The sequence below is a fragment of the Necator americanus genome, chromosome I (assembly GCF_031761385.1).
Source record: "Necator americanus strain Aroian chromosome I, whole genome shotgun sequence".
Lineage (NCBI taxonomy): Eukaryota > Metazoa > Nematoda > Chromadorea > Rhabditida > Ancylostomatidae > Necator > Necator americanus.
The window spans coordinates 11,975,788-12,081,587 of record NC_087371.1 but is presented as its reverse complement, the minus strand read 5'-3'; the positions used below and the strand labels follow the sequence as shown (position 1 = coordinate 12,081,587).

Here is a 105,800-nt window from a genome sequence, read left to right as displayed (position 1 = left end):
AGAGTAGAAAGTCCTGGCAAGAAGGAATATTGTAAATGGCCGACTGATTACTGTAGATGATAATTACCAGCTCAGATAGCGAATCTGTGACAAATGTAGTATTTAAGTGACACTGATGTTGTCCCATATGGAGTAACTTTTTATGACGAGTGAGACGAATACTCCAGGAGTAGCGCATCTATGACTATCTGTTCTCGGATTCACCACCAATAAACTATTTGATTAATCAGTCGGCCATTTACAATAATCCCTTCTTGGCAGGGCTTTCTCTTATAATTTCCTAATAAAAACTTCGTTACTCTCTCATTCACTTGGGTCGACTCGGGTGTTCATCCCATATTGCATATCACCAACACATTTTATCGATAGTAGCAGCAGTAAGCTCGTTTGAACATCTTTTTACGGATCGTACAGTTGGCTCATCTGATGGAAGCATGTGTCTCTTTTTCAGAACACCTGTTTTTATATAGATTTGTGAACAAATCTGCTATTAGTCGTCTGCTACGGTACAGTTTGTTCAACATTGCGGTGCTTTAGTCGGCTTTTCTGACTCTAAAATGTTTTTAAGTGCTGCACGATTATGTATGACCATGAGTAAGCGGCAGCAATTAGCGAGCGGACATAATTATGACGATAGTGGTGTTGTACACATCATTGTTCGTGATCGGTTCAATTCGACTGATGTGTGCCATTTTAGGGGATCGTGTGATGGTTAAGTCGCTTAGAATTATTGTAATTCAGTCATCTGTTGAGAAGGATTCTTCAGAAAATGTAAGTGTGGCAGAGCGAACACGGGTATAATCGAGTGCTTGCCCCATACGTCCTATTACGTAGCGAAAGAAAATGAAAGATTAAAAATTCCAAGTATTCGCAGCAGTTGTAGCTGTTACTATATTTCGTAGAATAAGGAATTTTCCTGACGGCCAAGAAATGATTGAGAGTGGTACTTAAGAAAAGCGAAAGATTTCAAAATCATGGCAAAAGAAGTTGAAGATGATATTTTAAGACGCACTGCATGATCTAGAACATCATCTTCAGAGCTCCGGACGGAATCCCGCTAATTAGTGTTTACTTTCTGAAAAAGGAGGAAAATCTTTCACATCCATCTGTATCACGTCGTGACGAGTGTCCATAAAAGGCTAGTCATCCAAGTTAACGCAGCTATATTTTGATTCTTGGTCCGGGACACGCTTTTGTTTCAATTATGACTCCCCCGCCAGCATGACTGATTGTTCAGTCAGCCACTGTGTCCGCGCATAGATTTGTGGTTTTTAACCTTGTTTGTGAACCACGTCCATGGAGGGACTCGGAGAGTAGTAAAATCTTTGGTTTTGAACGTGGTTGAACGTTTATGATGACTTGCACCTGCGAGTGGTCCTGAAAGTTGGTTTCTTTCTTTCTTTTTTTGCTTGGTTATCACATTTGACTAGTCGTTCGCTATATTCTGTGTTCAAACGCCCATCTCCTTCTGAGCAATTCCAATAACCTTTTGTTCGTATGTCACAGTGAATGTTTATCGTTTTGACCATGAATTCATTCCTTTTGTTCGTTCATGTTTTGAAAACGGTTATATACTATTTCTATGTGATGTTACGAATGACAAATATTACTACAGACTAGCTACGATGCCGAGCTGCCGATGACATGAGCAACATAGGAGTGGAAGCACGGCTGCCACCGCGGCCATACAGCCTTATCGAGGAGATGAAGTCTGCAGGCGGAGGAGTGATCTCGTTAAAAGAACGTTTAGCCGCGTTGAATAAGGTGAGTCTCGCCTGCTATTGGTTTCTATGAGTACTTGTTGAGGTCAGTGATCCCTTTTCCCTGCCTCATGCAATGCTGCACTTTTATTTTCGTCTTTCTCTGGTTCTTCAGAGCAGACAATCGTGAATAATCTTCTGATTTTTGGACTAGAACTCTAGAGGTCTCATCTTTATGTCTTAGTCATTTTTAAAGGTTGTTTTTTTTAGTTTCGTTGAATTCTATGCTATATTTTATTATCATTTGTCTGGATTAAGTTTTGCAAAATGTTTCCTGTTCGCTCTCACTGGTCGTCATGGCAATATTTGTTGTCCCCTTACGTTGCACATTTTCATGGTCGTTTGTGGTTCAATGATAGCTTCAAATTGGCCGTTCTCTTCAAATTTTGAGTCATTCATGCTTCTGCTTCGCATTCACCAATTTTTATTTCCGCTTGAATTTCAGTAATTTTCCATTAAATTCAGGATTTATCATTCGTATCCACCTTCACAGTCGTGCATGAATTGAACTTGTGCATGAACTTGTGTGCCCTTTCAGATTAATGATAGCTGCTGGGGTTTGATTAGAAGCAGATCAACATTTATGGTGATTTCTGATCGCTTTATTAAGACTTATGAATATGATTAGTTTCTTTAAAAGTACCCTATTCCTTTTCCAAATGATTAACATTTGTTCGCGTACGTACATAGTACAACCGATTAACTGTGTCATCAACTGTTTTCTCGCGTTTCATGAATAATATTAAGTCTAATTTTCCTTGTGCTGGAAATAGCTGAGTTAGGGAGAAGAGGAGTGTTTCAAAAAAGCGATTTTTTTAATTGTGCTTACTATTTTTTCTTATTTTCAGTATTTTTGAAACCTTAGATATATCTAACTACGTAAATAATCTTAAAACTCGTGTCTTTGACTGCGTTTGCTTCTTTTTAGAGAAGTAGTGATATAGGGTACAGAGAAATCATCAAAAAATAATCCAAAAAATTATTTTTGGCAAGGCGCTACGAGTTTCGAGAATAGTTTTTAAGATTTGAAATTTTATTTTACATTCTCTCTTGTTAGACATCTGGGGAGAGAACGAAGAAGGCATATTTGTGATTTCTAGAAGTAAAAAGAACACCTATTTTTCGTGTTTACTTCTTCTGCGCTTTGATTTTTCTTGTTTTGTTTGAGCGTTTCTCACACTCTTCTTGTTTTAAGACGACGCAGTTTTCTTTAGAGGCATCTTCCTTCCTTTGGACATTGTTTTTTTTGTGAGTTGTTTCCAAGTAGATGTTTATTCGAGTTGCCAAAAAAATTCAACAATATTGTAATGGATTGTAATTTCGAAAAATAGCTACTTTTGTTGTTTGTTTTACGTGAATGAAACATAAACGATAGCAGTAATTGACGAAAGGCCAATGAGCTGACGCATAATAATTGCCTTGTTCAAGGTTTGACTCATTGCTTGAAGTTTAGAGCGCCGAAAATTGGCAAACACGAGTGAGGAAGGACGAGATGTTGCTGAAACGAAGCTCATCTGCTGTCAGCACTCGCGTGTCTCCTCGTGCAAAACTTGGCAAAGAAAATGAAGCTGAGTCGGTTCGACCAACCATCGGTAAGACTTTGCAATATCTAGCTCGATATGAACTTGGCCGTCGGCCAGTACGAGCGTTCATCTATCGAGTCTTAAGATTGTACAGTTGGGACTAATTTTGCATGACTAGAATTGATCCTTTTTTTGTTTGCCAGTGAGAACGGAATGGTGCTGGTTTTGGGTTAATTTGCATAGCGGTTTTCATATGCTGTCGAATCGCCGTACTCGTATTCGATGCACATCAATTCAACCTTTTTCCAGTACCTGCACCTATGTCCAAGCAAAGTCTCATGCTTAGCCTTGATAAAGGTTTGGATTCGTTTTTCCCACGTTCTACGGTGTTGCACGAGTCTGTTTCTAAGGATGGAGAGCTCGATTTAAATTCAATCGAGCAAACCCATATGTGAGTATAGTTCTTCTTCCTCCACCTGCTGTGAGATTCTCGCCCCGCCTCCATACATCAAGTTGCTCGTTTAGTTTGGACACGCCGAAGCGACCACGTCTGAAAAAACCTGGCCAGCGACGGCGTGTGGTGACCGACCGATTAGCAACGCTTGATACCGGAAGCGTGAAAATTGAAGAGGTACGTTGGAAACTGGTGGACAAGTGGTCTTCTTCACTGTTATAAGGCACTGTCACGTACGTGGCTAATGATTTCTTGAAATTCTGCTTGCAGACAACGGTTGACGTCTAATTTTAAATTAGATATTGGTCAGCTCGGGTCGCCAAAAATGTCTTCTACTCATGTCACCACTGATCTCATTAAACTGACTATTACTGAATAATAATTGTTTAGCTCAGCCATGAATTTTTATATTACGAAGGAACCGCAGATAAAACAAGCTTGTCTTGGTTTGAAGGAAAGAAAAAACTGAAATGAACATTTTCCATACTCTTATTATAGTAAATGAGGTTTTCAAAAGTAGATCATTGTAGATGGGAGAATCGTTTTAAAAAACTATCAGAAAAGGTGGGGTGTGTATCGACATCCAAACTATTGTGTTGAAATATGTCTTTTTCTAATACTAAAACTCGAAAATCTACAAAATTATTTATTTATTTGTTTATTACATCACCAGTCTAAAGTCTGGCTAATGCCGGTCTTAAGACTTCTTCTGGTCCTACGCTTGCCTGGCTGCAATTATCAATATAAATTCAAAGCTGGAGCACCTCCCCTAAATTTCTGGCTAGAATTGGAATTTATGTTTTCTTGTTATGCCAACAAGGTTTAGGTGAAACTTTTTTTATTGGCCTGACGTTTCGACAAACTTGTCTTTTTCAAAGGCCTGAAAATGGTTCGAAGGTCTTTGATACCATGCATATCCTATCAAACTCCTGCTCTCTCCTCGCCAACCCTCGATATTGTTCCAAGTACACCACGCGAAACCTTAAAAGGAAAACAATTGACCAGTTTCACCGACTAGCTTGGTTGGTAAACCAACGCGTTCTTAAAGATTGTCACCAAGGCGAATGAGATCTACGCACTGTGCAGTATCCTTAAGTACTGGTGTCTGGATAACGTTAAGGAACTGCATGTGGGACAATCTTATAGCTCACAGAGTGTTACGAACGGTAAGAAGTCATTGGTAATTGATAAGCACTCATTTTTGTTATTCATGGACGGATTCCTGACGGAAATCCAGAATGCTTCCAAAGCCTTCCTAGCAGATTTTTCTTTCTCGTGCGTTAATATCGTACATTTTATTTCAAACTCATTTCCATCATGCTTATCATTTTTGTGGCCCCCCAGCGGTGTCATCGAACTCCCTCGCCTTTTACCAGCCAGATGTTCCTTGATACGCACGCTCAGCATCCTTCCAGTTTCTCCAATATAAAGCATCAAGCGACAGTTAGTTCGCAATAGATTCTACGATAGGCAATGCGGGTCAAAATGTTGCGTGGTTTCTCCGATGCTCGTGCAATTACCGTCCTTTCGATAAGGCCGGTAATTGCACGAGCATCGGAGTTACTTACCAAATAGAATGCCTAACGTGCAACGCCATTTATATTGCAGAAACTGGAAGGATGCTGAGCGTGCGTATCAAGGAACATTTGGCTGGTAAAAAGCGAGGGAGTTCGATGACACCGTTAGGGCGCCACAAAAATGATAAGCATGATGGAAATGAGTTTGAAATAAAATGTACAATATTAGCGCACGAGAAAGAGATATCTACTGGGAAGGCATTGGAAGCATTCTGGATTTCCGTCAGGAATCCACCCATGAATAACAAAAATGAGTGCTTATCAATTACCAATGGCTTCTTACCGTTCGTAACACTCTGTGAGCTATAAGATTGTCCCACATGCAGTTCCTTAACGTTATCCACACACCAGTACTTAAGGATACTGCACAGTGCGTAGATCTCATTCGACTTGGTGACAATATTTAAGAACGCAGTGGTTTACCAACCCCGCTAGTCGGTGGAACTGGTCAGTTGTTTTCCTTTTAAGGTTTTTCGTGGCGTACTTGGAACAATATCGGGGGTTGGCGAGGAGAGAGCAGGAGTTTGAAGGGATATGCATGGTATTAAAGACCTCGAACCATTTTCATGCTTTTGAAAAGGACGAGCTTGTCGAAACGTCAGGCCAATAAAAAAGTTTCACCTAAACCTTGTTGACATAACAAGAAAACATAAATACACTTCCAGAAGTGCGAAAGTTCGACTTTCCTTGAATCTTGGCATAGAGATTGCAACTTGTTGATAGTCGAATTTAAGCAACAGCCAAGATTGTTAACAAATTTATTACGAAGGCGACAACGCCGAAACGTTAGCCGTAATAAATTTGTTAACAATCTTGGCTGTTGCTTAAATTCGACTATCAATAAATACACTATCAAATGCCGAGGTTTCAAGAAGAGAGGACTTGGAGAGAATGGAAATTGTTTTTTTTTTCTCAAAAGAACCTTATTTCAGTCTTTTTTTTTAGAAGCATACGCATTGATGGATGGTTTCTTGTAGTTATTTTGCTATCAGTGCTAGGATATTCTACATTTAGAGGTTATTCAAACTCGATTTAATGCCCATTTTTCTTCGATACCGCAGCAATTTGAAAACGTATTTCAAAGAATTAGACAAAGTTCTCATCTTTCTACTGAGCAATTAACATGGAACGCAAACGTTGACTGACATTAACAACATCGTTATACTGATAAAGATAAAGGTGTACGTCAGATCACGTACTTTGCTAAGTACTATTTAAGCAGCCGTCTGCTTGCGTGTAACCAGTCTCTGAAGAAAGTACACGGCGAAGATGGTGAGGGTAACCAAAGGCGAGTAGGAATACCGAGGCGAACATTCTGGTGCATGCAGTGTCACGGCCATAAAACCGTTCACAATGTCTCATTTACTTTCATTAAAACGGCTGCGCTGTTACTGCGCGATGTTGGTGCACGATATTCCAGCTGATTTTTATTTCTCACGTCGTTGCACCAATCGTGCTGTGGAATCCCTCTGAATAGATTCTGTTGGTGGCAGAACAATTGGTGTCCGTGGGACCCACCTTACCTCATTTAATCACTTTCTGGAACCGCTGCACCGATCTGACAAATTTCACCCCATTTTACTATTGTGAACGAGGTTGCACCCACTCCCTGCTTTCTAGAGTTTATGGTCACACACGTGATAGATTGAGCCCGTTATTATACAGCATGATTACACAGATCACGGTTGAAGACGAGAGATTCGAGTACTAATAATCTTTCTTGTCGGAAATATTTCTCCTATAGAGGAATTGTCGTCTGTTTCTTTCTTTCATTGAGCTAATGTTTTTGTATATGACCCGACTTCGTTATTTTACGGGGAAAATCTGGTGCCGATGTGCGCCATTCCTTTGAATCGTTTTGAAATTTTTTGATCAAGAGATGTTCAATCTGTAGTCGGGTCAAAATGACACGAAACCAGTTGCAGTTGCATAAGCGGCGCGGTGGAGACAGCGGTTGGAATCGAGATAGGACCACCTCGAAGTGCAGCGATGGGTGGTGCTGGCTAGGGCGCTGACCGCTGCGCTCCAACGCACCGCGCTGCGCTATTGCGTAAGCGGTTGCGGTTGCTTCATTTGGTTTTGGCCCTACTATACGTGATTTATGACACGGAGAATACGCGTTTTTTTTTCTGGAGCTGGATATCGGAGCCTGTGGTTTTTTCCACTTCTTCTTTAGCTCCGTCGGTGTCGCCTATTATCGGAACTTCTCTAACAGTTTTTTTTTTCCAGGAAAAGAAACAATACAATTATTTGTTACCAGTCTGAATGTCCGGCTAAAGCCGGACTTCAGACTTTCGGTGATTTTAGCTCCGCTGCCCTTCACTGATCAATGAAAGTTAATAGTTGTGGTGTTTCCTGTAAAATTAGATTTGTGTTTTTTGACAACGCTTTCCTTCTGTTCTTTGTATTATAAATTAAGGCGAAAGATTACGGAGTTTTCCTTCTAAACGCGTCAATTCTACATTTGGAGAATATTCGAAAATCAGCTACAAACACTCCTTCGATGCCAGAATAGTATAGATACAATTTGAAAGCATTACTCGAAGTATGGGTATTCTTCCTGATTTTCCCCAATCGTTATCACAGAATAATGTTTTAAAAAATGAAATGACGTGAAAGACATCATCCTACTGATAAAGATACCGTTCCACGTCAGATCACATAACGTCTTGCTACTATTTAAGCAATCGTTTGAATGCGTGTTTCCACTTCCTGAGAACGGCATGCTAGAAACTTGAGGCGAACGAAGAAGGAAATAGACACGCGGAGGGGTCATAAAGGTGAAGAGCGAAGCGTGCAGTGGTCACGGCTATGAAACGGCTGCAACCATTTATTTTTTGCGTCATGCACATTAAGTTATTGCGCACCAATGACCGGGTCCTCCGACGCCGGTGGATCCGTGGCACCCCATATTATAGCAATCTGACTCCGGCGCACCAATCCGACGCCGGTGGACCCGTCGCAACCCCTTCTATAGCTGTCTGGCGCCGGGGCACCAATCCGACGCCTGTGGGCCCGTCGCAACCAATTTTATGGCTATCTGACGCCGGGTGGACCCGTCGCACCCAATTTTTTTGAATTTCGTGACACACACACACACACACACACACACACACACACACACACACACACACACACACACACACACACACACACACACACACACACACACACACACACACACACTAAGCTCGTTATTATATATCATGATCATGATATTTACAGGACCCACGTGACTCCTTAATAACTCCAGCGATAATCGATGAAGGTGGTCCTATTGCCACAAGTGCACGGCAAGGTTTACAGGTACCGTGCTCCTTTTAGTCTAATCTGTTTCTTTTTTTTTGCTGATTTTTTGCTGGGACTCCAGCCCTTCTCATATCATTGTGGTGTTCTTTAGGCTGTAGAAGACTATACATCCGTGAAAAGTGCACTAAAACATGCGGACACCAAATCACCTTATCCCCCAGTGATGCTTATACGTGTTGCTGGTTAGTTCGTCTGCATTTGAGAATTTACAGAACTTTTTGCCCCTCTCGCTTTATTTTCGGTGTTACTGTCATATTTGCATTTTGTCCAATTTTCGTGTTCTCTTCCGCTCACAACATCAAAACGCTTCAATATTTATATGTTTTGTTATCTGGGCCGATGCTTGGTCTTGTTCTTCAGTAAATGCTTCTCAAGATTTGTAAAGGGACAGTATCTGTGTTTTCAGGAGAAAAACGGGTGGATGTGAGATTAGTGGCCCCACTAGCGTCATCTATCCACCAAAATGCTGTCTTTATACTTGTCACGCCGACACGGTTATTTAAGTATGAAGGAGAACACAGCAATATTTTGGAAAAGACTAAGGTAGTCAGTTAGGTCATAATTAACGTTATTCTGCTTCACGTTAATAAATTTTGAATGATTTTTTTTTCTAGGCGACTCAAATCTGCATTCATATCACCACAAAAGCGGATCTATTTTGTTCAGCAACCAAAGCAGAGGAAGTCTCAGGTAAGAACGAATTTCTTTCCAAGAATTGTCATCAATCGATGAAATATTGGCTGCAGGAATAGATTTTATGGCGAACTTGATTCGTTTCGAGCATCATTCGGATATTTTAGGTTCACCAGCTGCATTTTTATCGCTGCTCGGCGAAGGAGAAGTGGACTTCTCCACAGAGCGGAATGTTGCTGAACCGTTCGAGAATGTCGTGGCTAGGACGAACCTAGTGCTGCGAGTTACGGACGACTATAAACTGCAGTCAGTCGCGAAAGGAGAGCATCCACGATTTGCATTCCTGCAGGCGAATGAGGTATTGGTAAATTAACATATAAGCAAATTTCGATTTTCGAGGTTATTCATGGATTTATTTATTTATTGAAAACACCTGCAAGTGTGCCATAAAACAAAAAAACAACATGGAACAGAGCTCACTGGAATTTTATTATTGTGGAAGCTATTGGAAGAGTATCTTTATTTCACATACCACTTTTTTAAAGCTAAAGTTTGTGTTAGATGCTTCGCGATAGGGAATAAAAAAAAATGAAGGAAAAAAACGATAGGAAAAAACACTATTCTATCAGCCAGAACTGATATGAATCATCGCTGTGCAGCATTTCTGACCTCAGTTTCAAGCTCAGTATGTGACCCCACATTGAGTTGCGGACGCTAACCTTTCTAAGTCTCTACTTCCCACTTATAAAGTTGACCTAAATGAATAGTTATTCCCTCATTGGCTTTGCAGAGATGCAAAAATTACCATGATAAGGTAATCCTCTTCAATTTCCTTTATTGTTAGCGAAGGTGGTCCTGGACAACTCAGCCAGGTCAAAATGATACTCATCTGTGCAGTGCGATTGCAGCATGCGAGGGTCTCACCTAGCGCGCTAGCTCCATCGCGTCACTTTTAATGCAGCCGCCTACAGAACGGGGCTTCGGGTCGCTTTTTTTACCCACCCACCCTAATTATTACCCATTTATTACTTACCCACTTACCCGATTGGGTTTCAATGATTTTTTTTTTATGAAACGAGATTTTCTACTATAACGGTATCACTGCTACATAAATATGCTCACATGTATACTTGGAGAGATGAAGTTTGTTCAAAATTCTTTAGACTCTTATATTCGACTTCGGCTCGGAAATCTATGTTTGGAGTGGTCGTAACGCTCGTAAAACGACTGGCCGCTATGCTGTTGAGTACGCGCAGCAGTTGGTAAGACGGAATTTTGTGCATTTTCAACATTTCGATAATCTGTGCGTTGGGTGAACAGAATTTGTACTTATTCCTCAAAAAGCTGTTCTATTTTCTTTTCTTCTCTTGTTTTGTTGGCCATTGGAATAACCTTGTAGAGAACCAAACGGGTCACTTCGGATTTGTCGCTGTTCGGAACTGAGCTGGGAGAGGGTCGTGCTCCTTGGGTGCTGTATCTTCGGGTCTTCCAGGGCGTGCAGGTGAGTGCAGGACATGTTATTGCTTCCGGTAAAGTATTAATTCTGGTAATTCTGCCCTAGAACTGCCTGTTTGCTGCCAAATTTTCTGACTGGCAAACAAGTGAGACGAAGTTCTATATCACGCCGAGGTCTTATCAGAAAGAGGTTAATTCTTTATTCGAAGCTTCTATACAACGATACGGTAACTATATGTGTAGGTTCCTCTCCTGTGCGCTGACGAAAAACTGGAAGCTCGACTCTTGGCTGATATTATCCGAGGCTTATCTCATCCGGAACCCTCTGAAATGCTAGGTATTTGTAACGGATCTATGTAAATCTTGTAGACATCTGTAGTTTTCTATTGTTTAGAGGATCAGGAACTGACGAGAGAAATGAAGAACGTTGTGACAGAGAATCTGACTTTTTGGCAATTGATCGGTGAAGAGTTGGAGCAAATTGAGCGTACCAATGTGTTTGTGGATGATTGCTGCTATGTGATTCGATGGCAGTATCGGATCCAGATCTCGGGTTCGTTTCATTTTTACAAATGAACTTCTTTTCATTCATAATTACTCAATGTCTCATTGAATTGTAGATGTGTTTGAAATATGAATATGAATTGGAAAATAACACAACCCGAGTTGTAGTAATCTCAAAGCCAGAATGCCAAGAAATGATATTGGGGTATCTCCACAAATAGATAGGGTCACTATTGTAGATCACGAGTATGAACGCAGTCATGGTCAATTCTCCTTACCTGAAGAACGACGCAAGATTGACCTTGTTGACCAATCCTTCCTACAATGCACCTGACGACGGCGCCGTATGCGGGAGCAGGTGTGCGTCAGGCTTTTGCGAGCGGACGCAGAACCCATGGGCTGCCGACGCTGTCTCTTCTGCGCGTTGGCAGCTGCGTTGCGAACACCTGCTCTCGTGTGTGTGACCGTTATTAGATGCTTCGTAGAAACCTTGGATCGACGGTGTTGTTCCTCCGACGGCCGTTTCTCAGAGCTATTAGGAGCAGTTGGGTGTGGTGCTGCCTATACCTGTAATCTACACCACTAATCTTATCTATTCATGATTCATGGGGATGTCCCAATAGCGTCAATTTCATTGCTTATTACCTTTAAATGGTAAATACGAGCGCTTGCGATGTGCTTGCACCTGTGGTGGATGCTCCTGTAGTTCATGAGTGAATTTGTTGGACTGCCATCTGCATTTTATCATTGCTGCTGTTTTGAGAATTACTGTGAAAAAGTAGGATATAAAATAATTCCTAATGAAGCTTAAAATAAATGAAAATTGACATTCTTTGCCTTGACAATCTCAAGTCTCAGATCTATAATATAATTCTCTCTTGTAGTCTTCATCTCTTCTACAATACTTAAATGTAATGTAATGAGCTTAGAGTATAGCAGGTGGGAGCAACTTTGCGTCATATGGTAATTTTAACCATTTAGGAGTTCGTCGACTTCGTTCTGGCCAACTCTCCGAGAAGGAGACTGGTCGAGAACGAGTTGCTTTCTTTTATTGGCTGGGAGCCAAGACTTCGGCAAAGCAGCAAGGACTCTGCGCAGTGCGATTATCGCACATGGACAAGGAAAAACATCAGCACGTCCGAGTTGTGCACCTCTCTGAGCAGCCATTATTCTTATCTTTATTCGGTGGAACGTTTATTAGCCGGTGGGTCCTTTTATTTTGAGAAAAACGAAATGGTTTTCTGATTCTTTAGTCATGATTATAGACATTCCGCACCGACATCAACTTGTCGCACCTTTGTCGTTGGCGGTTGTTCTACAGCAGAATGTTACGCTAATGAAGTGGATCCGACAAAACCTCTTCGATCTCACGCTGTTTATTTGCGGCTCAGCCCTGACAAAATCACTGTGGTTGCTGGTGCGTTTTGTTTTCCGCATAAGTTGCTCTTATTTCTGAGTTTTTAACTTCTGTTTTTTGGGGATCATTATTGTTTTATTTTTGAATGACATTTTTCTCGAAACTTTTACAGTGATCTCCCTTACAGGATCCGATACAGTGTCAACGTCGGTGAAAAATGGGTTGATACTAGCTGAAGCGATACTGAAGTCACGGAAGAAGTTCAATTTGAAGGTGGGCATCCGAACTACTACATTTAATATTTTAATTTTTTCGGATGCTTTGTGTTTCTGTCCAAATTTGTCCACAAATCCTGGCTAGACAGATCGTGCAGATCGACTTCTTTCGAGTACAAAATAATTAAATCTTCGCTCAGTGCGTTCAGAAATGATTGAAAACATAAGAACATGGTTCCTTAGCCCTTTCTCATTTCCTGCCGTTGTTTTGTTTATTGTTTATATTCGATGAAAAACTCTGCTGTGATTGAATATCTGTTTGTTTAACCAAATTACCGAATACTCAATTTACTTCTGTCGAAGTCTCTTTTTTCATAGGAGTCGGTTCGCACTGGACATCAAGTCCAAGGCGATGATACGAAGCTGTCGTGGATTCGAGCGGTAGCCAGGACGAAAACGCCCCGACTCTACCGTATCTACGAACTTGAAGCGACAGAAGTGCTAAGTCCACAGTACCACGAGCATTGTCCGTTCCCCGCCATCCAAACGGCGCTCGTAGATACAATTCTCGTAGACGTAGGCAATCGGCTGTGGGTTTGGAACGAGCGTACACCAACAACGTTTGCTCTTCGTGTGGCCGAATTGTTTTGGAAGGACAGGGTGGGGGAAGTCACAGTAGTCGGCAAAGGTAAAGAACCGGATGAATTTGTCGCATTGTTTGCTGAGTGGAACGATTGGCCGGAGGGATATGATCCACAGTCGCCGCCTAGACCGCTAAAGGTGAGTGCAAACATCTCCGTTCACTGGATAATGCATGATTTTCGGTACAAACCCCAATTCTTTTAGGATCTGTTAGCAGAACGAACACAAACGTTTAACGTAGAAATGCTACGTTCACGGAAATCGTTGCCAGAAGGAATAGACACAAAAAATCTACTACAGTATCTCACTCCGGCCGATTTTCGCCGTGTATTTGCCATGTCTGAAGAAGAGTTCGCCAAACTCCCCGCGTGGAAACAGATTCGCTTGAAAAAAGAGGCTGGGTTGTTCTAATGACCCTGTCCATTATGAATGTATATGTACATAGGTATCCAATGACTAACTGTTGCTTCACTGCGTTTGGAATATTTCCGATCCTGCTAATTTATATACATATGTATATTGTCCACGTTTGGACCGAGTTTTTGCAGTCAGCTTCGTGCCTGAGACCTTTTCTATAACTGAGCGAATGTTGTGAGAGACAGTCAGCTTCTCAGCGATGAATTTTCCCGAAACATGCTTTTGCAACTTGGGTTATCACCAAAAATTTCGTGTATATCGTTGTAGCACGCTGACAGTTATTCTCCGGAGTACGTCCTTCTGGAGAATAACCGTCTGCTCTTCTATTGGTTGACATCTCATAAGCACCACCCACTGCCCCGCCCTACTCTATCGATCCGTTGCTTTCTACCTTCTTAAAGACATCACCCCACGAATCTGAGGTGATACGAATTTCAGGTGGAGTATTCGTATACAGGATCGTAGATTATGGAGAGAAGGGTGATTCCGTCCATTTCTTCCTAATTGCCGTAAAAAAACTGCCCGGACGATACGGCCTCGAGAATCCCGCTGCGCTATTTTCTACGAGTTCGACTGGAGCGCGACAGCCTTGTGCAGTAGTGGGGTGATGCCTTTAAGATCGTAAACCATGCGGCACGATCAAGAAACCTCGAGCATCCCTTTTCTGGCATACTGCACCCTTTACGTCGTGCTTTAACGCCTAGCCTGGTAATGACCAACTTAATCTTTCAACCCTATGTCCTATAATGGGGCATTACCAATGTTTTTTGAACGTGGTCTGAACATCTTACTGTAACTTATTAGCGTGAATTACCACGAAGTTGATTCGGTCGTAACTCAGTCGACGGGCTGCTATTATCAGTCACCCGCATCTTCGTCGAGGTGCATATTCCTTGAATACAGCTCTGCCTAACTTCTACAGCATGAGATCGTTCAGATCCCGTCCATTCGTCGTTGTTCCCATATTCTTTGGGACTTGACATCTCGCGTGTACTGAATATCGACATCGAGTAACTGACTGCTCTCAGGTCGGCAACGCCCGGTAGTTCAGCATAACGAAACGGTGAGCTGTCACCAAACATTCCAGGCTCCCTCTAGTTTATCTGTTTGGGTTGGGCTTTGGTAATATTTGAGTAACTTCCGTCATAAAACTGTGCTCATTATATAGCTCGCTCGTGCCCAGACGTTTACTTAAATACGTGGTTATACTTAGCAGAGACACCGCAGTCGAGTAGCGATCCGAATAGTATACGTGGTCCCTCACCACCTACTAAGAACTTAAGAAGACTTAAGAAGCATGGGCTCAGTTAAACAATGGATGAATTTCGAGGGACTTGGGACCGAGATTTTGTTAGAAACGAGTTCTTTCGCAGGAAGAAATAAAAAAATGATTGGTAAACTTCGCTTACCTGTATGTATGGTCAGTATTTTTTCGAATGTTTTAAACTTCAAGGGAAAATCAAGAATTTCGTGATTATGTGTACTAACCATGTCATCTGCTCCTAACTAACTTCTGCGAGCTTCACGAATTTGCCAGAGCCTTTGTTTGGTTGTGAAGCTCACGGAAGCTCGTAAAGATGGGTTTAGCGCCTTCTTACAGTCGCGACATCTGTTAGAGCTAAGCTCGGTGGTTTGAGGACAGGTTTTCTTTGTGCTAGTGCTACGTTACCGTCATCTCGTCATATTTGTATGAGAATAAATTTGAAAATCTTAGAAGAAAAGGCGAGAACAAAAAACCTGTCGGTGCTGATTGCTTAATACCACCTCGCTGATCAATAATCAATTTTCACGCTTAGGACAATACGTATGCGTACGACGTCAACGTTGCGTCAACTGTCTTCAGCTGCAAAGCCGGCTTAAACAGAAGCTATACAGACGAACAAAAACAGAAATTATACGCATGATTATCGCAGATCCTCCTCGAAAACTCGTCCAAACGTTGGTTCCAGCTTGCTGCTAACACACGGTTCACATGGGTTTCACATTACGCCATTCTCATCTATTCCTATGCTGTGCCTATTGTACCGTAACCGTATTGCTGTTGTTGTTGTTGTTAGCCATGCTGTAACATTTCAATGCTTACCGCTGAGCTCATATCATTCGCCCGTTTACAGTAGAAAATCCTATCGAATGGGGTTTTAGTGTGTGGAGACTCGGTTATGTGTGTGTGTGTGTTTGCGTCAGCTTTGCCCTTCCAACCTACCGTACCTCAGATGTCCATAGATTGTCGTCTTATAGATATTTATCCCTTGATTATACAGCATACGCCTAAGGTAGCGGATTTGGTCACTGAATAAATCCGAATAATCTGGGAATGTGATGCAGTTTTTTCAACTATGCCATTAGAAAATTACATTGAAGAAGTAGCCCTTGACGTTTTATCGTGGTCGACGAGACAGATCCGATGAGAATGAAAAATGACGTGAGCAGAACAAGACGTCAAACAAACATCACTTGAGAAATAGGTCAAAATTCTTAGGAGATTTGTGTCTTTTCAACACATGTTTTTACGATGTCCGACATTTCAAGTTCTCTTTGTCTGAGCAGAATTTGTCAAGTACATTTATCTGGTGCAAGTTGTTCTCGGAGGGAAAAAAACGCAGTCTTCCGGCCTTCGGCCTTAAAGCCCTCCCCCCTCGGGAATTGAAATAAGAATTCCTCGTGAACATGTATGATTTCGGTATTTTCCTGAAAACTCTTGTATAGATAAGCGATGTAAAACTGTTTAGATGCCATTGTTGACCTAATTCCAAGTATAATGGAACTAATAATGAGGCCTTGGATCTTTGAGTTCGACTTAATAGCTGATACATCCGTGCTCCGCGATGAGTATCACCAAGTTCTGAAGACTACATGAAAGAAAGATGTAGGAGTTTATGTGAAATGAGGAATGTTCTAACTTTATTGCTCCTACAATTTCTCTTGATTGTGGTACGGCATTGTCCTGTTGTACGTCACCTTAAATGATCTACCTATGGTGGGAATCAAATATGGGAAAAAATAGAAAAAATAGAGATAAAAATAAATCAAATGGGTAAATGGAGTAGGTTACTATTGGTGAACGAGTTTTGATGAGTCAACCAATTATGACGTGGTCGTGCCCCGCCCCTTCTAGAATAAGGATCTATCTTGTTATAAAACGACATATGTAGTATGAGAGTCTGGAGAGTTGTACAATTCCAAACATAAGTTTACAGTAGTCACGAGAAAATCAAACTCCTACGTTAGCGTTTCTACCGACCCTTATTGTCATGGAGAGCACATAGTCCTCAAAGGTTTTGCTGAATGACCTCAACTATAGAGTTCAAATTTCTTGGAACTACAGACCATGGTTCTGGAATAAATGCTTATGATTAGTCGTTGTAGTCTGTTTTGTGAAGAGGATTAGTAAAAAAAAAAGAGAAAAAATTAGATAAAATTTAGAAAATCGAGAGAAGTATTAATGTAAAATGTCAGATGTTGTGTCCCCCTCCTAGCAGATAATCATCCTGGTTTCATATACGATCTGCTTTATTATTGGCGTGCTTCTGCTCATTTCCTATCTATTCATCTCTCCTCTCTACTTCCTACTTCTTCCCATATGTGCGATGAGGAGAAGTTGGACCCTCCTCCGGTGAAGGAGGTTTAGTTCATGGGGTGCAGCTCAAGTGAAGGGAGTCCTTTCGACAACCGCCCAAAAGTGAAGGGGGTAATTTCGTCAACCGTTCAAAAGTGAAAGAGGTCCCTTCCCAACCGTTCAAAAGTGAAGGGGGTCAGAGCACCGGCTCCTACTGTGGCATCTATGCTTCTTCCTATCTATTTTCTCATGAAGTTCTAAAATTTCGCTTCAACCGCCTCCAATATGGCAGCTTTCCCATTATCTTGCAACCATGCACAAAGAACTAAACGCAAAGGACGTTAGAAAGTAGTCTTGATGGGTTAAGAAATAGAGATTCCGATAGTTTTTCTCTCGGTGGCTTAAGAGGATATTCTGCAGCATTTGAGGGCATTTGTACACCGTTCAACCATAAAGGTGATTCTTGTTGGACAGTCAGTCAACTGTTAGAGGTAAATAGTTCTGTTTTTAAAGAGTTTTTACGCATTTATTCCAATTTCTCTCCAAATCCAAAATATTCTTCACTTTCCAGATTTGGAATAAAAATTAGGGATTTATTGGTAATGAGGATAACTACATCACTGAGATATTTACTTATTACGCTCGACAACGCATCAAAAGAAACACAAATGCAAACACAAACACAGTAAATACATAGAGAAAAGACAGAAAAAGAAAACAAGAAGCAAAAATAGGAATGGAAAAGACATATAAAAGATTTGTGCACTATTTCTACTTTATGGTAAAAGGTCCGCTGTGTCCGTACGGTCGGTGGTTCGAAACCGCCCCGGCCTCAACCTGGGCTTTCATCTATCCGGAGGTCGACGAATTTGTATCAGAGTTGTCTGCGAGACTAAAAACACTAACTTCACCATCGGGCCGCAATTCATGGTATAGGCCAACACGCGAAACCTCAGCGATTAAGAGTTACAGTATTTTATCACATTTTATTTTAGTTAAAGTACTAGTTACAGTACTAGTATTTTCGGTTCCGGTTTCAAATTCAAACAAAGTGTGGGTGTGGTGTAACGGTTAGATGTTCCGCTTCCTGCACGATCGATCGGAGGTTCGAATCCTGCCTGGTGCTCAGCAAGCCTTTCATTCCTCCGGGGTCGATAAATTGGTACCAGACTTGTCTGGGATAAATAACACTGACTTGACATATCGGCCACCCCGCAAGTCATTGTATACGCCAGTTACATGTTCGTGAACCTCAAACGATTTTGAATTGAAGTGAACGTGGGGGCGCATCCCAAGCGGAATGATCAGCCGGAAACTTTACTTCTAAAGGTTTTTATGTGTTTTTATGCCTTTTTTATTAGTATTTTCAGCTTCTCAGCTGATTTTCAACTGTTCCTGGTTGAAATCAGCGTTATTCGATAAGTGGATTGTGGGAGAATCAACGAAATTTATTAGGTACTTTATTCTTAATAGTACTTTTTTTCGCAACGTTGAGCGATTACTGCTTTCGCGGTGGTCTCGTTGCGACCTCACTATGGAACGCCCGCTACTCCTACGACGCCTTCTCTAGGTCAAATCGGAACAGTTATGTTCCATTCTAACTTCATTGTTTTATTTTTATTTTCCTGTAAATTTGCATGAGTTCCTGCTTGATACTGTGATCACCACATAGATTTTTCACGATTGATCGATTCCAGTAGAAAGGCGCCCGTTTGACTGTAAATGATAAATGATTAGAAGTAATAAAGCAGTTGAAGGGAATAGAAGTGCTTCCTGGGTGTTGTCACATTCTCAGGACCTATTTTAGAAATTCAACGAAAGCTTTTTTTTTCGCGAAAAAATCACACAATTCAAAGGAAGATCGATCACCAGTAGGTCAGAGGTGGTCATCACTTAGATGAATGATTCAGGATGCGCTCTTTTTTGCTTGAAGAATGAGCGCACGTGAAAATCGCATTAATTTTCTTGATCGACAAAGATTTTCCATCTTTTTCCCATTAGTAGCTACTCGTTTAGGTATTGAGACATTCTCCGCCTTCCTGTCTTTATCTTTTTCTTTTTCAGATGGGCACGAAGCTCGGTTTGTTCTCGTATCTTCGTCGTCTCATCCACAGAAATCTCTTTTTATGGAAAAAATAACTATATCTGGATATCCCTTAGAACGGATGAGTTCTTAATTTGGATATCATTTCTTCACGGAAGTGAATAAATATGAAGAAGGTCCTACTTCAAATTCAAGTTGTAAACATTTTTTTCTGAGAAAAAAGTGATTAGATGAAGTACTGCTATTGAGAAAACCTCCTAAAACTTTCTTAGGACATTTGAAATACTGTCAGATTTCTTGAGTTGACTCAGTTTTTCCTTCCGTTTTTAATCCTTCTACATGATTTTATTTGTATTTCATTTGTTTTGGAGAATTTGCAGTTCGCAGTTTCCTTTATTCTATTACTCAATTTCTTTTTTCTTTGCTCTATTTCTTCTTTTAATTTTATCCCCTAATCCATCTCTCCAAGTGACATCAGTCTGCGTCCACTTCACAATAGCAATCCAGGCGAACCGTTGCAGAAATACGGTACTCTCCGAAATTCAGTGACGTTGTACAGGGCAGTATCGACATTTTTTCACGCTAAGCTCGATCGCTGTTGCACGAATCCTATTATGCAGATGCTTGGCGACGATTTTTCCCGGCGCTGCAACCCATCCGGCCGCCCGCTGCTGCACTTACGCCGTCGTCGTTCTCTATTGCTCTAATTTTGTGAATAAATGCCTTTCCTTGTCTTTGACATCGTTGCGTTCAACGAATTTTGAACTTTACACCTAATTTTTCATGAATTCTAGTATTTCTTCTAATAGCAGAACTTTTCAAAATGACTGACACTATCAGGAAGAATCTCCAAGTCCTCTCTTCTTTCAGTTTCAAAGTTTCACCAAAACCTCGTTGGCATGACAAGAAAACATAAAAACTATCGGGAACTTCAGATTTAACTGTTTGGACTTCATTCTTTGATCGCAATAGAAATATATAGTAGTTCAAGCGAATTTTTCATAATGGAGGAACCTTTTGTCATATTAATAAAAGTAATTTTAATGAGAAAAATACTAGAAATAATGTGAATAAATAATAATGACAGTAACAATAACAATAATATACAAAAAGAAATTAATAAAACAATAATAAATATAAATCTCAAAAATCTCTGCAATTTTTAGGGTTTAATTTGATTCCGTTTACTTTATTTATTTATTTATTTATTTTATTTATTCTGTTTTTATTTATTTATAGTTAATTTTATTTTTATGTTATTTTTCCATTTTATTTATTTTATATTTTATTTTATATTATTTTTATTATTTTTATTTGTTTTTTTTTTAATTTTTGACTTAGTTTGACGAAATCCATTCTTGAGGTCCACGTTGAAGGCGTCCTGGGTAAGGATCACATAACCCTTCCTAAGGATCGGCTCTGATATCATTCCGACAATCTAGTCCATAGGACTCGTTCGTTTGTTGTTTATTTATTTATTTATTTTTGTTCTTGTTGTTTTAGTCCTTATTTAGTTGCAAAACATCCTCCGTTAGCGATTTCCTCAGGATATAGTAAAAAAGCGAAGAACTCGTTTTGCTCTCCTGTTAGCGCATTAAGTCCGTCTAATCTGTGTACACGAAAAAAAAAACCCGAGAAAACACGCTGCAAGTGAGTTCGCTGAGTCTCTCTGAGGACATTGTTGACAACATTTTCTTTGATCTGTGGTTTTTTCTATTGCTTTCTTTCTCTCTTTCTTTTCTACCCAAAATGACATCTTGAGAAATTTCGTTGCTTAGAAATCTCATAATTTTCTATTCGCTATCATTCCTGCTTGCAATGAAAAATCTTAACTGGAAGGTTTGTCACGAAGATGAGGTGTAGGTATAAGGTAATAAATTTTTATTTCAAATCCTAGAATTGTGAAACTGCTAAGAATTTTGAGAGCATATGAGTTTGAAGGGGTGCTGAACGCGATTTTGTATACTTTGAAGATAGATAGAAAGTGTTAAATAGCTTTTGAGATGTTGTGCAGTGGAGAAAGATGGGATTTTGTCAAGGAATCTTTGAACTGGGTTTATATGGCATCCCCAGTATTTCCTTGGGACCGTTGTTGTTCATTTGGAATCCATTCCAAAAGCAGAAAATGAGTTCGTTGAAATCTAGTCTTTTACAAGAAAAGTGCAATGTTAGAGAATTAGGCCTAGAAGTTCGAATGTTCCCTTGTCTTTAAACCTCGGCATATTCTGTCTGTGTTTTGTTATAGTGTGCTTGCGAGGTTTTTAGATGGAACCTTTATTTGCCTGACGTTTCGGCTTTTTCGCCGTCTTCAGAGGCCTAAATAGGGGATGATTTGAGCAATGCTACGTTTATCCCGTCAAGTACCACACTACGCAGGGTCTTTATTTTTCGCTACCCTGATGAACGATTTTCAGTGAAAATTTTTCACTACCCTGAACGATTATCGAAACACTGACCCAGGATAGTGTGGCACTTGACGGGATAAACGTAGCATTGCTCCAGTCATCCTCTATTTAGGCCTCTGAGGACGGCGAAAAAGCCGAAACGTCAGGCAAATAAGGAGTTCCATCTAAAAACCTCGCAGGCACACTATCAGAAAACATTAGGCCTAGATTTCGACCATCACTTCTGATCTACAGAAGTTTCCCTATTTTTACCCAATTGATGTGTGGATCAGGGGATGTATGATGATGCTTTGATCCGAACGTGCTACTAGAGTACATCTCCAGTGGGTGAGTCCCTTGCTTCCAAGTAATCCATACCAATACGAATCTGAGGACAAATAAGCTGTGGATTTCTGAACGATAAAAATATAATGATAAAATATAAAACTAACATAACAACTGACATAATATAATGCTATGATCCATTATGTAGAGCTTCGTCCTACAGTAGCAGAATTGAAGGCAGTCTATCACGATTTTGACGTGGTGCGGAACACTGTGTGGTTCCGCCCATCTTTCCGTAACAGTCGTAACTCCGACCGCTCGCTTTCGGATGCGGCGCGTGCACAAGTGTGGTGCGTTGCAACTAATGTCATCTTAAAAAGTAGCGTCTTCAACGCCGAACTCTACACTTCCGTTATGGATTCTGCACTCTGTCAAAATCGTGATACGCTGCCATTGAGACCACAGATTTTTTGCAAGCCTTGTGAAAAATTTGTAAAAATAGCGTAAAAATGTTTTTTTTTACCGGCTTTAAAACGCGAGACGGTTTTTTCGCCTAGTGAGAACTATTGCTGATCGCAGTTTATCTCTGTATCTTGAAGTCATCATTGGAAAAAAGTTTCTGGTAGAAACTGTTAGGCTTTTCCTGTTAGAATTAAGGTGGGGTCCACATGCAGCTCTAGAGAATGACAGTGAATGCGGAAAAAACCTTTAGAAGTAAAGTTTCTGCCTGATCAATCCGCTTGGGATGCGCCCCCACGTTCACTTCAATTCAGAATCGTTTGAGGTTCACGAACGTGTAACTGGCGTATACAATGACTTGCGGGGGCCGGTCGATGATCAAGTCGGTGTTGTTATCCTCCCTGGCAAGTACGTCACCAATTTTTCGACTCCGGTGGGATGAAAAGCTTGGTTGGCACTGGGATGGTTTCGAACTATAGACCGTAGAACCACAGCGGTCCTCTTCCTCTTCTCTTCTGCGCTACACCCGCCCGATATACAATTACAAATTGGGACATCAGAAACCTCACGAGCACCGCAGATACCAGTTTACGCAACGATGTAACTAATTACAGTCATAGAATGGAAGTGGTGTGCGCGATCTGCGCTACTAATTCTTTTTTGTGAACCTTCGCGACTTCGAAATGGATCCCGTGGTTAACGACATACTTCTATACTGTCTCGAGGATTTCCGGAGACAGTGGGATTCGTACTAGTCTTTGGGCGCTGATCCGCAATGATCTGAGTCGCAAGGGTGGCCTACGGCTCGATCATATTCTTCATTGGTGCCATCTATTGCGATATCGTACCGAAAGGTGTTTAGCGAAGCGATAAGTCCTCTTAGCTGGTGACAGCCTTTCAACTTTCGATTGCATTTCTCGCCTCTCTGCGGGAATAAAAATGTGTTTCGATAGAAACGATGGACGTAAAACTTCGCGACAACAGCGACTTCCGTCAATTAGGCCTTCTTTGCTGACGATGATACGAACAATTGCTTGAAACTTGAAACTCTACACCAAGTGATTTTCAGTCCACCGTAAATGGGAAGGCATACGGAGTTGTGCAAGAAGAAGATTCTCCATTGTTGGTTCACGTTTTCTCAGCCTTGAACGAACTGGTGATCGCTTGGAAAAATTGAAAAAAAACATTCATTACCACTGCTTATCTTAACGAACACATCAGTTCTTCCACTGTCGGATGTGTTGAGGAGCAGTTATTGCTTATGCCTTAGAAAGTGTCCAGTAGATCCTCATCACTTCGGCCCGGATTTTTTTTTTGGGGGTTTTTTACTTGACCAGGCTTTTTTGGCCAAATACTTGGTCCTCTTCACCTGCGTCGTCAGATTTTCATTTCGATTTTCGATTTTCGCTCCCTTTCAATGTGACCGTACATATTTGTGTGTACAGTAGCTCCTTGCAACGACTTAGATGGATCCTGAACCCTCATTCTTCCTGACCCATCTCCTTCAATGTTCATCCTGACTGAAAACAAATTGTTTCTTAGAACAGTCTGTATCAATAAAGCCTACTGACTGCTCGCTAAGTTGCATATCCAGGGAGACTGGGTGGACTAACGGGTGGTCGGCCGGTTCCTCCTGAAGTGCACTGAAATGAAAGTTCTAGAACCAACTGTAAACCGTCTCCTTTGCACTTTACAGTCACTTTTGACGGCAAAGAACGGCTGGATACAATGCACGGACACGCAAACAATCCATGCATCTATGTATGAACATGAGTACGCCCACGCGGAAAGTATAAGTCAATCTCGGCGTAGTAGAAACTGAGCAGTTATTCCTTGAATCGATCTTCGTTCCAGATTTCGTCACTGTCCTCCCATTTTCCACGTCTAACATGCATAAATTATTTCATACTGGGAGCACTGAAGAGTTTTGAGGGATTTTGCAACTTTGAAGCCTTACTCAGGGAGATTGGCACAATGTTTTCCTTTTTCCATACTTTCTTATCCGTCACTTGCGGATGAGCTACGTTAATGTTTAGCCCTTTATTCGCCAGACTCCTCGTAGCCTCGCGAGTTAACTAGCTATTATGGCTGAAGTGACGGGGGATGCGTGACCTAACTGCTATAAATAAACAAATTCTATTCATGCTTTTATAACACATTATTCTGAAAGTCGTTCAAAATTTCAGGATACCCTCTGCCTTCAGAGAAAACGCTAGCTATAGCAACCGCTAAGGATTACTGAGGTAATCATTTCGGTACGAAGGTTGTATCGTACGAGAATCAACCGCCTTATCTCCCTTACGGCGTAAACAGACAAAGTCGCAGAAGAATCGTGGATTGATTTCAGCAAACCTGCTGGTGATCTTTGATCTTAGTTCTGAGCTGCTCCGATTCCTCTTCTTACGGCATCCTGATCCGGTTCTTTCAAAAATTCTATTCCTGTCTCGAGTTTCCGGTCCTTTTGATTCTGCGTGTCTTACATCTTAATCACAAATGGATGAGATTTCTTTTGTTTTTTGTTCCATGGGATCTTTTTGGTGAAGAACTGATCTCGTAGATTCTTTTGTGGACTGTGTAGTATTTATCCAGTACTAAATCTACCATATCCATCCTTTTAAATTGAGTTCTACTTCACGCAATTTGCATCACTCTTCCAGCTGAAAGAGATGGATAAAGGGAGAAAGTAGGGTGAGTGACGAGAAGAAGATCAGGTTGTGTGAAAAAATCTAAAGAAACCGAATTGGTTGAAAACTCCTGCTCCAGACGATAAGGACATCAACGTAGGAGAATCCGCTTTGCTAAAGATCTTGTTTTTCAAAGCGAACCATTCATTTACTTGAACCGTTGACCTCAATTTCCTCGACGGCCACAAGATTTTATCGAAACCAATTCCGTTCAAAACGCTGCGCAATCTATGTGCTTTTGCTGTCCTTCTTGCGATGAGTTCTGCTTCTAGGCTTGGTTACTGTACTGCTTTACTGTTGACCCGGTACAGTGTTGGCTGTATCAATTCCTGATGTATTAGGTATACAGTAGGCAGAACGGTGTTTGATGTGTCACCTCGACAAGAGGAAGTGGAGACGACCTTGTTTGGTTTTCCTATTATGCGTGCGGGTTGCGTCGGTCAACGGCTTAACGCTCACCGATGACATCTCCTTCAGTTCGGGACGTTCCCCAAACCACTTCTGTGTGCTTCTGTTTTTAAAATGAACCTAATTTTCTTGCATCTGGGATCACTCACTCGCAATTTTCTCTCGAATAAAATTCCTCCGAAAATGAGCAGTGGGCGTTTCCGAAGGCTCCTAAAGCCTGTTCTGTTGGATAAACAGATCGTTTGTCAGTTCTCGAGCTGCTATGATGCTCTCAAGAGCAGCTTGCTCAGTTTGTTTTGTGCTCTTCTCAGCTGGTCACGTCTTTTTTCCCCAACTCTCCATAGCCCAGCTTGTTGTGGGGCCATTCCCACAATTCTGCTTTTGGTAAAGAAATGTCTATTTTCCGCTTGTACATGCTACTCTAGGGTAATTGTCAGTGAAGGACCAGTTAGTTATTATATATTGTTAGTTTAGTTATTATTTTATTATTTTTAGTTATTATTAGTTTAGTTATTATTCCTTGTCATCAGATAAATTTATCTGGTGGAAATTAATAAGAATCTACAAAAATAAAGTTGTAATCCAAGATTTCCAAGAAAATATTTCAAGAAAGTTCCAAGAAAATATTTTGGAGAGAACGACGACAATGTTCTTTCGAATGCAGCGTTTCGATAGCTTCCATTATCTTCGAGGAACAACTGGCATTACCTGAATTTTCTCGGTTTACTCAGCTAATTTCCAATCTTCTTCTTTTCCCTTAAATTTTCATTGCAAGCTCTTTTCAAGAGTGATCCTACTTACAACCATTTGAGGTGAAAATCTTGTGGCGGATCAACAACAGTCTTGTTGGTTTTTCAGTGGCTGAAAATTCTGTATATGTACCGATTCCAAGTGAAAGTTCATAGCTCTATGTGTTGATAAAAATTAGTACTTTTTGTTGTTCGGATTTGTTTCTGTTGATTCTTTCACGAATCATAGTTGTCTAATTAACTTTTATTTGAAAAAAAAAGAAAAAACGAGTTTAAAACATCGCAAAGGACTAGATTTTCAAACTTTAACCTACTCACATCCCTATTCAATGGAAAAAAAGAGAATGGAGGGAAAACCTCGCCAAGCTTCTTTTCATCCACGGCCTAATTCTTCCTCTTACTTTCTACACTGCCCGAAGCATCGTTTTTTGCTGCGTATGTAGCTAAATTCCTCTGCGTTTCTCGATCCTGGCTCATCCTTTTCTTTGGAAAATCCTCATAATTCTGGAGGCCATCCCCGTGTGATCTTATTTTGTGATTTCGGAGAGGAACATATTAAGGAATTCAGTAATCGAGAGAAATCCGGAGAAAGCAAAGACTACGCACACATCCTAAAGAACACAGTAAAGTCATCGACATATTTGGACAGCGAATAGGTGAGGTGCACGTTCCAGAATTCTTCCCACGTTTTCTGGACAAAGCTGTTTACTCAGGCCGGCGGCGCGAAACGAGCGGGTGACCGATTCAACAAAGCGCACCCACCGCGTCAGCGAGAAAAACGTCTTTGGATCGCGTTGACCGCTAGCGGTTCGTAAACGATGTCTCATCAATCGTCCAGCGGTGACATTCCTTCCGTCAAGGACCATTTTACAGTCAGCCCGTTCAGCGACGCTGTTGTTGCGAATGTAGTTCGACTTTACGAGCGTCTTTCCATTTCATGCCTTGAACAAGTCCCTGCATCTCCAGGATCACAAGAATCGTGAATTTTATAGCATGATCTCGCTGAACTCCACATCGTTTCGGCAACAGTCACTCACCCTGAACTACCATTTAGCCGACTGTCCCTTTCAAGAAAGTTTTCTTTCCCTTACCTTCGTTCGAAGCACATTTCCGGAAAGTTTTGTGGTCGCTCTGCGATGATCACAGTAGATCACATCGATTCGTTTGATCCCAGATTTCGTACATCGGGACTCCTTTTCCAAAGGTGGTTCACTCTGCACCTCTTTTACCGCTTTCGCTTTTCAATTCCATTTAATAAATAGTTTTATTTTACAGCTATTTTGCCTCTGGGACTCATACTGTTCAGAATGTGCCTTTGCCTTTAATTTATTTTCAATTTAGGATTTATAATCATATTATTCCGTGTTTATCCTCTACTAAACATGCATAGCATCACTGAAGTCACTAGAAAAATCTCTTCACTATCTTGGTGAGAATGATGCTTATTACTTCGTTACTATTACTTAGTATTACTTATTACGTCTAATTAAAAATTTCACATTTCAAACATGAGCTTCACCACTCTCTCTAAGACTTTTTGTCAATTTTTGTGCGTAATAGGGAATAGAAGCCAGACTTGTTCCGTTTTTTTCAAATTTTCAAACCCTAAGTCCTTTGTATCCCTAGAATACTCGTTGTTGCAAATGTTTATTTTGAACTTTTTTCATGCGGATTCGAGCTCTTTTTTTGTGCGTTCGATTCGACTTTGAATCGCTCGAAATCCGATCTGTTGTCAAAATTCGACTCGATTTTGACTCTACTCTTTCCTCCTTTCCTCCACCAGGTCGTTTCTAGGTTTCGATTGCGTCCAATGTGTCAAATTCCATTGTCAATCAGTAGAATGTGATTATGCCGTTCTCAACTAGCACCAACTTTAGCGATTTGATTCATTCGACCGTTTTTGACTGCGTTCTTAATCATTGTTACAGTCACCTGTCACCTGTGTTCCCGTTGCTCGTCGATTTGATCGAGCGAGCACCAGAAAAACTTCGATTTGTCCCAATCGCGCGCAGGGGTTACCCAGGGACTTCTCTTCTCGCGAGGGACTCGAAGAGCGTCGAATCTTTACTTGAAGGACCTCCCGAAAGGGACTGACCATTGGGTCGGCGGTCTTCCTGCGGTGCGTTTGATGTCGCGTGTTATCCAGTCGCTCACAGCTATGGTCCAGCGATTTTCGTTGAAACGCATCAGGTGTCCGGCTGATCTTATTTTACTTTCCTTCGCATTTGAGGCAACGTCTCTGATCTTCGATCGAAGACGAGAGTGAGGAGTGAAGTTCAAATCCCTGGCATCGTCTTTTCAATTGCGCGTTCTGTGACGCTTTCTCATAAACCTCAAACCACCGTTACAGTACTCATCAATCATCTGACTTCTCATCTCAACGACCTTGTGAAAATTCGCTCCAAATTAGTTGAAGGAGCGGAGAGAAGTTATACTAGCGGAGAGTGGGTGCGTTGCCGAGAATGGTCATCGTGACCATCGAAATGTCATTCGCGGTGACTCTTATCTAACCGCCGACATGATGAATGGTTTGTAAACGGGATGCTGACCACCGTAAGAGTGTACCGACGCCAATGGTAAGACGAGAAGACTACTTTCGCCTCGTCGTGGGATAGAATTACTTGAGTTCAGCAGTTTGCTGATCCACACTGTCCAGTAGTGACTCGGAAGTCCTTGCTAGTCCTGAATCTCATCCTGCGCAGAACCACAGCTTCACCACAGAACAAAGTTCTCATGCTTTGCATACGAAATGTGTCGCACTTTTGGTATGCAGAGCACCAGATCCTTGCTTTTACGTATGCGTATTTAAACGTAAAACTCTGACTTTCATCGATTTGTGAAGTACTGTAAAAAATTATGGAAATAAGTCCACCCTAGCGAAGCGAATGGGCATTTTTGATGCTTTCATATATGAAGATTATCCTCGTAATCGCCCGTTAATTTCGGTTGAAAAAGATTGCAGAGGGGGCGGGTGTAATGCAGTCCGATATAGGGTCTTGTACGGTACATCTACCTGGTGAAAGCTCCGTTGTGGTCGCACAGTCGATGGTTCGAAACCAATCTAGTGCCAACCATCCCTCCGAGGTCGACAAATGGTACGAGTCTTGTCTGGGAGGGAAAAAACACTAGGTTGATCATCGGCTTCCCACCGCAAGTCGTTTTACATGCCGACAACATAACGATTGCGGATCGCAGTAAAATGCGTTGGGCGCATCCAAAATGGATTGATGCACCAGAGACTTTATCCATTATCCTTTAAAATTGCAGAAAAAAATGGAAATATAGATTCAGATCATGTCGGGAAGTTTAGACCGCTTCCCAATCTTAGTGTTAGTTGCATAGACCGCAGAAATGAGGTGAGCAGGGGTTTTCAGCAAAGTTTTGCAGAGAATCCAACCATGGTAATCGGGATAATTCGGCAAGAAGAGATCGGCCATTCGGGTGGTTTAAATTTGATTTGATTATGTAAATTAACAAGGGTTTAGTAATTGGTTTCAGTTTGTTTTGGCGCGGTTTCTTTGTACATGCCCGAAAATTATCCATTCTTAACATTGGCGGAGGTGGATCAAGCATGGAAATTAGCTTAAAAATTCAACTAGCAACGATTAGAATCCTATAGTAATCTTGGAACTGTTCTCTTCATCGGGAAAAAAATCTCTGGAATTTTCTTTGGTCGTTCTTTGTCTGTTGAGAACAGATCAGATAAAATCGATTCATGTATTTTGCACTGCAATCTCATTAGAATTTGACGCATTTAGATAAAACTAGTAATCTGAAAGTTGTGAATAAGTAGTTGAGTTGCGCAATTAGTTGATCTTTTGACGTTCGTCTTTTACTTAATTTTTCGTTTTTTTTTCATTGTTCATTTTTGAATTCCACTCGGTGAATTTTTTTGCGATTAGAACTGATATACTAATCGGAATATATTCCTGACTGTCACATTTCCAGCATGTGCAATTCGTTACGAGACCACCTATTAGTTTTTTTTTGTGAATTGTTCATGACTGGTATTGCAGACTGGAGTTTATTGCTTGTTTTCTGAATTTTGCGTCCGCTATCGATCGACAAAGTAAATAGTTTGTAAGTGAGATGATCAAGAGCCGATAGTCGTAAAAACTTCAGCGGCACGTGAAGTTAGCGGATCGGTTCTGGCTCTGTTGTTGTTCGTCTGAGAATACTCCTTTCCTTCAGATAAAACACCCTTTTGTAGAGCTTTATTAATGTTTATCAAGAAGAAATACTCAAATTAATAGAACTAAGACAGGATATGCTTTTTTTGCCGAAATTCTACCAACTGATTAATTAGATGTGTGGATTCTTCAGGATGGCAAAAAAAAATGGTCAGATCCGCTCGTTTCATCGGTAACGCCCTAACCTGCTCAGTTTATTGCTTGTTGTGATTCTGAAAGTTCTCTTGGAACACCTCATTGGCTACCGTCCTCTGCTATGTTATATTTGCTCACTGTTGGGGACCTTCGTTAAAGTTCGAATTCACCTAAAAAGGCGGTTATTGGAATTTTTTGGAGTAAAATTATTGAAATTATTAAATTATTAGAATTCACGTTCATATAAGTATATGTAGGCATGTTGAAGAACCAGTCTCCTAACAAGTTCTCATTGATTCTAGAGAAGTCGTAATCAATATACTAACTTCTTTCAATTCTCAATCAGAAATTTCAGTTTCAATTTAAATCCCTGCGAGATCATCCTTAATAATTTTCTGCGTTTATCGTATGTTTCTCAAGTTTTCTCACGTATTGTGAGTAATATTTGCCCTCAATTATTGAAATATTTTCTTCCAATGCTTGGAATTAAGAAGCAATATGCCTATAGACGTCCATGTCCAGTTGAACTAACTCAAGTGAAGTAAGGATTGGAGTGATGGCGACCGGAGTGATTAAATTGGACAGCATCGATGAAGTTTTCGATAAGGTTGGTAACATTTTCTTGTTAGTAACAGAACTATTCGAGTACGAAAAAGCCAGTAAATTCCCTGCCTCTTTTCGTTTTTTTTCTTCTTTTTTTTGTTGTCGTAGAAGTATGCAGTTATGCGAAGATATTTCTCTGGAAGAAAAAGAGGAATGAGGACATCAATTGCATATAATAGCAGTAAAAAAAAGTGGTCACGACCAATATCAGGTTGTAGTAATTCTTTGTTGGAAAGAAAGGTTTTCGCTAGCGGAAGTAAAGGGACCATATGCCCGGCGCAAAATGCTCAAAAGTTGCGATCGCCAGTTCTTACGTTTGGACTCGTGGTAGCGACGACGATTCTGCAACAACTCACGAGTCTTTTCTCTTTTCAGACACATTCTTTGTGGTTTATGGCCGTAGGACTTTGACTTAATTATTTAATATTATTTTTATTATTATTTACTATTATGTATTTTCAATTACTTAAAAACATAGGTGTGGTATAAAAATGAAACAAGACGGAACGAAGCTCACTAGAAATTCGCCTCAGTTCTATACAGTGAGACTGGCCCTTCATAGCACACTGTGTGGGAGATGGAGTGGTCATTCTCCTGCTACCGGAGGTGAAAAATCCTCACGCGATATCCTTTTCCTAAACCCAGAACGCTACAGTAGAACAGCGGTTACCCGAGCTTGAGTGACCAACGTAACCCATAGAGGCCCTAGCCGATTTATGATGAAAATAATCAAAAAAAAATAAATTGAAGAAAATGAAACTTTTTAATTCCAGAAAATCATTTAAAATCACTAGCAAAGAAATAAAAGAAGAAGAAAGAAAAGAAAAACGTGAAGAGAACAAGAGGTTGGCAAACACTTGAGAAACTTTAAGAAACGAAAAAAAAAACAGTTGACTTCACCTCAAACCTTCAACCTCAAGGAAGTATAGGGACAATAGGAGTGTGTACGAGTCCTCATCAGTTCGTGGCAGCTACGTAATAATGACTCTGTAACCACACTCAAACCGTACATACTTGTCCGTCAGTGAGGGTTTGTAAACATTCTTAACTACATATTGTTCGACTCGGCAAAATAAAGGGATCGGAAGAGAGTGGAGCCCTTCTTCGTCGTCTTCGAGGCGAACTATCACGTTTCTTCTTCGTTCTCACTTTTCGAAGTTCAACTCGTTGAAATTAAGACCTAAACATACGATGACACATTATTTTTTAATTTATGCTCATTGAGTGAACTCCAGAAAGTACGAATTCTGCTCTGGTCGTGGATTAGAAAAGTTGCATCGGGTTCAATAGCATATTCTTCATTTTTTTCCATAGCGTATAGGATCTCGTAGAGGAACTGCATGTTTTTTTTTTCTGAGAAAGATAACGTGCCCGTTCCCGCTAATCTCAGCTCCGAGCTCAGCTGGCATCAAAAGATGATCCTAATTAACTCACGAAGTTTCGCAAAGAGCAAGGATAACGGCGAAACGTTACTTGTTAATGAAAATCGACAGCTCAGCTCAGTTTAGCTCGCGGCTCAAGCAACCTGGTCCAAAGTACAGGATCCGTTGAGAGTGCCCGGCCTCAACGACTCGTGTACTTTGGGCGGGATTTTCTCGCATGGGTATGAACACGTAGGCGCCGTTCTTCTAGAAATAAAAAAAGACTTGTTGTAAAAAAATTAATTAATTACATAGATAAAATAAATAAATTGTAAAAAGAACGCTAGCGAGATAGCGCGGCCGAGGAGAATCGCTGAGAATAAATAAGGATCAAGCTCTTTTTCTTCCCATTTTTTGTACTTCTTTACTCCATCAAAAAAAAGCAGCTCAGCGAGCAGATCCTGGTAAACGAGGGCTTTCTCGTCACAAGAATTCGGAAATCTGTGATCCGGTAATCATTAATATGTGCTTCCTTCTATTATGCTAGCAAAAGATACACAAATTTGAAGTTCTGTGGTGGACGACCGGAACTCGTACTCGGTGATTTAAAAATAAATGTAAAAGTAAAGGAAAAGATAAGAATAAATGTGAAATAAATGTGATAGTAAATATAGATGCAAACGAATCTTGAAATATTTTCATTCCTTAATGTTTTTAGACCTCTGCTAGGAAATTTTTTGTTATTTTTTTGAAATTATTTTGTTATCTTCTTCTCTGATATTTCTTTTTCTTCAGGCTGCCAAAAGTATACATCGGAAATCTTCACATCTTTCGCATAGCGATCGTTCGTCTTCTGGTGTATCGTCAGAGTCAAGTTCACCAATTGGAACTCCTTCGGTGACCAGCTTCAGTAACCCCGTAGCGGATATACTCGAAGACCGACGAGCGTACAATAATCCTGCTTTGCAGCTTGATCCCAGTGAACTCGTATGGTGAGTGCGGCTCATATATTTCAGTCAGAACATTATCGAGGAGATTTGCGGGTGATTTCTGGAAGTTTTTGAGCGTGTCGGGGTCCAACTTCTTCGGATTTCGAGTTAGTATCTGGCTCTTTCTTGGAAGGTGTTTGGTGACTTCCACTGAACTTCCACGTAACGGCCATAGTCGCCTAGGTTACGCGAAGCCACATGCAAATGGTAATGCAGGGAAACTACATTAATCCTACTCCGTTAGGTGTGTTTTTGTCAACAACACCTTTTTTTCGCCTCGGTGTTTTTTCTTCGACAGATTCTTTTGAAAAGCTTGCTGAGTTGAGTTCTCATTCTCTCTTTTTGTGCAGCAAAAATTGAAAAATGTTACTCTTGGATGGGGTTTATTTCCAAAAGGTGTTTGCAAGGTAAGGCGAGTGATGAATTACGTAGTATTAAATAATCACATACATTACAAAATATCGCACCGAAAATACTCAATAATTTCATAGTTTGCAAAATCTTTTGACAACATGACAATGGGGCCACGAAGGTTCAACACCTCGCTGAGCCAAATTTTTGCAAAGAAGATGGAAACTTGAAACCACTTTTAAAAGATGAAGGGTTTAATGATACATTCCTTCTAGTAGTTTAAAGGCTCAGAATCTGTGTAGATTGCTAGGCATGGAATATCGCGAACAACTTCGAGAATAGAACTAAGAGAAATATTTTTGGTGGCATTCTATAGAGGAAGATTTACGCTGCAAAATATTCGGCTGCTGTTTCTTGGGACCTCCTAGATTTTTTTTTGTAATTAAGATGGGAAAAATTAAAATTTTTCGATTTATTTTGAATTTTTTCCATCTGATTTTTCCAGGTCTGAGAGTTTGAGAGAACCACACTGTCCGAAGAGAGAAATTATGCATATGAGATTTTCCTTAGTCCCTCCTTCCGAATCTGTGGATGCTTTTTTTGGAATCTCGTCCAGCTTTTTTTGGAATAGGAGAACTTGCAAAATCCCGATTTTTGTCCGTGTGCCAAAAAGTTTATGACCTCGAACAAGGTATAATAGTTCGGAGTAACTTATTATGAAGCAAATCGTCTTCCAGCATATTGTAGGCGAAGATTTTCTTTAAAAATTAAAGTAGATACTGTATCACGTTATCTCTAAAGCTTCGCCGTTTTTCCAAATTTTTGATTGGAAAAAGATGGAAAAAATGACATTCTCCTATATTTTTCTCATCTAAATTCCAGAAGAGCTGGGAGCTTGCAAAAAACAGCAATATGACTGTTTCGTATGCCAAACCGTCTTCTCCGAAAAACTATCTAAAATATTTCTCTCGTTCGTTTTAACACCAAGTTATTTGCGACCTTCCAGATCTAACAATGTGCACAGGATCTAAGCTTTTTTGGTTATTAAATACCTTTAAGCCCACTTTTAAACTGCTCGAAGTTGAGTGTAATTAAACTTTTTGGTTTTTAAAAATGGTTTCAAGAAAATAACTTTTTTACAAAAAATTTGACTCAGCGAGGTGTCGAAGTTTGGTCTTCCTATTATCATTCTGTCGAAACAAAATTTTGTTTTTTTTTTCTTTTTTCCCTCGTTCCTCTGTAATTCGACGTATGCACCTGATACTCCACTTTTTTGTCAAATAATGTGTTTTAAGCAGTATTTAAAAATATTTTACAGATATTAGGAAAAATAGAATAGAATAAAAATCAAAGTGTTTCAATACCAACATTTCAGCAAATTCGTTTCCTTCATATCTTGCTGTTTCTTCAGTTACCGCGTTTCACATTTGCCACTTGTTCCTCGGCTTGGGAGTTATTTGACTAAACGTTTTCGAAATATCCAATATATTGAATTTGGAGTAACAGAGGACTCCCACAGCAACGAGGGAGGGGCGTCGTATTCGAGGGGGTCGTGCCCCATCACAGCGTTTAACCATGGGTGATCCAATGTTTATGATCAATTTAACGTAATCCAAACGAATAAAGAGCGTTCAGCTTAAAATAAAATAAATGGTAAATTACAGCACATCTTCAGGGAAGATTCGAAAAAAAATTTTGCTCAAAAGTTAATAGAGATTAATTGAATCAATTGAAATTTTGGTGGTGTAAATTAAATAGTAAATTAAATAAAAAAAGTAAATTTGTGTGAGAAATTTAAATTTTGTTTCGTGACTTTTGTCCTGGGAGGGTCTTATAATTTTAAGAATCAACAAAAAAAAAACAGAAAAGGTTTACAAAAGTCGAAGAAAACATCAAAACCTTTAATTGCTTGCTTTTGTTGATTCCTTGCGTTGGACCGTTTTTACCCACTAGTTCGTCCTTCTGCTTGTAATTTGGTGCTTCGTTGGATTTTATTTTGCGGAACAGCTAACACGAATATCAGCTTCTTATATGCTTATATTAATATGGTCGACCATGCAATTTCCTATCCAAATCTGTCTCCAAGCATCCTTTTCTTCACGTAACACAAAAAATTGTGAACCTGGTTGAAACCAATTACGCAAAAGAACGGAACAACATCTTGATTGGCTCAATCGAGTGGAACGCAGTTTTTGGGCGGTGCAAATGAGGGCAATAGCCAATAGCAGATCTGTGCCACCTCTTTTCTTCCTGCTTAATGCTGAAGAAGGTGATTGAGGGAATGCGTTGCCTTTGAGGGAAAATCGTAGCTAACTGAATTTGAACCACGTCAATTGAAATATCCTTGACATTTGTTTGCCTTTTTCTTTAATGCGTCATCGTTCGCACATGTCGTTTTTTTGATTTTTCCAATAGTTCTCTCAAGGTTAATAAATTTTTTAGAGCACGTTCACAAAAATTTATGTTGCCTTGTACTTTGCCTCTTTCTTAGGAAGTAATGAAACGTCGACAACTGAAAGAACCTGTTTTACAACGGCAGGATCTGTACAAAAATGAAATTGAGTCCGGGACGTTGAGAAAAAAAATCCATTCATTTGCAGTGTCTTTAGTTTCCCCAGTAACGAGAGTAAGTTGGCAATTAATCAGCCATCTTACCCTTTGCATCATTTCTGAATCGCAACGCTGTCGGAATGCTTTGATGTATATCAATATTTATACATATATAAATATAATATTATTATATATTATAGAAACAATTTTTATTTTTTGTTTAGGTATACATATTTTCTCCATGAAGAAAAGGATTGTTTCTTGAGTTTTCAGTTGTATTTGTACTTCCAATATTTTAATTGGGGCACGTAAATAATTGATGGTGCATGCAAAACCTTCGCGGAGACTGTAACTCCAATGAAGCAGAGGAATTGTTCCTGAAAGGGCTCCTAAAAGAGAGGATATCCTGTAGGTTTGATGGTGATGCTCTCGCGAAAAAAAAAACCACTCCGAGCAATTCTAAACATTACTGATTCTCTGATTGAATGGAATTTTTCTTACCACCCGTGTAAGTATCAATTTTATATTTATAAAAAAAAGATAAAATCGCTGGCGTATCAATCCACTCGGGATGCACCAACGCGTTTTACTGGAATTCGTAATCGTTGAGGTTTTTGAACGCGTGTTGGCCTATACAATGCCTGGGGGGCCAGTCGGTGTTTTAGGTCAAGTGTTTTTATTCTCCCAGATAAGTCTGTTACCAATTTATCGACCCCGGAGGGATGAAAGGCTTCGTTTGCACTAGGGCGGCTTCGAACCCTCGACTTTGTGACATCTAACCGACTGCGCCAAACCCGCCCTTTGTATTTATAAGAAGCTGTTAAAATCGAAAAAAAGACGTAATTATATTGCGTGTTGAAGAGGGTGGAATAGTTTTAATTCTCAAATCCATCTCAGTGAAAGGATTATGATGTAATTGTCGAAGACTGAAAGTTTCCAAGAAAATCTCTCTATTTCTAGATGTTAAGGACACTGCGCTCCTATCGATTCGTAACTTTTTTGTTGTTTGTTTGTTTATTTTTTAGAAAAAAAATCAAATTAATTATTTATCAGTTTGTTGGTTCTAGAAACACAAAAAATTTCCTTCCGGAGCTAGAACCTTCTAGAAATGTGAAGCCATCCCGTTGGACATCTCCTACAGTAGCTGTTCGCTCATCCAGAAATAATGCAGTCATTTCAATTGCACTCGAAGGAGAATTTTTCGATATGGGCGAGAGAATTTTGGTAAAGCGGCACTAAAATCTATCAAAAAAAGGATAAAATTGAAGAAAATGAAACGCTGCACATTTTATACTCTAGGAATTTTTGTTCATGTTAATTTTGAGAAATTACCGAAGTATAGTTATCTGATTATCCATAAGATGACCCCAAAAATCAACGAATAGACAATTTTTATTGGCTGTGTAGCAACACTCCTCGATAGGAAATTAGGATAGTGGTAGACTGCTTCCGAAAAAAAATATGTAGCAAAAATTGGAGGATTGATTTATTATAAGAATCTTACGCTTACAAGATCCGATTGTTAGACTCTGCACCCACGAAAAAGATTTGATTGCTTCTGATTGCGAAGGGGAACACCTTGGACGTATAGGCTGGTGCTCGGCATCCATAAAATGCTTGGATTGTGCGGTTATGTCAGAGTCAATCATCGGTTAATGCGCTCTAACGTCACTTCCATTGTGAGACGAAATTTGCGGCCTGACAGGTGCTGGAAGTAAAAGAGATTTCTCGTTTTTTACGAGCTCCAACGTGAAAGACTAAGGGAAAATTGCCTTCTGAAAGTCTTCGAGCAACTGGGAAGTAAGCGGTAGCCTTTTGCGGAATATATTCATATAGACATGTGTGTTTTTTCACTTCCTATTTTGTTTTTGGCAGTTGACGGATGTTTTTTGCGTGATCTGGAGTTGGATCACACCATGACTCAGTCCTTTAATTTGTGTTTTTTTTATTCTCTCTTCTTTTTCGTAGACGACAGCACTCTTTTGAACCTTTTTTGAACGGATCCATAACCGAATGGGTTTTCTATTCAGTTCCAGCTTTGGGGATCGTCGCAAAAAAAAACACGCTTCCTACACTTTTATGGCTTTATTGCGTTACGTTTCTTTATTTGTACGCGAAACACTCGGACACGCTTACAGATGTTTGGCGTAGGAACACGACGGTGGTCACACACCGCGAGCTGATTAGTCACCGTCTCCATATTACGCTCACGGCTGTACAATTTTTAAGCTTCTGTGAGCGAGTTCGTCTCGTCTCTTCACCTCATTTCTAGCCTTATCTTACGACGGAAACCCACCTGCTGCTATGCTGCAATTTGTACTTTCTGGATTATCCTTTTACGTCCTTGCATAATTTGATTGTATAAGGAGCTGAATCTCTCTCCTCCTATCTTGCATATACACTTTGTTTTGAAAACTGATTTTGGGATTGTTAGCACAAATGTCTTAAATTTTTGGATTAGTCCTCGAAAAATCGCAAATGAAGAAATTGTGCTCGGAAGAGTGAAGTTCTTGCCTTCATCCATAATTCTATGCACTTTATTAACGTCTGAATAAATGAGCTCTAGGTTTATCTGTTTTGCGGATTTTTTTTCGGAACTCAAACGAGAAATGTAGCAAAAAGTGTGAAGTTTTTCTTCATTCTTTCTATTCTTTGTCTTTTTTCTTTTCCTTTTTCTTTTTTTTCTTTTTTTCTCTTAAAAACATCATTTTCTCCATTTTCTTCAGCAGTTCCCTAACCATAACTCAACTCTATAGTAGTGCTTACACAAGTCAAAAAAAAAATGTCAAAAGTCAAAACCTTGCTTTTCTCCACGATTCTGTTTTCTTAAGGATTGTACAGATCAGTTACGGTTTACCTATTTTTTTTTGAATAATCTCAGGGTTTGGAGGGGGAAATTTTCGCGTTTTTTTCCAAGTCTCAGGTCCAAAAAGTGCTCGAAAAACAGGTAAATCTATGACTGATCTATACAATCCTTGCTGAAGTCCATAGAAAGAAAATGAAAAACTGAAAAATCTTCCCATCATCACATACTTCGATAAATTCCTGTTAAAAACTAGAAACCATTTTCTCCATCCTCACTAAACAATAGTTTCCTAACTATTCCTGAACTCTTTCGTGTTTACTTTACTTTCGACTTTAGAAGTGGAACTCTTGAAAAATTCCCAAAAGTTCTATTGAATACCATTCAAAAAAAAATCCCAAAACCGAATTTGGTTTTATTTCAGTCATAATGTCACTACACGAAATGTGTGCACTGGAGTCGTATCGCTGAGGGACGAGTTATGGCTGGACATCGAGGCGCATCTGCAGCCGCAGGCGCCAACGCTCCCGCCGACGACGACGCGAACTCTGGCCGAGAAGTGCCGCCACTTCGTACAGAGTAAGTGGAGGTGGGTCATATGTAAACCTGACCATCACAAGATCGGCTGGGCTCGGAGACATATTAAAGGCAGGATACCACGAATCTGAGGGAGTCCGCGAGAAAAGCTGGAGAAGGGGATGTAGATTGCGGGATCAGAGGTTGTTCCGCTCACCTCTCCCTAATCGCCCTAAAAAACGGCATGGGAAGCGATTCAGTTCCTACGAGAAATGTTAAAACGCTCCTCTATGTATACGTTCTGGCCGCCACAGCAACTTATTAATTGTTTTTACTTGAATAGGCAGTCGATGAGAACTCAGTGGCTTTCGACCGCTGCGCAGCTGGATGCGGCGCGTGCGCAAGGCTGGCCCGTTGCAACTGAAATCGTGGTGAATTATGGAGTTTTTCGCGCTTTTTTCACAACGATTATAGAGCGATGAGCGAAACCTCCCCTGCTACCGCAGTCTGCAACCTCCAGTTTTTCCAGCAGTTCCCCTCACTACGTCAGATTCGTGGCATGCTGCCTTTAAGCCCAGAAGTATAAATAAATGAGTTTGCATATAGTCAGCTACTCCCGGGGATCCGAATCCGAAATTTGTTTGGACAAAAATAGTCGAAACTTTCTTTTTTTTCTCGAAATTTCTTGTTAGAAACCTTTGACTCTGTTCACTGCATCATCTCGGCATTACGAATCTGCTACACACTATGCTCGTAGCCGTTGTTGGCGAGGATTTTTGTGGGCTGGATTTTTCTGGCCTCGCGAAGAAGCTGTAGAAAAATCAATAAATTGATGAAGGAAATATTTTCTCGTTGATCCGTGATTTACATATGCGGGAACCCGTGTACGAGAAGTTTTGTCGCATGTCCAGAAAAACTTATTTTTTATTACTACTATCGATTACTACGTTATAACTACTATCGATTGGGATTTGTTGTGGTATTCGCAATCAGCATCGGAGAGAACGTAAATTGGCTGATTTCTGGACCGCTTCTAGCAAAAGCAGACAGAAATCAATAGATAATCAATGAGCGAATCAATATCTCTACACTAAGAAGTAGCCCATAATCTTCGCTCGGTTCCAGAATATCTGTTCAGATTTTTTCAGTTTTAACAGAAGATTTCTATTGATAACCTTATAACTACCATCGATTTCTACGGATTCCATCAACAATGTGGAGGATTTGTTGATTTTTATTGATTTTTCTTTGCTTCTTGGAAGTCTGGCCCCTTTTCGGTACACTTGTTGTCGTTTCCAGTTCGAGTTTCACAAGGACCCCGAAGGAGTTTTGATTGGTTAGGGTTTTTCGGGAAATTTTCCGGTTTGACATAGACGTTTTCTTTTTGTGGTCATGTTTATGAGTATCAGATGGTTTCTTTTGGTTCACGTGGCATACGTAGGGGGAACATTTACATGTGAACCGTCTTTTTCTGGTAAAAACATACGGTAGAAGTACGGTAATATGGAGAGATGCAAGAGATTTCTTCTGGCTAAACTACGGAGAAAGTAACTGATTGCAGACATGAGAGAACTAGCGGGAACTGTCGAAGGAACCTCGACATCGTCTTGACTTTTGTAGACGATCGTTGACGAGAGCCGAACGGCCGCTTCTACTGCCAGATAATAGTGACCACTGACGCTGACAGCAGCAGTCGACCAAGTCGACCGTACGTCGCGTGTGACGGTCCAGTTGCAATTACGGCAGAATGACGTGAAGTGCTGGTCGTCGATGTCGCCTGGTCGAACCTGTTCTTCCCTCGCCTCTGCGTTCAATCGAACGCACATCGACGAACATTCCGCTGAGATCGTGGCGATCGATCACGTACCATCTCCATATTTCACACATCGGATCGGCGTATTCGTATGGATTTGCACTGAGCCAACTTCGCTTTGAACCGATGCATTTTCTCAACGAGGACTAGTGGTGGGTTTTTGCGCTTCTCCTTCTGTCCATGGAATGCGTTTCTTGGTAAACAAAGACTCCGCGACTGTCCCTGGAGAGTTCTTTCTTTCTTTCTTCCTTTCGTCATAAAATCATTCTTCTGCAGTTGTTGGCCTTCTGCAAGGAATTGTTCTCCTCCTTTTTCGTATTTCAGCAAATGTTTTGTGGTTTACTCTTTAGATCTCACAGTTTAGTTTCTTGAAATTTTGATGGGTTGATTCAGAATTTCCGTTTTTCATAATTTCAGATGTTCCGTAATTTTTCATCAGTTTTGCTAAACTAAGAATGAATCCCTTCTTCTTATTCCACTTTTCTGAGATCTCTGAGATTATTTTTCAGATTTTTAGAATTTATACATTGATATTGTCGTTTTTTAATATTTTTTTCCATAATTTATAAATTTCTGATAACTTGGATAAAGATATGCACAGATAGTGGTAAGGCATTTTTTCGACAGAATAGGCGTGGATACTAGAGAATTTTTTGGGCATTTTAGCAGTGCAATACTTAAGGTTTGATGAATTTTTAAGCGTTATGCGCTTTCCTGGAAATTTCCATACGACTAACACCTGTCTGTCTGCAACGAGAAGATTCTCCAGCAAATTGGCACATTTTTGCTTTTCTTATTTTTCATAATTTTCAGAATTTGTTTCTGAATAATGTGATCCGAAACGCTGAAAAATCGTGATCCGTTGTACTTCTCCAAAACGTTACTTTAACGTTATATTTTTTGTCGTTTTACCAATGCCGGTGTGGATGGAATCGGAGGGAAACGCATAAGAAACTACGAAATAGTCCTTGATCCTTTTTGTCTCGGTGACCTTTCAAGTGAATTCGCGCCTCCATAAATGCAAACAGTGTGGCTTCGATTTTTTTCACGTAGAATATAGGAAATATAGAAGGCGATCTTTTAAATTATCTGGTACGTCGGTCGCGTTTGCAGATCCCTCCGCAATGATGTTCAAGAAATTAGGAAAAATGGCTTTAAAATTTTTAGAAACGTGGACAGAATTCGAAATTTTGGAATATGGTGGTAAAATTCGTCGTTTAGCTTACAGGTGCTTAAGTAATAATCTTAAGATGCTATTAATTCAAAATTAGAGAAATATCCCACAAAAATACGTTTATTTAATTTTTAACTATGTAAATGAAGAATTCAAAATTGAAAATTCGAAACCGATTTGAGTTAACATCGCCCAGAGAGAAACATAGAGAATAAAATTCGAGAATGGAGAACGATTTTTCGGAGAAATTATACGATTTTGAATAACGTAAATTAGAAAATTGAGCTGGAAAATCACCAACGATGTATCGTGAATGATCGCAGCCAGTAATTTCTGCTAGAAATTTTGTGCACCTTCATTTAAAACGTTGACTTTCATGGATTGAAAAATAAACTCACTAGAATGTGATAGTTATTGAAAATCGTCGGAATTTTGTGCCATTTCTCATACGGGAAAAATGTCTTGTTTTCGGATAGACTTTCATGAAACGTTAGTTGTTAAGGGTTCTAAGAAATCCGAGAAAAAATGAGAGCGTAACATGAATACATAAGCGACCACCAGTGACATGACAGAATGACAGTGACGAATGACCGACATCTTCTTTCGAATTGGCGCACTGTTACTGACAGTTGTTTGTTTCTGGGAAATTTTCCACTTCGCAGTGTTCCATGACTAAGTCGATTGATTTGTTTCCAATCGTAATCCGATCTAATCGGCTTTCCATTCTCGAATATTCCTCATTATTTTCGATTTTTTCTTCGATTTCCATTATCCGACAATGGTCCGCAGTCGGCTATTGCTCAGCGTATTGAAAGTATTCATTTTGAAATCAGCTCTTCGTGTTGTGTCATCTTCTTTCGTAGCAATTAATCACTGCCGGCACACCATGGCAAATCACGTGATTCATTGTCTCCCTGCAGACTATGAACTGCTTCTTTCTTATGGATTTAGGTTGTGGCCGCGTTCGTTGCGCAGGTGATCCGATGGCAGGCGGAGTTTTGCTGGCCATAAAGGATGAAGGATCCAGTCAAATCTTGTCCTTGCCGCATTTCACAACTGAAGCTCCAAGACGTTTCTGGAGACGCAGACTACTCATTTTGCATCCGTTCTCCCTTGTAAAAATTTGGGAAGGAATCAAAGAGGGCGGCAGTAGGTTAGCAGTCGGTTAGAGGTTCCGCTGTCTGCACGATCGATCGGAGGTTCAAATCCGTCCTAGTGCTCACCAAGCCTTTCTTCCCTCAGGGGTCGATTAACTGGTACCAGACCTATCTGGGAGGATAAAAACACTGACTTGACCTATCGGACAGCCCCCGCAAGTCATTGTGTAGGCCAGTTACACGTTCGTAAACTTCGAACGATTCTGAATTGAAGTGAACGTGGGGGCGCATCCCAAGCGGATTGATTAACGCCAGACACTTTGTCCTTTATCCTTTTGTGCTGCAGAGTCATATCGACTCATTCCTCATCAAAAAAAGTCCAAGTGAGATACTGTAACGTGGAACAATAGTCTGTCTGCGTCAGAGTGACTAGGTTTCAGGTTCGAAATTTCGCCGCATTGTGGATACTTCAGTCACTGGCGCAGAATTGGTCCAAACGCCCGGATTCCCTTCTCCAGGAGCAAACTCCCAGTGATCCTCCGATTGGTGAGATCTGCGACGGAGGGGGAGGGGAGGGAGAGAGAGGGGGAGAGATTCGAAGCGTATGGGGAAGAGGAAGAGGAAGGAAGGAGGGCAGCAACACCGGTAATACAGTCAGAACAGAAAAGTCCCAGACAGTCCCCACAGCTGCGCACAGCACAATGATCACACCAATGCGGGCTACTGAACCATCGCCCAGGCGACCAGCAACAGGAACCAGAGGCAGTGTGGCATCAATCCACCATCCGCTATCAAGATTCCAGACGCAGCCACCCCCACCTGTATCGGAGACCGAAAATTTTCAAAATCAAAATTTCAAGATCCCCGCAAGCCCAGAGGAGTTAAACCGTGGATCGCATGGCCGGCGCCGACAAACAGATCCGCTGTAACACGAATCCGGCAGATTCCTCCTCCAAACATTCGTGACAAAGGCTGCTTTTAATCCGTGGGGCCCTATGGGCCCTCTAGTTGGTTCGATTGGCTAAACCTCAGCGGGCTACACCCCGCAGCAGGCAGAAATACATTTGATATTCTACAGCAACCTAATGATCGTCGAATGAATCGTCGGTTGCTCCTTAACTCTGCAGCTTGCATTAAACGAAAACAACAGGGTGTGGGAGGGGGGATGAGCGACGTTGACTTGCAGAATTTCGTTTCTTGAATACTAATATCCCATGTTATATGTCCAACAGCAAGCAAAACATCACTACATGGCACCATTCCTTGGTAACTAAGCTGAACTCATTCACCTCTATGTCTTTTTTATTTTGTGAAGTTTCAGCTTCAGATGCAAAAAAAAGATGTTCGTATTAGAAAAATTCCATAGCTACATTTTTAAATTTTCAAGTCAGATGTTGGGAAGAAGCATCAGCAGCAGATTCAAAAAAAGAACCTTTAATCTTTTTTCTGACAACACTATCTTGCTACTGGCTTGATAGAAGACCTGACTCTTTTCTTTCTCTCTTTTTTCTTTTTTCTTTTCTTTGAATCGTTTCACATCGGAAAGTTCATCATATACGATATTTGAAAACCTCCGAACCTTCAGAAATAGATTTTAAAATTTAAAATTGGACAATTAGACAAATAGACAATATTAAAAAATCCCCACCATTGTTACAACTTGTAAGGGCTCCTTCATTTAAATTATCATAAAAAAGCTGCTTGCGCTTTTTTTTCCTGTTCGATTTCAGAGAAACACAAATTTGCCTTTTCATTTCTACGTGAATTCTCGTTCCGAATCCGTAATAGGTGTACACAGAACAAAATTATTCATGATGAATTACGGAAATACATTAGTCGAAAATAGATCTCTTTGCTGAATTTCAACCACTGCACGGGTGCCGAGTGTCGTCAAACGAACCTTTGGCGGAGCATTCTGTTTTTCCTTATCATTTCGAGCCTTCCGATAGTGAAATTCCGAGTCTTTTTCACTTTTGGTTTGATTTATCGCCCTGAGAATTAATAAGGTGGTATCCTGTTTTTAATTCGGTTCTTCGCATAAAGCGGAATTCCTAATCTCAGGTCGTACCCCTGCAGGTTATCCTGAACTCGCTCCATAAATCTAACTCACTCCGGTTTCCATTGACCCCTTCATGATGGGCACGAGTACGTTATTTGTTTGAAACAAACAGTGCGTTTATCTACACGATGCTTGAAATTGCTGTTAGGGTTTCGTTTCAGTCATGGAACTGCACAAACAGTCTGACCAGTGACATTTTATGGATACAAAAAGACTCACTGCTCAGTATTTCGTTCCCATTTTTAGAAAATCAATCAGTAAGAGATCAAAAGATGAACTAACCTCGATTTGATGGCTTTTTTTTCAAAATGTGATTGATTTTAGGAATAGTTCATGTTTGGAGTGATACTTTACCATGAAGCAAAACATTTATTTTTTCTTTCGAAAAATCAGATCATGAAGCTGTTGATTTTTGCAGGAGAATTAGATATTCCCGGCAGTGTTGGGCAGCTGTTGTTTAGGAATTCCTCTCGAAGTCTAGGAAGAAAATCCTCAAAATTTTTTGAAAATACGCTAAAAGTTCGATGAAGACCAGTCAAAATGAAGTTTCTCTGGATTTGCTGCTTCTCTCGAGTGAAGAAGAGAAGAGGATTTAATTATCGGCCTTGGCAAACTAATTGAGAACTTCATACTTTCTATTTCTAGAAAAAAATTTGTGATATTTCTACGATGAAACTTGTAAGAATTCTCGTTTATCAGTGGAAGTAATGTGTTCCGCCCACGTTTCGCTCATCCACAGCAGAATTCACCCATAGATGGACGTGTTTACCTGTTCCGCACCGATTCCATCGTTCCTTTTTAGAGAACTGTTTAAAGTCATGAGTTCCACTGTCGCTTTCGATAACCTGGGCGCACCCGTCCTCGTTACACGCCCTTATCTCATCTGTATTATTCCATTTCCGTGACGACGGTAAGTGCGCGACATCGATGCGAAAACGTTGTCGACGGCATCCAGGCGCCAATCGGCGCCCTCTCCATCGACCAGTTTCTCGATCGTGTTGTTGGCCGATAGCCGTTGATTGAATCGAGTTAGAACAACGTGATCGACATTAACGCAAGGTCGCCACCTCTCTTGTCACTCTGCGCTGTCGCCCCTAAGATGAGGATGAATTTACTTAAATCTAAGGTTTTGCTGAAATTTTTCTTGAAAACATGTTGTCCACAAGCTGCTTCTTTTTTGGAAGACGTTTATTCGCGAACAATTCCATCAAAAACGCGAAAAAAGTTGTAATGCACAAAATCGTCAGATTTTGATTTTCTGAAAAAATTTAATTCTTTTATTGCTAAGGCGTCAGTGTGTCAGTTTCCAGTGATGTCATTTAAATTTCTTCTTGTCTTTCTCCATCCGTGGTGAAATCTGAGAACCTTGAGATCTGCTCCAGATCAGATTTATCTTACTCCTAAACTGGCTACTTCTAATTGAACTTATTTTTTTTGCTAAAATTTTGAATTTTTCCATCTTACACCTTCGGTTTTCTGATTTCAAACGACCAAAAATATCGACGAACAAGGAAAAATGTTGTACAAATTCTTCAACGAAAAACTCTGCTGCTGAAATGCTTTTCTTTTTTTTTTGTTTTTGTTCTTTAAAGTTGTCGTAATAACCAGATACAGTATGTACAGTTTGTGTCATGGTTTTCGTTCCGTTCGTCTACGAGCATAACGCGTTGCGGCAGCATTGTCCAGCTGTCTAGTCAGCCGATCGATAGTCGAACGATATTGATCGTTTCGCAACGTTCGTCAGGATCGAAAAGCTCTTTCACGCTGTGAAGGGGCCTCTACCGACTTGCTCTGACTGTGTTGATGTTCCTCTGTTTTTCCGTTAACGATACGTTCTTGCACAAAAATGTTTCGTCGGACTGGTTTGCGGACGACCATTGATGCGATAATTTGTCATAATTTTTGGTGATGTTTTGACTTCTAGGGGAAAGTTCTTCTTCGTCGTAGATGGATGCACCCTCTACGTCAGAATTTCAGTCAGTACCAGTTCACTGATTACTTTTATTGTAAAACTCACGATAACATGGATTCATGGGTTAAACTTAAACGGTTGGGTTCAGTAAGTTGCCTAAGGCCTAGTTCATAGCCACAGGTGCGATAAGGAGGAGCTGGTTCCTCCCCAGGTGAAAGGGGTCCTGCCCATGGGGTGTAGCGCGGGCGATGAGGATCTCTTCCTCAAGCGTCCAAAACTGAAGGGGGACCCCGTGTTATTTTGGAACTTATTCTTAGGGAAATGCGGTAGAACTAACACGAAACTGACGTATAGCAACGTAAAGTAAGGTAACTAGCCGATGACAAAATATAGAGTTCGTGATGTCGCGGTCCCACTCAACTCCCCGTGATGGTCTTTTAAAACCGCGTGGGAACGATGTTTGTTCCGACGAGGCACGTTAGAACATGTCATCCTTGTACACTTCCTGGTATTTATTACTTTTATTTGAATAGGCTGCTGTGGAGACCTTAGTGATCTTCGACTGCTCGCTTGTGGGCGCGGCGCGTGCACGAGTGTGAAGCGTTCTCACGTATCTCGTAGGAAGAAAAGCAGTTTCCCACGCTGTTTTTCAGGACGATTAGGGGTAATAGAGCGACAAGTTTGTAGTCTACACCCCAAACTCTATATTTTCTAGCAGATTTCCCCATTACGTTAGTTTTGCGATATGCTGCCTCTAGTTTCCATCCATTTAAAATGCATTTCAAACTGCGAAAATAAAGCCAAAAAAAGCTTTGAGAAAGTACCTAAAAGCTCTGCCGGAAATGCTGTAACAGTGCTTGCGAAATTGCTTTGTTGGTGAAAACGTAAATGGGCGTTTAGAGTCAAATCGTTCAAAATTCACATTTTTTGCTTCAACTCAATAATTGTCATGAACAGAATTTCCTATAAGGCTTGGGTACATGGAAACTTGAGCAGAGCTCAAACGGTTATTTTGTCAACCCTCAAAAATCTGAAAGTGCTCTTTAACTGTACTTTTCGTTCACTTTGGTTACTTTTGCTTTTTGGTTTGGGGAAATGAGGGCTTATTGAGGAAGTCTTGACCGATGCGATTAGCCTAAGAGGAAGTAGACCCCTAATATCTGGAATAAATGCAGGAACTACGGAAAGATACAAGCAGCTGTGTTTTTTTCTTAACAACCTCAATCCTCCTTTCTATTTAGGTCTATTCCTCTGTCGATGTTGCCTGTGAAAGAAGCGAATGGGGATCAACGACCTCTCTCGCCGCCCGATAAAGGCGACAAAGACGAGAACGCCAACCAAACGACACCTAAACCTCCGGCTCCAACCGCCGCCACGACACCCTCCACGTCGCGAGGCGATGCCGCCGCCGCCTCCTCCAAGACGGAGGCGACAGCGAAGGATCCTGACGCGGCACCGCCGTTCTCCTGCACACCGGTCTATATCGTGATCCTCTTAGCAATATTTGTTGTGTTAGTTGTGGGTGCGATAACCACGATTATCGACATGCGTCCAGAATTCATTTACGGTCCTCGGACGAACGTAACGCAAGAGCTCGTCAACGTTACCGTTCCGCCGTGATAATTCCTCATTCACTGTAGGAATCCATTCACTTTTTTTCAATGTTTTTTCGGTCTCATCTACTCTGTGACATACCACATGGTGTTTATTGTGATTTTTTTCGTTCAGCTCAGTTTTCGATGTCCACTTTCATGGATTCCATTTTTTTTCTGCGTTTCTTTGCTACGGATACTTGAAAAAATTTTCGTAGTGTTTTCTTCGGAATATTGCTTATCAACAACAATTCTTTACCATTTGCAAATACTGACGCAGCAAACTGATGGCCTCTATGAAATATCTATTAATTTTCCATCGCAAGGGTAACTGTAGCAGTGGAAGAGTAGTGGAGTACTCTTGAATTCATTTTTTTTGCCTGTATTTGTTAATTTTGTTTCGTCTGTTGGCACTTCATTTCACGAATGGTGAATCCGCCTGGACCTTTTGTTTATGATGTGCGATCTTTTTTTTTGTAATTCGCGCCCATTTAAGGACATATACGTTGATCAGGCTTTTTCCAGGCTCTGAAGAAGGCGACGACGCCGAAACGTTATCCAGAATAAAGATCAATAACAATCTTGGTTCTGCTTAAAAAGTAGTACACAATCAAGGGCTTGAATGCCTTCTCTGAGACCCTCCACATGGGGGAAATCTCGTACCTTTCCTACGTGTTCGTGTCCCATGGACAAGGGGGTGGGAGAGTGCACAGAAGTGGGAAGCAGCACGTGATCACACGGCCAATGCAGGCATGAGTTCGTGTCGGACAGACTAACACTAACGATCACATCCGATTGTGCGCGCTTCAGCTTAATTACCTAAGTTTGAGATCATTTTGTTCTTTCGTAGAGCGTCGTTGATCTACTGCACCCAGACAAGGAACGTTGCTGGGTCACAGAAGCAAGGCTCTCTGACATCGAGCGCGCTAATTCAAGTACACAGGTTTTGCGGATTCGCATGAGACTGGCATTTAGAAGGGCAAATTACTGTCTTATGTAGTAGTACGATTACGGAGTAGTAGTAGTTGGAACCCACTGCATGGGCGCTGTCGATGGTTTGACATCGCTCGCGACCAACCAAGAATTCCATCTCCGGGGCAGTTAGATTAGCACTAGACTTCGGGGAGGAAAGGGGCACTGACTTGATACACCATCACTGGTACGCTCACGGCCAATACACCAAATTCATGAACTTCTGCGACTCTGGACTGAAGACGAACGCGTTTGTCCAAAGAGATTTGCGAACACCGAAAGCCATATCCTTAATCTAAAGAACGATTTAGAAGATGAACGACAAAGTGATCGGCGATGAAATCAATCCTTTTCGGATCAGCAAGCGGAATCCTCTTCAATTCAGAATCAGAGATCAATGGGGACGTATACGACCTCTACGGAGACTTGCGATTTCAACGATGATGAAAGAAATAGCTACGTAAATTTGAATTTTTAACTCGACTTTTTTTTAAAGAGTGGCTTAAAGTATAAAGTCGAGTCTGAAACTCAGGATATGTGGTACTTGTGCTGTACCTGTTGCCTTGACGTCTATTGTGTTGCTCGAAAAGTTATTGCCGTTGTGCCAAAAAACAAAGTTTGTCCGGAAAAAATCAAAACTACATTAGCAGGATCCAAAAGATGTCTTCCATTTCTATCAATGAGCTCTTGGGTTTTTTCACACCAAAAACAAATCTCCTTCCGGACGGACTCGTCTGCCTATGACCCACTGAAGTCTGGCGCCCACTTTTGTGCTTCATTGCAGTTCCTGGATTTTTCGTTCGGAGGTGAATGTCGTAATGTGCCGTAATGAAAGTTTGAGGACATTAACTCCACTCACCACGACCGAGTACCAAAATCTCCTCAATTTCTAAAGGCTCACTTTCAATTATAACCGTGCTTTCCTTCAATTCCTCAATTTTCTTCCGGATAATGATCGCGACATGCTGCTAAGCATTGTTATGGTTGAATAGTGGTGATCTAAACATTTCGAACATTCCTGTTCAGCTCATAGTTCGACAACGGTTGAGCTTGTGAAGCTCAAGCTCAGACCAAGCTGTAAATTCGTACGCTTCCACCTGGTTGACTTCCTTTATGACCAAATACTACACTGAGCCGTTTTTTTCGTTTTTCGAAACTTTCGCTTCCGCTAAGAAAACGTCAAAATTTTCAATTTCTTCATTGACATTCTTAAGAAATGCGTTCTCCAAACAATTTGTATGTCGTGCGGGTGAAATTCGGCAATTCTTTCCTTCTGTTTGTATTCGTAAAACAAGCGAGCGCACACTTGCAATTTTTGAGGAGAATTCCCAGAATAATTTTTGTACCCTGGAAAATTTAAACAGTTATGCTATTAAGGAGATGAGAGATAAAGCATCTGGCGTTAATGAATTCTGCTTCGGATGCGCCACCGCGTTCACTTCGACTCAGTATCGTTTGCACTCAACAAACGCGTCTCTTGCTTGTACAATGACTTGCGGAGGCCACCCGATGTATCAGTCCAGTGTTTTTGTTCTTCCAGACAAGTTTCGTGCCAATTTGTTGACCTCTGAGGGATGAAAGGCTTGGTTGGCACTGGGGCGGTTTCGAACGATCGATCTATCTGCAGTCAAAGCGGAGCCTCTTACCGGCTACGCTACAGCCGTCAAAAAATAAAACTGAAAAATTCAAGCGGTTATGGACAACATGTAAAAGACGGGCATGTATACTATTTAGAGAGAGTGTTTTTTCGTTAGAATATGCATGTTTCCCAAAATTTCCCGAAAAAGTGAGAAATTCCCGCTTGGATAAAATCTACGAAGGCAAACACACTACGACCGTAACCTTCTGAACAACCTAGTTCGAAAAAGCGCTAACAATGAAGAGCTTTAAAAGGAAGATATTTCTGAAATGAATCGCAATCATTCCTAAAAGTAAAGCGTTGTTTCTGTGCATTGTGTGCCTATAATCCACAGTATGCACTTTTGATACACTTCTTTTTCTGTTAATACATTTATTCGACGAAATAAAGTTTATATGACATGTAATGAATGCAACCACAACCATAGAATGCTGTGAAGAAGCGTACCCGATCAATCAATGTTCTTCATTACGCTTTGCTAGCGACAACAAAGTGATATATCTATAGATCTTTGAGAAATGAACGGGTAGATCAAGGACATACACACACAGGCACTAGCACTAGAAGGATAAAGCAGGATGTAGAGTGATCCACACAATGTATTCTTACCCGGATTCATTCTAAGCAGAGTTAAGCAATTTCTCGAAGAAAAGAAGTAGTGTTCCTAACAAAGTCATCATGGAATCGTTTCTTAGCTGAAGCGTTCCTATATACCGTAATACATCGTCTGGATAGGAACAGATTCTCGAATATAATGGTGATATGAAAAATTACAATCACCGGGTATTGAGCACACCCACCGCTTATTTCTATGAAGACTAAAATTTATGAAAAAGTGGAAAGAATCAAAAGAAAGAAGAAGGAAAGATGACTTCCATGAAGAAGATTTCCATAAAAAGAAAAAAAAAGATGACTTGCACATAAATTCTCCGACTAAATCCCTTTTTTATGCTTTTGAAAGTTAAACCTTTTGGGACCGTTTACGGCCGTTTGCCTTGAAATTTTAAAAATAAAACTCTAGTGACACCTAGAGAATGAAGCGATAGAACGGAATCGAAGTTGACATTGCATGAAAAATACCTCGGAAATGGGTGTGGCGTTGGGTCCCGGCGACCCATCGCGGACCCTGGTGGGTTGGATAAAGCCAAAGTTCCACTATTTGTACAATAAAGTTAAATACGTCACTAAAACTGACGTTTTTCGAATGTTCGTGTGCGAACTTGAAGAGTTAGCGGGAGAGGAGACGAATCGTTGAAAGTTCGTTCAAAGTGATTTCGACAAATTTCGTAAATGTATTTGTATATCGCTGTAGTAGTACCAGACAGCGATGGCGAACATCGTCATACAGATTACCGTACTTCCGATCACAGCTATCAGCACATTGTTCGACTTCTGTTCCAGACGCTTCCTTTCGCTTGCAGGAAGGGAAAGTGGCCGCATGTCGAGCGGTCGTTTCGTACGGCGACTTAAAAAAGTAGAAGTTAAACGTGGGGAGATACATGTCACAGAGTTGAAAGCTCCACGGAAATTACGATGGTCAGTGAGCGAAAATTGGAAGAGGATAGGTTACCTTAGGGGACCGAAAAGCAGAGAATAGCAGAAGGAACTCGAAAAAGAGGGGCTGGTTACGATATCGTTGGTTGATATTTATTATTCTACTCTTTTTAATACTACTTAAATTATTATTCTATTCAAATTATTCCATTGTTTGTTCACAAAAACACCTATCCGCTTGTTTATCTCTCGGTCTACTTTGAATCTGATTAAAGATTGAAAGCGAACAGCAAACGGGGGTCTGTTTAAAGGCATCACCCCACGAATCTGAGGTGGTACGGACTTAAGGTGGAGTATTCTTATTCGGGATGGTAAATTTGTCCATTTTTCCTAACTGCCGTAAGAAAAACGGCCCAGAAGATGCGGCTCGTGCACAAGGCTGGCGCGCTCCAGTCGAACTCGTTGTAGAAAGTAGCTCGCCAGAACGCTCGAAGCCGTATCTTCTGGGCCGTTTTTTTACGGCAAATAGGAAGAAATGGACGGAATCACCCTTCTCTCCATAAGCTACGATCCCGTATACGAATACTCCACCTGAAATCCGTACCACCTCAGATTCGTGGGGTGATGCCTTTAAAAATGTATAGTCGCCCAAAAAAAAAAAAAGAAAAACACCTTCCTTTATTGAGTTAATGCCTGAAAGCCGTTAGACAAAACTTAATTCATACATAGTAATTCATACATTACATTTAAAATTTGAAATAATATCCGAGAGCAGAAGTAGTTAATCTTAAAAAAAGACGTGTTTTTAGAAGGAATACCCAATTTTACCAAATAGGCAGAAAAGTTGTTTGATTTTTCAATTTTTTTTTTATTCATAGAAATATCGACAAACACGTATGCCAGAAGATTCTAGAAAATACTACGGCTATCGTTCATCTGCCAAACTGAAAGAAGTTCAGGGAAAGATTTCGGTGGCAGGTATCGACAATATTTATTGAGGTTCATTGAGTGTACCCAGATATTGGGCTGCGATGAAGGGGAAGTAATTATCCCAAAAAAGTACCGGTCTTATGTATATGTTTCTGTTTTTATCGTCCACCTTTCTTTCTCCTTCCTAAGCGTCATCCAGTATGCACGCTCGCTCCGCTCCTACTCCACACTTGCTACACACTCTCTCCACATTTTGACAGAACAAGATTTTTTCTTCTGAAAAAAATTGGACTTTCTCAGAGAAGTATTGAATATCCATATCCTAAACAAAAAACACAAAGGTGCATTTTTCTTTTCGTGCTTCTCCAGCTCCATTTCACCACATTGTCTATCAATTTCGTGGATGAATTGAGACATAGCTCGCCAGGATAGTAACCGTTACAGAAAGTAAACAACTACAGATTAACAAAAAACAAACGATTAATTAGTGCGTTCGTTTAATTTTTCCATTTTTGTCAGCTTATAACCAAAAGTTGTTTGTAATACGTCGTTTTGTAGCCGATCCATAATACGAGTACCGCCAGTTCAAAAAATTCATCGTTGAGGTTTTGGAACGCGTGTTGGCCTATACAATGACCTGAGGGGGCTAGCCGATGATCAAGTCAGTGTTTTTATCCTCCCAGACAAGTCTGATACCAATTTATCGACCCCGAAGAGGTGAAAGGCTTGGTGAGCGCTAGGATGGATTCGAACCCTCGAACGTGTGGCTACAACGGACCTGTAACCGACTGCGCCATACCCGCCCAAAAATACACACTATGCACTATAAAATTAAAAACAAATATTAGGGCAAATTCAAAGAGAATTAGGAAACGTTACATACATACGCTGAGATTGTAATTACACTAAGATCCATCTACATAAAAAAATTTGTACAAGTTCCAGAGAAAGGGATCTTAAATATCTCCTCAGAAATCCTCTCTACGATGAGCAAGTTGAGAAAATTTGAGATTCTCGAAGAGATATGAATTTGCGTATAGGAAATTTAGAATGGAAAGAAAATTAACCAATCCATTATCGAAATTTTGTATAGAGGGAACTTCACTGCTGGACTGCTAAGCAAGTTTTTTTTGTTTACACTCGAAAGAAAAAAGCAGCTGGATGACATGAAAACACACTGTATTATTGCTATTATTACTGTGGCTACAACGGACCTCTGACCGACTGCGCCACACCCGCCCCTACCGCCAGTTAGAAACTAATAAAATAATGTGAAAGGATGAAGCAGACCATCGAAATGGTTTATTTTCACTCCCAAATTTTTTCGTATTATTTTCTTTCGTACTAGCTGTTTTCTTGACTCTTACGGAAGTCGTTGGAAGTGTGTTGAATGACATCCTACAGGCATTTTCGAGGGGCACGTCAGCTTGGATCAATTATTTTCAGGATTATCGATCGCAGTACGGGTTGATAGTGCTGAGCTATTCTTTTCACTCGATAGAACTTACAAAAATCTCTGCCTTACAATGCAAGGAAATTGCTGATTTGTTGTAGTTAGGCAAAAATCCTTATGCAACATCCATAACAATGTCAAAAATTATCATGTGATCATAACTGGTGGAGTCTCACCTATAGATCGATACTGTTCACTAGGGGTTTAAAGGCATCACCCCATGAATGTGATGTGGTATGGATTTCCGACGGCCGAAGTCTATGCGGGGCGTAGATTGCAAAAACGAGTGGGATCTCGCTCATATTTCCCTGCATTATTGTAAACAGACGGCTTCGGAACGCTGTTTCTTACGACATCCTCTATTGCAAGGCGCCATCCTTGCGCCCCGCCTCCGTCTGCGATTCGTCGAAAACCCCTTCGGGTGTCCCGATAGGCATTTCATTTCATTTCACAAATCGCAGGTGGGGGGCAGGGCGTAAGGGTGGCGCGTTGTATTAGAGGACGACGTAAGAAACAGCGTTTCGGAGCCGTCTGTTAACAGTGATGCTGGGAGAGATGAACGGAGCCACCCGTGTATTCATCATCTACGACTCGATATAGTCTTCGGCCGTCGGAAATCCATACCATCACGTCAGATTCGTGGGGTGATGTCTTTGAAGCGGAAACTCGCGCATATCTCTGATTTTCAGGTCACTCGACCATACAGAACCAAGTTGCAGCTATCGATCGAAAATGACCATAAGAATTCTTCAGGTGAAGAATTTCATTTATTAGCTCATTATTGAAATATATTAATTATTTTGAATGAAAGATGCTACTACCACGGAGTAAATCGGGACACAATGTTCGAGTACACAAATTTCATCCATTTTTTGAAGCACATAAGGAAAAATCGAAACAAAAAAATCAAATTCAATATGTCGTAGTGTAACGATATGTAGGGGCTACATCTAAATTTCGTTAATGCTGAGACAGATTATATTTAGCGATTATTGTGGAACCGTACCAAGAATGCGAGTGTGTTCAAGCATAGAGTTCCATCATTATTGGGTTGATCCATAAATTGTAAAGTTTTTTAAGTGAAAATTTTGCACAATGAAAAGGTTGGCGATGCCTTTTATGTTGTCCGATAGAGAATTATGTTTTCTACAAAATATTGCGCTTGGTTTTATTCTATGTTGACATAATCTCTGTCTTTTTCACGTTAATAAATTAGAGGGTCAAGTTGAAAAAAAAGAGCATCGTGTAGCGATTGATGTGGAATCGTACCAAGAAGACATTTGTGTTCAAAAATAGAGTTCCACTACTGTATATCCGCTCTCTTCTTCACTTTGATCTTCAAAGAAAGAAGAAAAGGAAATGTGACCTAACTCGGAACGGTACGGACTTTGATCGAAGGAAAAGCGGAGAAGTAAAACCCCAGAACTCACCTTGTCCCGTAATCCGACGAACTCTTGTCCAGGTCGACGCTGCCAGTCAGCGGCGGTGGCGGAATGTGGTTGATGAAGTCCATGTTCAGCCGCTGTGATCGGTCAAACGGCGGTGTCGCCGAGTCGGCGCCTCGAGCCGCCAACGGTGCGAAGTCGGCCACGTTCTCGTAGATCGGGCACTGAGTGCCGATGCTCGACGTCGGTGACGAGGCGCACATTTCGGTGGTCAACGTTGAGGTTGGCGATCGAGATCGTTCGCTCACGGCCACATCGTCATAGATTCGCATGTATCTTGCTGAAATTAGTGGTATATTTATGCGGAATGTGAATTGCGAGAAAATCCTTTAAAAATCGTGTAGTTGTTGAGAAAGCTGAATCCTGGAGAGGCGGTGAAACCAAGGGAGAGATTTGAAAATTTCAGGAAACTATAATAGAATTAGAAAGAAGCTCGTAATAATAATAGGCTTTTGAAGCATTCAGGATTCCACAGAGAATCCATCCATGAATAATTAGAGAATTAGAAATAAAGAAATTCGCTCATAGCAGGACTTTTAGATTTCTCCCCATGGTACGAATGTCTCTACTGGTTTAGAGGCATCACCCCGCGAATGTGGCATGGTATGGATTTTCGTTGGAGTACATCCATATCGGGACGTAGATTATGAATACAGGGACGGCTCCGCTCATCTCGTCCTGCATTACTGCAAACAGACGGCTCCGAAACGCTGTTTCTAATGACCTCTAATACAACGCGCCACCACTGCGGCCCGCCTCCGCTTGCGATTTGTGAAATGAAATAAAATGCCTATCGGGACACCCGAAGGGGTTTTCGACGAATCGCAGACGGAGGCGGGACGCAAGGGTGACGCGTTGCAATAGAGGAACTAATTCAGAAACCGCATTCCGAAGTGGTCTGTTTACAGTGACGCAGGGAGAGATGAGCGGAAACATCGCTTTACACATAATCTATGACCCGACATAAGTATAAACCAACGAAAATTCATACCAATCCAGATTCGTGGGGTGATGCCTTTAAAGTGAAATACGCTTTCAGCTAAAACTGCTCCAAAGCTTCAGAAGCGAAAAAGAAGTCTGAATTGGTTACATAATTGCTTTCATTATGCATCAAAGATGATTTCCACTCCATTTTTAGCGTCGCTTTGTGGATCTGATCATTATAAGTAGGTTTTATGCACTAAGATAAATACCAACACCTCTCGAAACCCAGAGCGCTCAGCTACACAGATTTCAGTGCAGAAAGAGCTTGCTCCAGACGAGACATTTCATATCCAGACACCATTTATGGCAATACTGTGCCTTCCCTTCGGTTTGACGAAAAAAAATAAACGAAAACTGAACACAACGCAAGCGTTGTGCAGATAGACTGGAAATGTTAAGGCGACCTACAAGCGGAATGTTCGGAAAATGTGGGAACCCCACACATTTAATGGGCGAGCAAGAAAGAAGCGAATCGTGTCTATGAAAGAGAGGATCAGTTTTCTCTGAGAGGAAAATTACTAGCTTTATCGATGTTTCTGTTTTCAGTCCTCCTTTGAATCTGTATAAAAGAATAAAGCGAAGAATAAAGCTTTTTCTAGTAATAGATAGTTACGATTGATGAGTGGAAGTGAAGAAAGCGCTAAAATTTTGAAAAACAAACACGAAAAAGAGGAAGGGGGAAATGTTAGATGACTTTTTACGAATTCCTCTTCAATAATGTTCATTTAAGCGTCTGACTTCGAAAAAAAAAATCCATTCTTATGTTAACAATTTGAAAAACTACATATTTTTTCTCCAAAAGCTTTTTTTGAGAAGACTACAATTGATTTCCGGCGGAAACGTGGGACGGATATATGTGGGGATCCAGGATTCCCATGACGCTATGGGAGAATACACACGCTGCTTGTAACCAAGAAGATGCTAGCGGTAAGCATAGCTAGGGATTTTTCTCCTACATCACACATTATTACACACCTCGGAGCCAGATGAGGTGACCTTCATGACTCTGGACATCCGTAAAATCACAAAATACATCTCTCATTTACACACATACATACAAAATCAATAAATAAATTAATAAAATAAGGAGGAAGTGGAAATTCTCGGCTGACTTCCATCGTTTCGGACTTATAGCAATTGTTCATGGCTTAAGTTCTATTTTAGTTTTTGGAAGCACGGCAATTTTCAAAAGGGATTTTTTAAATGAAAATAAGTAAAACAAAGAGATCAGTAAAAAATAAAAAAATTCGAAAAAACGACAAAATAATAAACTCACAGTTATATAAAATGGAGGATGTTAAGCTGTTCAATTTTTTTTTTTGCTCGAGGCTATTTAGACATAATCGATCGCTACGACAATTACCACTAGCTTATAAAAGGTCGAAGCGAAAATCGAAAAGGAAACACAATCTTTTCTAGGATTGTCGATTTTCATACATTGGCTACACTTACAAAGTCAAAGTTGCTCATTTTTCTGCAAAAAAAAAAAACTATGAAGACATAGTGTTAGTTCCGTAATGCATCATCAGATAATGCCGAGTATTCGAGTAAATTCATAGAAATTTGCAAGAAAAACTAAGGTTAGTTGTAGGTTGGTGCATACATAATGGCTTTTTAAAAAAAATTTTTTTAGCGTTATTTAGCATGATGCTTGAAAGAGCATTTGCTCCGCTACAAGATAGCGTTTTTGGTTTTTTTTATGCTGACTTGAATTTTGCTGAGTTTTAGATCGATGTATTATTTTTTTGAAAAAAAAATTGGTTGAGAAGCATCTCTAAGAAAAAAGGTAAGAGGTGGAAAAAACAGGAGTTATGTATTAATGTAAAATGAAGACGTGTAGAGTCGAGAGAAATCATTCACGGCACATCCACTGATGTCATGTCCGGTAGGGCAGAACTATTTCAAAGAGGACCACGCGACGTATCGTAATCGGTTGTGTTTTTACTTCCAAAGAAACCGAATCAAAAACGAACCAGTGAATCACTTCCCTGGCGATCGGTGCCGCCGCCGAAACGGAAAACAGTTGCTGGGGGCATGAACACTTGTTCATTTGTTCAAGTGTTGGAATGATGTAACATAGGACAATAACGGGGGAAATCAAGACGAATGAGGACTCGTTACGGTCGTAGTGAAGACATTCAACACGGGAACACGTAAGATGTAAGAATAGGAGAACGTAACAAACGGAGCTGAAGCAAAAACAAGATCTCCCGTGATGCATAGCAGGGAAAATTTGCAGGGAAAGACCTTGAATTTGTAGCGGACGATCTCGAAGCGCGAATTTCAAAAAATCTATGAAGTCTTCAACAGATTTTTTGCTGAACAGCAGAGGAATTTCACTAAAATATTAGGAAGTGCAGCTTCACAACTGGACAACGAAGCAGCTGCAGCGATTCGATGCCACTGCAACTTTACTGCAAAGTTAAGCACGCGGCACCACGAAATTGTCGACCATCTCGGCTTGAGATCCTCGAATTTCTGGAAGACCAACGCAACGTGCACGAGAGTTTCGTCGGAGGAACATGGATGTGTCCTCATTACTCGTTATTTTTGCTTGAAGCTTGAACGAGCTTTGAGCGAATACACCTACAACATCCTTGGTCTACTGTCCCAAAATCCGTCTCGGACGGATCATACCGTCGTAAACCGTTGGAATCTTTGGGAATGAGCAAAATTAATTTCTCGAAATACACATCCATAAAGACCATTCCACGGCCATTCGAAAGCAGGCGAAGTGCTCAATTCAAATATACTTCTAGAAACAAATTTGGATTTGGACAAATGTATGGCCTAGAAACAAACAGAGTTTCCTTAAACTTTGTTAACTTTTCTCCACCTCCGCAATCCTGCCATTGATATATTTCTCCAATACAAATCTTCGTGGAAGAAAGAGGTGTTCATAGGATTCGCGCTAATTTCTTAAAATTGAACAAAATATTTAAAATGCTCGTGATCAGGAGCTTATTGGAAACGTTCTGGTACCTCATATCATCTATGGATTCGAAATTTCCACTGTTTTCGGAAATTGATAAAAGCATACCATTGAAGGTTAGTAGAGAGGTACACCTTCTTAGTTTTAGAAAACCTACTCGGAAATTTCTTAAGCGAACCATTTGTCCTTGAAAACAGTCCAGAACGCAATAAACCTTCGAAGCAAAAGAGTGATCTGCTGAATTCCAGGAACGAAACAAGCGTGCCCAGCTGTGCCGAGCCGTTGAATTCAACAATGCGTTAAAAGGGCGTCACACCCTTTGCCGCGAAACGTAGAATGGCGGTAAGTCGTCGTAAACCATACGGTCCGCCCGCCATTGAATTGTTCGGAAGTTTGCATAATGATCGCCAGGACCGGGCATATTTCAATGGCACACATCCATAAAGGAGGCGTTGGCCAGACAAGCAATCGAAATTAAAATGTTCGAAGCAGGGGAATACGAGAACCAGTTTCAACACTCTGAAGAATTTCAAGTAGCGTTTTTCACCTCCGTTCAACTCCAAGCACTTTTTCATTAACTACGAATTCAGCACGTAAAAAAAGAAAAAGTGTAATGGCAGACTGCTGCTTGGTACTCCGAGATAAATGTGAGAAAATCCTGAAATTTGATAGCTGGCCAGCATTCTCAGGATACAGCAAAAACAAGTTCGTTTGGAGCTCTACTATATCAGGTTCCCAAGAGTACAACATGCTATTTCCACTCGCAATCGCGAATTCCTACTATTCTCATATCTGTAGTGAAGTGAGAACTGTGATTAACAAATATTAGGACAAATATATAAACAACACATAATATATAAACAAAAATATACACATTTATATACACAAAAACAAGGAAATATACACTATGCACTATAAAATTAAAAACAAACATTAGGACAAATTTAAAGAGAATTGGGAAATATTAGATACGTCCGCTACGGTTAAAGTAACACTAAGATCCATCTACATAAAAAATTTGTACAAGTTCCGGAGAAAGGGATCTTAAATATCTCCTCAGAAATCCTCTCTACGAAGAGCAAGGTGAGAAAATTTGAGATTCTCAAAGAGAAATGACTTTTCGTATAGGAAATTTAGGATGGGAAGAAAATTAATCAACCCATTATCAAAATTTTGTTTAAAGGGAACTTCACAGGACTCCTAAGAGAGTTTTTTTTTGTTTACACCCGGAAGAAAAAAGCAGCTGGATGATATGAAAACACACTGTATTATTACTATCAGAATCCGACGTTCAGATGTTTACGACTATTCTGTTCTTAGTATCTGCAGTAAGAAGAGTTGAAAAAATTGAAATAATGTATAAAACATGTGAAGGATCACTTTCGAAAGTTGAGTGTATAATTTTAATAACCATTAACTAAATTATTATTAAATTATTTAAATAATATTTAACACTACTTAAATTATTTAATAACAATAGTAATAATTTTTATTCCAAAAAACACACAGAAGATTAGGCTCCAAGAAAGTAGGATGACAAAAAACATGAAGTTATACGCTTCGGAAATTGCAGAATTGCTAAAAAAAAAGGAATAAGTGATTTTTGAAAAAGAAAGAGGTCAGCTATAATATTTGTTATTTTATTAGAATATACAAATCAATTATTTGCCCAGAAAATATTAAAATTAAAAAGAAGAGGGTTTCCACTAGTTCTATTCAAGTATGTATCGGCTCGGCATACAATCTGTAAAGAATCTCTCTCTTGTCGCAGATGAATTCAAACAAATCTACAGTATCCACAGAAAAACACAAAAAAAAATAGTTTTATGCGCAGCAAGTAACTTTTTTGAAAGGTTAAAGGGCCACCAGTATTCAGACCACTAAATGGGAATGGTAAAACAAATATGCAAAAAATAATATTAATAAAAATAAATATTATAATAACATATGTCACACATAATATAAATAGAATTATATAAAATAAATAATAGTATAAAGTAATGCATATCATCGTATAAAAATATGATTCCTTAAAAGAAAAGATTTCCTCTTGAATACATACATAGTGCGGCTTTAGTTGGATAGCTCTGTCCATCTTTTCCTGGCCAATTATATTCCTAGAACTTGTCTCTCATAGCTTGGCCAATGGAAAGAAAAACCTTCCGAGAAATTTCTTAATGTCAAAGTGTTGTTTTTGCCTATTATTAGCGAATTAACTGCTAATGAAGTTCGTCAATGTGGGTTTTTTTTTCGGGCTGCGAAGATAATGAGGCCATTTTCGGGACGGCAGGGTGAGGTGATGTGTAAATGCAATCAAACTAGTGTCAATGCCTTGCTAATCCACAAAAAAAAAACTTCTCAGGACCCTCGAAATACCATTTCTCTTTTTTTTCTGCCCTTAACTTCATTATACTTTTGATTAGCGCAGCTGAGTGTAGAGCAGGCGGGGTTTTGTTCATATTTTTTTTTCATATTTTTTGCTTTAACTCAAATAAAAAACCAAATGAAAGAGATATTCAATGAACCCTGATAATTTATTGTCTAACATAAAACTCTAGGAAAGCCTTGCGAGCTAAAGAAGCAAAATATTCAACAGAAACAACTAGCAGAAATAATTTTAAAAAGTAATAAATGAAAACAAGTTAGAAAGTAAGCGCTGAAAATAGGATACGGATAAGCGAGCACCACCTGGAAATTTACTACCACCGGTGCAAAAATTTCTGTATTATTTTCCATGACGCTATATTCTGTCGCTACGTCCATTAAAGGAGATCTATGATTTCTTTGAAACATTACCGGCTTAAAGTTGAAAAACAACAACGAAAAACTTGGTGTCTGGACTTTATCCATAATCCTACAATCCTGTTCTACACAGAAAACCGTGTGTGAGAAAAAAATCCACCAATTCTTTTAATAGGGGAAAAAATGGTGGCAAGCAATTAAGAGAACACGCTACCTCTGACCAGTCAGTCAGTCACAAGCAGGTTGCACGAGCTCCAACGTCTCGGAAACATTGGATAGAAAAATTTCTGAAAAATTTGAGAGAAAAACATATAGGAAGGGTAGTGATCGGGAGGATTATCTACACTTAAATCCGTCTGCCCTCTTTTTTCTGCCTGATCAGTTGATTTCGACGTTTTTATCGTTCTACGGTTGAATAACATGTTTTTTTTTCTCGGGAAAATATATCCTCAGAAGTGGTGTGTGAGAAAAAAGTGGCAAATATAAGGTGCCCGTGGAAATAACCAGGAAGTAGTAAACAAAGGAATATCGTGAAAACTTCAACGAATCGTTGATCACCGGAGCAGTCATGAGGAAAACAGATTTTTTTCCACTAAATCAACGTGAATCAACACCATTTAGCGACAAATAGGCGAGTTTTGTCGCCACGAGTTTCCCGTCGCCGCCCATCGACAATGGATTTGATGCGATTAGCGCGGCAAAAAGTGCACGAGCAAACGAAATGAGCGGCTGATCGACGGCCGATTATTACATGGATCAATCAATCGATCAATATGTATGTGGGTTCAAACTAGGCATGACACGGATCTCGTTCCACTTATGATTGACCGTAAGGGGTGAGAAAAAAGTCGAGAAGTCTTCTCAGGAGTGTCGGGCGCCGATCGGCGAGCGGCTTGTCACTCGCTTTCAGACCTTACTGGCCTCATTCCTTGAGGAACTCGCGCACGTCTTTGGACTCTCCGTTTGGAAAAAAAACAAGGGTTCATTAGCCTCCAATAAGATATTATCATGAATCTTGCTACTTCTTACACTTTAATGGTGACCGGGGGAACCAGAAGTTAAATCCTTACGAGCATGATGTTCGAAAAAGTGCAAATGCTACTGGGATTTTTGGAAATAGAAGCTCATATTTCCTTTTAATGATTGAAATTTAGGGGGAGTATGAAATTACAAAGGGACTTTCCAACAATTTCGGAAGATTTCTAACAAATACAAAATCCGGATGGAAACGAAATTTATCCAAGCATTTTTCTAGGAGAGTAGTACCTACAAAGTCCTTTTATTATGATCTTGTTGACAAATCTACTTTTTTACAGTATAATTATTTTTATTGTCGTGCTTTAATTGTTTTTAAGAGGAAAAAGGAAGTAATTTTCTAAATGAAAACTTCTAAATGGACTCTAAATGGGAAATTTACTAAAATATGCGAGTATTAGAAAATTCATGTATTTTCAAAAATAACCTAGTGATCGTCAATTCAAACAAAAAAAAAGTTAAAAGGAATGGACAGAATAAAACTAAAAATAAAATAAAATAAAAATAAAAGTGCTTTGATAAGTTTTTCTCGTCTCCGTTGTGAACCCTGAGATGCGACCATAAGCTGTTCGGATCAGCTTCAAGGCTTCAAGGCTTTATCGATCACTTGTGGCCACCTAAGGACGAGGCCCAAGACGAACTGATGCTTTCGCAGACAAAAGTGAACCTTTTGAAATAAAACGACAATGAGTGAATGAAAAAAAGAAGAAAAAAGAATGAAATAAAACGATGAAACTTTTATAACTTCGTGATCAGATAAAGCAGCTCATGGATCCTCAACATGAGTCCGGTGTTCTCCCAAGTTCTACCATAATCTCAGAACTTAGCTTTACAAACGAAACAAAGACCTCCTCTTCAACCTTCGGGTGATGAGAGCTCGTGGTACGTTGCGGAATTTTTAAGTTGGTCCCAAAGTCTTTAAAAAAATCCCACATTTTTGAGGTGAGCTTTCAATAGAAGACGGGAAGACACGAAGAGAACCGCGACGTAATGGTCAAAATGCTGCTTCGAGTGGGACAGTAAACCTGCTACGAACTGGTTACCTCCACTTCTCGTGCCATTAACCACATTTTGTTGCTGTGGGGAAAAGTGAAAATAGTTAGTGCTGTGGCTGCAAGTAAGTACGGTAGTAAGCGGAAACCGTATAGCGCGTGCCTGTTAGCTGTTCCAAATGGGAATCACAAAAAAATCCGTCCGTAATAAATTTTCCTTTTCTATTACTTCTGCTGCTCGGCACTATACTATAGGAGTAAAATTTTTATTCACTTGACTTTTACGACCGAATGGCCATTAACTGTAAAACTTTAAACGTGAAAGCTTGCTAACAACAGCTGCAGTTGTAAAATTCATTACTGAGTTGTTTTTTCGCTCTCTTCTCCTTTCTCCTCTTCATTTATTCCGATATGTGTAGGCCCTGGGAAGGACAACAGACACTAACTGTTATTACTAGCAGCGCTACCATAAACAACAGAAATGTGACAAATTGGTGAAATTGTCCGGAGAAGAGGAGAAGGAAGTAGAGGAAAATCTGTGAAAAGTGCAAATAACAATAATGCAGAAGTTTTTTTTTTCGTGAACATCTGTTCACTTACACTTTCAAGTAGCGAGCGAGTAAAGCACTTCTGCACACGTGCATGGATCCTTCCTTTCCTCTTTCTTTCTGCGCTAGTGTCCGAAGCTAGCGCGGAGAAACGAAAGTCCGTAAAATTGGGAGATTTTTCTCCGAAGAACATTCTTAAGTGTTAGAAGACATTTAAACGTGACCGTTAATCCAGAAATCGTTTTGCTATTTATGTAATTATGCGAGCGACAACGAAAGCGATTCCTCCCACTACAAAAAAAAATATAGGGCAATGGCTAAAGGATAGATTAAGGGATTTTTCCTTGTTCCCATCACTTCTCACTCATGTTCCCGATCATGTATTTATTCTAAAAATTTTCTGAGTTAAGTAAATTGTATGATTTTGCAGTACGACGATACGTCGTGAAGACAAATCTTCCAGTAAAAAAAGTAACATCGCGTCACTGCCAACTGACATGAATAATGGAAAAGTGAAAAAATTGAATTATTCAACTCATTGGTTATTTAATTGATCTTTATTTACATACTTATTTAACTGATTTTTTTACTGCTTGCAAATATTTTCGAAATCAAATAATCTCATGAAGGGATTTTCTCGGAAACCATCAGTCAACTTAGAGAAATGCGGTCACATCAGTAACAGCATACCGTATCCACTAGAGGAAAAAAGATAATAGAGATAAAGATGAAGATAAAGATAAAGATAAAGATAAATTGATTTCAAGCGGAAAAAAGAACAAACAGCAAATATCGCTTATTTTCCGGTGAGAAAAGTGGAGTAGAGGAAAAAGACTAAAGTCCTTATTAGTTTTAAGTCCATCACGAGAACCATATTTCACAGCATTAAGAACTTCGAAAATCCTGGAAACGAAACCCCAAAAGAATGATTCTTTATAATGCCAAAGCGCTAAGAGACCTAAGATTTCAAAGTATCATGAAAAGTTTCAAAGAAATTTCTGTCAAATTGATACTCTGACAAACCCACAAATTTTCGAAGAGAACACTCAAGGAAATTGAAAAAAAAGAAAAAAATAAGAGGTCAATAAAGGAAGAATTTTGTGAAGTCTCATGTCGTCACCTAGCGAAAACACCTTAGGAAGTACATATCTAAAATTTTCCCTTGTGATTCTGGAAAAGAGGGAAAATTTTAGATATGTACTTCCTAAGGTGCTTCTTTAACGAAAATACAACTTTAGAAGTTCCCAAACAATAATAATAGTATACAATACAGAAGTAAGAAAATATTTGCGGAATTCCGAATAAGAATAAATAATAAACTTTCTTCTTTGCTCTGAAGATAAAGTTTATTGTTTAGTATTTATTACTGCAATATAATATCTTTATAAGGTAGAGAAAATTAAGAGAAAAATAAACAAATCATAAGTAAAGCAAGTCATAATGCTAGGGAATTGCACTAAATCGATCATCTGTCAAAAATATGTCAGAAATTATAAATCCACATAGTTGACGTGCTGAATCCGGGACGTATTAGTGTTTACTGGAGGAAGCATGGGGAAATCCAGTAGTAGGTAAGGTAGCAAGCACATCGATGAAAGGAAAAACCACTTACTCGCTCATTTGAGCGCGGAGTAAGAAAAAACAGGCTCCCACGAAAGGGAAGAGTCCCAATACGTTAATGAAGGAGGAAAAAAGCTAAGCAGAGCGTTTTTTCCGCGGGAAAATCCAAGATTTCTCTAGAAAATACTCGCTCATCACATACAGCCAGCCACACACACCAGAAAATGATGCAGTATGTGACGTGAGAGGTCCACCGGTGCTGGCTGCTCTCTCACCTCACGTGCCAGTGGTGGTGGCGAAAAAAAACGAAGGTGGTACTTCAATTATTTGCTTCTACTATTTACACAGGAAGGTGTGAAAAAGAGGAAGGAGGATATTGAGGAATGGATCGATAGCGGTTCGACGGCAACGTATGTGACGCCATTTCCGAGAAGGAAAAACGCGAAGACGATCTGGATTCATAAAACACACATGGATGCACATTATTCTTTGCGAAAAAACGAACACCATAGGCGCTCCATAAAATTGTCATTTTAGAAGAAAAACAGTATATGTTTATGTATAAAGTCCTGTGGTATAAGGATGGAAAAGCAACGGATGCAGAAGAGAAAAAACATGACATTACAGCAGGAAGCATCAACGAACACCGCCACCAGCATCGCTGAAGGTGACAGGCGTGTCAACGCCGTCGACCGCCGACATCAGCCGGACGGACGTGCAATGAAAACATTGAGTCATTCGGAGCCGTCCGGAGTCGTCCTCGTCGTCGTACAGCCGTGCACGATCATATGAATCGAGTGGTGTCCAGAAAATTTCCCTGGAAAGCACTTCAGCTAGTGCTAGTGAGACCAGCGCTATTCATTCGAGGACGACCGATTACGGTCAGACGTTGGTTGCACTATCCAGCACAGCAACTAGCCGGTCCACTTAAGCCGTGGGTCGATGGTGGAGCGAAAGAAAAAAAGAAAGCTTTTTTTTCGCGGTCGCATGTCTCGTCTCCTTATTTGCAACAGAAATCTCTGCGTATAGGTTGTAAACGGTAGAAAAACCTCATTTTACAAGGATCCTAAGACAAAATTCTAAAACGAAGGAAATCAGCATGAAAATTAAAAAAAAACTGTTTGTTAGTGGAATATTCTTCTTGATTTTTCCTCGAGGGGTGAGAAGAAAAAATAATTTTCTTCCATCAAATCTAGGTAGATATCATCAATTCAAGAGAGGAGCGATAACAATATAGCAAATGTCAATTGTAAAAATTCAAAAGAAAAATCAAAATTATACCAGTGTGATTTTTTTCGAAAAAAAAACCGAGTTGTCGCTTTTTCCAATGAGGTCACAGATTTTTAGAACAAAAAATTCCCGTGTTCACTTTTCACAGCTCCTAAGACCTCAACGAAACTCGAAAATTGTCCAGAAATCCAGGAATTTCAATGAGTGCCGTTCAGCTCTCAATGTATTGACCACGGCTGTGCCATAATTTTCTAGATTCACATTTTTGAAGAAAAGTCTCGATAGGCTCAAAGTGAGTTGAGACATAGCCAGTAAATTCTCGAAAAACAACAACGACTATCCAAACAAGCCATTCTTACAAGAAAAATTGGAGGCGAAGCGACGAACACAAAGACTTGAAGTGTTTTGCACTTCACTCCGCTCGGATCCGTGCGATCAGTGCGCTTCTTCGCTGCGTTCGCGTAGCATCCACGCCCATATCACGACATCACGGGAAAAAGTGCGGCATAAACGAATGAATGGATGGGCGAATCTGCTGTGAATTGAGTTTTCTGCAGTTTTCTGATGTGATTGGACTTCGTTGCTGCTGAAAAACTGCAAAATTTAGTGAGAAAGCGTCAGATTACTTCTATCTAGTGTTCCAAGAACGCACTATTACAACTATTTACTAGCTATTATTTATTTTCTTGGCAATTTTTTCATTAACCTATTTACATAGAATGCAACTTCTGCTATTACAAATCCTGGAACGTAAGGAAAACTCAATTTCTGATTCCTTCGCCCTTTCAAATTTTCATTTCTTTATTTGTTTATTTGTTTCTGGAGGTAACGTTTTCAAAAAAGTGGTCGCTAATTGCAGAACACTATTTTCATGTAGGAGAAATTGGAATTTATGTAGTTTGAAAATGTACTAAATTGGAAATTTTCAAAAACTCGAAAATTGAAAATTGAAAACGGAGCGATGAATTTTTCAGGAACTTTGACGTAGACAGCTTCACTTTTAGAAATACACGGCGATTTAGGGCAGTTTCCCACAGAAATGCTGCTTGGATCGAGAAATTGACTGTAAAAAACCAGAAACGACTTCCAATTAACGGGATAATCGTCTCTTTATTTCTGTGCTTCGTTCTGGAGCAATTATAGAAACCGTAGAAACTACTTATAAATGCTAGGAACGTTCCAGAATAGAATGCCTCACACGAACCCAATACCTCACAACCTCATTGAAAATCTCTAGCGCTTTTATAGGATGAGTAAACAAATCCGAGAACTCGTCCCGATTCGTACGCGAAACCAACAAGGCCACATTGCGATCTGGTACACGTACATGGAACAAAACATACTACTTCAGTAGGAACAGAAGCATTACCAAGCGGAGCCGGGATTGAAGATCTATTTTTAGCTGTTTTGTTGTGGTGGGAGCTTAACAAAGTGGTGTTAATCCAGAGAATTCACCTTCAAAGATAAATCTATCTATCTAAATCACGTATGACAGTTTCTCTGTTGAGGAAGATTATTTCCTGGAAAAAAATGGAAATTCAGTGGCTGCACTAAATCACTTCGTAATGGCCGAGACGCGGCAACATTAGCAGAATGAGGGCTAAATGAAAAACATTGACAAGCAGTTTGTTACAGGGCCATCTCAGTCCCATTAGGCGAGACGGCCAGAAATAGAGTTTCTCTGAGGACAGCGGGATCTGCGGGATTAAGGAGAGGCGCAGAAATAGATTTCCATGGATAACAGACGGTGAGGAATATGTATCTTTCACGTACACAGCTTTTACAAAAAGTCTTTCTTTTACAAAAAAAGAAAACTATTGAAAATGAGGACGCAGAGAAAGAAAGTTCTTGATCATTTAGAATGTCGTTGTTCGCGACCTCGATGTTCTCGAATGATTTTCCGAGTAAAAATTCTACAAACTAAAAAACTGCTCATTTATTTTTAGTTGATTGTTCCAAACTTCATTTAATTCCAGTTGATTTCAGCGTTGCTAAATTTGATTCGAAGAAACAAATTGGAAAAAAATCACACATAAAACAGACACTTGCGTGTGGATTTACAGTAGGATTCTAAATAGTGCAGAAGGAAAATTGTTATTATTTATCTATTTTACAATTTATTAATGTGTTTAAATAGTTGATATTTGGTTTATTTGTTCTATTTTTAAGTGGTAATCATTGATATAATGTCAAATAAATAGCTTAACCTGCACCTCTTTTTCTTCTCTTCATCACAAAATTCCTCCTATTTCTACTTTTTCTTCGAAATTTCAGAGGGTAAAAAGCACAACAACAAGGTGAACTGCGCAGATTTTTTTATAATGTTCTTAGTAGGAAAGAAATAATTAAACATTAAAATAAATATTTCTATGAGCGTGAATAAATGGGTAATGAATTCTCAGAAAAAAGTGCTCTGTCTGTGATTTCCGGAGAAGTCAACGGGTTCGTTGAGAAAAACAACAAATGTACATGGAACGGGCACACGTTCCACAACTTGGCCAGCCATACGTAACAGCCTGCCGAACATGTTCGCCTGCGCTCTTTTGTGTATATGAACGTATCGTTTACTTTGTCGTAACCCGCGCTCACAACATGTTCCACATTGGCGTCGCGTCCTCAAACACGCCCGCCCGCCCCGGTGACGCTTGCGGGGAACTTCCAGAAGAACAGGCTTAACTCCCTCTCTCTCGACGAAGTCAAATGTCAAACGCAAAACTCAACGAGAGGCAGTTTCTCTACGCGTTGATCTATTTGTTAACAAATAAACTTTTGCCGCAACAAAAAAAAGCTAGTTCTTAAAAAATAAAAACTTATACTGATGTCAGATCTACGAGGGAAAAGTTTTCTGTGTTCCTAACGGCTCAGCCCTTTTTTTCTGATTTGAATATCCGCATAAAAGTTATTGTGAGAAAGGGGTCAAGCAAAAGAGTTTATGGATAAAATTATATGGTTATTAGTTTTTTATGTAAACTTTTGATCTACACGTTAGAAATTCAGGAATTCAGTGAAAAAACCGGGGTCAACAAGACTTGTCGGAACTTTTCAAGGACTTGAAATAAGTGGATACGTAAGATGAAACATTGGAACGAAGAAAAAAGTAGAAGCTACGATGCATCTTTCAAAAAAAGAAAAAGAAAAAGAAAATAAAGATTCTTTTTTAAGAGAAAAAGTAATATCATCTCCTCAAAGATATCATATATATCTATCATCTCCCCATAGATAGTTTACTTGTCGCGACCTAATAGGAGAGGAAAGAGGAAGGAAACGAAAATTCTGAAAGGTTAAAGAGATGAAAGAAGGAAGCTAGGAAAAACAGAACTCTCCAGTACACAGTAAACAGCACCGGAAACCACAAATATCCGGCAGTTTTTTTCCGGCAGAAAGCAGATGTTCGCCTCGATCTGGTCCACTTGTTAGTACACACAGAGAGAGATATATAGAATTGCCCAGCTCCACTGTCCTCTCCTCAACGACAACGCAAATGTTTTTTCAAGGACCCAAATTGAGTTAGAGGACGGGGGAGCGAGTCATTCAGTCGCTTTTCCATGGTTTGTATAGCGAGGACAATTTTCCCTCTCACATAAACACTCCGCTTCGGAATTTTACAACAAAATTGATGTACGTTAAGAGGAGAACTCACCATATGGCTGCATTAGTGCATTCAATAGTGTTGTTATGATTTGAGGCGATAAGATAAGCGTTAGAAGTGGAAGTAGGCGTGGCCGAAGCAGAAGAGCTGCAAAAACGCGAGACGAGACGAGAAATTTGAGGCGTCCAGTGACCGACGAGCCGATCCAGCCCGCTTCCAAGAATTCCGATACGGTGCCCAGCTGTAGTTTTGTGTTCAGCTTTGAACGGCGATCGGCAGCAGCACACACACACACACACAATAGCCGCGCGTTGCTATGATTAAATGCTCAGAAATGTTTGAGCAGCGGAGACACGTAGGTCGGAAATGAAACGCAGACCAGCACAGAGCACACTATTCCTGGAGATGTTTCGATGTCTGTCGTTTCCAAGAAGGCAACGACGACCATCAGCTTCACATATTCTATGCATCAAAAAACGCACAAATGAACGAATGAAACAGCCGGCGTAAGGGGGAAACTGTCGATAAGAGAGGGAGAATCTTCGAGAAAAGCGAGAACCACTCCGTGACTGCCATTCGAAGCCGACTGCTAATCTCCAGAAAATTCGTGGCATCGCGTAATTAGTGGCGAAAAGTAAGAAGTGCAGAAATATTTTGAAAAAAAAAAACAGGAAGTGCAAAAACATTAAAAAGAGAACATTCTAGAAAAGTATTTTCCTTAAAGAAAAGTCAGAAAAGTAGAAATATTAAAAGAAGAACATCCTATAGGAGGAAAGTATTTTTTAAGAAAAGTAAAAAAAAACGAAAATATAAGAAAGAGAACGGCTACGGAAGCGCCGAAAGAGTGCGGTTCTGACCGAAATGCTGGTTCGAGTGATGAAGAAGGTATTTATCCGGGAAACCTAAGCAAGCACTGACCCTAGCCGGATGGTTTAAAACTTGCACGCAATACTTTAATTTCACCAGGAAAAGTTTAATGTACATCTATAAATCATGCGCGTACGTTTTATCATTCCTGTTTTCGAAGTTTCATCAACAAGACAAATCCGTAAAGATTTTGCAGAAAATTGTCGGATGAGTGGGAGAAAAAGGTTGGAACGTTTTGACAGCTACTTATCCCTATGATGACCAGGACACTCGTATTCCACTCCAATGATTTAACCGATTCAATAAATTGTTATTATTGTTCATTATATTTATTGTTTATTATGTTATTGTTGTTTATTATGTGAAGTTACTGGTCCATTTGTCTTTTTTTTTTAAAAAAAAAACCAGACAAGAGACTACAGTATATTATTATTATAGTAAACACTGTTACTATTTAATATATTAAATGTATATATAAATGTTACACTAGATTATAATCATCATTTATATTATGTATATTTATATTATTATATCACATTATATGTATATTATTTTAGTAGTAGAATTGATCTCTGCACTCTTCGGTAGAAGCTCCATGACCGAAAAACCATTGTCAAATCATTTTTAGAACCAGAATTAAAAAAGACTTTCTTCGAAGGGCGAAGTCTGTTTTTTTATTGAAAATTCTGTTAGTTCTGGAAAATTTGAAGAACTCTATCTTCGTAAAACACAAGCTATGATTTAACTGATTCAATAAATTGTTCTATTACGTGGAGTTACTGGTCCATTTGTCTTTTTTTTCGGAAAAAAAAGAAAAACTCTATAGAGCAGTCTCGATAGGACTTAAACCCATGTCTCTATCTACGCCAGCTTGTGCAAACCTAAACGGAGTGATTCGTATTCGCACAGGCCTCAGCACCACTCCAAATAATCATTAACATTATCGATTTGAGATCAGCTGAAATATTTGCGCAGCCAAGTTAAGCTCTTACCCAAACATTGACCATCTATTAGCGCTCCAACAACATTCGAAATGGAATTCTGAATGACTAATCGTGGAAGGACAAGGAAATTGAGGAAGAGTTGGAGTCGAGCGCTACAGTTACTGAAACTACGGCTGCTGTCAGTTTCGAGGATGAACTTGGGACGTTATGGATGTAACCCTGCAACTTTTTTCCATTGCGAATAATCTCAATGAGGTTGATCTCATTGAAATTTAGGGAAACCTAAATAAACGTAAGTTATCGGTTTTTTTTATTGATTTGCCTGTGATTTAGCCAAAAGTGGTACCAATCTTTATTAATAGCTAACGTTTCGACATTTTCGTCTTTTTTCAGAGCCTAAAAGCCACAACTGAAGATCAGTGATTTATCATTTCAATCGTTAATCCCATACCTTAGGGACCTTAGGCGCGCACAAGCCGATGTGTTGTGACTTTGATTTTCCAGGTTTTGACGAAGGCGATGACGCCGAGACGTTAGCTGTTAGGTAAAAAGGTAAAAGTAAAAATATTATACTGGCTACAGCTCAAAGAAATCAATCCGGATCAATCAATTCGAGGGAAATCAATCGTCACGTATTCAACATGCCAAGATTCAAGGACAGTGGAACATGAGTATGTTGTAGGATCCGTCAGTATATGATCCCTCGTAGGTTCCTACAGTACCATAACTTCTAAGGATTCGTTTTCTGAACTTCTACATTGAGCTAAAATTCTCGCGAATACTTCACGTAAGCATACTTCGTGCACTGAGTTGTGAGGCACATGCGAGATCAGGTAAGAAAGGAGGAACGGAAACAGAAAACCATCTTATGGAATGAAAGGCGCCAGGAACCATTTTATGGAAATACCACTCGTCGGAAATGCCTCTTGCTGCAAAGCAATGGAGTAATAAAGTAAGAAAAAAGTAACAAAGAATGTCTGAGTTCAGTAGGTGAGTTCGAAAAGAACTGCGGCAATACAAAACGGTTCAGTGCGTCACGGTTACTGAACATTTTTATGTCGTAAATCATTTGTATATTATATAGGTAGGCAATAACTAAATAAAACAAACAAAGAGAAAAGGACCTTGGGAAAAGAGACGAAATAATAACGAAAAATTATTGGGAGATATCCAGGAGCTTTAACGCTACGGAGCTCACATCTTCTGGAGACGAAGGAAAGGAGTTTGCTCTGAAAGCGCCCGAACAAGTGCTTTCTTCGATAACAACCACTCGCAGCAGCCGGTAAAGCAAGCCCTTTCCGAGAGGGGACTTTGACAATTTGTTGTCAGCCAACGAGAAGAAGTGGACACAGCAAGAACAAAAAAATCCTAACCTGAGAGCAATTTCTAAGGAAACATTTGTACATTTGTAGCTATGAAGGTGGTTCTGGGATGAATTTAGAATACTGAAAATGACTAGAGCTTACTGTAAAAGCTGGTAACGATTAATTAGCGAGGTTATCCAAGAGGTCGACGAATAAAAAAAAACAAAGAAAACGAAATAAATAAATGCCAGTCTGGCACTAAGAAGCCTTAATTTTGAAGACTGAGGTGTGCTGGTGATCCTGCCATACTGCTACGATAACTGTCTTCTCGGATGAAATCGTCGAAGGAGAAAGAATGCAATTTTCCCGAACACTTCAGTCACTGAAGTTCTCGATAACAACGAAACAGGTCAATAGCCAGGGATTTTCCGGTGTCATGCGCTCAGTCTGCGTTCTATCAGTTTTTCCCTGTGTTTGCCCTCTTTGCGAAGGTGTCGTAACTGGTTCCGTAAGAAACTTTACGGAACGTAGCTAGCGTTGCGTAAGTACACCGAAGGCCGCTCGCAACGCCTCTGGGTTCTTTTTGCTACTAGGACCCACAATTACGTTTGTTTGCGAAAATAGATACTCATAAACTTGGTTTGAAAAAATATGGCTTATTAGTTCAGGTAGTTATTAGCTATGTTAGTTTTACTCGTTTTATTAGTTTATTACAGTTCGTTTTCAAGAAATATAAGTGAGATTTTGGCTTCTGTTATTATTGATATAATAATAACGTAATATGTTAATATTGATTGATTAAAAATATGCAGTGTGAACAAGTGAGTGCGAGAAAAAGTATGAATATGAAAGAGAAAATGAAAAAATACGTATAAGGAATTGTATGAATGCGCTTGAAATTAATTAAATGCTCTTAGAAATGCTTTAACTGGACCTAAATTAATACTACTTGGGTAAAATGTTCAAAATTATTCATTCCGAAAACAATTAACATTTTCTTCAGAAATTTGTACATTTATACATGTATGTATATGGTAATATCTTGGACTACCGTGGTTTATACTTCATTTAGATCTGAGAGAAGCAGACTGATAAACAAATAAACAATTTCAAACAACCATAACCATAAATATGAAAAGTAGAGATCTTTATCCATTTTTTCCAAAGAAAAAATTCTCATTTCTTATTTATTTACTAACACACGGATTTTTTCATATTATTGGACACTGTATTTAGAAAAGTCGGAGTTTTTTTTTTCAAATTTGTAGGTAAAAATTCAGGAACAAACGAATACAACAATAGCAGGTATTTTCCCTGTATTCGTTGAAGAAGCCCACGTTTCTGAATACACATTAGCGTTATGTTTTTCATACGTTTTATTCACAGAATGCGAATAATTGCATGGTCGTATGCTCGTGAAGAAGCATAAGCAGGGCAGAAAAAAGTGCAATACAAATTTTCGCTTTTTTTGCTGCGCCAGAAGTAGGTCACAGCGTAGCGTTATTTTTAGCACGGTTGTTCTATTTTGTGTGGTGGTTTGACAGTGCGTTTTAGAAAAAAACCTCAAACGAGTCAAAATTGCCTTAAATTGTACCACATCCTATTTTGCTTTATTATAAGACCTTATCCTAGTACAGAAATATATAGCAGCATAAGATTAAAGACTACTACTAACTGATTGAACAACGAAGGGTGAAATTTTCTTATAAAGCTACTTTTTCATGTGGATTTTTATAGGATTTGGTTTCTAAATGAATCATTTTTGGGAAGGAAGAACCACGATAGCTCTCTTCTACATTTGGGATTAGGAGTATCGAATGATTTTCAACCAGAATTTTTTTCCTGACTGAGTCTTAGGAGAAAGAAAACGAAAAATGAAGTAAAAGAAAAAGATGTGTAAGTTACGTGCACGAGTATTAGGCTTCCGAAATCAAAAAAGTGTAAATCAAATTTTCTATTTTCTTTTTTACGCGACAAGTATCTAAATACATTTTTTCTTTTCAATAAAAATGACTCAGATGTCGTCCAGACAGAGTTGCTAAAATTAGCTCTAAAAATCAGCGTTCTGAATAACTGCTGTTGTGTTTTCCTCGCTGGGAGGTAGAGTTTGCAGCAAGAATAACGTTGAGAATGCAAAATACCCCCTAAACATGCATGAATCAGAGATATCAGGAGCATCCGAGCCAGTAATTTATCCAACGAGACAACTCCTTACGCCCACAGGAGCAGAAGTAGTGGCATGAAATCGCGTGAAGTGTACTGCTGATGGAATCACGGATTAATACGATTGTTTTACACCCGCACACGAATAAAATGCATCACACATGCATTTTGGTGGAAAGGTGTCTCTGGTGCTCTCGGATGTTCTAAATCTTGGATTTGCAAAGAGTGTCTCACATTTTCGCTGTGATACTTTGGAAACTTCATGTCAAAGCTTTTTTTGTCATGGAGAAAATTTCACATTGAAATTTTCATCGAGCATTGAGTCGAAACAGCGAGAAAATAGTCAAGGAGCGACCGGATATTTGGCGCAGGCACGAGATAATCATTATTACATTATTCATTTTTGTATTCCCACTTTTCAAACTTGTTTAGAGATTTCCTTCCGTTAACTTTTCTGCATTTGTTAAATTGAAATCGTTTCAGTTGCAATGCTTAGCTACACTCTTACTGGAAAAATAAACTCGACAACCTCAAATGAGTCTTAGAAGTGTTCCCAATGGACTTTTGCGTTGTTTAGTTCATCCAAAAGAGGAAAATACTGTAGAAAAACACATAATTTTTTAAATACATGTATCACTGTGCTCTAGAATGTTATCCTGAAGTTACTACACAGTCGATTTCCTACATTTTCATGAGGGGAAGACAAGAGCAGGTATGCTTTGCAGTACGATTTGTCACTGATCAGCAGAAAAAACCTGATAGGCACTGGAAAATCTGGACAGAATACATTCCCGAACAAACGTGAAAGTCACGTCGTGCATGAAAAAAATTCAATAAATCCGTAAAACCGAAAAAAGAGACTTCGCGGAGTAGGATGGATAAAATGTCACAGGTGCCGGTGCGTGAAAAACGCCCCGCAACGCTGTGACGACGGAATAACGAAAAGACGGACGGATCATCTGATTGTTTGCGGAAAGCACCAAGAGAGTGCGTGTGCTCACGAACTTTCCATTTCGACGTAATACGTCCGAAAGCAAGAAGAAACACGCCAGCTTAAAGGAGATCAGCAGAACTCTCGTGCTCTGTGGAAAAAACCCTACGTGTTCCGCTAGTTATCGTAGCAAGGTCAACAAACTCTTTCGGTTATGAACACGAGAATGAGGTCGTTGTTGTTCACGATTCCCTCGATACTGGTGTACAAGTGGATTCAGCGGCGGAGGCCGCCGCCGCCGTCGTCGCCACAACGATGAGGAAATCGAGTCCATGAAGGCGAAAAGAACACTTGAGACGATCGACGAAAGAACGGAAGAGAAATATGAGAAAGGGAGTGAATAGTGAGAACGAACCGCGAAGGACATCGGAATGAATTGAGGTGGAATGAAAGAGTGAAACGTCTTCCTCTGGAAGAGTAGCACCGTCCCATTCTAAACGACGTGAATTTCGGAAGGTGCACTCTGGGAACACAACTTTTTTTAAGGTTTCTAACTTCATCTGTTTATACTAAAGGTAAAACATGGTGTATATGCATTCTTAACCAAAATTAAAGTGAAATACCAAATGCAAAATACTAAGCAATGTTAAAATTAAACACGAAATTAAATAAAGAATAATGAATAGTAATATAACAAACATAATTAATTGAAAATATTAAATTGAATAAATATAGTGAGCTGAACCAAATATTAATTAATTGAAGTGTTCATACCAGTTTTATTATGACACAAAAACAAAAGTTTTACAAATTGGGACTTTGTTTTTATGTTGCAAATAAATTTTCAAACATTATGAATATAATTAATTGTAAAATTCTGGAAAGCTGGGAGAATTATCGAAGGCTTCTTGTGCTCGGAAAAAGCTGCTAACAAAGAAAGTCACACTACCAAAAAGTATAAAACCAATCGAAAATTAGGGGGAAAAATTCAGTCATCAATTGAAGACAGCATTCACAAAGAATTTTTTGATTCATGTAAAATTCTATTGTTGTAATGAAATGAAATGAAATTTTGAGAGTATCAAAACCAAAATTATCTACTTCTTAATAGCTCACTGTCAAAATTCACTGTTCACTATTTTCGGTCGACTCGCTGCTGTGCCTTAGTACAGTGAAAGTTATCTCATTTTTTTTTCTTTTTTTACGCGACAAGCATCTACGTTTTTCCTCTATTTCTCCTTCCGATTCATTACCCACCCACTCTTTTGTAAATAATACTCGCTTCATTTTGTTGGTGTCAGTTCACCTCGACTCGCCAGCATCGTATCTTTAAAAAAACTAAGAAACATGTTGGTTTTCTGATCATTATTTATTTATGTCTGGTTTTCTGTTTTTTGGTCTTAACAAATTTTCTTTTACTGCGTAAATCCACTATGATAACTTACCTACTTGAATTACATCCCGAAGCGAAAAGCCCTGTTGAAAAAAAAGGAAAAAAAGACATCTGTTGAAAGGAATTTCAGCACAAAGAATTCCGTTGCGTTTGAAACACGATAATTTCGCATTTTTCAGTCAGCAGCAAATCTTTTAGTTTATCTCTGTGAAAATCTTCTTTTTTCATCAAATCTTTTTTTTTGATATGACAACCTGAGAACATCTATTATGAGCTAAGTGATGTTAACAAAAAATTAGGCATGAAAACCTGAAATATGGCATGGTGCGGATTTTTCGTGAGAAGTTTTCTGCTAGAGGATACTAGAGATGATCGTTATTATTAACCCATTATTGTTATTACTTTATAATCTTTCTTTTACTTTATTTATCCGTCATATTTATTTGTTTTTTGTATTACTATTATCTTTTATTTTTATTATTATTCATCGATTATTGGAAAAATATACCCATCCAAAAAAAGGGATGCAAAAAAAAGAATTCGAGGACTCAATCGCATCACTGGAAGCAGCATTCGGGAGAAATTCAATGTTGGGTTTATTCCTCCAATGGATAGTGGCAAAGAAGTATGTATCGATGTAGTTTGTCAGGACATCAGAAATAACGAATCCCTGCAGAAACAGCAGAAAACCATAAACCCTAAAAAATTTTCTCTCAGATTTCCGTTGACAGTCTTCCTGTCGTTGTTTTACAAGCTCCGATTTGCAGAACTTAATCAATTCCAAAAGGAAATCAATTTGTAGCAAAATATATGTATCTATATCGAGTAAACCTATTCGAATCGTTTTCGTGGCACGATAATCATATGACTTTATGGTGGCCGTAGTTTCTTTCAATTTTTTTCTGAACAATTTTTCAATTCATTAGAGTGAGCATGAAAATGATCCGCTTCCAATATCACTCATCTTAATCAACTTCAATCTTCCACAGAGGAATTCTCAAATTTTCAATGTTATCACTCAAAAAGATGGTTCAATGCATGAAAGAAAGGTTTCTTTGAAAAATTGCTCACAAGAAATGTGTTCCTGTACGACATATTCGGAGCGCACTGTCTCGATAAATCATCAAAAAAACTTGAAATTAGAAACTTGTGTTCAAACATGAGTGTAAAAGAAAGTTTGATCCCAAAGAAACGAATGAGGGAGTTAGTTTTTCAGAGCAAGGAGACTACGCGGCAAACACTAGACCCCAATGGAACTGGATGCAATCCATGAACAGGCTATTTTAAGAAAGTGCTCTAGAATCACCATTAACTATAAGGAGCTGAATGAAGGATGTGGTGAAGAGTTCGCGGCGAGGAAAACACGATGAGAAACTCGTCACTTTCACTTTTTTGAAGAAAAAATCGTGTTCACAGATTGAATTACGTATGCCCTTGTGAAATTTGCCATTTAATGAGGCGATCGTCATTCTCCCGCACGATGGCGAAAGCAGAATGAAGAAAGAGAAAGGAAAGGTCGCAACGAAGGTAAATAATGTATATTTGCATAATATTTAAAGCATCTAAACCCTTAACGGGAATCCGAGTACTTTGACGGGCGACAATCCACTAATAATTTCCTTAGACGTAGCCGGAACAGAAGCCTACGACAAGTCGGAGGCAGGCTTTGACACGGATCACGCTACTAGTCACACAAACAATCATTGTCCGCTGCGTATCCGAGCGTGTAATAACGCCCATCACGAATATCCTTGAAATTCTCGCAGAGACAAAGATAAAGGTCGAGAAGACGGCCATGTAGAAGAGATAAGATGTGCGAAATGCGGTGATGAGGAAGCGGAAGCGGTCCGGTTCGTTGAGGACCGTGGCCAGTGTTTGTTGTACTCTTCACGTCCTCACTTTCCTCCAAGTGCACTTCACATAGACCAACGACGTCTTTTAAACAAGCAGTACAGTCGGTTTTAGATGGTTCAAGGTTAAGTACGTGGAAAAAAAAGACCGCGATTAATCACCTGCCAAATTTAGCATTTTTGATTTTCACTGAAAGATTAAGGACGTAGTCAAGAATTCAATGGACTCACGGAATTTCTGTCCTGAAGACTCCTCTAGATCATCGCTTTCGTTACAACCACTGCGGCTGCTCCACAGAATCAGCAACTGAACCGTACGAAACAATTGTGCAAACATGAAAGAGCAGATACAGATCCATGAAGTTATTTTGAGAATTATCTTAATTAAAATAAAACAAAGATACCAAACAAATTCTAAAAGAAACTCGAAGAAAGGACTCGAAAATGGTGGAGATTCATTGTGACTACACATGAAAAGGGCGCAAGTACAAGGGATGCGGAAATTCGGCTGATTCAAAAATAATACGCACCCTAAAAAAAGATCGGTCTCCTCTTTTTCTGATGAGGTTAGATTTAACTCAAAAAACGTAAATCAGCCACGTTTTTGACGCTTTTCAAATCGAATAAAAAACAAAACATGGGCTCGGCGGTGAAATCGTGGTTACATGAATTTTTGATTAGGAACACTAGACGAGTGACTACGTAGGAAGTTCACTACGCGAGTATTTGTTAATTGTTTTCGGATTACATCAGCCAATAAAAAACATTAAGAGAGAGGTAGAAAGAAAGAAAAAAATGAAAAAAAAAACCTTCTTAATACCTTAAATGTGCAAGAAAACGGGTGAAGAACAGAATAGAAAATCTTCATAACAATAGTTGGCTGAATATTTTTTTTCAAATCAATGAACAAGACAATAAGAGAAAAAGAAAATGGGAGGCTGTCCATGCAGTAGTGTTCGTCCTCTACATCATTTTACATTTTATCCTCCTATGGAATATGGTCAACCCCCATCTCCTTCCCACCTCCAGCGACGTTCTTATGATATTAGCAGAACTAGTTCGAATACAAGCTAATTTTTCTTCAAATCTAAAAAAAAAAACACTCCTTTTCATTTTCTACAATCCTCTTCTACCTTTTTGATAGGCATTCAGTGCGCTTTTTCCAAAATTCACCTGTCTGTGATTAAAAAACTCCCCTTCAAAGAAAATTATGATGCTCTTCGTGTCTCACGCGAAAGGAGGAACCACTGGGCTACTCTGGCACGCGATCGGGACAAATGGAAGAATTACTAGCGCCCGCTCGACCAGTTCGACGATCAACGGGAGTCAAGGTGATCAAGGTGATTTTTGTGGCAGCGAAAATTTCTTTTTGTGATATTCAAACTCGGATTTTCAAAGTGCTAACTAACTTCTATTTGCTTTAAAAATTCAAAAATTTTAGTTCGTTAGAACTCGCATTTATTCATACAGATATTCTACATCTACATGAGCCTCTCTATCCGCTTATAGTACAGATTAAATACTGGATCATTCCAAAAATGATGCGATTTTTCAGTGGCATTGGGGAGTTTTTCAATCACGGACAGGTGAATTTTGGAAAAAATGCCGAGATCTACCAAATAATCGAGAAAAACAAATAAGAAATTTGAATGGATGTCCGAAATGTAAGCGCTCTCAAAAGATGAAGGTTCGATTTTCAAGAACAATATCGATTTCGGTTGATAAGTACCGTGTTACGTGATACACCTTGAATACTGGGTCAATGTTGGTGGTCTCACGCTCCGAACCCTTAAAATGATGAGGCACTCTTACTACCAACAGTGCCTAGAACTTAGCAAGTCTAAATGAAAAAGATTGGAGAAGACGTCTTCCGCTAAGACGCGAAGATAGAACACAAGCACAACATGCAATCGCTGCTAAATCATGCCACACTCCATCAAGACGGAGAGATTTCGTGGAAGTTTTTAACGGAAGCTTTTTTCCAGCAAAACACAGAAGGATGAGTTTGATATCCAGGCTGTTGCTTAGTAAATCGAATTCAAATTCTGTGGTCTTCTCTGTCAACTTTTATTACGAATGATTTGGTCCCGAAAATTCAGCGCATACGGAACTTATTGTGTTCTCCTATGTCACTGGCTATGATATTACCATTTCCTGGATTTTACCTTTAACGAGAACTCTCCTTTGGCGTCAGTAAACCCTTGATCGAGAAGGTCGTCAGGGTCGGGGCCTGCAGAGAAGAATTTTTCTGTTATGCACCGGGATTTCTATCCGCAAACAAAATTTGTGGTCTTACCGTCGTCCTCATCCCAGAGTTTCACTTTCACGCCTGCGGCAGGTTTGTCACCGCACATGAGGCGACCAACAACGCCAACTGACTGTTGCCGAACTGCGACGCAGCAGCAGACGATTGCGGTCAAAAAAAGTAAGATAGGGTGCATTTTCGCGAATAAGTCACGTTGAATCTGCAAATTGACATGCGGTTACGTGAGGTTGTGGTATTCAGAAGTATCGCTGTGAAAACAACAGTTTTTTTAACGGACTGGTTCTCACTGAGATGATGTGAAACTCTAAAACACAAGATTTCTGGCGATTCCTGTGCTAGGTGCATTAAGGGCTATTTTTGACTATGCATTGTTAAGTTCTACCGGGAATTCTAGAAGATGTTTGAAATGTTTAGGAAAATGCTTGGTGAGTTAGTCTTTAGGGGTATTTAAAGCACTTACAACCGTTTTTTTTTCTCGAAAGAGCCCTATCTTATCTTTCCAAGAAAAAATCGTTTTCCGGTTGTTTCTGAAAGCAGCATATGGGGGCGGAACGCCGACGTCGTGTCACCGTTTCAGACGCCTCGCACCTTTCTTTGCTTCAATACAATTTGAAAAAAAATCTCATATGATAACCCGTGTACCTATTGCAGAGAACCACCGTGTCAAACGATTGTTAACACCAGTATCATCTAAAAATGTGGTGTTTATGGAAATCCTTTCTTGAAAGAGAAATGTCAAACAATGTTGATGCTCATGCCTTGCACTGAACTCTGGGCCGACGATAGTTGCAAGGATCGTTCCACTTCCAACGGAAAGAAAGAACCATTTCTGGATTTTGGAGAAATCATCGTCTTTGAGAAAAATCAAAAGAGTACAGCGGCACGTTAGAAGTAATCTCAGTTCACACTTCAATACAACACAGCCTGTAGGAACCTGTGAGTAGCGAACGATCACTCAAAATTCACTCACAAATGGCAGAAGCGAATTTTGTGTTTAGTACTATGAATGTTAGCATTATTTGGCTGTTTAGCTACAGGAAAAAGATCTCCAGAGGCACTACATTGCTATTTGGTGGTAAACAACCGTTTGTTGCGGTGATTCACCGCAACAGGTACGTGTGTTATCAACATTTATTTTTTTGTAATCGTACTGGAGCGATGAAAGATGTCAGATGACGTCCAACGCATCGAAGTTCAACCCCCACGTATTGCTGTCAAAAAAAAAAACGACCGGAAATCGTTTCTATATTTGGATAAATAAGATAATCCACGTTCAAAAACGTCTATGGATTCTTTGAATACTTCTGGAAACTAACAATCTCTGTGTTCTCCTCTACACTGCTAACGGCTTAGATATCTTTACGCCATTCTGGAACACCTTCGCAGATACTTAGGGACCTTTTATTAATTAGCACAGAACCGACTTCACTATATATTTCGTAAGAGAGGCTCAGCTACCGCGAGCTCCATTACAATTGGTAGTTACTCTCGGATAATGACATGATTATTGATTATCGATTGACTTATACATCATATATCCAACAAACTGTATGCTAGTTGCAGATTATACGCGACATATTCCAAAAAATTCATACCTTCCTACTTTTGTTGACCATCGTCGACTGCTGCGCAGTCAGTTGACGTTACCGGCACGTTCGTGCCTTACGTGCGGTGATAAACCAGCCGCAGGTGTGACGATGAAGCAGTGGGATGAGGTCGACGGTAAGGCCATACATTCCGTTTGCCAATACCAGATCTGATATGTAAACAAACTTCTCATACAGGTCCAGACTCTGATGACCTTCCCGCTTAAGGACTTACTGATGCTAAAGAAGAGTTCATTCTGAAGGTGAGACGAGCAGAATTTTCCAAAACTCTTACACACTGCAATTACTCTGATTTCTTGCACAAGCTAGATCATACATTATGATGCATCAATCACATTGTGATTTACTTCTGATTCGAACTAGTTGGATTTTTACGCACCATGTAGTGAATGGATGAATACTGGCAGTAAAACGATCATCTTAAGGGTTCAGAACGTGAAACTACCAATATTGACCCATTGTTCAAGGTGTATCATGACTGCGACGATGCTTTCAAGATAACCGGTTGAAATCTTGAACAGTGAATTCCCCCACTCTTTCCATTTCTGGTGAGAGAGATGCATGGACAGCGGAAAGTGAAGTTCCGTATCCCGACCAATACACATCACCAAGAGGATTGCCAAAACGCATTTTCAACATCGGCGTACTGAACTTAACAACGATTTTTCCTGAGGAAAAGCGAGATCCGAGTTTTGAACATCAATTTTGTAGAGAATCACTGCCTTCACTTTTTCTGTAATTAGCTATTATATATATATTGATTAATGTGTATCATAGTGTATCATATAAACTGAAGAAGAAGTCTTTTTTTGAAAAAGGATTACCACTCATTCCTCAACTCATAGACAAATGCATAAGGAGTTTGTAAATAAACATGATAAAGAAGGTGGAACAAGCGGAACATTCAAGAGAACTCTTCTGACTCCATAATAGAAGTCACCTCATTAGACATGAAGGCGAGAGTTGTTACCACGTTGAATAAAACGTTCATGACTTATTCCGCTGACTAAATCAACCCTAAACAGAATTTCTTACCTGTGCCTACGCATGTCTGCAGTGGGCAGAGCTTAGTTTTGGAACCGGATGAGGTTGTGGGCTTGCCCTCACCTCGACGCGGATCGTCCTAGCGTTGCGCTGCTGCGATGTTCGGCCTACCTTCAGCACGGGTAAAAAAGAAGCATTCCTAGGTTTTGGAGATAACCTCAATCGTCATCGAGAATGACCAGAGAGCAGGGTGAAGCGCAGAGATGGAAAGCAATCCTCTCGAATACGATCCCCTCCCACCCCAACATTACTGCGCAAGTGCTCCGTTCCTGCCAATTCTCAGTATTTAAAATTTCGTGAGTTTAAAAATTAGCCGATAAAAAAATGGCTAATGTGAAATTCGGTTGCTGACAGATGAAAAGAAACAACAAGTCATAGAAGGAGCAAATTTGCTGAAATATAGTTGGAATATTGAGATTAAAATGTTTTCATTTTTATTCTGTTTTTATTCTGTTTTTGTTCCAAAATTCATTGAATATCTTTAAATAGTGATTAAATACAATACAACAAAAAAGAAGAGTTAGGTGCATGGGTTGCGTTACGGAGGAGCGACGAAAAAACACGAAAGAACCACTTTCAAATGACATAATGTCACGGATCGCTCTCGAACCACCCTCAATCTTTTTGAGATTGGAGGGCCTGTTGTTAAGCGCTACAGTTCAACAATGTTACGAAAAGAGTCACTGGCTATCAATGCACTAGGGCGCAACCGTTTTACTGGAACCCGTAATCGTACATTTTGGAATCGTGTGGCCTATACAATGACCGGGACCAGCCATCTAACCCACTGCAGCACCAATTTACGACCCGAGGATAAGGCTGGCTTCACTGGGTTTGAACCCTCGACCGTGTGGCTACAACGGACCTCTAACCCACTGCGCCACACCCGCCCCTTCTTCCTAATTACAACATCTTAAATACAACCATAAAGATGAATAATCTTAAGATGTTTTAGGGAGGAAGCATGTCAATCTCAACTTGTTAGAGATGAATCGTGGGATTACACAGGTTGTCTTGCATCGTTGGTGGAAAATAAATGATTGACGGGTGGATATCACTTTTTGACGACTTTTTGACGGTTGTGAAGCAACAGTGCTTCACAAACGAGAGGAAGAAATCCATAAGCTATAAGATTGTTCCATATGCACTTAACGTTCCTTAACGTTATCCAGACACCAATGTTCAAATACTGCACAGTGTGTAGATCTCGTTCGAACTGGTGACAATCTATAAGAGTGCAGTGGTTCACCCCGCTATTTGGTAAGACTGGTCAATTTGTTTTTCTTTTAGAGGCCCTGCATGGTGTACTTAGAACAATAGACTTGGCAAGTAGAGAGGAGGAGTTTGATGGGATATCATCCGCATCAAAGACCTCGATCCATTTTCAGGCCAAAAGACGAGTTTGTCGAAGCGTCAGGCCAATAAAAAAGTTTCATCTAAATCTCGTTGGCATAACAGGAAAGCATAAATACACTCTCAAATGCCGAGGTTTCAAGAATGGAGACAGCAGTGGATTGTTTTTTTGGACAGCAGTGGAAACCTTCCTCTGCAGAATGCCACCTAAATTTTTTCTCTTGGTCCTATTATCTCAAAGCTATTTGTGATCTTCCAAAACTAAACTACTGAATAATATGTATCATTGAACTATTCATCTTTAAGAAGTAGTTTCAAGTTTCCATCTTCTTAACGAAAATTTGGCTCAGCGGGGTGTTGAACCTGCGTGATCCCACTATCACATTGTCGACGCGTTGTGCATCTTGAAAACAACATATTTACGTTTCCATGTTACTGTCCTACGCCTGAAACTTAATATTATACTCTGCAATGTATACAATTATGTAGTACTATTAAATGTAATGCTTTATAATGTATATAACACACACCGTTACAACTGTACCTGCGACTCCCTCCTTTTAGAAGAATCGCGATGGAAGAATGCCATCATGCGTCCTAGGTTCAATAGTTCTTGAAACTCCCACAAAAAAAATGAGGAAATCGCCAGTTGTGGTGCAAATTCACTATTATTTTCCTTTACGGTCATTTAAATAATTTTTTGGTAGCATGTCCTCCAATGATTTGTTATTCCATCATCTTAATTGAATTACACTTACACAAAATTTCGAATTCTCCATTTTTCCACAATAGGTCCGGTATGAACGGTGACGTAACGGCATTGATTCACTAGTATCCCCTTAAAAACAACCAAACTGAAATCCTTAAACAAGCAGTTGAGTCATCAACTCAAAGAGTTCTTTTTTCATGACTCAGATGATCTAGAGCTTTATCATAGAAAGATTTTCCCTATACATTCCTAATCAACAGCACCAGAAGCAAGATTCGTTGGAAACGAAACGCTTACACAAATATGTTGAACGTAATCTAAATACTCTTACCTTCACACCGAATCTGATGTTCGAATTATTATTTTTTTGTGTAAGACAGTCTGAAGTGATCATACCGCTCTTATTCAGCGCAGCAAGAAAAAAAAAGAGAAAAACAGGATAAATCTCTGTGCCGAGACATTCACTGTTTGACTTGCAGATTTGGTTCTTGCATAAAAGGATGAAACACAGGGATTTTTGCATCGTTTAAAGTTATCTAAACCACCGCTCAAGGTGTGTTACAACCGCCATACTCAACATCTAATTGAACTAATATATTTAGGAAAGATCCGGAAACATAATGTTCCGCGATTTTCTGGCAACAATACCTTCAATCACAATGAAGATGGCAATCCTAGCAGTAGGTTTCCGTTAGTCCAAATCACACAGGTTACGTATATATGCCAGTTCCCACTTCGAAGCTGGTGTCCTGCTGGAAAACGTTCTCTTCCTCGTTTTCAAGTAGGACTGTTCTACTTTCATTTTCTTTTTCTCGTGGTTTCGTCCATATCCAACTGTTGGATTTTACTCATCATGTTGGAAGAAGAAGAAGAAGACTCATCATCAACTCATCTTACTGAGGTACTAGTAAGAAAATCCCAAAGTAGCCACGAATAATGGCTTAAGAGCGAAAAAAAAATTTACGCCAAACCATAAGCACAGCATATCCGATGAAACATAGCCGGGCTCCAAAGGTAAACTGTTAGTCCAGTACCAGCAGTAGGATGATGAGATATTTCCGCTTCACGGGTAGGGTGTTTTCTAATGCTAGCACTTGCACTATGGAACCTATGGATCGGGGACCACCTTGCGACATTTAGTCAAGACGTTGATGGATCTTCGCATTTTGAGTTCTTTACTGGAGGATTAGCTAAGATTTCGATTTCGAGAACTCGGAATCTAAATTAGGAGACACTGGCAGAGGACGTATGTACATACCTCCGCTGTGCACCGCAATTCGCCCACGCCACTTTGAGGCGGTAAACCGTTGTGGAGGATTGATCCGAAAGGAAGAATTGTTGGGAATGCTTTGAAATTACATTTATCTCTTGTGTGTTTTTTTAATGCTAGCAATAATTGTCATAGTTGAGTCCCCTTTTCCACTCAACGCATACAACCTTCTTAGCCAATACTTTAGTACACTACCTCTAACCCACGTAAAGCCAACATAAGATTTAAAATTGAACTTTTTTCTCTTTTCAGCTGCTCATCCTTCCAACCTTATCCAATTCATCATCCATTACGAATCGCAAAGGTCAGTATATTGCTACTCATACGGCTAACATCTATAAGGCTGCTGAAATTTCTCTTCTGCTGATCAGGGTTAGAAATTTGCTGTGTTTTTAATATAACTAAGGATAAATAAACCAATCAATTAAAAAAGTAACTAGATCTGGATGTATTATCAAGATGAAAGCCTAAAAACTCCCTCATTTTCCCTACTTTTTGCATGAAGTTTTCGAAATCGACGTCTAATTAAGAAAAGCAACAGTGTGGTGAAAACGAATGGTACGATGAATGCTTCAATGGCAGGTGTGAGGGAAAATGCAGCGAGCCTGACGTGAGTTTTTTTCTCCTGTTAAAATAGAAGCTACACACAAAAAATTGTAACTGTCTTTCGCAGCCAATCTGTACATTGGAATGTGGACCGGGCGGTTGCACATGTAAGGAAGGCTACGTCCGTAACGACGATGGAAAATGTGTGTTGGAAACAACTTGCCCTTAGAAGTATGAATGTGAATGCAATATGCGTTTTCGGAATAAATGTGGGGGTGTTTTATTCAGTGGTTGTGTTCCGATTTTGCTGTGATGCCACCCTTCTACTTCGGAGACCAGTTTTTGCGAAGTTGCTCGTAATGTTTGGGTATCTAATCTAATACTTACTTAGATACTTAGATACTTAGATGGCCCGTCTTCACTCGACGTGCGGGCCCCAGCATCTCTTCCACTCGTTTCGTTCCCTCGCCATTGTCATCCAAGATGTTCTCAAGCTTCGTGAGTGACGATGACGAGGTCCTTGAGCCGTATCCAGCTGAGCTCTCAGCTGGTCCATCCGTGCAGCGAACACGTCACTCCATCTCGTTGGCGGTCTCCCTCGGGGGCGTTTAGCGTCCCTTGGGATCCACTCTAGCGTTCTTTTAGTCCATCTATCGTCGATTCTTCTCATGATGTGACCGGCCCATCTATGTTTTGCTTTCGATACATATTCCGCTGGGTCGCGAAGACGGGACATTCCTCTTAAGTCGGAGCTACGAAGACCGGCAAGGTGTTGTGTGCGCCGGTTAAACTTCAGGAGACATCTCTCAAGGGCTCTGTGGGTAGTAAGTAGCTTCCTAGACGTGGCTGCGGTGTCTGCCCACGTCTCCGCTGCGTAACAGAGCGCTGGAAGGACTGTCGAGTCGAACAGATGGGCACGAAGATCATGGTCCGTCAGTTGGTCCGTAGCTTCCCTGACGGCTGCGAATGCTGCCCATGCTGCTCTCATTCTTCTATTCAGTTCTTCCTTCAAGTCGTTTTCCATGTTCATAGAACGTCCAAGGTATACGTATGACGGAGTTTCCACGATTTGGGAGCCTTCAAGTTGTACTCCTCCGTCCTCGCAGTGCGCGTTCTTCATGAACTGTGTCTTCTTTCTGTTTATTCGTAGTCCTATTCTCTTCCCTGCTTCGTTCAATTCGTTGAGCATCGTTTCTGCTTCATTGGTACTGCTCGAAAAGAGAACGATGTCGTCCGCGAAACGAAGGTTCGAAAGAAATCTTCCATCAACACGTATGCCCCTTTCTTCCCAGGATAGTGATTTCATTATCCATTGCAATGCAGCCGTGAACAGCTTCGGCGATATAGTATCGCCTTGTCGTACCCCCTTTCCAATGGGTATGGTGAGAGGGCGGTGGAAAAGCTGTATCCTAGTCGTGCATCGTTCGTAGCAATTGGCTAATGTCCTCACATACGACGCGTCCACACCTTGATCGACCAGCGCTGACAGTATTGCATTCGTTTCTACGCTGTCAAAGGCTTTCTCATAGTCGACGAAGGTTAGAACTAGGGGCAGGCGGTATTCCCGGCAAACCTCTATGACCCTCGACACGGTCTGGATGTGGTCCAAGCAGCTGAACCCTTGGCGGAATCCAGCTTGTTCTTGAGGCTGGGCTTCATCCAGCGTCCTAGATATGCGTGTGAGGATGACCTTGGTGAATACTTTGTATAACACGCTCAGCAAGCATATCGGACGGTAGTTCCGAAGGTCCTCTCGGTCACCTTTCTTATGGATAAGAACGGTTCGCGAGGTCTTCCACTGGTCTGGGATCCTTTCTTTCTGAAGATAGGATGTCATGTGCGCTGCTAAGATTACATGAAGCGGATGGCCACCAGCCCGAAGAAAGTCTGCTGATATAAAATCAGGTCCGGGGGCTGTGCCAGGTTTCATGCTCTTGATAGCGACTCGTACTTCCGAAGGGAGAATCCGTGGTGGAGCTTCGCCAGTGGGGATGATTGGGCTTGACACAGGAGTTGATGAACGGAAAAGGTTCGAGTAGAACCTCTCCGTAATGATTTCCATCTCACGACGAGAAGACGTGCGAGTCCCGTCTTCGCTCAGCAAGGTTGCTAGCGGAATATTATATTCGCGGAGATCCCTGCGGCACTTCTTTAGACTCGTTCTTCTTTGTGCTGCTTCTAGAATCTTCTTCTGCCTGTACTTCAAAAGATCCTCCTGCAACGCTTTTCTGCAGCTAGTGTTTGCTACTAACCGCTCAATGTGCGATGCATTCGGATCAAGCCTCAAAGCCCTTCTTCTTCCTAACAATTCCTTGGTGGTCTTCGAAATTCGATCCAAGTTTGTCGTGCGCGACTTCGAGGCACGTTCAGCACAGGCTCGTAATCCTCTGAGCAGCATCTCGTAGTCCACGTTTGGGTCCTCCTCGATGTGCCAGTCACCTTGGGACAGGGAGTCCTCGAGTACGCAATCGTCGTAGACGACTTCTTTTCTCCTTCGTTGCCGATAGCACATGTTCTTTTCCATCGTGTGGCTAAGTCGTATTTTCGCACGAAGGAGACGGTGATCAGAACCACTACAAAAGGATGGTACTACTGAGACGTCAAATAGACACCACCTCCGGTTGGTGAGTATGTGGTCGATCTCCGCACGAGTCGCGCCATTGGGCGATTCCCATGTCCACCGACGATGATCTTTTTTCATGAAAAGAGAGTTCCCATGAAAGAGGCGAGCGGCGGACAACAGCCCGGCGAGACGATTGCCATTTTCATTCCGGTCCCCTAGTCCAAATCTTCCAATCCTGTACTCCTCTTCTGTGGCCTTTCCTAGTTTTGCGTTGAAGTCTCCGACAACGAACTTGTAAAAGGACTTCTCGTTGTGGACTAATTCCTCCAGCTCCTCGTAAAACGCGTCCAATTCGGAATCATCAGCTGCTGATGTTGGTGAATAGCAGTTGATGATACTGATGGATTTTTGGCGCAGAGGGCGGAGGCGAAGAATGGCCAGACGAGGTGACAGGATCTCGTGAGAATCGACGAGATGGACGACAGATGGGTGCACAACGGAACCAACACCGCCTACATTTCGCGACGGAACCTTCTCTCCACGAATGACGAGTGTACCGTCATTCATCTGTCGTACGTCGCTCCTTCTGCACTTGGTCTCCTGCAGAGCAATCACGTGAAATTTGATACGCTCTGCAGCTCCGAGAAGGGAATGCAGGTCGGCGCCTTTGGAAACTGTTCTCGCGTTGTAAGTACACAGTCTGAGACAGTCTCCATGGCGAGTCGTGCGTGTGTCGCCTTGGTCCAGAATCAATGACGTCCTGAGCAACCTGAGATTTGATCGCCTCTCACCGGTCGCCATACCGTCCGACGTCTGAGACGGCAGGGCCCAGTGTGCAGGGTACTGAGGCAGTGAATATGCTGGAGTGGCAAAGAGACTTTTCCCCAAACTAAGCAGCCATGCCACGGCGAGCTTAGCTTTCACCACAGGTCGTCGCCCAACCTATATGGATCAGGGAACCACCTTGCGACATTTTGCCAAGACGGTGGTGAATCTTAGCAGTGGTTTACTCTTAGCTAGGCTTCCGATTCCGAGAAGTCGGAATGTCGGATGTGTCGAACTCCTTCTCAGCTTGGGAGACCCTGCCGGAGGACGAACCTCCGCTGTGCATCGCAGTTCGACGCCCAGTGTCACCTCCACGCCACTATGAGGCGGTAAACCGTTGTGGAGGTCTAATCTAATATAATATCTCTTTTCATCATCAACATTCTGGTTTACAGTAGTACCAGTCCCACACATGCACACAATCCAGACTAGATGTTGCGATTCGGTGGTATAGCAATAAACCAGCTTCCAGTCCTGCCTCTTCTCGTTGCTCGTGCGCCGTATTGGGAAGAATAAGGAGAAAGTTTTACGTGCAGCGGTACATGCTAGGTCTGCGAGAAACGAGAATAAGACGAATTGAAACTTTGCCAAATGAACTCGCTAACCTGATCGAAAATTTCTCAACTTACCTGTTACACAATCTTAGTGGCACCAAACCCCTACCGCAACGTAAAAAAAAGTAAACAGTAAATATTAGCAATTTAGCCCCTGAACTGGTGGTTTTTTTTACTTTTTTTTGGTAATTACAAAAGGTATTGGAACTTTTTGAAGTGGCAAATTTGAAAAATGGCTTGTTTTTTCAGTTACTGCGATTCAGTTGTTGAAATCCACAACGATTATTAGCGTTTAACTTTCATACGACTGGTCATAAAAGACTGATCGTTTCCTAATTTACAAGAAAAATCCGTTGTAACTGAACATTCCGTGTCAAAAGGTGCGTGTCAGGAAGATTGCCGTCAAACTGTCCGATGCTGACGGAAAATACGCAAATGAAAATTCTCGAAGTAATTATGTCCGTATCAATCACAAAATAGATTTTGATCAGAAAAAAAAGTGAGATGAAAATCATTAGTTGAAGTGGGAAAGATAGAAATTCTTAGTGCATTTCTTATTTTCGCTCTTTTTTTCCCAAAAAAAAAGAAAAATCTCCGCTATAGTTTGTCGAATCAGCAGCAATACTCCTGCTCCTCCTACTCAGGAATGCTTCGTTGAAGCGTTGGTTGCTTAATTTTATTCGCAGAATTGCTATACGGAGATGCAAAAGTTTCCGAGTTCAGGAAAAAATCAAAATCGTAAGCGTAAAGGCGTAAAGACGTGCGATAGTCAAAAATGCTAAAAGAAGGTGTTTTTTAGATTGTTTTTTAAACCAGGATAAGGCTCTGGATAGCACGTTCACTTTAGATGAATAAAGAAGTTGACGAAGACTTAGATCGAAACCTGCCATAGGAAATCTTCAAAGTTCAAAATTTTGTTCTGGACGATGATAGGGAAACATACAATGTTGAGCGCTGAGACAAAGACAAATCATTATTTCACAGGAAAAATACTTCTACTCGCAGAAAGCTTCAGTGCAACAGATGACAACTTTTGAAAAAAAAGTGTCCAGTATTTTTTGCTGGCTGTCACTATCCCTTTCTTTTGCCGATGTTAGGCCGATTTTTAAAACGCACACTGGTAGTACAGTGATCTTCTGTTACGCATCTTAGTATCTATGGAAACAGCTTTTGGGTCTGGAAGTTTCGAGTAGAATCACGAGCTGATCAGGTAGCGACACCCTTTATGGACGAGCTACGACATAAATGCACTCACAATGAACAAATTACTCTATTGATTTTATCTTGGCTATCCAAAATTGATATACGTGATCCCAATTCCACGATTTCCTGTTGTTCTTGCAAGATGATGAGAAAAGAGGTCTTTTTTTTACAGTTTCAACAATTTTCAATTCGAAGGCAACATCGAGCAGCTGAAGTGATTCCAGGCCACGCATGGCAGAGAAATTTATGCACATTTTTAATAGCAGCTGATATCTTCTTTATGTGAGGCGCATCAATTTATTTAAAGTGAATGCGATATTCCCTTCCGTAGACATAAAATAATGCAGAAGAAGAGAGAATCTCATTTTTATAAAGCCGTTTACAAAGCCATGTGCGCTTATTGTGCGACTGTTCTCTTTCATCCTCTAGTCGTTTAGTCCAAGTTTGAGGCTGCATCCACGGCTGAAAAATATCTTTACACTGCGCGTGCTTTGTACCATCTCGAGATCGTTTTCGTGCCAAACGCAATCAGACACATGAGCATGTTCAATGTGTACTTATTAACAGTACGACTGGCACGGTCATATGGCGGAAGATACCAAAATACTGGATGGCCAAATCCACAGAAGGAGCATGAATGTTCAGCACAACTCTCCGTTTCGTCACGTTCAGCTGTGAACACTGTCACGTTCCTCTTAGACACACCGAAGGAAGCTCGAAGGAGTTCAGAAGATCTGTAAGAACCAAAGGATCATGTGCGACCTTTTTTCCACAGACTGAAAAGATTGCGGAGGGATGTGTTCGAAGACTAGACATCTCTTCGAAGATCCATCATCAATTCCATTATGCTGCTGAATAAGACAGAATTGAAGAAAGCAAATTCATATTGGACAATTATTGAAGTAATTCATATTGAGCACAACAACATGAATTAATTTTAAGTAATCTTTGGCAGACCGACGTCAAAGCGACATCTTCACCTGTCTCACCTTTATCGACTTGAGAAAGGTCTCCGACTCAGATGAGGCGGAGGCGGTCATGAAAGCCTTGGACAACCAAGGAATAACATCTAGCTCAGCCAAGCGGAACGAATGCAGCGAATGCGAACTCGACGAAACATGTGGATGCATTGGTCTTCAGCTGGATCTGCAAAAGACGATTTTCATGCGTAACATAAAGTCTCGCATGCCCCACTCGCGCTCAACAGAAAGAACATTCCGGAATGGAAAAAGCTACGGTTATCTAGGTCGGGAAATGAACATGATGAACGACCTGACCCCCGAGCTGGGCAGGAGGACACAAGCGGCATGAGGAACGTATAAGAGCATCGAGGTTGTAGAGAAGAAGACCAAGAACAGCCGCCTTCGTGCACACCACGTTTGCCTAGGAAAGTAAAATAAGGTGGACCGATCACGTGATGCTCAGCCGTTAGACCAGAGTACTCAGTGACTGCGTCCCAAGCGATGCTGAGTGCACTGCAAGAAAAACGCCTGCCCGATGGTCGGTATTCTTCTCTTTTAGTCCTTCGAAGAACATTAAGATGCTCACCGTGTCCCACACAAAAGGAGGAGCCACTGGGCAACTCTGGTGATGAAGGTAATCAGAATGATCAAAGTGAATCTTGTGCAAGCGTCTTATTTGAACCCAAGTAATCCAGCTTAGGAGGATTAGTAAGCCACAAGGATCCTCTGATCTTTACTCTTCTACTACTTCCATCTGTTTGTGAAGCTAGCGTTCATATGAAGCATAAAACCCATTTGCCGGAATTTTCATTTCCGAGAATTTTTTGAATGACTGGATACGGATTAAAACGGTATGTATAGAACAATAATCAAAAAATTTTAATTTTTGCAGGTTATTCGGGTAATACCGAAACGAATATGAAACTTCTAATCCTCGTAAGTTGGAAAGAAACGTATTCCTGTTTGTATAAAAGTGAAAATCAAATAGATTTTGGTTCTTTCATGGATTTCAGATTTTCCTCCTCTCAATCACACAAGTTGTGGCGCGGCGCAGGAGATGTAAGACGAGTCACGCTAAGTTGTTGCACACAAATTTCACAACGGTTACGAATTCACCGAAAATTAGGAACAGTAGAAAAGTTTAAAAAAAGTAACTCATGAAAATAACTGACTGAAGTCAAGTTTTACTGACGTAAATAGTTGCTTCCTTACCCTTATTACCTATTAATACCGTCGACTACCTGTTGGCTTTTCAAATTGAGATTGGCGGAATGTCTTTGTTGAGGTATTAACAGGCTGTACAAACTATAGCCCTAACCCTAACTACTGCAAAAGAAGTCCAACTCTGAAAATTACGCCGAACGCTATCTCGAAGAAGACTCTTGACAAAGAGCTGAATTAAATTTTCGCTTCCTTGAACTCTTCTCTCTTCATCATGAGCCACAGAGTTAATATATAACAAAAAGGTGTTAATGTTATTGAAAAAAAATTTGAAGGTGTAGCTGTTACAAAAGTTCTTAGTGCCACATGGATCACCGGGATAAAATCGTAAAATCCCGTCATTTTTCCTTATTTTTTAACCTCACATACTTCTATATGGAGTTTGGGTTTCAAAGTCGACATCCAATTAAGGGAGACCAAGGTGCGGTAAAAACGAATGGTACGACTACTGCTTCAATAAAAAGTGTGAGGCAACATGCAGCGAGCCTAACGTGAGTTTTTTTTCTCCTGTTAAAATAGAAGCTACACACAAAAATTGTAACTGTCTTTCGCAGCCAATCTGTACATTGAATTGTGAACGGAGTGGCTGCACATGTGAGGAAGGCTACGTGCGCCACAAGAGAAATTGTATTCTGAAACGTGTGTGTCCCCAGTAGTATGGTAATATGTATTTTCGGAATAAATCTGTGGTGTTTTGTCAACTGCGTTGACGAAAACTCGCCTCAGCTACGGCAGGGTACTGCCTTTAGGTTATTTCGAAGCCCAGAGATGTCTTTCCAGCGTTAGATTTTATTAAAAAAACACCCAACAATTGAACATTCCCTCGCGGTAGCAGGATGAGTTGTTAATATTATGCAAATGAATCAATAGCAAAACTTTGCTAAATCTCCACAAAGAAATAAATGTTTTAGTTTTGTTTTGCCGTGAGAGTACCCGCCGCTACTGGAATCAAATTTTGCCATTCTGCTCATGTTGTTGTTTGCGCATAAACTTCTTTTTTTAATACTCTCGTTTACAGTGGAATTGCTCCCACACACAGACACGATATCCGAACTTCATGATCAGATTCAAGAAACATAGCTCTAAAACTAAAGCGCTCGGTCTTGCCGCTCCGCTTCACGCTCTACGAGGAAAAATAAGAAAAGAGTTCCAAGAGTAGCGACATATGCTGTCCCTGCGAAGAATAAGTCGAAGATAACCTAGAACCTTGCCACACTTTCTCACAGCAGGAACTCCTGCGGAAATCTTGCGCCACAGATGATCTCATAGAAGCCCATTGAACGGTATCACCATCTGAGCAGCAACAATCCTCTCATATAGAGTGAAAAATATAATTAATGATCGTTCCAACCTTTAAAAACCTATCAGACTGAATGAATTACATTTAAAAAAATAGAAGAAACACCGCTCATCAAGATCTTCAAGATTTTATGTACTCCGCTGGGTAGAGACGATAGTGATTGAAGTATGGTATGGTTCCACTAGAGGGGGGAGGAGAGTAGAGCAATGCGGTCTTTGCACGAGATCACCAAGACCAAAAATTCTATCTGTGAAAACTTATCAATTGTTGCCGGAGGTAGAATATTTCCATAGATCAATGTAGAACATCTTTCGGTAACGCTTTCTCCCGAACCTATCCCAGATCTCCAACTCTCTTTTTATGAAGTTTTCCAATTGATAGCATGAGTTAGTTCATCTATAAATTATTAAATCTAATCTATTCTAATTTAAACCAAATTCATCCTGTATGTGAAGAAAAGGACGAAAGGACAAACACCTACACTTAGATGATCATGCTTTAAGCATACAACTTGGTAAACTCGATACGTTTACTAACCAGCCGACCTAACACTACTGCAACTTGAGGATATTTCTTGTTGAATAACATCTCCTCCAGTAGAATCGACTACTATCATATCATATCCAACATTTATTTAACATTCCTCTTTCAACACGCATTTCCCATCTTTATTACGAAGGAAATTTCTTTTGCACACACATCCACCGCCTCCACATACAGCAAGGCAAGCGACCTGCAACAAGTGATCACTTGTCACTATCAATTGCATCGTTCTAGACATAAGAGACTTGCATCAGGATGGGCGCACGTCGGTTCACATCCATTATAACATGAGAAATACGTGCCATTTTCACCGCATGCAGTTTCTAGGAAGTCTCCTTAAATATTTAAAGGCAGCATACCACGAATCTGGGGTGGTACGGATTTCAGGTGGAGTATCCGTATAAGGGGACGTAGATTATAGAGGCCGGAGAAGTTCCGCTCTCCCTGAATCACTGCAAGCAGCCGGCCCCTGAATGCTGTTTTGTACGATGCCTTCCATTGCAGCGTGCCACCCTTGCACGCGTAGCGTCCTTTACTGCCTATCGGAGCAGCGCGAAATGATTTTCGACGAATCGCAGGGCGGAGGAGGCGCAAGAGGTGGAGCGTTGCAATAGATGGCGTCGTACAAAACAACATTCTGGAGACGGCTGTTTGCAATGATGCAGGGAGAGATGAGCGGAACTATCCCCGTCTCCATAATCTACGACCCCGTATACGGATACTCCATCTAAAATCCACACCACCTCAGATCCGCGGTATGCTGCCTTTAACCTGCGTCTTCGAAGTAATCCTATAAGATATCCTTAAATAACCACTCGTACTGAAATTACTGAAAAATAGATCTAGTTAGTAATAATCGATCAGTATTTTATCTCGAAGGCAAAATGTCAAGAAATTGGTGATTTTGTGATCTCTGGAGGACAATATGGAGATTCAGGTGTAGAACGCAAGTATGAGAATGGACACTCTCAATTCCCCGCTATCGTCTTGAAAACCGGGATAGGAAACCTCTATGGTGCCTTATAAAGCGATATTTTCATACATGCACCGCATCCGCTGTCATTTCTCACAACCTTTTCCAGGACGATTAGAGCAAATTTACACGCTTACACTCGTGATCTACAACTCAAAATCTGTAGTGTCCCCCAGAGACCCCAATGTCGTCAATTTCGTGATATGTTTAAACCATACCACAATATGTTCTTGGTTCTTCCTTGATTCAAATCACATCATGTATCAATACGTTAAAGAAGTGGAAGAAAATGAAAAATTCTCTTCCAACTTCCGAATATCTCATCAGAATTTGGGATTTAAAAGACATTCTTAAAAAGCACCAAAACAGTTTCGAGTGAAATTATTTTTTTCAGAGGTGCTACTAAAAATTAGGAAAAGCTTTTCTCAGTAATACGTGTGTTGGTTGAAGTCTTTTAAACTATATACGTGGTAGACATATACTATACTTGTCGATAGTCCAATTTAGCAACAGCCAAGATTGTTAACAAACTTTATTACGGCTAACGTTTCGGCGTTGTCGCCTTCGTCGGAGCCTGGAAAGTCAGATCATTCGTGATATATTCTCTTAAAGGAATCATCCCATGAATCTGAGGTGGTGCAGATTTCAGGTGGAGTATTCGAATACAGGATGGGAGACTACGGAGAAGGGGGTGATTCCGTCCGTTTCTTCCTAATTGCCGTAAATAACGGCCCGGAAGATACGGCTTCATTCGTTTTGGCGCACCATTTTGAACAAGAGGTTCGATTGGAGCGCGCCAGTCTTGTGCGGCGCCGCATCTTCCGGGCCGTTTTTTCTACGGCAATTAGCAAGAAATGGACGGAATCACCTCCCTCTCCTTAGTGTCCCATCCCGTATACGAATACTCCACCTGAAATCTGCACCATCTCAGGGTCGTGGGGTGATGCCTTTAAATGCCTCATCCAGAACAAGTCATCATTCCCTAAGATACTAAATCCAAAATCGAATATGCATATATTATACTATATTGCATTATATTTAACCTGTACTTGTAAAAGAACTTGTAAAATTGAAGGTGAAAATGCTCATAAAGGTTTACATGCTGTAATTAATACAGGATTCGAAATAAGCTGTCCTACATCATTTTTCACAAAGGTATCAGGTGAGTGACGCTGGATCCGTTATCACTGTTGCAAAGCTTTACATATTATTGAGTATTCACACACAAACACACCCACACAAATACATCCACACAAACACACCCACACAAACACTGAGCGCGTTGTTATATAGCATGATTCTATATACGTTATATATACACCCATTTCTCTATATGAATCTTGTTTTGCATTGCTTCATTGAGTTTCACTTATAAAATGTTTTTATAATAACATATGAATAATATCAATAATAAATAACTAGAGCATTGTATTTTCTACCTCGTGTACACATGATGATATGTGCAGTCAGAAAGATCAGGATCTGAAATGACAAAATTTGGATTTTACCTCAATCTTTCATTCCGCTAGGAAAGAAATTTTAAGTGATATATGTGAAAACATACATGAACTGCTAACTTCATGGCGTAGGTCGATTCAGTAAGCAAAATGGTAGAAACCTCAAAAATTACCTTGAAAATTCTTATAAAAAAAAAGAATTATGAAATACCTTGTACAGTGCACTGAAAGCAGCTGGGAACAGTTTTACATCCCACCTTTTATTTTATTCGTGGTTGTAGGTGTTCGCCGAATTCGCAAGCGTCCTAATGATAGAGTGGAAAACGATTTGTTTGTTTTTTTCTCCATTGATTAATAAGACGGGTGAACATTGGTGAACGTTTGTTTGCACAGTCTCAGCATGCCATTATTAATTTTACTGGGGTAAGAAAAAATTAGTCAGGAAAAGAAGAGAGAGCTTTTCGATCTGAACAACAAGAAAGAAGCAAACCGTCGATGACAACTTGCGGACCAGCAAAAATCTATTATCAGCTAGAAATACATACGACCGATTCATTTTACTGGCACCACTACGAGCGGTCGGTAATGCTCTGCCTCCGCTCATGTCATGCCACATCAGTAGCCTGGACCTGATACTGAACCACATGTCCATCATGCTGGATCTCCGGATTGACACTATCAACTGCCGCGACCTCCGCTCCAGAACGAGGATCGGTGCGTTTGCAGCAGCCAAAACGTGGCCTTCTGATGTTATCGGATTACGCAACACCCATAGAAGAGTGTGGATTTCTGAACCTTTATGTAACGGTCATATATTATTATTTTCGATTCAACTCCTGGCGAATGAAAAACGGATAAATTGCTGTTCATCTCACGCCCTATCCGACAGAGATCTTTCTTTTATATCGATATTCTCACAAAAAGGAGCCGCTTTCGTGTAGTTTAAGAATACACACCAACAACTGACCATGATGATAACGAGTAGGCCGATTTCGTTCACCGTGATTTGTGAAGCACCTGGCAAAGAGAGCCGCGCCACGTTGCCAAAGATCTCAGTTCTAATTACATGTTCCACGTATAAATTTGTCGTGGGAGACGCCAGAGTTAAATGTAGAGAATTGGGAGAAAATGTTCTAGGAACAAATGGTCTAGGGGAACGCAAACGAATAGGAAACACGCTTGCCATTTCGTGTTCGGAAAACTAGCTGATGAATAACCGAATTCTCTAAAAGGCTTTCCGCAAAATGGACATGGATATCTTTCAATATAAGTTGGAAAAAAAATGTCGATGATTTAACTTTTTCAACGGGCGCCATTTTACAAAAAATGTCGTTACTGTTATTTGCTATTGATCGGTGAAGACGAGCGAAGCGAGCCTGAAGTCCGGCTTTAGCCGGACGTTAGGCTACGTGGCGCGTTCCCGGGTGGCGGATAGGGGGCTAATCGCGGACCAAAAGCGACCTTGTGCTTGCCCAGAGACGCAGGTGGATTCAGGGGATGGACTCCCTGTTTCTGCTGAGCCAGGACTGACTCATGACATCCTTGTATGCCGCACAACGGTCCGGCCAAAAGCCAAAGTGACTGGGAGGTGCAAGGGAGGCGGTTTGGAGTCGCCTCCAACAAATAAGCTCCACATGTCCACTCCGGGAGAGCGAAAGCTCTCCCAGAAACTCATGGGACTAGAGGCTTGCAACCTACCCATGAGTTTTAAAATTTTTTACGCAAAACACAGTAATAGAAAAGAGTCTCCTGATTCCGGAGCAAAGCCTGGTACGGTAGCGCCAGGTAGGACGGAGTTGCAGGAGCCATGTAGGCTACCAAAACGGAAAAGGACTAGGATGGCGATCTGTACTTATAACGCACGTACGCTTGCATCGGAAGCGGCCATTGAAGATCTGATGATGCAAGCCAAGAAGATCAAGTACGACGTACTCGGACTGACCGAGGCGAGACGACTTCACCCTCTGAACGCCGTATATGAGACTGGAGAAGAACTGTTCTTAGGAACATGCGACAGTAGAGGTGCTGGTGGAGTTGGCGTCCTCGTCAACACGAGTATGGCAAAGAACATCGACTCTTTTGAACAACTTACGACCCGAATGGGACGTCTGCGGATGAGAATATGTGGCCCAACACCAGCTTTGACTATCTTCGTCGCTTACGCTCCAACATCAAGCTACGAAGAAGAAGAAGTCGAAGCTTTCTATATGGACCTGGAGAAGTTCTACCGAGAAGACCATGCCCTCTACAAGGTCATAATTGGCGATTTCAACGCCAAGGTTGGCCCAAGAAGAACGCCGGAGGAACTTCACATCGGAACCCACGGCCTACAATGGAATGACCAGGGGGAGAGGCTCTCCGAGTTCATCATGATGACTAAGACCATCCATGGGAACTCGCAATTCCAGAAGCCCTCCTTTCTACGCTGGACGTGGGAGTCACCCGGTGGAGGGTACCGTAATGAAATAGACCACATCATCGTCAATAAAAGGTTATGCCTGACGGACGTCGGTGTTGTACCAAAGTTCTATACGGGATCGGACCATCGCCTCCTCCGAGGAAGATTTTCCTTCACAAGGAGAGCACAGAAAGCCGCCAAGTGCAGAGAGAGAAATCCCAGGACTACCATCAACTGGGATCTCTTCGCTACGCTAACCGGCTTTTGGGAAGATTCCGCAATGGGCAACTTCGACGAGGAATATGACCGGCTTGTTGAACACCTTCACGACTGCGCGAAGAAGGCTGAGAGTTTTGAAACCACCAAGAGAAGCAGGAAGAAAACGCGGTGAGCGTCATTGAACGCGCAATTGAGAGAGTGATGCTAGGAGTATCCCGTTTCACGCAAGT

At 40.4% G+C, this 105,800-nt stretch overlaps 11 protein-coding genes across 17 annotated transcripts in view; 5 read left to right on the top strand and 6 right to left on the bottom strand.

Moving 5' to 3' along the window:
- Positions 1-1,644: 1,644 nt before the first annotated feature.
- RB195_005232 (uncharacterized protein) lies at positions 1,645-13,840 on the top strand (the record flags this gene model as incomplete). The annotated part of the gene is made up of 19 exons (XM_064177596.1): positions 1,645-1,764; positions 3,214-3,352; positions 3,593-3,734; positions 3,809-3,914; positions 8,540-8,620; positions 8,715-8,805; positions 9,030-9,166; positions 9,238-9,313; positions 9,424-9,614; positions 10,420-10,518; positions 10,656-10,757; positions 10,818-10,901; positions 10,955-11,048; positions 11,106-11,264; positions 12,197-12,419; positions 12,481-12,632; positions 12,760-12,845; positions 13,166-13,567; positions 13,634-13,840. 19 exons carry the CDS (start codon positions 1,645-1,647, stop codon positions 13,838-13,840), a joined length of 2,691 nt encoding a protein of 896 aa, XP_064034721.1.
- Positions 13,841-14,646: 806 nt separating this feature from the next.
- On the bottom strand, positions 14,647-14,928 carry RB195_005231 (uncharacterized protein; the record flags this gene model as incomplete). The annotated part of the gene is made up of 1 exon (XM_064177595.1): positions 14,647-14,928. One exon carries the CDS (start codon positions 14,926-14,928, stop codon positions 14,647-14,649), a length of 282 nt encoding a protein of 93 aa, XP_064034720.1.
- Positions 14,929-31,296: 16,368 nt separating this feature from the next.
- RB195_005230 (uncharacterized protein) lies at positions 31,297-49,588 on the top strand (the record flags this gene model as incomplete). Of its 2 annotated transcripts, XM_064177593.1 has the most annotated exons (4): positions 31,297-31,347; positions 33,500-33,696; positions 39,822-39,986; positions 49,210-49,588. In XM_064177593.1, 4 exons carry the CDS (start codon positions 31,297-31,299, stop codon positions 49,586-49,588), a joined length of 792 nt encoding a protein of 263 aa, XP_064034718.1. The 2 variants fall into 2 exon arrangements, with proteins under 2 accessions (XP_064034718.1, XP_064034719.1); XM_064177594.1 differs by lacking the exons at positions 31,297-31,347; positions 33,500-33,696; positions 39,822-39,986 and adding an exon at positions 48,004-48,032.
- A 1,137-nt stretch (positions 49,589-50,725) lies between these two features.
- Positions 50,726-86,439, bottom strand: RB195_005229 (uncharacterized protein; the record flags this gene model as incomplete). Of its 4 annotated transcripts, none has more annotated exons than XM_064177592.1 (5): positions 50,726-50,827; positions 53,525-53,636; positions 57,479-57,773; positions 73,157-73,346; positions 73,485-73,553. In XM_064177592.1, 5 exons carry the CDS (start codon positions 73,551-73,553, stop codon positions 50,726-50,728), a joined length of 768 nt encoding a protein of 255 aa, XP_064034716.1. The 4 variants fall into 4 exon arrangements, with proteins under 4 accessions (XP_064034716.1, XP_064034717.1, XP_064034715.1 ...); XM_064177589.1 differs by lacking the exons at positions 50,726-50,827; positions 53,525-53,636; positions 57,479-57,773; positions 73,485-73,553 and adding exons at positions 68,923-69,103; positions 84,287-84,345; positions 84,723-84,787; positions 84,854-84,998 and having other exon boundaries at positions 73,157-73,252; XM_064177591.1 differs by lacking the exons at positions 50,726-50,827; positions 53,525-53,636; positions 57,479-57,773; positions 73,157-73,346; positions 73,485-73,553 and adding exons at positions 84,232-84,345; positions 84,723-84,787; positions 84,854-85,022; positions 86,419-86,439.
- Positions 86,440-91,770: 5,331 nt separating this feature from the next.
- On the bottom strand, positions 91,771-94,716 carry RB195_005228 (uncharacterized protein; the record flags this gene model as incomplete). The annotated part of the gene is made up of 1 exon (XM_064177588.1): positions 91,771-94,716. The coding sequence occupies one exon, from the start codon at positions 94,714-94,716 to the stop codon at positions 91,771-91,773; it is 2,946 nt and encodes a 981-aa protein (XP_064034713.1).
- A 242-nt stretch (positions 94,717-94,958) lies between these two features.
- RB195_005226 (uncharacterized protein) lies at positions 94,959-99,336 on the top strand (the record flags this gene model as incomplete). 2 transcript variants are annotated; one of them, XM_064177586.1, is made up of 8 exons in its annotated part: positions 94,959-95,069; positions 96,935-97,233; positions 97,502-97,743; positions 98,019-98,093; positions 98,352-98,395; positions 98,473-98,518; positions 99,092-99,171; positions 99,235-99,336. In XM_064177586.1, the coding sequence occupies 8 exons, from the start codon at positions 94,959-94,961 to the stop codon at positions 99,334-99,336; spliced, it is 999 nt and encodes a 332-aa protein (XP_064034710.1). The 2 variants fall into 2 exon arrangements, with proteins under 2 accessions (XP_064034710.1, XP_064034711.1); XM_064177585.1 differs by lacking the exons at positions 94,959-95,069; positions 96,935-97,233; positions 97,502-97,743 and having other exon boundaries at positions 97,961-98,093.
- On the bottom strand, positions 96,973-97,627 carry RB195_005227 (uncharacterized protein; the record flags this gene model as incomplete). Its single annotated transcript, XM_064177587.1, has 3 exons — positions 96,973-97,231; positions 97,275-97,348; positions 97,487-97,627. The coding sequence occupies 3 exons, from the start codon at positions 97,625-97,627 to the stop codon at positions 96,973-96,975; spliced, it is 474 nt and encodes a 157-aa protein (XP_064034712.1).
- A 1,278-nt stretch (positions 99,337-100,614) lies between the features above and the next one.
- On the bottom strand, positions 100,615-103,569 carry RB195_005225 (uncharacterized protein; the record flags this gene model as incomplete). Of its 2 annotated transcripts, none has more annotated exons than XM_064177584.1 (6): positions 100,615-100,713; positions 100,773-100,858; positions 102,936-102,978; positions 103,061-103,114; positions 103,165-103,210; positions 103,499-103,569. In XM_064177584.1, 6 exons carry the CDS (start codon positions 103,567-103,569, stop codon positions 100,615-100,617), a joined length of 399 nt encoding a protein of 132 aa, XP_064034708.1. The 2 variants fall into 2 exon arrangements, with proteins under 2 accessions (XP_064034708.1, XP_064034709.1); XM_064177583.1 differs by having other exon boundaries at positions 103,165-103,177.
- A 37-nt stretch (positions 103,570-103,606) lies between these two features.
- Positions 103,607-105,800, top strand: part of RB195_005222 (uncharacterized protein) — a gene marked incomplete at both ends in the record, with an annotated part of 2,619 nt that continues 425 nt past the window's right edge. Inside the window, 2 exons of the mRNA XM_064177580.1 lie at positions 103,607-103,667; positions 104,448-105,738. Coding sequence (XP_064034705.1) covers positions 103,607-103,667; positions 104,448-105,738 — 1,352 coding nt within the window. The remainder of the gene's footprint in view (positions 103,668-104,447; positions 105,739-105,800) is intronic.
- On the bottom strand, positions 103,825-104,139 carry RB195_005224 (uncharacterized protein; the record flags this gene model as incomplete). The annotated part of the gene is made up of 1 exon (XM_064177582.1): positions 103,825-104,139. One exon carries the CDS (start codon positions 104,137-104,139, stop codon positions 103,825-103,827), a length of 315 nt encoding a protein of 104 aa, XP_064034707.1.
- Positions 104,792-105,742, top strand: RB195_005223 (uncharacterized protein; the record flags this gene model as incomplete). Its single annotated transcript, XM_064177581.1, has 1 exon — positions 104,792-105,742. One exon carries the CDS (start codon positions 104,792-104,794, stop codon positions 105,740-105,742), a length of 951 nt encoding a protein of 316 aa, XP_064034706.1.